A 142,235-nucleotide genomic window follows, 5' to 3' on the forward strand; every position below is an offset into this window, starting at 1 on the left:
ACCCAAGCATATTAACCCACTAAATAGTGTGACATTCATAGCTAAGTTTGCTTCATGCTAAACCTAAAGTCGGCTGAAAACTATTTTTATATAGCATCATTCCATCAGTTCCCGCAAATGGAGCATGCAACTCCCTTGTGATTCAATATTTCAGTTCGTCAGAGTGTTCTTTGATAGTTGCTGCTTAAAAGAGGCCACTGATTGATGAAAAAAGTGAAGCTGTCTCCAAAAAGTTTTATAAACACCATAATAACATTGTAACCCCGTGTGGAATATCTAAGTCAGGGTACACTACAACTCGTACATTTCCAACTCATACTCAACCAACTCGTACTTTTACTAACTAGTACTTCTACCCATTTTTGTAGCATTGTTATGTATGATTTAATTAGATAAATCGTAAACTTAATGGTAATTTTTCTATTTAGAATTTGATGTTGTCAGAGACATGTATAGTATGCATGTCTCTGATCTAGTGGTAAATTAAGTAAATGTTTACATGTATTGCAAACATGATGGCTTTGTTTGGAATGTAGATTAAATCTCGAAAAAAGTCTTTTTTAGTTCATCTCGGTGGATTTCACCAAGCATCTTTTGGTATCAAAAAGCTATTACATGAATTAAACAAATCCAAATGTTTATACATAAATATTAGATATTTTACTGATAATAAAACAAAACAGTCAACGCATTTTACCCAATCAAACATTTACACCATATTTTTTTCTATTCATGGATAGTGATTGTAAAAGTATTCCTGAGGGTCTGGATGTGGGTTCTTCAATTCTGTATTCTTTAATTTTAAAAGCCATTTTTTCTCTATTCTTTATAGATTTGCCCATTATTCTATATCCTTTTATTTAAGCACCCCATTATTCTCTATTCTTTATTTTTTTTTTGGCCTATTTTTCTATATTCTTTATTTTTTTGGCCTATTTTTTTCTATTCTTTATTTTTTGGGGTCTATTTTTCTGTAGTATTGGTCCATTATTCTCTATTCTGTAAACCACATCCAGACCCTCATACCTGAATGTACAGACTTTGATTATGTTGATATTCAAAGTGCTGCATTTATTTCGAAATTTGTGTTTGTATCAACTTCTCTATAATCTTTTAATTAACCCCCGATTTAAAAAGTTTTAAGGTCCACCGTACTATAATGATCACACATTAGTATATTTTATCATTATAATTTCAAATCAAATTATCTATTTTTCTGTTTTTTTTTTTTTTTTTTTTTTTTTTTTTTAATTTTATATGATAGGAAATTACTTCTATATTCCATATGAATACAACTGAAAAGTGGGTAGGAGTGGGTGGAAGTATGAGTTGGTGAAAGTACGAGTTGGTGAAAGTATTAGTTAGTAAAAATCAAGTACGAGTTGGTTGAGTACAAGTTGGCAAAGGTACGAGTTGACATTAATCCTGATGGCCACAGATATGTCATGTTAGTTGTTTCTACACTCCTCTATTATGCTTTAGTTACAGGAAGGGAGACATTGGTGGGACAGGAACTTCTTTTGGATGTTTGAGTTAATCCATATTTTTTTGTTTATTGGGATTCCTAATGCTCAATCTAGTTTTTAGGTATGCTTTTTAGAATTCTGTGATTTTTGCCTTTTTCATTTGGTATGTATTATCTGTCCTTCTTTCAACATGAGGTTCTTGATTGCCCCCTTGGTATCCTCACACTTTTTTTCTATTGACAGGCAGATATTATAAAAGCAGCAAAAATAACAAAATTAAGTAAATAACATAAGATTTGAAAGTTTTATTGATAGAATATATATAATATATATTTACTTATGACCCAACATTACAGCATAATAAATATATTAACAACTATTTTGAACAAAGACGGGCATAATTGTTAACTATTTCATCAATAGACCAATCAATAATTATTCTTTTGTTTTGGATATCATTTAAAGCTTCAGGTACGAACAACATGACAGATTAACCATTTTATTGTCTTAGAGGGAGATGTAAGGTAGCTGGGCCAATTGAAAATATTTCACAACACATTTATTCAAAGGCAGTGAATCAACAGAATATAATATGTAGGTCTCATAGCAATCTGTAAGATACAAAAATCTTTATACATCCACATATCACTAATATCAAACATACATTAAAAGTCACCAAAGATGTTCTGCAACAACTTATGCCTCTTTTAATCTTGCACTAATGTGTAATTTTTACTTGCACACTATGTTTTTAAAATAGTTCCTTGCTATACTGAAAATATGAAAAACAAAATACCTTTCAGGAAGTGTATAATACCTCAATAAATAGTTTTAAAACTTGATTTTACAAAAAATATTAATTACATAAAGATAAAAGCAGAAATTACTGATATGGATTCGTGTAGTCAGATTGAGGGAAATAACTATGGTTTTATTTATTTATAAAATAATAACTTTGTTTTTTTTTACTATATCTGACCTCTGCCTTCACATTATGCAATTATTTTCTAATAGACAACAATGAATTTCTTTAAGAAGTTTTGGAAAGAGACCTACACATTTAGAAAAGGTTATCCAATACTAAAAACTTTGGAATACAACCAATGCAAATCATATATTAAACTAAGTTTATCTGTATTAAAAATTGGAAAGAGTTTCTATCTAACATAATGCTAAAATATTTGATTCAGTTATTGTCAAATAAACACACTTAAAACAAATCACAAAAATATCCTAGAGATTCCTCATGCAAGACTTGCCCTACCTAATAACAATTTGTGGAGACAGTTCTATTGTGTGAACATTAAAAGTGATCAATATATAAACAAAATATAGATATGCAAGAGATATTATATAGAATAAATGTCATGCTTAATGAACAAATATATAAGAAAGACAAAGGTACAATGTATAATACCAAACAAATAATCTCTATTTCAATTTTGTTTTCTAGTGAAAAAAATTTTTGTTTTGGTCAATTCTAAATTAACTTTTTATGATGTTGAATATTTTCATCAACTAACAAACTATCAATATAGTTGTTTGTTTTGATGAAATAAAACAATATGATCCCTTTTATATCATCAAATGTGACAAAATATAACTTTTATCATTAAGTTTTAAATAATCAGAAATAGTGTTCTATGTTTTTCCTATTTATGGAAGCCATTCTTGACCACTGAAATTGGAACCATCTAAGAGACAACCTAATTACCTGGCAAGAAAAAACATTAACTACAGGTTAAACACATCCAGAGTCTTGTAACTACAGGTTAAACACATCCAGAGTCTTGTATTAAGAGTGCTCACTATATCAGGTAATTCTTAATTGACTTTTTAGAGTTATATCATCTACCATCTCATACATGGAAATTGCACTCCTTAACACATCTGGATCTGCCTAGTTTTAACTAGTTTACATAATATCTATAAATAATATTAAATTTTTCAGGAAAAGATGAAACTTCTTATTGCACTCAATACTGGCCATTATCTAATAACTGAAGTTTGGTTTACTACTTAGAGGAGGGTTTATGCCTGTAAATGGTAAAGAAATAAGTTATAGTTTTGTGAAGAGAAACTTGGTTGAATAACAATGTACCACACATCAGTGGCTGTTCTGCAACATAATCTGTCTGATTTTACCATTGACAAAGCAGTTAACAATATTTTACATCTAATAAACAATTGATTAAGTTTTGAAGAGACATGAAAACCAGAAAACATTTAATAATGAATAAACCCCAATCCTAGATGAATGGTTTCTCTACACTAATGATCACATGGTTCATCATGTGACGTTTGTTGTTCAGCACCGTGTTTACAGGAAATAAAAAGATCTGGGCTATATTAATACACATAAAGAAATTTGGGTCACAAACACAATATTCACAATTGTACATAATTTGCCAATTTATTTGTACATTATGCACAATTTCATTAACAGATCATATTTCAAAATAACCTGGAGACAATAAAATTCACAATAATGTTTCTTTTCAGATTACTGCAGCTTATTTATACAAGTTCTCAGGTTAACCCAAAGTAAAAATATGTTACCTACCAATGTCTAAGTGAAAGCTTTTTATAAAAGGTACAAGTCGTTGGTCAAAAGTTTCTAACCCCAATGCTTTTTTCAACCTTGACATGCATTTTTTTGTTTGGCTAGTGTGCCTATCCTATGCCTTAGAATGCATCACACATACTCGTGTATGATACTGATTTTGGTTTTGAGTTGAACCCATATCCTCAGCGTTTTCCCATCCATTGTAAATTAATGTCAAGGTTACAAATGGTTTCTACTTTATGTTCATGATTTGATTAAAAAATTATTTTGGGAAAATGTCCAGTAGTTAGAAAAGGCTGTTTTCATGGCTGGTAGTCATGGCAAACATGTAGCTTTCATCTTAAAGAGCCTGATGCCAAACAGAATTGGTACGTTTGCACCAATCAACATTTGAAATGGAGTTGAAAGCGAATAAAAGAAATTGAGCAATGGCCAAATAATAAGTTTTGCTCCCTTTGTAACTACATTTGGATTGATCATCAAAAGTACTAAAATTTAGACATTAAAAACTAAAAATTACTTCAAACTTGTTGCTATTCAATATCAGTCGAAACAAATTTCATCTTGCATAAGTGGTACAAATAATACCCTCAGCAATACCATCTGTCAAGACTCATACATGCTTTTAAAACTTTGTTGCAAAACCTAATGTTTTATCTGTTTGTTTTCGGAGAAAAAAATTGACCAATACTATTAACTTTCTGAGTGAGAAAAAAAACTGCCCGTATTTTTACACACTATTTGGCATGTCAAGTTATGTCATTACAAAAGTTTAAATTGCTGGAAGTTGGCAACTTTGACTTACTACTTTTAAGGGGGAACATGGTAGTTTAGTTTAAACATATTTTATTGTACCAAACAAATGGATTAGACACAAGTTTTTCAACTTAGTTAGGAACATGGTAACACCTTACTAGTTACAGATTCTAAGATCCAAAATTAAAAAATATAGGGAACAAATTACATTTCATTGAAAAAGAAACATTGCATGTAGAAAGCCTAAAAGCAAAATCATTAATATCACTTGTAAAATGATGTGGTCCCTTTGATAAAACTGCTAGCCATAAATAAACTCCCTTCTCTGTAAAATATCAGTATAATATTGGAAAAATAGAGGAGCATAAAAGAAGATTTAGTGATCGGACATTGCAGATGCATATATGGACAGTCTAATGAAACATACTATATGAATATGCAGTTTGCCAAAGTTTATACATGTCCTGTTATAAATTTTAGAGTATAGCAATACCCTGCATTCCTTTCCTACATATTCTGTAAGTTACTCCCTATATCATCTAATGAAACATTTCATTGCCATAGAACTAATATTCGGAATTTTATATCAAAATAAATATATTGGCACTTCATTTAAAGAAGGAAATATTTGGCAAATGTTCCAGTATACATATATCACCTTGCTCTAGGCTAAAATTAAAATAAGTGTTTGTTTCTTTTTAGCCAACCTACCAATAAAACTGACCTTACCCAATTTGTAAATTCCCTTTTCAGTTAGTAACATATGTTTTCATCATTTTTTTTATTACCGAATTCTGACTAGCCCTGTTACAAATTGCGATGTACATTGCTGTCCTTTGTGTTTTTTTTGTTCAGAGAGAGGAGAGAGGGAGAGAGAGAGAAATATATACAGTAATGTCTCCAGAAATTTTGAAAATGCCTGTTTGACAATGGTTGCATTAAACATTTACATGCAGAAAATAAATCTCCTGATTGTTTTGCATTATATAATCACAAAGTTTACAAATAATCGGGAAAATATAATACAAATACTATTAGCATTAATGTTTGACTAGTGTAGTACAGCTCCATGTCATTTTAAGATTTCAATCCCAAAAATACAACCTATAAATAAATAAGATGAAATGATCAATTATGTATGAATGAATTATGATAAAGCGGACCTCTTTCAAAGATACTAACCGTGTGACAAACAATCTATCAGCCCAATATAGATATGTGGATTATTCATATATTAAGAATGTGATAGCAAGTTTTATTTTCGAACTTTACAATAGAAGTGATGCTTGTAGTCTATTGTACAAAATTTCAACTGTTGTAAAATTATATATATATACTTAATTCTGACAAAAGTTGATAAAACATGGAAAAATTGGTGAGAAATACCTCTCTAAAAATCTCTAGTCCTAGTAAAACTTGTTTTATAAATTAACAAGATATCATATTTCATTATATTTACTGCTGAAATGCTGAATGTTTGTCACACAGTTTAACAATAAGTAAAAATACCCACTATTTATCTTAATTTGTTCCTTATGATTGTTCTTTTTTTATCAATAAAAATTACAATGCATTAATTTATGAAAATGAAATTTAGCTGATCCCTCATAACCAACTCTTAAAAGAACGAAGAAAAAAATGATTTGATGAGACTGAACTTGATGGTCAAAATCTTAAAATGGCATTTACCCTTAAAAATGCCTCTGTTTTTATGAATAATCACATGGTAACTTACTATATATTGCTGTAACTGTATAAAAATTTCTCACATGCTCATTTAGAAAATAGAAATAAAAAACTATCAGCATTACTGTATGCTAGTTAGCTTTCTTTCTGATGTTACATAAATAAAACTTACACACAATATCATATGCATTCATTATCTTGCTTGAATTTAATTTCAAAAAGTTTTCATAAATTACTTCTTAATTTGACATTTTTTATGTGTGGTATGGATCCAGAATACTTAAGAATTTTGCAAAAACATTAATTAAAAACTTCAAATATTTTTCTCAGTTTCCAGCATTTTAAGTCCCATAGAAAGAAAACCTTTTAATATCCAGACAAATTTCTTTCAATTAAAACCAAAATAGCATAAATTTGATAGAGTGCTATGCTAAGTGCTGCACGGTACACCAGCAGGATGCTAACACAGGACCAATGAGTGTATATCAAAAGTATTTTAAAGACACAGTATTGTGCTTTACAGAGTTATAATGCTTGAGAAATGTACACATTTCTTACAAGGGAGGTCACCAAAGCAGATCTCTGTGAAATTCCATAAAACATTCCTTACCCATGAAATATTAAAACAGTTACAGCAAAACATACTAATAAGAATGATTTATGCTTATTTTATACTTTTTATTGCAATCATATATACAATATATTATCCTTTAATTATCACAGTTGTTTAACATATCAATCAATTTTTATTTTAATTTAAATATATGAATATTAACATATCTGATCGCATTGTAACTGACAAGTAGATCTGAAAAATATTGCTTCACCATTACAGCTGAAAAAAGGGAAGTTTGCAATTTGATTAATGAATCTCAGAATTGAACATATCTAAGAGTACTTTTTTCATGAAAAGCACACATGAATACAGTATTGGTATGGTTAAAAATGATTTAATTCTTCATTATACTTCTCATCTCTGGCTTTTAACAATGTATAAATTGGTTTCTATTACCAGGAAGAAATAGTTTGTGTAATAGCAGTGTATATATGATTGTAGATAAAAAGATATGTAATAAGCTTATATAATGTATCACATGAATTCAGTAGTTCTCCCACACAGGTATTGATGCATCTCTCACTGGTAACTAGACATTCACAATATTACCATTATATATATAGTTCTCTGGTGGGATTGTTTGTATTGTTGATTGTGCTCATTGCACTATCTACTGTATAAAATAAGATGAGAAGATATGGCATACTAATGCTAAATAGATAATCTTCAGGTATCTGCATACATTTACTTTTCTCTTGTTTATGTTTACTATGTGAAAATGTTTATTATCAAATGAATCAATGTTTTCAAAATTAAATATAAATTTTTTGAGGAAAAATTAAAGACAAGAAATTTCTTTAGTATTGTAAATAAAAATTTAATATGATATATATTTCCATTACCTTAAATAATGAACGTATTTATGTTTAAATGTCATTCGGGACCTTATATACAATACAGTGAGAGATGCATGCAACTAATATAAAACTTCAAACAAATAATCTGTTCAATAAATACCACAAACAAAATATATTATTGATTTTTTTTTTTTTGGCAAAAATTTCACATTGACTACTTTTTTCTACCATTTAGACTACAGAAGCAGTTATTCTAACAATCTGGTCTGGGAAACCATGTCATGGAAGCAGTTTTAAATGTCAAAAAACATTAAAATTTGTTACAATGATTATGATTGGTCAATATTTATAATCTATTCACAGAAAGCTACAACAATGAGCTCATAACAACTGTCAGTCAGCCAATCAAATCACATTTAACAGGTAAACAACATTTTTTTAAAATCAGCCAATCATGTAACATGAAATATAATAAATACCCAGTAGAATGAATCCACCAACAAAAAGTTTTAACAAAATGGATTTGACTTGACAATAGCAATTTAACAAGTGTAAAGGCAGAAAAAATACCCACTGTGGAATACAACAAATATTTCCTTCCACCGGTGAGGTTAAAAATTGTAAAATGAATGACTGTATTCCACTCCAACCATGTATTAATGCAATGAACACAGGTATACTTTGATGCATCTCCTCTGTGGCATGAATTCCTCACCCAAATGCTGATGCAATATCCTCCTTAGTTTGGAGACATGAAGCAAATAGACTCCTTTCATAATATATCTTCATCTCTATTTGAATGCCCACTTGACCATGAAATAATCTGTTGCAGCAAAATAGCTACAAGAATGGCTAAAAACACAAATGCGCACAAAATAATCACAGCACACTGTTGATCTGTCAATTGCTTTGGTTCCACAAATTTTGTTTCTGACACACGTGTATCCGAGGAAGATATAGGTTCGTGACCTTGTGTCATAAATGTGTGACTAGGACTGAATGCACCTATGACGTCCCCTGAACCATCGGAACAATGTCTTATTGCACAAACTCTCAGCATGTAGTCTGTCTTAGGGTTTAAATTAGTCAAAAAGAACTGTGATTCAGGTCCACAATACACCTGTAACAGTAATTTTAACATTTTAGTATGTCAGATAAAAATGTCCACATTCTTTTGCTAGATATTGTATGTGAAAAAACCTTTCACATTTTTTTTATAAGTATTGTATGTATAATATACCAACCACATCCCATCCCCTTTTCCCCTAATGTGACCTACTGAATTAACATGAGCAACACGACGGGTGCAACATGCGGAGCAGGATCTGTTTATCCTTCCGGAGCACCCGAGATCACCCCCAGTTTTTGTTTGGATTGCTGTTGCTCAGTCTTGACTTTTATATGTTGTGTTTTTTGTACTGTTGTTTGTTGATCTTTTTCTTTTTTTAGCTATGGCATTGTTAGTTTATTTTCTACTTATGAGTTTGAATGTCTCTTTGGTATCTTTCGTCTCTCTTTTGAGTATGTGTAATATAGTTGATCCTTTTTTTTTATGGGTATTGTATGTGTAATATACCAGACATATGTATTGCTTAGCATTTTATATGTAAATTACCTGGCACATGTATTCTTTAATATTGTATGTGTAATATACCCGCCAAATGTATTACTTAGTACTGTATGTTATACAAGAGTGCACACGCTGAAATGTCTCGCCTTCTTTACTAATCATTGATATTATGTTGATAGTCCTAAATATAAAGCTTTATTACAACTGTCACATAAACTTAACATTAACCAAGTAAACTAAACATTGACCAATGAACCATGAAAATGAGGTCAAGGTCAGATGAACCATGCTAGGCAGGCATGTACAGCTAACAATTCTTCCATACAACAAATATAGTTGACCTATTGCTTATAGTTTAAGAAAAACAGACGAAAACACAAAAACTTAACACTGAGCAATGAACCTTGAAAATGAGGTCAAGGTCAAATAAAACCTGCGTGACTGACATATAGATCATAAAATATTTCCATACACCAAATATAGTTGAACTATTGCATATAGTATTAGAAAAAAAGACCAAAACTCAAAAACTTAACTTTGACCACTGAACCATGAAAATGAGGTCAAGGTAAGATGACACCTGCCAGCTAGACATGTACACCTTACAATCATTCCATACACCAAATATAGCTGACCTATTGCATGCAGTATTAGAAAGAAAGACCAAAACTCAAAAACTTAACTTTGACCACTGAACCATGAAAATGAGGTCAAGGTCAGATGACACCTGCCAGCTAGACATGTACACCTTACAATCATTCCATACACCAAATATAGTAGACCTATTGCATACAGTATAAGAAAAACAGACCAAAACACAAAAACTTAACTATAACCACTGAACCATGAAAATGAGGTCAAGGTCAGATGACACCTGCCAGTTGGACATGTACACCTTACAGTCCTTCCATACACAGAATATACTAGACCTATTGCTTATAGTATCTGAGATATGGACTTGACCACGAAAACTTAACCTTGTTCACTGATCCATGAAATGAGGTCGAGGTCAAGTGAAAACTGTCTGACGGGCATGAGGACCTTGCAAGGTACGCACATACCAAATATAGTTATCCTATTACTTATAATAAGAGAGAATTTAACATTACAAAAAATCTGAACTTTTTTTTCAAGTAGTCACTGAACCATGAAAATGAGGTCAAGGACATTGGACATGTGACTGACGGAAACTTCGTAACATGAGGCATCCATATACAAAGTATGAAGCATCCAGGTCTTCCATCTTCTAAAATATAAAGCTTTTAAGAAGTTAGCTAACGCCGCCGCCGCCGGATCGCTATCCCTATGTCGAGCTTTCTGCGACAAAAGTCGCAGGCTCGACAATACCTGGCAAATGTATAGCTTATTATTGTATGCTATATACCTGACATTTGTATTCCTTAATATTGTATGTGTAATATACATAGCAATATGTATTGCTTAGTATTGTATGTGTAATATTCCTGATATATGTATTCCTAAATATTGTATGTGTAATATACCTGGCACATTTTTTGCTTAGTATTTATAAATAATAAAGATGTGGTATAATTGCCAATGAGACAACTCTCCACCAGAGACTAAATGACATAGAAGTTAAGAACTGTATGTTTAATATACCTGTCTAAAGTCTTGATCTCTACAATATAACTGTAATATGTATGATATGGTATCGGACCCCACGGGTTTACATCCTTGCCATTCTACAAAACAGCTATGCAACTGAACATCCTGTACTTTGGGAGCTGAAATTAACATCATTAATATGTTATATTGTAACTGGTTTTTATTTGTATCAATTACATGGTTGTTTTAATATTTTTCACTTTGTCCTTCATTCCACACTTGATTCATTCTGATGTTCGTTGTTGCCTTTGTTCTGTATTTAACAGGTGGAATTATTTACCTTTACATAACATTATTAAATGTTAAATTTGCAAATCACTTTGTTTGATGGTGTAATTGTTCTGCTATATTTGATTTCTTTATTTTCACTGTAATGCGTCAATGTTACCTTCCATGTTCCTATTCTTGTGTATGACAAACTTGTGTATTATGTCAACAGTAAGCAACACGAAATTATAAATAGCATAACAAATGCACCTAAAGGGAATTTCTTTTCAAGAGTATCCCTATGTTTGGCAGTATATTTCAAGCTCACTTGCTCTGACTGTTAACTTCTTATGGTTCCTTTTTTGTGAATCAGTCGATGTTTGTCACTAGTAAATACCTGATTGTGACAATCAAGTTATTTAAAATTTACACACATTAAACAATCTAATATTTAATTGATATCAACCTTGATGCACAATTCTTAAAACATTTCATCTTTGTTCTAAAAGGTAAAATTTACAACTACTATAAAATCATAGATTCAATTTACTTCATATTAATAAATTCTTGTAAATTTCAATAAAGAATATATTTACAATTACCAATTCACAAATACTTTTGAACAATGAAACAAAAACTAATGTCAACGTTTCAGATACAAGTGTACAACATAAAAAAAGGGTTTATTCTGTGGTTTGATACCCATGAAGCTCATTATGCAAGAAAACTTCATTAAAATCAATTCAAAATTTACAAACTTCTTTCCCCCCAGATAACAATAATTGGTAGAAATAAGAGGAATACCTTTGAGAGCAGGTGGTGGTGCTTTTAATGTTGTAAATGTATACACTTCTGAGTATGGTCCACTACCAGCAGCATTACTGGCAAATAAACGCAAGTCATAACTTGTCATCTCTTGTAATTTGTTTATTTTGTAGGAATTAGATGTGCCTTGGTATACCATTTGGAAGCTAAATTAAAAAAAAACTACTTTAATGGAACAATAATACAAATGGGAGTTCAAGAAAAAGATTCATTTATTTTGTTGAATATTCAGTTATAATAATCATTATATTCAAAATACAAAAAGTTATTCTTATTCAATAATTTTTCTAATGTACTTTTCACAACAATAAAGATAGTGCATACATACATCACTTCTGCTTCTAAAATGCCAGGCTTTGACACTATGTCGTTAATAAATTTAAACAAAAGAATTAAGCCAATTTCAGAGCTGTATAAAAAAAATGCAATTCTTACTTTCCATCTTCTTTTTCCATCTCTAAGGTGTAAGTGAGTAGATCCAGGTTACGACCATCACCCCATTTTAACTTGAGACTGTTAGGTGCATATGATACACATTCTAATCTTGAAGGATTTGGAGGAAGAGGTCGAGTAGTAACCTTCACAGGAGAACTGAAAGCACCTACACCGATTCCATTTACAGCTTGTACTCTTATTCTGTAAAAAAAAAAGAGAATGAAAATAATGTAAATATCTGTTTCATATAAGACATTCATCATTTTATTCTTGGACATTCACAATATAGCAAAATGAAATACAATCATTTCCAATGCCAAATACTGATCTATTTCTTATAGTATAAAAGAAACTGACATATCAGGAAACATGAACCATAACAATGAGGTCAGATGAACCCGGTCAGACAAGCCTGTACCCCTTAAAACTATTTTATATGCAAAATATAGTTAATACAAGAATTAAAAATGTTGGACACAGATGTATTATTAATCTCTATGACCAGACCTAAACTCCATTTATGTTTTTGTCTGAAGGTGTCAATTTTTTACAAAGCTTCAGCTCAGTACTGGGAAAGCAAACAAACCACCTTTCATTGACAAAAAGCTTTTAGATAATTATACCCAACTTACTTATATGAAGTTTCAGGAGCCAGCTCCTCAATGGTATATTCTGTAATGGCACCAATTGATATCAGCTGTTTCTCACCAATGTCAAGGTTATATCCTATAATGTCACTACCATTACAGTTTGGTTCTTTCCAGGTGAGATATATGGTGGTGGCAGTAGCACTAGAACGTATATGTATTACAGGTGAAGGACTAGATGGGGGCGTGACCGTTGTGGCTACAGGACTGAAGGGACCTGCCCCAGCACTGTTGATTGCCTGTATAATAAATAAAAGACATCTTTAGCATATGACAAATATAAAATGTTAGATGAGTTTATGAAAAAAAGTAAAATATTGGCATAACTTACATATTTGTTCAATATCAAAGCTACAGAACAACAAAAAAATAAGACAGTAAATATCATTCCTTTTTTACTGTTTAAGCTGAAAGTAAAACAACACTGATCATTAACTCAATAAGCTCTAATCCTTTATTTAAGTGCAGAATTAACTTACACTTGAACGCCTAGTTAATGGTTAGTATGCAATTTATTCAATATAAAGCAATTTTTTGCCATTTGTGAACCTAATCTATTATTATAATAGCTTACCTGAACTCTAAAACTATAAAGTGAAGCAGCAGTCAGACCTTTGACTTCATGACCCAGATTTGGACCAAGATATAACTAAAACGATAAACAAATCATCACATATCAATATAAAACAAATCAAAAATACATTTTATTTTAGATATATAATATATGAAACACTTTTAAACTGAAGCACCACTATTGTCAGTCACTTAAAAAATAGAAATTGTTAACACTAAATACACCATTAACTATTTGTTATAGCATTTATATACACAATTAAAAACTTAAAAGAAGAGGGATTGCCTCCCCTGACTCACTGTAATAATGAATGATCAATGAATTATAACAGAAATGTATACATAGTATTAGATTTGAATGGAAAAGGATTTATATGTGCTTTACCCTTTATGCAATTAATTTGTTTAAATGAACATTTGTTGTTTAATCAATAAAATATTTCAAATTGAATTGATTATAATTTTACAGGAAAACTCCAGAGAGATCTACCTCCCTTTTTAAAATAAATTTAATTCTTAGACAAACAATACCTGCATGAAATCTAGATCTGACTTGTGTTGCCATTCCACTCGATATTCTGTTATTGTAGCACCATTATTGACAGGGGCTTCCCAATTAACCATTGCACTGTGTGGAGACCGACATATAACCATAGGGGCCTTAGGTGGGTCTGGAACCCCTGCACCACTTACAACCTCTAAAGGTTCAGACCATGGTCCTCCCTATAATGAAAATATTATCAATGCAATATATATGTATATATATACACATAAATACAATACAATTTTACTATCCTAAAATAAAATTTAAATAATAGCTTAACTTCTCACGTATTTCAATCAAATCATTGGTTTCTAAAGATGGTAAATAATATGTTATATGATCCTTCTAATTTCTTGAAATGAACAAAAAACCTTTAATCATCTCAGGCTTAAAAGTATTGCTCTGGTTAATTCCTTCACAAACTAGCTGATGGAAGTAGGACATGTAAAATAAAATGCTTCGCTGAGCGCAGCCCAATACGACCGCAGTGGTCGAACCCTGAACAGTTTGGGCAAATTTGGACACAATATTCAAGCTTGATACTATCTGAATTTGGATTGTGATCAAATTTTTGACATAATATAGGTTTCTGACACAAAATAAATGTGGCCAAAGATCTTACAAATCTAATGCGCAATACTATGCAATTGAAGATTTCTTCTTGAAACTTTTCAAAAATTTGAAATTTTGAAAATTTTGAAAAAAAATATGAACCCTTTTAAAAAAAATTGGAAACCTCCCCTTCCCCCCAAACTTTTTGAATCCCCCTATTAGCATTAACAATCAAACTCAATTGCAGTCTTTCCTTTGTAGTATGTAACCTTGTAGTACAATTTTAGAGAGATCCATACACTTAATCACAAGTTACTGTCTGGAAACTAGAAAAATGCTTTTTTTTAACCATAAAAGCCCATTTAAATACATCATAAAAGTATTAAAATAGAAAATGACATCATAGTCATGGCTAAAATTAAAAAACCTTCATCTGCAACTTTTAATAGTAATATCTAAAAATAAAAATTTCTTCATCAGCATTTAAAAGTAACTTCTAAAAATAAATTGACAGCTAGGACTTTGCAACCATAAAAACCCATTTAAATACATCATAAAAGTATTAAAATAGAAAATGACATCATAATCATGCCTAAAATTAAAACACTTTCATCAGCAACATTAAATAGTAATATCTAAAAATAAAATTCCTTCACATACATAATCATGGCTAAAATTAAATAATTTTTAAAATAGAAAATGACATCATAATCATGCCTAAAATTAAAAAGCCTCCATCAGCAACATTAAATAGTAATATCTAAAAATAAAATTCCTTCACATACATAATCATGGCTAATATTAAGTTACCTTTATTAAACAATAAATTGACAGCTAATCACCTAAAGACAATACATTTCTTTATAAATAATTTACAAGCAGTGCAAGGGAGGTAATTTGACAATATGTGTTTGAATTACCTCCCTTACACTGCTTTAAAATTATGTTTTGTACTCAAGTAATTGTCAATTAACCTGAAAACCCTTGTTTTTCCCCCTTTTTTGTCCCTTATTCCTAAACAGTTTGAGCCATAACCCCCCAAAGCAAATTCTTACCATCCTTTTGTGATATGGTAACTTGTGGTATAATTTCAGAGAGATCCATACACCATTTCACAAGTTATTGTCTGGAAACTAGAAAAATGCTTATTTGGGCCCCATTTTGGCCCCTAATTCCTAAACTGTTAAGACCATAACCCCCAAAATCAATCCCAACCTTCCTTTTGTGGTCATAAACCTTATGGTAAAATTTCATAGAAATCCATACACTTAAACAAAAGTTATTGTCCGGAAACCAATGTGTCTTCAGACGACGACGACGTGATACCAATATACGACCGCAAATTTTTTGCGGTCGTATAAAAAGTGCAATCACAATTCTTATAATATATATGCTTCCACTTACCCCAACCCGATTAATGGCTCGAACTTGGAAGAGATATGGTCGACCTGGAGACAGACCAGCAACTATACAGTCAAGGTCACGACCTTTATACACCTCACGACTAGTGTTGTCAGGTGAGATCAACTGGGCAGCAAATTCTGTTATGGAGGCCCCACCATCATATTCAGGGTAACCTAGAAAAATTATCAAACCATAAATATTTTTCTATACTAAGAAAGATGTATATTTGATTTATCAAAACAACTTTTTTTTAGTTTTTACAGAAAAAATAGATTCTTTTTGTTTTAAGCCATCCACTGGTGATATAAAAGTCTTTCTGATCTAGACTACAGCAAAGATTGTAAACCAGTAAACAATTTTCAAGGCAATCAAAAGGTCAACAGTACTCTCATATGGAACCAAAAAGTATCAAATGTAAATTGAAAGTCTTTCATTTTGGAATGAATTTTCAAACTTATCTATAGTTGTATTTATGAATGAGTTACACCGGTTGACCTGATGTTAATTGGCGTAAATGACGTCATTGAACAATCGGTTTTCATTGTGACATGGGAAATGTATACATGTATGGGAAAATGCACAAATTTGAAAGTTGTCTATTCTTGTTACATTGAAATATTCTGCATATGAAATCTATTGATTGGTTGCTGTCCCAATGATATATCCCTCACAACTCCTTTTATTCTTGATATAAGTATGAATGTTGTATTATGTAATAAAATCTTTTTGAAATAATTATGAAAAATATCCAACTGTTAAGAAAGACCTTGTCAAGTAAACCTCAAAATTATAAAGGATGATTACCACAAGCACATACTCATAGGAAGGTCAAAGGGCTTTTTAACAAAAATATGTAGATATATAGGGAAGTGGTAGAGCAATGTAAACCAAAAAACACTTTTGGTAGATATATAGGGAAGTGGTAGAGCAATGTAAACCAAAAAACACTTTTGGTATGACTATTTGTTAGTACAACCCATCTTCATACTACCACAATAATAGTTCATTTATCACTTTAATGACATCTAGAAATCTTATTTAGAATTGGCATGTGTGGTAAATTCCTAAAGAAAAAATTGTTATAAACTGTTTTTTTCAGATTATACAACTGCATACCAAATATCATTGACCTACCACTAGTGGTTCACCATAAACTAGACCTAATCACAAACTAATACATTGTTGACGCCGCCTACACTGGAAACAGCATACCTATGTCTCGCTTTTTTACTCCATCAGGGCGAGACAAAAATTAAAGTATGTTCCAGTACACCATTCAGATTCGGAATATGTAATCATGATATCAAAAAAGAAAATTTGTATTCAATGCATTAGATGTATGTCATTAATTCAAAAGATATAAAACTAGATGTGTCAGAATAACACGAATGGCCCTGCTCACTAAAATAGCTTAAATCCATTTTCAGGAGTGGAAATTTGAGAATGAATGTCTATAAAACTTATTTTCACAAAATTTTCAAAGTCCAAAGCCTGTAATTTAGGCAAAAATCTGCAGAGCAGAACCTAACACAAACTCCATCTGTAACTCATCATAGTAGACTCACATATTAAAAATCAGTTCAATATGTGAAGGCGTTTAAAAAAAAAGTCCGTATAACTGCTATTTTCATGGAATTTTAAGTCCAAAGCCTGTAATTTCAGCAAAAATCAGCGGAGGGGAACCAAACGTAAACTCGATCTGTAACTCATCATAGTAGATTCACATACTAAAAATCAGTTCAATATGTGAAGGCGTTTAGAAAAAAAAGTCTGTATAACTGTTTGTTGCAGAATGACAGAATGACGGAATGATGGATAAGGGTCTAACAAAAATATTATTTTAGATCAAAATACTTTCTATCCTAATGGTCAACTATTTTTTGGAGACTTAATTGTTTAACCATCTTTTAACCTAATGGGTCACCATACTTACTCCATCGCAGATGTAGAGACGTAGCTTTAGGTTTGCCTTGTAACTTCGGAGCTTGACACTGGCCTGGCGGTACTGCCTGTGTTGTTGTTATACATGGATCTGAAAACTGAAACAAATAAAACATGTGATCATGTGCTTCAGGCTATTTATGTGTGCATCTGATATACCATAACAACTGGAGATAAAGAATAATGTTTACAAACAGATCTAAAGTGAATTTTCAAGGTTTTTGTTTAATAATAGGAATGTTTTTGGACACAAAATCACAGTAGTAGAGTGTTTCAAGCCCTTTGGATGTACATATATAATCAAATATAAAATTCACAACAAATTCAGACTACTCATTTACAACAAATATTTGTTTGTGACTTGATAAGATAAATCATGAAAACAAAACAAGGGAAAATCCAGGCTTTTTAATGCCAATTTCCAGTCAAATTCAACAATTCAAATTTTTTTATCATTATGTATTCTTTGCAACTCAGGCCTTTATTTTGCTCTTATAATAAGATTCCTTTTAAAATTGATTCTCCATTTTAAATTTCCTCCAACAATTTAATATCTTTCATTTTATTCATTTGATAAATAAAATATTCAGTGTTGAGTTAAGTAGTATTAAAAAAGAAAGACCAATAACAAATTGATCCTTTACCTCGCTGCGTCCACCCGCACTACAACAAGCTACTCGTACTTGGTATGTATGTCCAGGAATAAGATGATCACAGATATGTTCTCGGTCACTACCTTCGTACAACATTTCATAACCTGCAACATCAAATCATAAATTCTATAAGATAACAATAAAGTATCAATAAATCACTTTTGTTGCCTAAAGATGATGATTAATTTTTCTTGTTGGGGAAATGTAAAATTTGCCGTAAATATGTCTGTTATATTTCTCAATTCAGCAGAAAACGGAAATTTCCCAAAAATTTAATCATTAAACTGTGTAATTTTAAGTCACTTGAGCAAGACAGAGGCATTGGGCCTTAAAAACTGTATGCATTTGTAGACCAAATACAAAGGATGTATCACTAATACGTATTCTAAAACTGACCTATTCAGAAAATTCAACATTAGCATGTTGATGATACTCACTGCAATCACAAGAAAAGAAAAAGACATTTACACAACATTAAAGGCAGGATAAAACTACAATTTTTATGCATTAAGAATTTAAAGATTCAAAACATCACTTTGAATAGGCTTATCCAAAAGCAAAATAAAGAATATTTATATATATAGAATGCAACAAATAGCCTTGAACAGATTTTAAATTTCATGAAAAACTGTTCATGTGATTTGAAATCAACTTTTTCATGGATAATGCATCATAGATTGCATCTTACACCTACCAGCTTTGAAAATACCATACACATAATATTTATGTCTGCTAGACAATCATCTTAATCATAGAAAGTTCACTTGATTTCGGTAAGGCAAAACGTAATGGTCAATTCTTCAGCATATGACTTTTTCATTTTTTTTATAACAAAAAATTAAATGTCAGGAAATTAAAATTGAAATCATTGGGATTTGGAATGACATTTTTTATCATTTTTTTTTACATAAAAATGATTACGAAAGTACAACATAAATGTAAATAAGATTATTGAGTCAAAGTGAGCAAAAGGTAGATTGGGAAGGAATGCATTAAAAGTATACAATTTTCATAAACTAAATTGTAAATTATAACATCCATTTTACCTCCTCCTTTTATAAGCATTTTAAAAGTAATTAAAATTTCACATAAATAGAAAATGTGTGTAATTTGTAATATAGTCTTATTCATCATCAAAATATAAAAACACATAACTTTAAATTAAATTCTTTGTAATTTTATCATTAAAATTTTATTTATGTCAATCATAGTTTTTCTTGTTTTATTAATTACTCCCGTAACTGACACCAAATCATTTTCCTACTTACATGTGACAAGTTGCACTAACTGTTTGAATTTAACTATCTTTTCTTTGCAGTGATTAATATTCTATTAATGCTATGTTATCTTAGAACCATTGTGGACAGATCAAATAATCGTTAGAATTACATACCTTTTCCATCGTTCAATTCTACGATATATTTTGTAATTTCTGAGCCACCATTATCTTTAGGAGGTTCTGAAACAAAAATTCGTTCATTATTATTAGAGAAAATAAGAAAGGTTTAAGACCAAACTGTAACATTAAGCTTTACATTTTATATTCTTATCCTGGCAATGACATAAAAATCATGGTTATAATGGAGTATACTTAAAAGGTTTTAATGTTGTTTTTTTAATGTGAAAGGGGTGATCATACTCACATGGTATAAAAATTTGCTGTTTGACGATTTACTGAACAAAATCAGCTGTTCTTGAAGTGTTCTGGTGACTCTAATAAAATGTAATGACGCATTATGTTGGTTTTTTTTGTCCGTATTTTCTTTTCAATTTGCAATTGTAGAAATCTAACATAAAATAACATTTTCATGTTTATAATGAAAATATGTACTTTGCCTTAATTCCAAAAAACAAAGGTATATGATTAGTGTACCATGGACCTATCACCACATATTTTGCCTTTCATTTAACTTGTTTGTTTGAATGAGCACGGTCATCTATACAATATTGTGTACTTACCCCACACAACTTTGAAACTGTGAGCATGTATTTTGCCTTTAATTTGGGGTTTAGGGGGTGCTGAAGGTCTATCAGGCAATGTTTTGTAAGACACAGCTTCACTCCATTTACTCTGGCCCTCATCATTTATTGCTGCTAGCTGTAAACAAAAATTTGCCATTTTTATTGTATGAAAGTGCCTCATGTTTAATGGTATTGTATGAAGTGCCCCATGTTTAATGGTGTTGTATGAAGTGTCCCATGTTTAATGGTATTGTATGAAGTGCCCCATGTTTAATGGTATTGTATGAAGTGCCCCATGTTTAATGGTATTGTATGAAGTGCCCCATGTTTAATGGTATTGTATGAAGTGCCCCATGTTTAATGGTATTGTATGAAGTGACCCCATGTTTAATGGTATTGTATGAAGTGTCCCATGTTTAATGGTATTGTATGAAGTGCCCCATGTTTAATGGTATTGTATGAAGTGTCCCATGTTTAATGGTATTGTATGAAGTGCCCCATGTTTAATGGTATTGTATGAAGTGCCCCATGTTTAATGGTATTGTATGAAGTGTCCCATGATTAATGGAAGTAACCAACATAAGAATTTATATAAATTTATGACACTATCAAAATAAAGGCATATGAGAAATGTTTACCATATTCTACAGACTAAACGTCATGGAAACAATATCAATAAATAAATCAAAAGTTTTGATCCTCTGATAATGAAAAAAAAGAAAAAATACTTTTATACACATAAAATATAAAGTTACGGCTAAAATACTATTTCTAATCAATGAATTTGGTGCATTTGCAATTTTTGGTTTGTAAAATTACCTACCCTATATTTATAATCTGTATTTCTACGTAGATTTTTTATTTTATAAGATAAGTTTGTACCATTATATACTGGAATAAAACCATGGCCCTGAAAGAAACACAGAAAAGTAAAATCTCAGAATAGAACATTTAAAACAAAGAACATTGTTTAACACATATGTATTGACAAGTACAAGTGCTTGCTGGCTCAAAATAACAAACATAAATATTTCTCATCCATAAATTATTGTAACCACTATAGGGTAGCATTTAGTACTTGAAATGGGTCAATGACTGTCCTTAAACATTGTACCTATTACGGATGTTGTACCACTTAACTCTTAAGTGTTCTATATATAGAGAGAGTTGTCTTCAGGTTAACCAGAGTTAATGATGTAAAATTAAGATAATTTTTATTTACATCAAATCTTTTTAAACCTAAATAAATGATCCATATAAGGTGCCACAAAATAAATAAAAACATTGAAATAATTTAAACAAAAAACACTGACAAATGAAGTTATTAACTTCATCAAAATAAGTTAATTTTTATAGCATAAAATTACTATCATTATTTGTTTTGTCTGGGTTTTTTTCCCCTCATCTTTGTCAAATCTTACCGTTAATTCATCTTCCATCTGTAAAAGGAATGAATCTTCATTTGGCCTTTTGATCCATGATATGAGAAGAGAATTAACAAAAGCTTCTGACAACATGGGTGGATCTGGTTGGTTAGGAACACTACCGCTGGTGTAAAATGCCACTGGATCACTGTATTGACTGGAATATAAATTTTGTAGTTTTCATTGTTATTATTTATAAGTTGTAAAAAATAAATGAAAGATAACATCCTTTTTACATATCACCCTGACGTCATTTGTCAATTTCAGGTATCTCCTCTCTTATAAAAAAATTCGTAAGGGTTCCGCGGAACCCAGTGTCTCGCCTACTTTTGGTGTTAATCGCAGGCTCAACAAAAATGAAGAAAAAAATTAATAAAAATATTCCCCTCTATACTATGTTTTGATTGTAAGTAGCTTCTGTCCAAGTTTGGTAAAAATCCAGGATAAATTATGAATCTAATAAATGTTTTAAAAACTTAAACTGCAGAATGTATGTAATGTTGACTGGAAGAAAAACTAAGTCCATTTATAAGTAAAATACAGAAAAAATGGAACAAAATTTTATCAAAATTTCCTTCTAGATACTATCTTATGATCATAAACAAGCTTCTTTCCAAGTTTGGTATAAATCCAGGATAGTTTAAGAAAGTTATTGAAATTTCAAAAACTTTAACCACAGAGTGAATGTAATGTTTCCTGGCAGAAAAACTAAGTCCATTTATAAGTAAAATACGGAAAAATGGAACTTTTTTTTTACAAAATTTACTTCTGGATACTATCTTATGATCATAAACAAGCTTCTTTCCAAGTTTGGTAGAAACCTAGGATAGTTTAAGAAAGTTATTGAAATTTTAAAAACTTTAACCACAGAGTGAATGTAATGTTAACTGGCAGAAAAACTAAGTCCACTTATAAGTAAAATACGGAAAAAATGGAATTTTTTTTTTACAAAATTTACTTTTGAATATAATCTTATGATCATAAACAAGCTTCTGTCCAAGTTTGGTAGAAATCCAGGATAGTTTAAGAAAGTTATTAAAATTTCAAAAACTTTAACCACAGAGTGAATATTTGTGGACGCCGCCGACGACGACGACACCGACGGAATGTAGGATCGCTATGTCTCGCTTTTTCGACAAAAGTCGAAGGCTCGACAAAAAATCAAGTCCATAGACATCCAACTTCTTTTAACATTTTAAAAAGTTTATTTTAAAAAAAGCTTTAAAATACACCTTGAATTTAGCTGATTGCAGCAGGTTAAATGGTAATCCTTGATAGGTAATATCCAAGATTAAATTTCAGAAATGATATATACTAACCTTTTCCCAACATTATTTATTGCAGCTACCCTAAACATATATTTAGTAGAAGCTTGTAACTTTGACACTCTGTGTTGTCTCTGTAAACCATTATATGCCTCCACAAAACCATCTCCTAGACCCTACAATACAAGATGTAATGTTTTCACTACAAATAGGTATTATCCTAATCTAGAAAATATTTTGAAGTACAATCTACTTCCCATATGTCTTGCCAGTCCAATTTCCTATAAAAAAAAATAGATAAAAAAAACATCACATTGTTTTTTTTCCTTTGAATTGCTTTACATTTTGTCATTTTGAGGCATTTTATAGCTTTCTTTACAGTATGGGTTTTACTATTGAAGGCTGTAAGGTGGCCTATAGTTGCTTACATTCATATCATTTGGTTTCTGGTGGATAATTGTCTCATTGGCAATCATACTACATCTATTTAAATGACAACAAAATGGGTTTATCTTACATTTACTAGTATCCTTGTAAAAGCAATAGAGCCATAACTCATGAACAGCAAAAGGGAAAAACAAACCTTGACCTCCTTTTGTCATCAGATACAACATTTTAAAACTTTAAAAGGATTGATTCAAGTGTTCTCAAGTTATCGTATGGAATCCACTAAAAGTTTAATTTAAGCCTGTGTACTTCTGCAGCATCCTATCAATAATGTATACACAAAATCCATGTAGAAATGTTTAATTGTCACTTGCAAAGGTCTTATGTGATTCAAATCAAAATTAATTCAAAACAAATTCACTAAATGTGTAAAAATCTGAAATAAAATCAGCTGCATATATGCACTTTTATCCCACGCTTTTTAGGATGATTTGATTAAATTCCTATAATTGGTTTAACATTAAAAAGAGTCAAGTTTGACAGTTTGAGTGTTACATTACTCTTTATTAATTTCAAACAATACAATTACCCCTGTAAATTACTAGGGTAAATTACTAAGTAACATCTTTATTTTGATTCAATAGTGACACTATCATTTAAAGATGAATGACAAGATGAATAATGAAAACATGACAGCCTCACACTTATCAAGTTGTACCCTATTTCACATTCACTCTCAGTATTAAATTCATTGACATTTATACACATTAAATAAATTGCTTTTTTCCTCAGAGCTAAATAATAAAAAATTACTTATTTCAATCTGAAATGTTGAACCAGAATCATAAAACATCTGAAGTTTTTGTAAATTTTTGGTACAAAATAAGATATACATGACAATTGTCCTTATGTTAAATACTTAATCAAGTAAAGATTTTTCAGCAGTTTTAACTGGCTATAATATTATTAAGTTTGTGCATGTGCCTTCCTCATACTTTGTTTATAATTTATAACCACTGTACATCTAATTTCACCTGTCTAATCTATATATAGCTAAGTCTACAGAAATAAAAATTTTAGTGAACAAGGGCAAGTGAAATTTGACAATACAAATTAACACCATCTACCAAAACCATCCCTTTAAGTTATGTTTGCACTAAAACTTGGCAACCCTATCATAATTGTATAATAGCTGCACCCAACCATATAGTGTCAAGAATTCCCCAAGGTATTCTTAATCAAAATATTTCCTCCTTCAGCTGCATTTGTTGAAATACGTAAATAAACTACAACATTCTCTATAGCTTTTTCTCTTTATTTATCTCTATTTCATCTTGAAAACTAATTAATCCTCTTTTATTTATTGCTTGTTTACTATATTAATTTTCATTATTGCATTTTTTTTTAATCTTCAATGACATATATGGTTGTCTGGAGGCATTTTGACAATTTTCAGGTAAAGGAATGATAGAATAAGTTTATTTTTCTTTTTGTTATTTTGACATGAAGGATTTAGTCACAAAACCTTTAAAGATAAAACCATTAACTGTTATGTAACAACTATGAAGTACTAAAAAAGGGGCATTCCCTAGTGATAAAAAGGCATTGAAATAGAAGTTCTTATATTCTATAGTGTTAAAGCAGCCTGATTGTTCTACTGATATCATACCTTATCATAATCTAGCATATAAGTAGTAACCTTTGACCCATTCTCACAGGTTGCCTGAAATAAATAAACAATTTATGTAATATGTCTTATACAACCATGACTGTCTAATCTGTTACATACTAAATCTTTTTTTCTGTCAAGTCTAATCCCTACCATATAAAACAAAAGTTCAATGCAATAAAGTGACTAAAAACATGACTATTTTACCAGGGCTACCATTTTCAAGAGTATGTCTGCATCATAAGAAAAGAAAATTACAAGAAACTGGCACGCTGCCAATCTAGGACCCCCATCAATGATACCTATCAGTTTACCAACCTGCTACTCTGAACCAATTATAAAGACAAATAATATCATCTTTTCTCTGGACTTCTCATTTTCAGATAAAGTGAAAAAAATCTTCACGATTTCAATGATAATTTTGAACTTTTTGTGGTTTCTTTATTGATATTGATGGTGGCATTTAGAACATTGAAAACCACAGAACAGTCAAATTTGATTAATTTTTTGCTGAATCAGATGGAAATACCAGAAATTAATGACTGCAAGGTTAAACACATCAAACAGTTAAATCTGATAAAGAACATAATATCATTTCTACTTGTAATAATAAGTTTATTTTTTCTTTCCTCATTTTTCATACCTCAAATTTCTTTATGGAAATTTGAACATTTGAAATAATGAAAATAAAAACCTCAATATTGACAGAAAGGGAACATTACAAAGCATTACACAGTCAAAGGCCTGTATGAGTCAGATCTATTATATTACATTTCAAATCTAGCTTTCCTATAAAATATTAATGTACCATGTACATGTTATAAATACATTATCTCCCTTTGATTAAAAAGTCAGACAAACTCTATCTTTATTTAGGCTATTTTTGATACATTGCATAAATGTTCCATTACTCTAATCTAATCTCAAATGAAAAAATATTGTATCTATCAATAAATAATTATAAATTGAAAAAGAACACAGTGAAAAGAAATCAACATTTAAGGAAAAGGTTTAAATACATTTTGTTTTGCTGATGATTTTCCTGCTTACAGTTTCTTCATTTCTATAATAATTTTTGAGATACTAGTCACAAACTTACATTCCATTTGAGTGTGATTGAAGTTTTAGTTTTCGAGGACAATTTAGGAGGTACGGGAGCATCAGGTTCACAGGTGCCCGTTGTAAACTGGACAGCTTTTGTAGGTTTACCCTTTAAATCTTCCAGTGAAGTACACACTCTGTAAAAAATATATATTACAGGATTAAATATGCTTTTAAAGTTAGTTTGTTTATAGCCCTTTCCAGAATCATGACTTTTATTCTAAAATTACAAATTGGAGCAGGTTATTTCCCTTGCCATGAAGTAGAACTACTTTGCAGCAATGAAGCTCAATGAAGAGTCAATGATTAATGCATGTTGATTTAAAGATAATATTTAATTTATATAAATATAGAAATTATTATTGGTCTTTTGCCTTCAAACATGCTTGTAATCAAACTGGATTATAAAGCTAGAAATGTTTGTTAACTAAAGTAATACATTGATTTCAATTCACTTCTCCCATTGCTCTGCTCAGCTGCGAACCAGTATTTCTACCAGTATGCTTACCAACAGGGTAAATAATTTATTCAATATCATTTTAAAATTACATTAGGGCTTTGAAATGAGTTTCAAGAAAGTCCTATATGTACACTGGGCAACCTCAATTAAAATTCAAGTCAAGTTTCACAGATTCTGTTTAACTGAGTATCTAACTAAACATCTCATCACTTTAGATACTGAGAACTATAATTCAACAAAAATTCTAATTTATGATTTTCCCCATAATTCCTGATTTGATCATTGACCCAATACCCCATATCCCACCTTCTCTTTTTTCATCAAATACCAAATAAATGTATTCATTCACTTTTTGCTAGTATGAGCCTTTTGCATTAAATTTGGAAGAATATCATATAAAAGTTTTCGATTTATTAAATGTAATCATTGAGATCACAGTGAAGATATATACAGGTAAATACCTTAGGAAGTAATCTGTTGCAGGTTTTAAATCTTTTAATGTTATTTCTGTGGCATCACCACTGAAAACAAATTTAAGAATATATTATATTGCCTATTATGATATCATATATTATAAGGTAGGTTGTTCTATTCAGGTACTCCAGCTTCGACATAATCACAAAATCTCAAGATTGACAAATGAACCATGAAAATGAGGTCAAGGTCAGATGAACCCTACAAGACAGACAAGTTCACCTTAAAATCATTCTATATACCCAGTATAGTTGACCTATCAATAATAGTACCTGAGAAATGAACCTTATAATGTAAACTTTATGTAGATCACTGAAACATGAAATGAGTTCAAGGTCAAATGAACACTGTCTGATGGAAATGTATACCTTGCAATGAATCAATATATCAATCAAATATAGTTGTCCTATTACTAATAAAAACTGAAAAATTTAATGATAAAAAAAAATATACAGATTTTTTAAATAGTTATTGGACCATAAAAAAAGAAGTCAAGGACAAATGATGCCAGACAGAAACCTCAGACCAAAATGCATCTGTATACCAGATTTGGAACATACCCTTCTGAAATATGAAGCTTTGTACAAAGAGTATCAACATTCTGCACTTACAAAACTGTTTATGATGTTAATTTCAATTCACTTTTTAAAATAGGAGATATTTACTTGATGTCCTTGTAAATGAGACAACCATATTGGCCTAGCTTAAAATGTTTCATTCACAAAATCCAAATTAAATATCCGATTATGTCATAGTTTTGAAATGCATTAAACAGATTCACGTTTAAACTTTAATTATTTTGGAATTTTAAAGTTAACCTATTTAATGGCTTTGTACTACAATAGTCCTCTATTGTGCAAAGAAAATAAGTTATTTTTGTTATGTAATTATCTCTCAAAGGTCTGATCTGTAGTAAATGTAATGGGAATGAGAAGACCTTGTATAAACAAGTTAAACCTACTTATTAAAGTGACTGGGAAACTGTAGGGGTTCAAAATCATAGACATGACAAATGTAAGGAAGTGCACATGAGTCACATTAAAAGTGATCATAGCTGTCAATAAACTGATATGTACCGGTACTGGTTATTTAAGGAATATCAAATAAAATAGTATCTTTCCATAATAATTCAGTGACAACTTATGTGAATGCACCAGTTATATTGGTAGACATGTCTTTTAATTTTTTCTATAGATTGAACTCCTTAGGTTTTGTTGAATTTTTGGTGCACAAACCATTTTTTCAATCTCTCTAAATAAACAACCACTGGATTAAACTGATGAGAGTAACATACATTAAATCATCTCAATATTCAAAACAAGCTGGCTAGACTACATTTATGTTTACATTATACCAAGCATCTTAGGTTTAGGTGGAAATATCACTTTTTAAATAGCAAATAGACTTTAAAATAAATAGTTATCATGGTAGAAACTTCAACAATCAATGATAGTAACTTTAAGTAACAAAGTAAAGCACATATTTGACTCATAATATATTTGGACATATAATTTGATATTTAGGAATATGTTCACTAATATAAACATACCGTTCCCAAAAAATGTTAGTGGGTTATCAAGAACCTGTTATTTAGGTAACTAAGCAATTGAAAATATATAAACAAGGCAAAAAATAAACAAAGTACAGTCAGACAAGAAACACAACATATTTGAAAACTTAAGAATTGAATAACCCTGATGAAAACCAGCATTGAAGCTTCTTGCACCAGAAGATTTAGAATAACTTGTCATAACAGCAACAGATAAGATAAGATAAGATAAGAATTTTATTAATCTAATCAAGAACCCATAAAGGGCATCATTTACAACAATATTAAGCACAATATGATTGGAAAAAAGAAAAACTAATATAATACTATCATATATTGGACAGGATCAGAGCCTAACACATCATGTGTCTTACATAACATTAACAATAATTGCATAATAATTTTATATATTTTGTATCCACCTGGATCTTATTTCTAAACACTTAATTATATAATTGCCTAGGCACATAAGAGTTGGTAAATGCTCATTTGTGAACAGCCAGAAATATTTTTTATCCTTGGGTAATTCTTTAAAATTATTACAAAAACTGTTTACTTTATCCCATAATAATTTTCTCTGTTCGTTATATAAAGGACAACTTACTGTGAAATGGGTCTCATCTTCAATAGAATTTGATCCATGTGATAGGCAGTGATGACATAGACGCTGACTTCTCTCTATGTATTTTTTACTATACCTATCTTTCTCAATTTTAAGATCATGTGCACTTATTCTCAATTTACATATAGCTCTTCTTATATTAAAATCTTTAATTGATAAATAAGCCTCCTTTACGAAGTCAGTCTTGAGGTTGAAATAATTTTCTAATTTACTATTACCTTGTGATAAGGTATCAGATCTTTTGACCCCCCAAAATGTTTGAAACTGTTACAAAGTTTACATTTTACAAATTTAATTAATCTATTGAGCTTTGTATTCAAATTTTGTATATCAAGTGATTGAAGGACATATCTCATAGATGAATACCAACAATTAATGTTTCCTGCATCTAAAATTTTATTACAAACATAAGCATCATAAAGTAACCCATCGTCCAATTTGTTAAGCCTGTGTACATATTTTACCATAGATATAATGACAGAAAAATAAAGAGGAAATCTTGCAACCTCTGATAACACTGCCAAATTTTTGCAACAGGAACTCAGACAATGTTGACAAAAACAAAAATATATACTGATAGTTAAGGTTGATTATCCAAATCACCATTTTGAACATGAAAGATAAAACTAATATTTTCTTAAATGGGATAAATCTTACCTATACACTAATTTATATTTTCCTTCTTTGCCTTTATCTGATAGTAACAACTCGTAACGAAATTCTCCAGGGTCAATCTCGAATTCACTTTGGTCATATTCTGGAGGTGCCAACTGTATCAAGGCACTTCTTGATTCCACCTCACTTACCTAAAATGAATGAAAACAAATTGTTAGTTTTTGTTCCCCATAATATCAAGTTTTATTAAAAAATAAATGGGGAATGTGTCCATGGGACACAGATGATGCCCCCGCTTGCATATAAAGTTATAAAGGAACACAACTCAAGAACAGTAAGAGTGACGCTACGCAAATTCATACTTGATATGAGTTTTGTGGTAATAATCATTGTGTATATAGTTTCATAACATTTGGTTGAGGCAAACTTAAGTTAAATGGGTAATTATGGTTGCAAACTCCATTAGAAATTTGAATTGAGATACTGACCATAGTGTATTGCACAAAAGCAAAAAAACGGGGTAAAATTTTTTTTTGGGGGGGGGGGGGTCAATTCGCAACAGCATAGTGTATTGCACAAAAGCAAAAAATAGATTATAAATTCAAATCATATAACCAATTTGAAGTTCTTTGACTACAGTTATTCTGTGTCAGAAACCTATTATGTGTCAAAAATTTAGTTACAATCCAAATTCAGACCTGTATAAAGCGTGAATATTGTGTCCATTTTGGCCCCAACTTTTCAGGGTTTGACATCTGCGGTCGTATCCAGCTGCGCTCAGCGAAGCAATTTATTCCATTTGTGAGGGAGCATAACTCTAGAACGGTTAAAGTGAGGCCACCAAAATTCAAACTTGATCTGTGTTTTTGTGGTAATAATCATTGTGTATAAGTTTCATAACATTTGGTTACGGCAAACTTAAGAGAACGGAAACGAAAAATTCAGCAATTTTTCCATTTGTAAAGGGGCATAACTCTGGAATGGTAAAAGTGACGCAACTAAAACTTCAAACTTGATCTGTGTTTTGTGGTAATAAGCATTGTGTATAAGTTTCATATGATTTGGTTGAGGCAAACTTAAGTTAGAGAACAGAACGAAAAATTCAGCAATTTTTTCATTTGTAAAGGGGCATAACTCTTGAACGGAAAAAGTGATGCCACCAAAATTCAAACTTGATCAGTGTTTTGTGGTAATTAGCAGTTTCATAACATCTGGTTGAGGCAAACTAAAAGCTAGAGAAAGGAAACCAATTTCGGGACGTATGGACAGACAAGGGTAAAACTTAATGCCCCCTCTGCTACGGCGAGGGCATAAAAAAACTTTGTTTTTCAAGATAACCCTTTCCATGTAAATTTAAGATGATATTATACAAAAGAAAAACTGGTTCCAAAATCCATGACAATCACAATGAAAATACATATAATGGAAAAAATTTGCTTGATTTTAATCTAATTGTCAAAATTTTGAAAGTATACAAAGATTAAATAATATGTTCCAGGCACTAAAATATTTTGGCCTTGAAGTCAAAGGTCAGGTCACATGAAGGTCATGATGAAATGCAACACACCGTCTTATGGTAGTACACCTCCATGCCAAATATCATAAGCAAATTAGTTATGGCCTGGAAGAGTTGTATGAGAAAAACCATAAGACCCATAAGAAGAAGGAACACTACTCGCACATAATGCTTTGAGGTTATGACAAAATTATCTACCACTGGTTCAACCACTTGTGGATAAGTTATGGCATATTAGATAATTGTTGTTGCACTTACGGCAGGTTCTGGCATGTTAGATAATTGTTGTTGTAGAATTTTTCTTTCTTCCTCCAGTTCCTGGATTTGTCCTGTATCTGGAGCAGCAGGACATGGTGTACTGTTACTGTGTATATCTCCATTCATACCTGCATATAAAGTATTATGATAAAAGATTCAGTATAACAATGTATTATACATGTATACTACCGATTCAAAGGCAGATTATGGAAAGGTATTCATAATCAAGATAGTTTAAACAAATTTTAAAATCTTGAAATACAAGTTTTGCCAAGCATATTCATATGAGTTGAGAAATATCACACAAGATGCAGTGTTACAATCTGTTTCAGTTTTTTGTGCTGTTGGGTCACTGTCACTTTGATATATAATATTCCTCTCAATTGCCATTTACTGTTATCAAGATGAAATGTGGCTAAATACATGTCTTCAATTGGAATTGGAACAGACAAATTAACATGTGGTAGGGTTAAAATAGTGCTTTGATTGTTTTAAACCCTCTGTCTGGAATAATATAAAAATTATTTTGTACTACAAAGTTTACACTTGTTTCAGGTGTTCATATGTACCATTAGAAACCAGGTTAATTGGTCAGGTAAGAAAGGAGCACCAAGAAAGATATAATCTGTACCTATTAACTATACCAACAGTATGCTAAATATTTCATCTATATTGATCATCTAGTGTGCATAAAACAAAATTGTACATTGTTCTATAATTTCAAAGCTCATTTCTTTCTCTGTTTTTAGATATGTGTACAATGAAGCATATAAAATTTAAGTCTTCACTTTCCATACAATAAAGCCCTAAAGCCTGCTCACAAGAAGGTAACTTCAAGACATTTCTGACTTAAATAGCTTAGTTGTTGGTTAGGCAGAATTCTTATTGATAATTTTGTTACTTCTCAGAGAAGAAATAATAAAAATGTGATTTTCTATTAGCATTGCCAGCACAAGACACAAAAAGTGTGCCGTGTATCTATCAATATAAAGACAATATCATTCTCCTTATTACTGAGGCATTTTTTGTATGCTTTCTTGTGAAAGTAAACAGCTTGGACAAATTTTTAACATTGTGTTGTAAAATTAGACCAAAATGTAATAATATGTCTGGGTGAGAGATTTATATCTTGTTTTTCTACATATCAGTTGAGAAATTTAAAGTGGGTCAAATATCTCTTATAAAAGATATTTTATCAAGTCTACTGTTAGATAAAGGCTTTTCATAAAAGCACATAGTAGACAAACTTTTATTTTCTAATTCAAATAATTTAGAAATTGTTGTAATGAAATAAAAATGAAAGAAACTTTTACTCCTACACACTACTTGTCATGTGTGGTAAAAATTTGCTGATTAAGGGTATTTTTTATTTCTTCTCCATCAAATACTTGCAAGTCAGCAATAACTGGATTCCATTTAAGATACTAAAATCTAGACTAAAGATACGGTGTTACATTTTCTTTTATGAAAATTACATAAACCTATAAAATTAATGAATATGTCAGGAACTCATACACATGCATGTTTCCTAAATTAGTTTTCTCCCTGTAGATCATGTAAATTATCCATCATATGTTTAACTAACTTCCTTTTCAATGCCTTTACAACGTCATGACAAGTTAACAAAGAATTCAGTACACTGCTGAAATTTTCCCATCAGATACCTTTATGCTGATTCAGCAATATTCCTACTTAAAACCAGAGCCGACAGTGTGATCCATTATTAACTCCTTTTCCCCTTTACACATTTTTTTACTATTTCTTAATCTCTCAATGTCAGTCTTGAAGCAGAATCCAACTCAATCAATAGAAAAGATAGTGTGTGTAATGTTTTATCCCCCTTTTCCACTGTCTTTGCTATATTTTACATATGACTTCTTCTTTACTGTGCACTGGATATACTTTACCATTATCTTTTTTCCATAAAGGACATTTTTGATAGCTATGGACAGTTTTTAAAACGGTGAAATGTCTCTTTCATTTCCATTATAAACACTAGGCAGATTAACAAACTGAAAGAATTGGTAAAATGACAAATAATTTCAATTATCAAGACAGCTACCTTTCAATTAGTCACAGTCTGCACCAAAATCTTTTCCAAATACCAATATTCCAACAATTTTCTTATGTGTCTAAACAAATATTTGCAAAAAACTCACTAGTCCGATTACAATTTTACTAGTCTGGGGCATCGGACTAGTGGCTAATGGTGCAAACTAATTAGATACACATCAATAAATGCTACAAGAGTGGAAAACGGGAGAGATTTGATTGTCTTTTTAAATACAAAGTTTGATTCTTACTTGTACCTAAACCAGTATTCTTTTCTCAAAGCCATTAAGTTAGTATTCCTTTATTGTTAAATGGATAATAATTTCACAAGATAGTGACCGAAAGGACCTAAAATCTTATTCCTTAAATTCAAAAATGTTGGTGGGACATTTAAGGTGTGTTGTTCATATAACTTGTATGAAGTTTAAAATAAATTTATGAATACAAAGAAGATCATAAATTCATACAAATGTATCATTTTTTTTATTTTTCCATTGACAAATGTTTTACACTTGAAAGTACAAATCCTTTTCAATAAAATAAATATCTTCCCTCTTTCAACAAAACTTTCATTTTCTGAGATTTATCTTCAATCTATTGGAAGGCAACTAATTTCCTATGAAACTGACAGTTTCCAACTATAAATCCTTTAGAGAAAGAGTGTGCAACAGGATGTCTGCAAGATTTACCAACACAGCCTATAATTGATTAAATCTCTTTCCATAAAAGGATAGTAAAAGATGTCAATTTAATGTGTCTGTAATTGTGGGACAATAATCTTTTTCAACAACTCAAGTTGATCCAGTGAGACAAAAAACAAATTCATACCCTATTTTCAATATGTTGAAATTCTGTAGGAGTGAAGTCACAAAAAATGTGTTAAAATCATACATTTGTACAATTATAACCTGGAGCATAAACTTGAGACTTAACTGAAGTTTTCATCAGCAAATGTGTGGGAATATAAAGAATTTTACAGAAGTACAAATGAGACTGAACTATATGTTGAATGTAATAGTGCATTATTAAATATAACTACTTTTTAAAGCAATATTATTGAGCTAGAAAGTACAAGTTTGAAACTGAAATACTTATGTAAATCTATTTTCTCTCTCAATAGTGTCCTTGAACTTTTTCATTTCTTATGCAGCTGGCAATCTATATTTGTTTGATTTCTGAATAAATGATGTGGTGTAAACATCAAGACAAGCACCCAGGTCTATAGAAAAAATTGTCAGATGTGCTTTGATTGCCAATGAGACAACCATGCACCAGAGTTCGACTGACAAAGATATAAGTAATTATAGGTCACCATAGGCCTTCAACAATGAGAAAATCCCATTCTCTATAGTCAACTATAAAAGGTCCTAACATGACAAAATGTGAAACAATTCAAATGAGAAAACTGACAGCCTAATTCGGAACAATCCAGCGAAAAACCAATATGACAGACGTAAAACAACGACAACTACTGAACTACAGGTATCTGATTTTAGACAAGCACATAAAGAATTTAACGGGGGTAAACATTTTTGTGAGCACTAAACCCTCCCCTAACCTGGGTGAGTACTGTTACTTAACCCTCCACCTATCTTTAATCTCAATCAGTGGAAAACAAAAGGTACATGGTCAGGAGAGTCTGGATTCTCAGTAACTTTTTATTAACATGAACAAAAACAGTGACAGTTAACCACAAACTTACTATTATGTAATTCAAAACTAATTATATTTTATTTATTTTTCAATTGCCAATTATGTAGCAAGCCTTATTATATTTCAGATATAAACTAAGTGTCATTTCTACCATTTCAAATTCACTTAATACATTCACCACAGAATTATTCCCACTGGGACAAGAAGCCATTAGTGCATGAGTACTCAACTACTTTGTTCATCAAAACTATGAATCATACTTGTGCACGAAAACCTCAAAAGCAAGATATTAACTCAAAGTTAACATTTCAAAGAACAACATGATAAATCTGTAAATTCATTCCATGCAGAGCTGGACAAGAGCCAGAGAGTGAGAGAAACACAGGTAACCATGTTTATTTAGGTGTCCAGTATCAAGGTCATCTTTAATAGGTAAAACCCATCAGACACAAATAATCAAAATCATTAGTGGTTGGAAGACTTCCAGACCCGCCCTAAATACAAATACAGATAAATGTACCTGAGAATACTTCAAGGGATGATTTACAATACTTTCCCTTCTTTTATTTTGTTTGTCACCTATTTGGCAGATTTAACAATTGTAAATGAAAAACATGTCAAAGGCTGTGAAAAAGTCATTTCTAAAAGGCTTTAAAATTAATCAATTTTACAACTTTATCCTTAAACAGACTTAAATTTCATTTGCCTTAAAGGGGCACTAGCTGTCAAATTTGTGTTCACTGATTTGACTCAAATTCTCATATTTGATTTATAACAATGTAAAACATCTATCCAAATTATAAAAAGTCTAAAATAAACAATTTACAGGACATGGGCTCAATTATATGTAGCTTCGTTTCATGTGTATTTTAGTCTAGACGCCATCTAATTAACTATCGAGTTGACCTCTGAGACCTCTGATGACCATATAAGCGATATAAACATCAATATAGATATAAATAGATATCGAAATTGTGCAATTGGATTTTTCTATGTCTGTTTAATTTCATTTTAAAGATTAAAAATATATGTTAAATCATCGTTTTTACTTATATACAAATGATTTTTTGTGGATCGAATCAGTCAATCAAATGATTTACCTTTGTTTCACTTTCAATGTTTACATTCTTTTCCTTTAAATAACTTAACATGCACGATTCATGCTTTATCCATTTTAGCTAAAGGGTTAAATTGAAGTTCACATGAATACGGATTCAATGAGGTCGAATTATTCACTTGCATGTGAAAAATTCATCATCAATATTTCTTAGCTTATTTTGACAAAATTGAAGCAAACTGGCTGCTAAAAGTGATTTATCATTTCACTATTTCACTTTCATTAATGATTGAACAAAAAAAATCATATTTTAGATTTTTCATTTATCTCGTAGCTAGTGCCCCTTTAAAATACTCATGACAATTTGTATGTACAAATCTAACCTAACATTACTATCATGAACCAATACATTAATGCCAACTTAAAATAAATTCTGTAAATTTCATCAAAATAGAACAATGATGGTAGTTTAATGTCAAATTGTAAGAAAAATTTGAATTACTTTTTCCTCAACTTTGACCTCTTCAGAGAATGAACATAGTCATAGAAATTAAAATAAAAAAATTAAAGAATAATGTGTACATGGGACACAGATGCTCCAGCTTGTAAATATATGACAAATTCGTCAATTTTTATGTTTCAAAAGGGACATAACTCGAGAACAGTGAAAGTGACTCATCCAAATTCAACTTGACCTGTGTTTGGTTGTAATTAGCATTGTGTAAAAATTTCATAACATTTGGTTGAGGCAAGTTAAGTTAGAACGTGTAAACAGCAAATTCAGCAATTTTTCCATTTTAAAGGTACCTAACTCGAGAATGGTGAAAGTAACTCCACCCAAATTTGACCTTGACCTGAATTTGGTGGTAATTAGCATTGTGTGTAAGTTTCATAATTTGGTTGTGGAAAACTCGAGAATGGTGAAAGTAACTCCACCCAAATTTGACCTTGATCTGAATTTGGTGGTAATAAGCATTGTAAGTAAGTTTCATAACATTTGGTTGGGGGAAACTAAAGTTATAGAACAGAAACAAATTTCAGGACATACTTACCGACAGAAGGACGGACAGACAAGAGTAAACTTAATGGGCCCATAACCAAGCAGCAGGGGCATAAAAATTGTACTGGATTCTGCAGAACCCATTGTTGCCAAGGCGGGACAAAAATACCTTATATTTTCTGGTCCTTTAAATTACATTACAAATATTGAATTTTAGTAAAAAAAGTTGTTTTTTTTTAAATTGAAACTTTTCTTTCAAAGGAGCCTAGAGCTTAGATTAAAAAATCATTTCATTCAATATTTACAAGCTTTTACAGAAATAATAAATGATGTAATACTCTCTTCTCCTGGGGATAAAAACTGAAGTTGTGTTACAATCATGCAGTCTGTCTATAAATATTAACTCAAAATTTTATTGTCAAGACATATGTTTGGTCTTTTTTTCTGCATTGATCTGCTGAATAATTCATTACCTTGATTGTGAATTAGAATTTCATGCTTTTCGTAATCAACCATAAAAGCAGATATGATAGTGGATGTACATACATGTTTCATATTAATATTCCATGGAAAATCATGTAGTAATAAAACTGAGATGTCCTTACACTGACAGATAATATGTAACAATTAAGATTGTCTTTTTGAAACAGGTGGTGATAAAACATGCATAACACAACTAGCTTGTGTGATTATTCTCAAAACACTAATTAATAAGAACTGTGTAACATCCCTTTGATTAATAAGAAAATGGTGGGCACATTTGCTAGAGGTAAATGTAAAACATTCTTGAAATAAGACTCAGAAAATATTGAAAAATATATTAATGAGTGTTTCTCCTTTAATAACCATAAATTTTCAATCGAATAATAGAGCTCTGGAGACGTATCTTAGCTTTTAAAGCATATTAGTCTGACAACTAAGAAAAGCAGAACAAACCCTTTTTTAGGACTTTTTCCCACTTTTAATATATTTCACTTAAATTGAAGCCAATATTTAAATGTACCTTTTTGTTTATTGACTCGACTACGAGGTGGTGGTCTGTTTTGATTTTGATAATGGCCCTCTTCCAGCCTCTGTAGGTATTTTCTCTGTATTTTCTCCCTCTGCCTACTTGCTCTGCCTTCCATTGAATTTGGCCTTGTTGGTCCTGTAAAAAAGAAAATGTTTCAAACATCTTATTTCATTATCTTTTATAAATGAATTTTTTAAGTGTTATGCCAAATTTTTAACCATACTGTTCCTGGTGTTATGCTAAATTATAGTTTTGTATTATAATTAAATCAATGCATTCAATATTCCTTGTTCCTTGGAATTGTGGTCAACCAAAGAATCAATGTTGTCAATTTACAAGACAATTCTTTGGTCCATGTATCTATCATGTAAGTCAATTATAACAAGTGATAAATTTTGACAACAAAGATTTTTTTATGAAAGTAAGTCTCAGGAATTTCAGCCCAAGTGGATAAATATTAAATCTTGTATTGGAGCAAGTATTTAAGATTTTGTTAATAGTTGTGTCTTCTGAGTAGATCAGCAATAAAACCGTGCACAATTTTTCAGAAGAACAATTTCAATTGGACTACATGTATTTGTCACATCTCTACCTAAATTAGTCATCCTTTATTCAAACAAAAACAAAATAAAATGTGGTAAAGAGTACTAGTGTTGCAATAATGGTATAAATACAGGTAGTTAAACAATTAGATAGGTCAATTAATCGACCAAAAGAATTGTGTTATTAAATCGAAATCTACTTCACAACCATTTCTTGTGAATCTTTCAGAATATCCAATAAACATAAGAAACCTTTTAAGTTCAACTGACAATCACAGATTTAAACCAAAACAAACTTTACTTTAGATACATGATCATTTTACAGGTAAAAGACATGTCTGTTGATCAAAGACAAACCTTTGAGAGATCAAAGCTAAACAGCAGGTAAATTAAAGTCAAGTTAGGATTGACACACCCTACTCTAAAGCTCACAGAACATTAAAAGTCAGTCTCTGAAATCTTATACCTATACTTATCTATTTGAGAATGTTGGTTTCACCATCTGATCAGCTGATTGATGATCTGTCTTTAACCAGATTTATCTACAGGTGTGTTAGATCAATCTAAAGGATATTTACATTTTCCATGATGTTAAATTACTTTTAAAATAAGAAGGTAAAAAAGGTATCCATATGCCAATGTCTAATACAGCTGTACTGAATATAAAGTCAACAACCAACATTAACATTTTTTAATCCTCAGTAGTTTAGAAACCCAAGATACATGTACCATCAAATAAAGACACACTGAAAGGATCATCATTATACAACCTCCACATGCAAAAAATAGCAAATCTAAATTAACAAAAAAGTCCAAACAAGAGATCCTTTTGGTGACTGAAAGGCATGGGTAAAAATTATATGCTCGGCTACACAAGGGGCATTGCAAGAAAAATGTAAACTAGTAAATATGCATCAAGAGACCAAATTGATCTACCTTTGTGATAAAATCAATTTTAACTTTTTCAACAAGTTTTAAAAATAGGTATAATAGTTTTCCGAAAGTTTAAACTTGTAAAATGAAGCACATGACCACTGCTTTAATTCTGCTACTTATTATGTCAACATTTTTTTTTTCTAAATGAAAAAAATTATGTTCAATATGAAAAAGAAATGCAAGTTTTTTTTTTTTTTTATATATTTGTATATCATTTATGATACTTCTTCATTCATCCCTATTTTTACCTTTTTTCTGTATTGCAATCATTTGACAGACACTGCAGTTCGCCAGGGTCTCCCTATATATCTATAATCTATATAAACCCATAAACTGAATTCCCAGCTCATATAAACAACAATTTTGCTTTACAAATTGTTACCTATACCTTGTATGATCTGGATTTTATACTATAATTTCAGAAGTTTCCTTTTTTTTTTATTGCGATTTTTCTAGAATGGACAAAATTCAAGATTAATTATTGTGATTTCAGTAAATGCAGCATACAAGTAATGCTATGAAAATTTTAAAACACAAGTTTTGTGATAATGAAAACATTGCAAAACTTTCTGAATTTTACAATATCTAAAATTTTTATTGTTATTTGTTATAGCCCCCCCCTAAGGTCCATGATTGGCATTCTAAAAAATTTATTTTTTGATTTGATTATATTTAAAGGAGTCAACCAGTATCAATTTTTCTATTTGGATTGTGACAGTTGGGTTGTTTTTTTTTTTTAAGTCAGATGAGTTTGGACACATCTCTGTGGTTCCAAAAGAATCATTTCCTTACAAGCTTGATAGTGCCAAAAGGGAAGAGTTGTGTATGGAAGAAGTACTTGCCTCTAGCTTCAATAACAAAAGTCTGTCTAAAATGTTATCAATGTAGTGGCATCTTTGAATGAACTGTCAAACATTAAAACAATAAATCCAGATAATGGATAATGAACAACTTTAGGCAGAACTAAACATCTGTTAATTGAAACCAACTGGATCTCATCCAAAGATCATACACCTCTCCCGAAAATGTTTCACTGGGTCACAATTGTTAATAAAGCTGACATACTAACATGTATTTCAGCTGCACTCACAAATAAATAGTAGGGAAATAAGTGCTGTTGGAAAATTAGTTATTCTACAATGATCAATATCAAATTTTGGCCACCAATGATCCATTACTTTTCTCTTTTTTTATACTGTTTCAAGGAAAATTCTAGATGACCAGGGCACACAGCATATAAACCAGTTAGATTCTATTCCAATGAAAAAATGCCTGAACTGAGATTATAGATTATTCAATTATATCTACGCCAAAAAAAAAAGGTGAGAAGTGAAGATTGAAAGATCACATGTTCTTGTAACTTTTTTTTAACAAATAAAAAATATGTATGATGATGCAGGTGCTTTTGATGAGCTCTCGGAGATTATTGTTTATTAAGAAGCAGATTTTGCATGTGTATTGTACTTGTCGTCATACTTTTAAGCAATTAAATTATATATACAAATTTGTAACATTGTGTTATCATATGTAATCAATTACAAATTTGCAGGATATTATAAGCTCCTGTATCAAATTTTACGAAAAATTCAAAAACAAAACAAACCAGAAAAGTAAATTACCACTGCCATTTTGTTGAATTTTTTTCATGGCCATAGTAAACCAAAATTGACCCTTCTACCATTTATGCTTCGGGAGCAAAGTAAGTGTCTGAAATTTAAGTGTTTCTCCCTGCTTAATTTTCTACTAGAGACTAGAGTTAAGCAAGCTTTTTAAGAAGTTCAAGAATGCTGCAGTCTCCTGCTTTGGCCTTCCTCATCAGTGCTCTTAGATGGAGTTCAAAGGATTTTATACAAACATGATTTTACCAGAAACATGATGCTTTACAAAATCAATCAAGACTCTTTTCAAGCTAGCAGAAGAAATTTCCCACCATATGCTGCTAAAGTGAAAGTCAATATATATTCAGCAGCACTTTATTCAACACAAAGCAAGCTTTGTCAGTTAATCAATTTTAAGCATTCATAAATGTGTCTACCTGTCACCTTTATTGCAAAGGTCACCAGACTGTTTTAGAATTAAAACTGCTGATGTGTCAAACTGAAAGTTGTTGTGTATTCCCTCCAGATACAGGAAGTTACATCACAGAATTGGACCTTCTGTACCTCCACATAGAAGATCTCCTAACACCTGTGACACAAAGTTCACTTGGTACAGGTGGAAAAGATATACACTGATCCCAGTTGACAAAAGAATTAAATTTAAATACCTGACCACAATCGTGACTGCTACAGACTAACAAAAAGGTCAAAAACTGTGTTGACAATATCATGTGCTAAAGATATAAACTATGCAGGAATGTGTAAAATGAATTTTTAAGAAACTTGTTTATTCATTCATGCATACCTTAATCTATTATTGCAAAAAAGTTTAATATTTATACTTTTCAATATATTTCAACCAATTGACTATGCAATTTATAAAGATGAATACATGGCACTAGGGGGCAAATATCTTGAAAATAAATAACAATGTACTTCTGTCATAAATATATGCAAATTATTCAAAACAAAATCTTTATAAGAAATCTAAGGGAGCTACCATTTGATTTTTATGGGGGGCTAGGATGAAAAATTTTGTCCTGCATTTTTTTTTTTAGTTGTAATCTCTGTCCTGCCTTTTTATTTTTCACTCTATTCGGTCCTGCCTTTTTTTTTATTAGTTTATCCTGACTTTTTTTACATAAATTGTCATCCTGCCTTTTTTTTTTTGCCAAGTTGCTCATCCTACCTTTCATGTTTTTCTTTAACTCAAAACTCCTGTCCTGCCTTTTTTTTTCAAATTACATCCTAGCCCCCCCCCCCCCCATAAAAATCAAATGGTAGCTCCCTAACTGAATCAAATAGCTGATTATAAATGGGCACCAAAAGGATCATGATGCATCTGATCAACTGCAGTATATCTCAAATACTCTTCTATTCCAGTATTAACAGCTGCTAATTATGTGTTTCCCTCCAGGTTTGAATAAGTTGAACAATGTACTGTTAATTCAATAAACTGTTAACACAGAGATATGTCTCGCCTATTTGTTATTTTGATAATGCAAATGTTGAAATTAAAATAGCAATACTTTAACATGTAAGTTATGCAAATATTCAAAGTCAATGAACCATGACTGAAGGTACAGGGCTAAACAATCTCCATGGAAATGAGATGTGCCAATGCTAATACAACTGCAAACCAAATACCATTGACTTTTCATAAGTCGTTCCCTTTAAACAAACCTAAACACAAACATCAACTTGTAAACTATGTAAAAGTTTCAAAGTCAATGAACCATAATTAGGGGGTGGGGTTATATAATCTCCATGGAAATGAAACTTGCAAATGCCAATACACAGTGTTCCAGCTAGGTCGTTTTCACAGGGCGGTCCGCCCGCCCTTTCCCGAGTGCCGCCCTGTGCCCTTTTTAAGACGCCCTCCTTTTTCGTAAGTCCATGCCTTTATTGCCGTAATATTTTGATGAAAATACAATTATTCTACCTGTCTTCATATTTATGACAAGTTTATTACCCTCAGCTAATTAACATTTACAGCAGGTCTAATTATTTGTGATTACAGATAATCCGCTTATCAACATCGGATAGGTCATTAATCCTTTAATTAAACTTCATAATTGACCATTGTAATAATTTTTCTCATTTAATTCGGGCAGTCAGCATTTCAATTTCAATACTTCTCAAAAGATGACTACTTGCGTTTGATGTATCCGTAGATCGTCTGTTGTTATGTCAAATTTTTTTTTTTAAATTGATCTTTTAAACTAGTTTTAATGCAGAAGAAAGTAAAAACAATCCTTGACTGTACCTTTCATTGAATATCTATATCCAAATTAAATTAATTAAAGCTGTAATCCATGATCACAAATTGACTGCTTTGTTTACATTTGTTGAAAGCCATGTGCTTTTTTGGCAGGAAAATTCGGAAAACCCCTTTAACAAGAAACAGTTACATTTCATTGTTATTTATAGACAGTAAGATTTTCATTTTGATTAGGGGTGTGAAAAATGTAAAAAAAAAAAAAAAGGGGGGGGGGGGAATTTTTTTATATATTTTTATATATAATATTACAAATATAAGTTTAACAGTCTGAAAAGACATGGTTAAATGGATTTTAATTCTGAAAAACTCAATGTGGTTTATTATAATTCATTTATTATTTCTATCATAATCAGAAACACTGGGCTACATGTATTAGGCATTTCAAACATATATTATTGTCTATTGATAAGACTATTAATAAATATGTACCTGTAGTAAAAATACACTGGTAGGGCCTTAAAATTTCTACTGGGCCCTTGGAAAAAGTTTTGGGATCCAGGTTGGCCCCTGGAGAAAATGTAAGGTATTGTTCCTGACTATTGCAGATCTAGTGTAGTATTTTAACTGACATGCACAATTCATTTCACTAATGAAATAGAAATAATTCTACAAAATGCCGCTGCGCTCTGCATTGCAACTTAACCTTAGACCTACCATGCATCAAAAATGTTCTAGGGAAGACTGAGCTAGTAATATACATCCTTGCATGGTCCCTTTAATACTGTTACCCAAAATAAGGTTGATTTTCATCTAGCGTAGAAGTGACTATACCCCCTCAAAACTCCTAGCTGAAACCCCTGCAGTTAATATAAGACAATGTTTGACATGCCCTTTTTGAAATATCAATTATCATGCTAAAGTGCCCTTTTCAGGATTGGCTCCCTGCCCTTTTGAAATCCTAGCTGGAACACTGAATACATTTGCATACCGAATATCATTGACTTCACATTAGTGGTTCATCTTAAACTGAACTAATCACAAACTAATACATGTAAACTAAGCAAAAGTTTCAAAGTCAATAGACCATGACTGAGGGGTAAGGACCAAATATTCTCCATAAATGAGATGTGCTAATGCTTATACAACTGCATACCAATTATCATTGACCTACCCCTAACGGTTCCCCTTAAACTGACCTAATCACAAACTAATACATGAAAACTAAGCAAAAGTTTCAAAGTCAATAGACCATGAATGAGGGGGTGGGGCCAAATAATCTCCATGCAAATGCTTATACAACTGCATACCAAATATCATTGACCTACCACTAGTGGTTCCCCATAAACTGACCTAATCACAAACTAATACATGTAAACTAAGCAAAGTTTCAAAGTCAATAGACCTTGACTGAGGGGGCGGGGCCAAATAATCTCCATGGTAATGAGATGTGCCAATGCTAATACAACTGCATACCAAATATCATTGACCTACCACTAGTGGTTCACCATGAACTAGACCTAATCACGAACTAATACATTGTTGACGCCGCCGCCGGAAACAGCATACCTTTCTGGCTTTTTGACTCCGTCAAGGCGAGACAAAAATACACTCGCCTGCCTGAAGCAGCTGGATACGACCACAGAGGTTGAACTCTGAACAGTTGGGGCAAGTATGAACACAATATTCAAGCTTGATACAGCTCTGAATTTGGATAGTGATTAAATATTTGACACAGAATAAATGTGGTCACGGGTCAGATAACTAAAAAATTTGAAAAGGGACATTTAATCTTCTTAATGGTCCAATATCCAAAATCTAATTCCATGGTTAGATTCAGCATATAAAAAAAAAACCATGAATTCAAACAAAGTTTAATTTTGGACACTTTGGACCTTAATATTAACTAATTTGAAAACAGGGTTCAAAATTAAAAATCTGAATGCACAGTTAGATTCAGCATATCATAGAACCACAAGAATTAAGTTTTTGATGAAATCAAACAGTCTAATTTTGGACCCTTTGGACCTCAATGTAGACTTATTTAAAAATGTCCAAATATCCAATATAGTAATACATGGTAAAAACCTCAAACAATTCAAGACTTTAAATTAATCTTCATTGAAATTGGTTAAAATATTTGTATTTATTTTCAATTGAAGATTTCTTGCTGTTGTGCAATACTTTGCTGTTGCGCAATACTTAGTAAATCTGTTTACAAACTAAATATAATAATGTACACACCCTGTTTGGTGTGTATCTCCTGCCATATCAGTATTTGTTGTTTCTTTATATAGATCAGAAATAATTTATGTTAGAACCAGCTTAGCCAGTATTAGAAAAGTCTTGTTTTTGGCCCCTATTTGGCCTCTAGTTTCTTAACGATTAAAGACCCACAAAATCACCCCCAACCTTCTGTGTGTGGTATGGAATTTCATTGAGCTCCATTGACTAATACTTAAGTATTTGTCTGGAAACCAGAAAAACCTTGTTTTTCCCACTTTTTTTGCCCCTAATTCCTGAATGGTTTGGGCCATAACCCCCAAAGTTAATCCAAACCTTCCTTTGTGGTATGGAACCTTGTGGTACAATTTCATAGAGATCCATACACTTATACACAAGTTATTGTCCGGAAACTGGAAAAATGCCTTTTTTGGCCCCTTTTTAACCCCTAATTCCTAAACAGTTGGGACCATAGCCCCAAAATCAATACCAACCTTCCTTTTGTGCTATTGAACCTTGTGGTTAAATTTCATAGAGATCCATTTGCTTATGCTAAAGTTATTGTCCGGAAACCAAATGTCTTCAGACAACAACGACAATATGATAGCAATATACGAACTTTTTTGCGGTCGTATAAAAATTATTGCAATGTTTTTATTAATGCGAAAAATGCAACAGTTTCAAGTTCGCAATAATAAAACTCACATTCATAATTTCAGTGGTGATTTTCCTTCATAAAATTTTTGCAATTACATTAATTAGATTTCGCATTTTTGTCAGAGTACTAGGATTTGAATTAATGAATGCATTTATTTCTGAAATTACAGTGTTCCATGGTACCAAGTTGAAATCACATGTAAGAACCCATGTTGAACAGAAACAATGTTATTACCTTGAGAGTGAACTGGTCCACTGGGATGACTGTTACAACTGTTCTGTGGTGGTGGTGGTGGTGGTGGTGTCCCATGGGTAGGGCCACTAGGATGTATGTGTGATGGATGTTGGGTGGGATGATGATGAGGAGGATATGGAGGTGTTGGGTAGTGTGGTCCGTATGGATAATACTGAGGTGCTGTGTTGTTGGGTCCCTGAAAAAAATAACAAAACAAATTAGTTCAAAATATAAATCATTCAATTTTAAGAAAATTCAAACATTTGGCACATGTTTATAAAAAGGAAGACAACTGATTCACCCAAAACATTTTTTTTTTAAACAATTGTCTCAGCATTCCCATGTAAGACCTGATTTCTCAGTTTTTTGTTGTTGTTTTTTGTATATCTATATAATGCTGTATGCCTGGATTGCCTGCCTCAGGTCTTAACCTCCAATTTTTTTTGTTTGTCATTATTATTACCTCGTCTAACACCTCATAGTTGCATTTTACTTTTTAAATAAAAATGTCAAATTATTGTTGTAAGATATAAATAGCATCCATTGAGCATGCATTGGTAGTGTAAACTCCACTATATCAGGTTTTTTTTATAAGTTCTGTTATTACTATCGAAAAAAAAAAATCATTACTTGGATATAGTTTCATTAACTCCTCCTCTACGTGTTAATTTCACATACAACACTGACATTACAAATACACAAGTGCAATTACTATTTACATGTATGTAAGTTCATAATTTCATAATTTATCATTAAACTAAAACATGCATACTCCATAACTGTATATAAATATCTATTTAAAGCACTTATGATACAGACAGCAGTTTAGATACACCAAAGCCACGTACATATATATATGTATATATATATAGGGGCTACATATACATTAAGACTCTGGGCTACAAAATTGAATTCTTTTCTCATCAAAGGGGGTGATAATTGCAGGCCAATAATCCAGATAACTTTGACAATTTATTGTGTCCAGTGGCTATGAAGGTTTTACATATGATATAGGTACACATGTACTTGGATTCTAAATTCTGACTGTACAGCTCAATTATCACAGTTTGCTTCTTTATTTTATCCATACAAACATTGTAGTAATTACACCTAATGAGTACTTGAATAACTAAATAAAAATTGGGCTGTCTCCAAAACTTGAAAATCAGAATACCAACCCTTCTAATGCCCTACCCTGGTCATAATGTTAGAGATGGTAGATTTTGCTAAAACCGCCACATTTTTTATGAGTCCGTCCCAATTCAGGAGCCTGTAATTCAGTGGTTGCCATTTGTTGCTGTCTGCCATTTTTGTTTTTTTGTTTAAAAGATTAAAGTATTAATCAGGCCATTTGGTTTTCTCTTTTGGTTTGTTTTACAATTTTGCTATTCTGAGGCCTTTTATAGCTTACTATACTGTATAGGTTTTCTCTTGTTGAAAGAGTACAGTAACCTATATAGTTGTTAACATCCAAACCCGTTTTTTTTTCTGGTGGATAGTTGTTTCATTGGCAATTATACCGCATCTCCTTATTTTCATATATCTCCTTATTTTATTTTATAGTTAAAGAACAAAAGTTGAATCTCATAATTACACAAAAGTTTATAATGCATATATATATATATATAAATTTAATAATTGAGACTGCATTACGTTCTTCAGTATATTTTGAACACAAATAAATATCTTTTCTTGAATGGCCTTGAAGTGAAGTGGAAATTCCAGACAAATCTATAAGCCTGACTGAGATTTTACCAAGATTTAGAAGATTACATAAATATTGGAACATTCTTTATTCTGTGAAAACCAAATTACATAACCAGACAGCACTGCAAGTGGTTAACATGCTAATGTCTGCCGCATGGTGTTTACAAACAGAACCTTCCTAGGGAGCAACATTCAATTCCTGTCTTAACAATTTGCAAATGCATTTTGGTCTGAAATCTGAGGAAGCAGTGCTCTAGTATTGACATTTCCAGTAACTTGTGAATTTGTAAATTTTAGACACAAGAAAGTACAATATTGAGACACTATTTCTCAATTGGCAATGAAAAATTGATTTTAGACAATGTATCATATTTCAACTCAACTGGTAATTGAAGACTAAAATAGGACACTTCTTTAACCCCTCCTAAGGAGGAATATGCCCCAACAAGGAATGTAAAGACTAGACTTATTCTGGTGGGTCTAAACTGGAGGACACAGGGTTAATCCTGATACAAGAAAAAAAGGGAACTAAAAATTAAGTCAAATTGTCATGTGGGAAAGTTTTTTTTTTTGTCAAACCTTTACATTGGAAAGTTTGAAGACTGAAAGATTCTAGAGCACTAGTGTAGTGGGTGGCTGTGGGTTGATATGGATTGGGCTTCACCTTTGAAAAAAAGAAAATTTGGGAAGATGGTGGATTTCATTGCACTCTTAGTTCACAATAACAGGAGTAAGGATACTAGTACTATCTAAGATACAATGAAATAGCCTCAACTCAATTCTATGTTACTCTTTTCTCACTTTGAAATGAGACAAATAGTTTCAAACTTCCAAGCAATTACAACACACAAACATTCAATACATTTACACAAAGACAACTACATCTTCCTTTATCCTGTATATAATTTAAGAGCACTGTGAGATGGTCTATGTGGTTACATTCATAAAGACAAAATATCATATGATACATATTAAGTATACCTCTTCTCTGCCATAACAAACAAATACATGTATACCAGCAGACACAGCATCATTCTCAACCAGGCACATGCATGTTCAATAAAGCTAGGCATTTCCCAGCATTCCAAGGTCTGCAAATGAGGGTGGGAAGGGAGAAAAACAATAAATACATACATAATATCCTACCGTCATTGGTTGATTGGGCATGCCCGGTGGATTTGGTGATAAGATGACATGGGTTAGGATCCCATGTTCGTCAACAATCTGTTGAACCATGTGACCAGGTGGCACCTGCATGGGCATGGGTAATGGAGGCCCGTTATTAGATACCATTCTTACTGTAGCAGGACCTGCAATAAGAAAAATTATCTTCTAAAAACATAAATCGTGTGACAGGGTTCTTGTAAAATTGAATTCTATAGATCATGGTATTTTCTGTTATTCTTTGATTTATTATTTTGATTGCTCTTGCATACATGTATATACATATATAGTGCAATAGCAGGCTTTAGAAGCAACTCAACTCTCATTGCTCCACATTACTTACATGGACAGCTATCATTATACACATGACATTTCCATTGTCAATTATGATTTGGCTTAATGAAATTATTAATACATCAAGTTGCAAAACTAAATATTTACACACAAAAAAATATTTCAAAACTGTGACCAGCACAAACAATAAACCCTCTTAATGTAGAGGTGCATTGAAAACTAACTGGGAAAATAAATATAACAAAATATTGTGACAATTAAATTAATGTTCAATTAGTCAGTCAAAATAATAAAAAAGGAAAAATTGTGTTTCTTACTTACTATGAAAAATTTATATTTGAACAATAAAACAATAGATGTTCAATAAATGAATGAGTTTTAATCCATCCTAAAAGTGTTCTACTTACTGAACAAACAAAAAATATGTAACTTATGTTTTAACCTGGAGGGGACTAAATAGTCAAGACACAAATAGTCATGTAATAGCTATTTTATACAGAGACATACAAATCCATTTCTTACTGGTTGACATTAATATTTGTCTATAAAGGATACTATAATCAGTTATATAATTCACTTATCATATTTCATAAATACTTAATCTATGTTTTATCTATAATTTAAATATAATTTAATTTCTAGATGGATGAATAATATGGAGATAGTTTAAATTCCTCTTGGGGGATCTCAAATCAATATTTTTTTTTAAACAACTTGATGCCAATTTAGTTTTCATAAATTATATATGGTTTCTTTTTTCTTGGTGACAAACTTTTGAACATTTTTATCTGATTGCAATATACAGAAATTAAAAGTATTTTATAGCTGCGTCTCATCTCATGATCCCATCTGGGCCTTCAGATCAAATGACTTTTATAGACTTACTCATGATAATATACATAATGAATTGCCAGAAACTATATTATTATGGTCATTTTCATGTAACCATGATGCAGCATTTTATGTGTCCCGAAAGCATATCCTGATTTTCTATAACAACTGTTAATAGTTATTTTTAGTCATACTGTGGATTCGTTATTATTTGTTGGGTACCAGTTTTCGTGGATTTCGTAGGTACAGATGAACCACAAATCAAATGTTCAAAGAATTATACATTTCTCACAGGATTCTGTGCAAACTTTGGCAAAACCATGAAATCAAGTATTAACAAAAATGTTTTTTTTTTCTTCAATCCACGATAATAGGTAGCCACAAAAATAAAATGAATCCACAGTATTTAAATATGGACAGGTTCAAGATTTGGAAAACCTTGACAACCTGATCAGATTTAAATATGACTGAGCAACAGAAAAAAACCTGTCATGAAGTTTTACATTTCAAAAATTTTCAATTCAATGTAATGAGAAACTTTGTTAGTGGTGGGGGAGGAGAGATGGTTGCAAATTAAAGGGCTTGATAATAAAAAAATATCAATTTATTCATTTATATGAAAATCATAATTTTTCTTGATTGATGAATATTTTTCATAAGAATTTTTTTTTAAATCAGTTGTTGGTATTTTTTAACAACCAACATTTACATTCTGTTTAGCTCGGAGAATATTTAAAGTCTTCCCTTTTCACAGAAAACGATTGATTATAGTACCTAATTGCTGGAACATCAGACTTATAACGATGTCAAATGACATTTCCTCTATCATTTATTTGATCTATAATAGTCACTTATTTCATAACCAACTGTTTTATAATCAGTCATTGTATTTCTAAATCAATCGGGGAATAAAAGGAGGTCAGACGTCTCGCCAAGGTGATTGGCAAATTCTCCATCTTCCATTAAATATATCCAACCTTTGATTGAGATTAAGTTCTTGTATAGTTCACAAAATAATCTAAAATTGTCTTACTCAGTTACTGTTGTGCAAGTGATGCATTCTATCATCAGGGTAAAAGAAAAAAGTTACAAAACATCTATAAAATAACAGACTTTCAAGCAACTATGAAAATGCTGACAACACATAATATCACGATATCAATATGTGATTGTGTGTAAAAATAGCAGCAAAACTTGTAGTAATCAAAGCGCGAAAGCGCTGTAAAGGCAGTTAATTACAGGTTGTGTGTATTTTTAGTCCAGTTATATCATTATCTTGCATAGTACAGTGTACTTATCAGAGGTGGCTTTCAGTATTTAAGATTTAGAGTTCTCTAATGATATTGAACAAGTTTTATGAATGTCATATTCTGAGCACTATATGAAGGCGTTTGTTCTCACTTGTTTATGAACTTGTGCATTATATCCAGTTTGTACCTTTTTTATCTATGTTTATAGTCAAATTAGTTATCAAAGGTACCAGGATTATAATTTAATACGCAAGACTCGCGTTTCGTCTACATAAGACTCATCAGTGACGCTCAGATCAAAATAGTTATAAAGCCAAACAAGTACAAAGTTGAAGAGCATTGAGGACCCAAAATTCCAAAAAATTGTGCCAAATACGGCTAAGGTAATCTATTCCTTGGATAAGAAAATCCTAAGTTTTTCGAAAAATTCAAAGTTTTGTAACAGGAAGTTTATAAAAATGACCATATAATTGATATTCAAATACTGTTTAAAATAGTTAGGCATTTTCTTTTTAGAAATAAGTAAATGTTATCAACTGTATTTTATTCAACTCTGCAAATGTGGTTTGTTACTGGTAAGTATGGATGATAGTTGTTTCATTGGCAATCATAACACATCTCCTTATTTATATAATGATCTATATTCAACGACCTCAGGTACAAAAAAAATGTATGTAACTAAACTGTGATGGGAAACCTTTGACTTCTTTCTTTTATATAAACTTTTGATTTGGTACCATAGAACTATGTAGAATAAATGTACATTGCAACATGTCAACTCTTTCAATGACAATACTTTTTTAGAAACTATAACTCCAAGCAAAATTATATTTCCAAGTTTAAAGTAATTTATGAATGAAAAAAGGAGTTCTTAATTAAGAAATAAACTGATTCGCTGAGCGCAGCTGGATACACCGCAGAGGTCCAACCCTGAACAATTGGGGCAAAAATGGACACAATATTCAAGCTTGATACAGGTCTGTATTTGGATTGTAATTAAATATTTTACATATTATAGTTTCTGAATAAATGTAGTCAAAGAACTTGAAATCGGTTATATGAATTGAATTTATATTCAATTAAAGATTTCTTGCTGTTGTGCAATAAACTGTGCTGTTGCGCAATACTTAATAAATCTGTTGCCAGACTATAAAGAATAAAGTTCAATTTCTTCTCAATGTCATATTTGAAATTTATGAAAATCTATAGGGAGATTACATCAATAGCTATAAATAATTCACCCAAGTTTCATGCGAACTGCTTAAAGCATTTTTGAGTTGTTGTCCAACAACAGTGCACACGCTGAAATGTCTCGCCTTCTTTACTAATCACTGATATTATGTTGATAGTCCTTAATATAAAGCTTTATTACAACTGTCACATAAACTTAACATTAACCAAGAAAACTAAACATTGACCAATGAACCATGAAAATGAGGTCAAGGTCAGATGAACCATGCCAGGCAGGCATGTACAGCTAACAATTCTTCCATACAACAAATATAGTTGACCTATTGCTTATAGTTTAAGAAAAACAGACCAAAACACAACTAGATACGCCCGCAGAGGTCCAACCCTGAACAGTTGGGGCAAAAATGGACACAATATTCAAGCTTGATTCAGGTCTGAATTTGGATTGTAATTAAATATTTGACATATTATAGGTTTCTGAATAAATGTAGTCAAAGATCTTGAAATTGGTTATATGAATTGAATATGCAATTAAAGATTTCTTGCTGTTGTGCAATACTTAGTAAACCTGTTGTCAGACTATAAACAAATAAAGTTCAATTAATTCTCAATGTCATATTAGAAATTTATGAAAATATAAAGGGAGCTTACAACAATAGATATAAACAATTCACCAAAGTTTCATGAGAATTGGTGACAGCATATTTGAGTTATTGTTCGAAAACTGGAAAATCACCCCTTTTTTAATGAATAAAACCCCATAACTCATAAATGTAAAATGTAAAATTTATAAAATTCTAAAGGGAGCTTACATCAATACATACAAACAATTCACCAAAGTTTCATAAGAATTGCTGTAAGCATTTTAGAGTTTTTGTCCGAAAACTGACAAATCCCCCCTTTTTTTATGAATAAAACCCTGTAACTCGGAAACGTAAAATCTAAAATTTATAAAAATCAAAAGGGAGCTCATGTCAATAGATATAAACAATTCACCACAATTTCTTGCAAGTTGGTGAAAGCATTCTTGACTTATTGTCCGAAAACTGGAAAATCCACCTTTTTTTAATGAATAAAACCCCATAACTCGGAAACGTAAAATCTAAATTTTATAAAAAATGAAAGGGAGCTCACGTCAATAGATATAAACAATTCACCAAAGTTTTATGCAAATTGGTAAAAGCATTTTTGAGTTAATGTCCGACATGTTGACGACGGACTGACAGACCGACAACGGTATACCATAATACGTCCCGTAAACGGGCGTATAAAAACTTAACAGAGCAATGAACTGTGAAAATGAGGTCAAGGTCAAATAAAACCTGCGCGACTGACATAAAATATTTCCATATACCAAATATAGTTGACCTATTGCATATAGTATTAGAAAAAAAGACCAAAACTCAAAATCTGAACTTTGACCACTGAACCATGAAAATGAGGTCACGGTCAAATGAAACCTGCCAGCTAGACATGTACATCTTACAATCATTCCATACACCAAATATAGTAGACCTATTGCATACAGTATAAGAAAAACAGACCAAAACACAAAAACTTAACTATAACTACTGAACCATGAAAATGAGGTCAAGGTCAGATGACACCTGCCAGTTGGACATGTACACTTTACAGTCCTTCCATACACCGAATATACTTGACCTATTGCTTATAGTATCTGAGATATGGACTTGACCACCAAAACTTAACCTTGTTCACTGATCCATGAAATGAGGTCGAGGTCAAGTGAAAACTGTCTGACGGGCATGAGGACCTTGCAAGGTAGCACATACCAAACATAGTTATCCTACTACTTATAATAAGAGAGAATTTAACATTACAAAAAATGTTAACTTTTTTTTCAAGTAGTCACTGAACTATGAAAATGAGGTCAAGGACATTGGACATGTGGCTGACGGAAACTTCGTAACATGATGCATCCATATACAAAGTATGAAGCATCCAGGTCTTCCACCTTCTAAAATATAAAGCTTTTAAGAAGTAAGCTAACGCCGCCGCCGCCACATCACTATCCCTATGTCGAGCTATCTGCGACAAAAGTCGCAGGCTCGACAAAAACTGGAAAATCCCAATAAAACACCATAACTCAGAAATGTAAAATCTAAAATTTATATGATTCTAAAGGGAGCTTACGGATTGACAATTTAGTCTTAGATGCAAGATTTTTATATCAGTTGTTAGTTGCTTTGAACTAGCTGTCAGTAACTGCAAGTACTCTCAGATCTGTACTTTCTGTCTTTTTCTTGTTTGGATGTACAACTACCAGACCACATCCACTTGTATTTGTATTTATCCATCTGATGAGTTAAGCCTCTTTCAAGTGATTTTTATAGTTCGTTCTTATATTGTACTGTTACACCACTGTCCCAGGTTAGGGGGAAGGTTGGGCTCCCGCTAACATGTTTAACCCCGACACATTCTGTATGTACATGTATGTGCCTGTCCCAAGTCAGGAGCCAGTAATTCAGTGGTTGTCGTTTGTTTATGTGTTGCATATTTGTTATATTCGTTCATTTTTTGTACATAAATTAGGCTGTTAGTTTTCTTGTTTGAATTGTTTTACATTGTCATTTTGGGCCTTTTATAGCTGACTATGCGGTATGGGCTTTGCTCATTGTTGAAGGCCATACTGTGACCTATAGCTGTTAATTTCTGTGTCATTTGGTCTCTTGTGAGAGTTATCTCATTGGCAATCATACCACATCTTCTTTTTTATATTTACATCAACAGATATAAACAATTCACCAAAGTCAAGGTGAGACAACAAAACTTAGTGGTAAGATCTCTGAAATTTTTTACACGGTACAAGTTTTTCTCATTGTTGGAGATTGTACGGTGACAGTAACACCTGTAACTGCTTAAACCCTTTTTAAACTCACTGAATATCATACCACATCTCCTTATTTTTATATGCATTACAATTTACAGGTGCATGTAATTATAAATATATATATATCAGAACAAAATTCATTGCGTCACTTTTATTTCTGCATCCTTTGGCACAATACAAGTTTTAAAATTACACAACATAAAACAACTAAATGTTATTTCAGATGAAAGTTTTGTTTCAGTTCCATTCATAGGATTTGTTAGAATTTTGTATGTTTTGCCAAGTCCAATAATTCGCTCTATGTGCACATGCTAATTGGAGACTTTTCTATCCCGTATAAGAGTTTTGGAACTAATTCTGTTTCTTTTTTTGAAAAAAGTTAGCAAACAAATCTTGCACATTTAAACCTTTGTCTGCCATCACACTGTCACCTGGATCACATAACTGAACTACATTTTGTATTCTACATCTTTCAACTATTTCATAGTCACTGGTAGAACCAACATATGCAGTAGAGACATAGTTGACTAAACCACCAGGCGTCGAACATACAAGTATTTTCAGTGTTTCTGTTTTTATATGATGAAAAGGTTGCCTGAGCTCTAGGAGCTTTAGTTTTATCACTGGATATTCTGTGCTGTCAATAATAATCCAAGTCGTAGGAAACTTTAATTTGAAGTTGGATGGCGAAAAATGCCTGACTAAACCACTAGATGGCCAAGTGTTAGCCTCACACCACTGTTTAGGCATAAAAACAATCCATGTATATACACAATATTCTTAACACTAGATTCAATCTAGAATCTAGAAAGTTCAAAGTTGGTTGTATAATGCCTCAATTTCATCAAAGTCATAAAAAAACTGATTTTCAACTGACACCCTATCAATTTGAAAATATATGTATCTCAAACAATGTGCTGTTGGACCAAGTGTGGTCAAAACAAATAAAAATTTAGTATACAACTCTAAACTGGTATAAAAATGCATGGCTGTGTCACGTGTCTTCATTTCAAAATTCTCTGCTGAAAACATAGACATTGATGGTGTTTGCGTAATTCCATCTTTGAAGCTCAACATTAGCTCAGCAGTTGGTGGTGGACAGTCATAAATCCTTTCTGCAGTATGAATGACTTCTTCAGGAAAACCAACTTTACAATCAAAACTTTCCTCTAGATTTCTACTACAATATTCATCAAGTTTAGTTCTTTTGTTTTCACAGGAAACTGCCCTGATTTTTCTTTTTGCGGACGATTCAGTCTCTTGCTTGGTCCAGGAAAATAGGCTGGGAATGGCAGTAGACTTAGGTCTCTGTATGGTGGGTTTGCGCCCTGAAAAAGGTTATAAAACATTAGTTTTTTGATAATTAAATGAACTTCCATTAGCAATGTATACTTTCATTTGACTTTGTATTACCTGGCGAAATATTAACTAGATTTATTCATTACAATCTGGATAAAACTATGTTTGCCTGATTCAATGTATGTTATGTAAATCCAAAGGACAAACAATGAGAGACTTATGCAACAAACGTACATTGTTTGTACCTAAATAACTATAATATTGATGAGAGCATGTCATTGTTTTGTTCCTGTTAACATTGTCATTGATATTTTTCAAGAAAGTCTATGAGGCATAGCTTATGCATTCCTGTCATTACTACATTAGCATAATTAGTGCTAAAATAATTCTCAGTATGATATACCTCTTGTAAGAAATCATTATAACTGTAGCAATCACCAAAAAATCTCAAACAGATCACATTGAATCGTAATCCAAAAAATTATGACGTCTTGAATTAACCACCCCCTTTTATTCTAAAACGATAATTGCGGTTGTAAACAGGCTTTGGTTTATTCGCATGGCGATTACATATATAACTATATATTTCAAAAAGAAAATAGAGTTTTACCATGAATAGTTTCCTGCACGTAGTCTTTTTCAGTAAAATGTGCCTTGCAAACAACAGCTGATTGAGATGGACTCCACGATGAAATCGTGTTCTCGTCCAATCTGCGTTTGGGCCATGGCGTTGATCCAACTTTTCCTTCTTTTTAAGTCATTTGGAAATGCATGTCCTTCTCTTAAATGACATCCAGGTACACAACAACAAGTACTTGGCATCGTTAATTTAAAATGTAACTGAAATAGTTGCACAGTGCAGAAACCGGAAGTTGAGGAACAGGATCGGCTACCACGGCGCCACCTATTCAGGAACGATAATTTGCTACTTTATATAACTGCGAAATAACTATAACGTTAGACGGGTTCACGTGCATAAACAGAAATGCGCTTTAAATTGTATAATATAATTAATGTTCAGTCGACTCTTAATTATTATATCAACGACTGAAATGATTTATAAACATCTAGATTGCAGATAACACTCGAAATTAACCCGAGCTCTTTCCACACGGAATTCAAATAATTCTAGTTTGTCAATCGGTTGACTGCTTATAATGCAAAATACAAATATATCAAAAGTTTTTAAAACTAACAAAGCACAATGATCGTTTCTCTATTTCCCAATGTAAATGAAATGAAACAAAAAACATTTTATATCACAATAAGAAGAGGAGAGAATTCAACATTTCCGGATCTACTTGGAGCCATACCCCCCACGTAGATAAGTTGGATATCGCGGAAGGAAGGATTAACCCGGCAACTAGAAAGGCATTAAAGCACTGCCTTTAAAAAAAACCATTTTTTTCACCAATTATCTATTAAGAACATTATATTTATTTATTAGAGCCTATGTTGCATGAATCCTGTATCATTCAACTGGCTTTCATAAAAATAAGAAGATGTGGTATGATTGCCAATGAGACAGCTTATAATCCACCACTAACCAAATGATGTGGATGTCAGTGGCTGATCCAGAAATTTTCATAAGGGGGCAGCTCACTGACTGCCATAAGAGGGGCCCGCTCCAGTCATGCTTCAGTGGTCCCTAAATAATCAACCAAATTTTGTCCCACAAAAGGGTGGCCAAGCCCCCCCTCCCCCCCCTAAATCCGACTCTGGATAAGTAAGCAATTTGTGTACACATATATTATAATGCACCTGTATGTTACCAATAATAATATTATGGCAGATTGTAGCTTGAGTCTTTTAATCATAATCAATTGAAAATTGAGAAAAGATTGATACTACAATTCAAGTTCAGAGGAGATGCCAACATTTTTTACATGCATGTCCTCAGAAATAATTGTTCTTTCTACTGTTACTTACATCTAATGAAAAAACATAATTTTGCTTAGATATTCCCATTTTTAACCAAACATGTAGACATACAAAACAGAAAAATCAGATGCTAGGATGATAATATTTTTATTGTCTTTGGCTATCATTAAGATATTGTAAAATAGATGAAAGATTTAAGGCTGGATCTCTGAGTCCTCTGCATCTATTTATTTTGATCTTCCCATGCACCAGCATCATGAAGATTTATCTTAATACACTTCATGTTAATGTTCAACCCCCATAAAAGTGCATAATTCGTTAATTACAAGGTTAAGATGTTGACTCTTTGTAAACAGGCAATCCAGACTAATTACTTTCTGTAATTAAATACTATAACAATTCTGGCATCAAATTTCATGTTAATGACCTGTCAGTAATTAACCAATCAACTTTCCTTTAGATTAAACTGAACCCACATAAATTGTTCCTCTTTGGTGGCTATTTTATGATGAATAACTTCTACAGAATTTTCATTTGGTATCAGTTTTGGAAATCTAGTTAACTATATTAATAATATTAATTACTGTTTGAGAGTAAATTTTTTTTAGTGGTAAACAAATTTTTATATCAATACTTCAAAATAAAGTATTATGTGATTTCAGTATAACTTCTGCAACAATTATTTATTACTGTCAATTTATATATTATAATAATGTCTTTAAAAGTGCATCCCATGACTCATTATTTTTAATTTGAAAGTAAGTCATGGAATAGAGCGAGCTGTCAAGTGTATTTCTAAATCATGAACTTTTTAAAGAACATTAAAATTGTTTCTTCAGCAACTTCAAGCTTTTCAATGACCATGAACAGGAAACAATTGCTGTCATATGATAGTTATATTTGAAGTGGAGAAAGAAACTAATAGAAGAAAAATTGTGACCAAGAAATATTCTAATGTGATCTTATGAAATATGTTATTTTCTCTGCAGAAATCAGAAAGAAATTCTACAAACCCCACAATCAGATAAAAAATATTGTTCATGTAAACCTGTTACAGAATTCCCATAACCGATAAAACAGAAACTTGTCTCACTTCAATAATAATATCAGTTTTTTTTTTCTTTGACAGAAGATTGCCATATGTTTAATATTAAAGTTCATGACTAATGGAACCTAGACCTTCATTATATAATAGATCCATCAAAGATGGAGCCAATATTGGAAGTAGTTAAAGACACTAAGCCTGAGCATTATATAAAATAAATCGTATATGTCCATCAGTACAAAATACAATGGCAAATAAAAACAAAGAGTTACATAATCTACTGCACCATTTCTAATGTCATGACTTATTATCCTGCTGACTCATCATTTCTCTCCCAGACTAACTTCATCAAGGTTTACAAAAGTGACATTACAATTTCTAGATATGACAGAAAAAAATCAAAGAAGTGAACAATTACATTGGTTCTTGATAAATCAATTATGACCAATGTCTAGTCAGTTTGATAGTGTGTGTTGGCCTACAGACTCGGTGATTAACTGTCTAACACAACACATCTCGAGATGTTGCAGCCTTCAATTAGAGCTGCACTGCAAATAACAAATACTAAAACACCTGCTGATCTGCATAATCATTTACCAAAATCTGTTTTCAAACGGAATAACTATATTATAAAATTCTTCTTGTCAACATTTCCTTGTTTCTAGAATAATTTTTTTTTTTAATTTATGCTAAGTAAATAAGATTGAATGTATCTATTTCCCATGATGTTGCAAATAAACAGAGAAATGGAATTGATTTTGCAATAAATCTTAATCATAAAATGCAGTCAGCTGCCTCCCAGAAGTGCTCAGATGTCTGTAATCTTGATAATTCCTATATCTTTAACATAAAATCCAGCACAAGGAGGATTCAAGGTTTTGGCTAATAACCACAGTAGCTGTCAGTTTCACCAACACACCCCTTTGACTTACTGCTTTTTACAGTCAATGCCCTTTTTCCTATAGTTTCAAGACCTTTTTATTTTCATTTATGAAACTTGAAATAACATTGCATATTAGTAATTATTAATATGACAATGAATACATTGCAACAGGTGCAATCCTTAGACATACAAATGCCAGAAGACTGGTGCTTTACAATGCACAAATTTTACTTTTTGAAAAATCTAAATCAGAAGAAAACACATACAGGAACATACATGATGGGACAAAAGTGTTTTAAAAGCAAATACCATTCAAATGTTTATACTACAATTTGGCTTTTAAGAACTCTGTCATCTGAACTGGATATCCATGCCATAAACTCTTGTTGCCCATGGCAGACACACAGGACTGATCAACACATAGAATCATGCTGCATGAGGGAAAATATAAATAAATGTTTATTTAATGAGCTCTGTTTTCTAAATTTGCCTTTGGCATACTTACTCCTCAATGAAATCATTAGAACAATCATGTATATTAACTCAATCAACAGCAAATTAAACATGCTCAGTTTTAAATGTAATCCTAACACACAACAGTCAGAACCAAGCAATTGGTAGAAGTAAAATTGTTAGTCATGTGAGATTCAGAAATGTCAAAATCTGTGCTCAAAGATACTATTTTTGCAAGACTGGCAGAAAAATGAGTTTAAAAGACTTTATTTCAGAGTCTTAGAAAATAAAATTCAAAGTTGTAATAATGGAGTATTCTGATGCAGCTTACACTGTTCATTAAAAAGTCATTTACACTGAGGAGACTGGACATCACATTTTTGCATTGTGTATATATTTGTATTGTTCATAAGCCTTCAACATCTTTATGTATTAATGAGCATTTCTTTAATAAATAATAGATTAATTTAAAAATATGATGTTTGGCTGTAAAGAATAGCTTTTTAATTTCTTTGGAAATTTGGGTTCTGAAAAGAAATTGCAAACATTTGACTTCATAAAATGGTGACAATTGATCGATCAGACACATTAAGTTACAAGTATTTGTTGATAAAAACTGGCACTGTAAATTATTCTTTGACATATAGATAAATATGCTGTGTATTCATAAGAATTTGGTTTGTATGTCACTGACATTTCATGTTATTTTTATATCTCCAGCTGTTTCTACTTATCATTTCTCTTGGTGAAATATTTTGGAAATTTTGCATGTTATTATTTTCATGCTGTGTTGTGCATACAGACATCTGTTTACATTCTTTATTGCATGACAAATCTGAAAAATATTTTCAAAAGATTTCTGTCTTCAAAATAAGACATTATATTTTTCCCAAGATGAACTGCAGAGAACAGGGAATTATGAATGTTATATAGTATCTAAAGAAAGCATTGTGGCTATGTATAACTGTCCTAAGTCAGGAGGAGCCTGTTGTTCAGTGGTTGTCATTTGTTTTTGGAGTGGTTCATAGGTGTTTTTCGTTTCTCATTTTTTATATAGATTAGACGTTGGTTTTCTTGTTTGAATTGTTTTACACTAGTCATTATGGGGCCCTTTATAGCTTGCTGTATTCGGTGTGAGCCAAGGCAAGGCTCCGTGTTGAAGGCCGTACTTTGACCTATAATTGTTAACTTTTTATACATTGGGACTTGGATGGAGAGTTGTCTCATTGGCACTCATACCACATCTTCTTATTTATAGTTGGAAAATCTAAAGGGAGCAATTGGCATTGGTCACTGTTCTAGTCCTGACTGGGTTATTAGGCATATAATTTGAATGGAAATGGTACAGGTTTTCAAGGTAAATGAACCAGCCAACTTTAATGATGGTCATGTAACAATTCTAATTAATTGTTAATGTCCCAAATCAACGTGACTTTTGCATCCCTGACAGATAATTGAATCTTTAAGAAAGAGCTATCCAGAAAACATTATAAGTGCCCCTACTATTGTAGAAAATAAAAAAATAAAAAAAAGAATTGTGTTTTAAACTTTTATACTGCAAAATCATATGGTGTTCTATCAAGTTTTATCTATGACCATTAACTCCTTTCTAGGACTAATTTTTACATATAACACAAATATAATTTTGTTGTTATATAGCCATCTATTTACACAAAGGAGGCATAAAGCAAACATTAATCATTCAACTAATTGAATTAAAAATGTACATAAGCAACTTTCCAGTAGTCAAGTGTGTGAAAGTAGTGTTACTTTCTCATTTTAATGTAACTTCAAAAGGTTTGTTCACAATAAAACCTTTCTTTAAAATTTACAATCTAAAAAAGAGAATCATATAATCAAAGTATAATTACTCCTTTATAATGTGGTTATTAAATCACAATGTCTGAATGCATATTATCTTAATATGATCATAATTCATGGACTAAAACTGATTCAAAGTTAATCTCTCTGAACTGCAAGACAGGATTGATTTTTGTTACTTGGTATATATAACTGGACTATGTGAATCAGGATATGCTTTCTGTAAATGTCTGAAATACCAGTATTGTTTTAATGTTGTTATGTTGTGACACTATAATACCACAATTGTTTTCAGCATTGGTCTATTATGACAACATAACCAGTATTATTTTCTGCATTGTTTTAACATTGTTATGTTGTGACACCATAATATCAGATTGTTTTAACATTGTTATGTTGTGACACCATAATATCAGATTGTTTTAACATTGTTATGTTTTAACATTGTTATGTTGTGACACCATAATATCAGATTGTTTTAACATTGTTATGTTTTAACATTGTTATGTTGTGACACCATAATATCAGATTGTTTTAACATTGTTATGTTGTGACACCATAATATCAGATTGTTTTAACATTGTTATGTTGTGACACCATAATATCAGATTGGTTTAACATTGTTATGTTGTGACACCATAATATCAGATTGTTTTAACATTGTTTATATATAATGTTGTGACGTTTATATATAATGTTGTGACACTCATAATACCGGAATTGTTTTGACGTTGTTATGTTGTGACAACATAATATCAGATTGTTTTAACATTGTTATGTTGTGACACCATAATATCAGAATTGTTTTCAACACTGTTATGTTGTGACACCCATAATACCAGAATTGTTTTGACGTTAATATAATATCAAAATTGTTGCAATGTGACACCAAAATACCAGTAATGTTCTCAGCAATGGTGTATGTTATGACACAGTATTACTAGTAATGATTTCTGCATTGTTCTGTTGTAATACTATACTATGCCAGTTATGTTTTCAGCATTGGTATGTAACATGACACCATAATACCAGTTTTTATACGACTTTGAGATTTTATATTGGTATCATTCGTTGGCGTTGTCCGAAGACATTTGGTTTCCAGACAATAGCTTTAGTTTAAGTGTATGGATCTCTATGCAATTTAACCAAAAGGTTCAATACCACAAAAGGAAGGTTGGGATTGTTTTTGGGGGTGATGGTCCCAACCGTTTAGGAAAAAGGGGCCAAAACAAGCATTTTTCTAGTTTCAGGACAATAACTTGTGTAAAAGTATTTTGATTGCTCTGAAATTGTACAATTCATTTTAGGGGGTAATTGCCCAAACCGTTCAGGAATAAGGGGCCAAAAAGGGTTTTACAGAAGCATTTTTCTAGTTTTCAGACAATAACTTGTGTTTAAGTGTATGGATGTCTCTTAGTTTGTACCACATTTTACAAAAAGAAAATTTCTTCAAAATTAATTTTTTTGGAAAGGGGGGAATTTTTTTTCCTCAAAAGAAAATTCTTTTCAAATATTTTTTTTTTTTTGGGGGGGGGGGGGGGGGGGTTGAGAAACTTTTTTTTTGGGGGGGGGGGTCAATTTTTTTTTCCCTCAAGATTTAAGAAATTGTCAATTTTCCAAAGAAAAAAATTGTGGGTCACAATTTATTTTCATAATTCTTTGTATATAGTCTTAAAACAGATTTACTATGTAGTGCGCAACAGCACAGTGTATTGCACAACAGCAAGAAATCTTCAATTGAATATAAATTCAAATCATACAACCAATTTCAAGTTCTTTGACTACATTTATTCTGTGTCAGAAACCTACAGAAACCTATAATGTGTCAAATATTTAATTACAATCCAAATTCAGACCTGTGTCGAGTTTGAATATTGTGTCCATTTTTGCCCCAACTGTTCAGGGTTGGACCTCAGCAGTCGTATCCAGCTGCGCTCGACGAAGCAGTTTATTTCTGCATTGTTTTTGTTGCTTTGCTGATTACTTGTTGTTACCATGCTTTTTCATACACAATACTCCAAGACCTTGATGACATTAAAAGTTCTTGCAATAGAAATAATGACATATTACTATGTTTTTATTAAAATTAATTTTCCTCCAAGTCTAAAAATCGTTAATGGCCTTTAATTTTACTGGGTCATATTTCTCCTGCCAAAATAATGCAACATGTTTAAGGAAACATTGATTTTTCCTCTTTATTATTTGAAGAACTATCGATTAAAAAAAGATGGTAAGCTTGTTGTGGAAATAAACATAAAAATACAATCGATGTTCATTTGGACCTTTTAGCACAACATCAGAATTGACAATTACTACAGAGTTTCTAGTGACAATTTCTTTCATACATTCTTCTAGTCATAGTTTCTGATTGTAATCAAATCAATGTTTGTTTTGACTGGTACTTCTGATGTTACACAAATGTTGATAAAGCATTTCTTTCCAAAGCCTAGAATATCTCACAAAACCCAAATAATCTCTGCACATTATTTTTCTTTATATGATTTGATTTTTGTTGTTCACACAGGTTTTCCTCAGTCATATAATACACAAAGTGTGTTTCCTTTACTCGCTATTCTAAGTCTTTTAAAATCTTAACAAAAAAAAAATTTTCTGATTTTTTTTATTACTGAGATAGGATCATAATTAAGCACCTAACTTTTTGACATGGTTTACAGGACGGGAGGAAAAGACTTAAAGCACCATCCAAAAATTGAAAAATAAAGACTTTAAATAAGACCTTGTGATTCAGCTATCAGCATTCAATATGTGATAAATCTGAAATTTAAACGCTGACAAGATGTCTTTTACTAAAGGAGTTTGTTTTCGTTTAAGAACAGCAGTCACCTAAGATACAATCATACATGTGTTGTTTTCTTCTTTTCAGATATTGGCCACCTTTCAATTTCAAAATATAAATAAACGAAACAGATACAAGATGAGCTCATGATTTGCCCATATTTTTTTTTAAGTTTAATTTTACCAGCAAGCCCATTTTCCTTTCAATGTAAATAACTAGCTCTGTTTAAATCAAATTGAATTAGCAGACCAGTATATCATTCAATGTAAGTTCACTGCACCCACAATGTCTGTGGCCATTCACCTTTTACCTCCAACAACTTTAACCTTTATAATGAACTAAGAAAATGTGTTTTACTGCAAGTCACATTTGATGTTTAACAAGCTTTCTCTGTTGGTTTTTCCTTAAATTAATCTCAACAGGTACTTGTGAAACATATGCTCTTTTATTCTACTAACATAAAATCTGGTCCATATATTTTTTAGGTCACATATATATAAACTAAGTAAAGTACATATTCAATGTACAAAAATGTACTCTTTACAAACAGAGTATTGTATTAAATTTAAAAAAAATAATTTCAAATTCTATATAATGAATGAGATTGAAACAGCACACAATATGCATTGTGATATTTTTGACAAACTCACTATGAGTTAATCAATCTTTTGAAGAATTGTATAGAAGGTTTAATCCTTTTGATCTGGATGGTCATAGTCAGATATTATATGGTATGACACTTTGCCTTGTCCTTGGTATACCCCCAAGAAAAACTACTACATCCCATGTCATGTAAAAAAAGAATGCAAAAGACATTAGATTAATGATCCCAGATTGTATATACCTTTTTAAACATGTATAAAAAGAATGCAATATCTATAAAGAGAAGACTAAGATTAATGATCCCGGATTGTATATATACCTTTTAAACAACATGTCATATGTTAAATATTCCTTTTAAAGAAAAACATTTATTTTGTCTGGAGGTCATGATTGTTCCCTATACAAAATTGTAAAAAGACAATTTATACCGGTTACGGATATCTGTTAACATACTATATATGAGACATGTACACTGGTTAAACCTTGTAAGCACATGACTGTACTGTCAGCAGTGCCTAAGCAGTGCCAGGACGTACTGGTCAGAAATAAATCCCACCCATTGAACCAAACATGTCAGATGCAACCTTCTTTAAACATTTCAACACCTTCTATGTACATCTATAATTATATAGATATGGTCTACGTCTGTTGCACTCATAACTAACTCTTGAAATTTTTGCTGTATGATTTAGGAGAAAAATCTCTAGGTACTTGTTTAACATCCAATAAATGTGGATAGGGTCCACATGTGGACACAGATGATGCCCCTGCTTGCATAACATATAGTTATAAAGGGACATAACTGAAGAACGGTAAAAGTGACGCTACCAAAATTTGAACTTGATCTGAATTTTGTGGTAATAAGCATTGTGTGTAAGTCTCATAACATTTGGTTGAGGCTTACTTAAGTAGAGAACAGAAACTAAAAATTCAGCAATTTTTCTAATTGTAAACACGCATAACCGGTACTCTAGAACGGTTGTGTATAAGTTTTATAACATTTGGTTGAGACAAACAATGTTAGAGAACGGAAACGAAAAATTCAGCAATTTTTATTTTTATAAAGGGACATAACTCAAGAATGGTAAAAGTGTCGCCACCAAATTTCGTACTTAATCTGTATTATGTAGTAATAAGCATTGTGTATAAGTTTCATAACATTTGGTTGAGGCAAACTAAAGTTAGAAAACGGAAACAAAAAATATGTACTTGATCTTAGTTTTGTGGTAATGAATATTGTGTATAGGTTTCATAATGTTTGGTTGGGGCAAACTTAAGTTACAGAATGGAAACTTAAAATTTTACAATCTTTCGATTTATAAAGGGGCATAACTCAATAATGGTTAAAGTGACACTACACAAATTCAACTTGATCTGTGTTTTATCAGTGGAAGTCAAAATTAAACATTGCATTGTATAAAGCATTGATTGTAGTTGATTCAACTATAATCATGGACAAAGGAAGATAACTCCAATTTTAAAAATTACTTGATATTTAGAAGAAAATAAAAATTTTGCAATTTTTCCATTTATAAAGGGGCAACACTCTAGAACGGTTAAAGTGACGCCACCAAAATTCAAACTTGATCTGTGTTTTGTGGTAATAAGCATTGTGTATAAGTTTCATAACATTTGGTTGAGGCAAACTTAAGTTAGAGATCGGAAACTAAAAATTTTGCAATTTTTCCATTTATAAAGGGGCATAACTCTAGAACGGTTAAAGTGATGCCACCAAAATTCAAACTTGATCTGTGTTTTGTGGTAATAAGCATTGTGTATAAGTTACATAACATTTCGTTGAGGCAAACTCAAGTTAGAGAACGGAAACCAATTTTGGGACGTACGTTCGTACGTATATACAGACGGACAAGGGTAAAACTTAATGCACCCACCGCTACGGCGGGGGCATAAAAACCTAACATGAGGTTAAATTCCAATTTCCACTGTACACATTTGCCTGGAAAAATCAAAATCTACAAAAATGCTTGCAGGTGTTTTTAAGCTAATCAAGGACTGTTTAAGTTTTTTAAATTAAGTCTGTTCAACACTTTAATTATCTGCAATTCCATTATAAAGACAATGTGTTATAAATTGGAAAATAAGTGAATATGTGTAAAGTTTTAACTACAGCAGATATCTAAGGATAAATGTCCACGTGTTGTACTATTGTATTAAATGGATATTGGGCAATTGTTACAAATTTAAATATTCCCTATAAAAATTTAAATACCAGGAAAATTTATAACAACCAAAGATAATGAGAGTGAGTCTTATAATGTTCTCCTTGCACATGTTGCAGGCTGTCTTAAACAATTGCCTGAAAGTGTGAGTTCTTTTGTTTGCTGTTCCAACAACTGTCAAGATTAAGCACAGCAATAAAAGCATTGTTCCTTTCAGTACAGGTTTCTCTCCTAAAATTTCATGACTTACAAGACTTTTTTGTCATATCCACTATTTCTTAGTTACAGAAAGGCAAACTGAGCAAAAGACTGTTACTTTGTGTACAGATTATTTCCTCTATGTACAGGTTATTTTCTTCATGTACAGGTTATTTCCTTTATGTACAAGTGTTTTCCTTCTATGTACAGGTTATTTCCTTTTTGTACAGGTTATTTCCTACAATTTCATGACATATTTGTCAAACACACAGAAAGGCATAATGTGCAGCCATACCTTCTCTTTAAGCCTCCAAGGAGTTCATAAATTATATAAATTACTGCCTATAATGATCATCTGGACACTACTTTAAAGCATACACCAAGAAAGACTTTTACTTTTTGTAAAAAAAAAAAGCAATATGTTGTAAAATTTAATGAGCTGTAGAAATTACTCAGTATACAGGCCTATTATAATTATCATGTCACTAGTTATCAGGATGTATATAGATCATCATGTCTGTCTGCAGAGCTTCCTTTTATTAAGGCCACAGGATAGGTAATTCTGGGATTTGATTCCTGTTTTATTCTCTTTAAAACGCCTTAACAACTAAACGGTAAAATATTTGTACTCTGGTGATCAGTTAAAAAACTTTTGACTTTTACAGAAAAGAGCAGGATAGAACACAAAGTACCATTTGAGTTTAATATTTCAGTACTGACACAAAATAAATTTATGTAATATATGGGAAATTTAGTTGCATGCATTGCTGATCACAGAGAGTTGGTTTAAAGAGTAATAAAAGTGAGAATGGAAATGGGGAATGCATCAAAGAGACAACAACCCCACCAAAGAGCAGAAAACAGCCGAAGGCCACCAATGGGTCTTCAACACAGCGAGAAAATCCCTAACCCGGAGATGGACTTCAGCTGGCCCCTAAACAATGTACCGGTATACTAGCTCAGCGAAAATGGACGTCACACTATAGTCCGAAACATATAAATGAACCAAAATTTAAAAAAAAACATATAAGAATAACAAAGGCCAATGCATTTGTTTATAAATCTGTCTTTCTATAGGATAATTATTGCATTTGTTTTTGAGAGCTTAAAGTTTACTGTGAATGACATTTGTTGTTGACAAGAATATAAGGTTATGAATCAGTGTGCTGTTTAATTCAGCTGTGATATCTCTTTTTAACAGGTACAAGGAGCTTTAGGGGGTCTACGTAGACAGGTGATATATGTTAACTATTGACACTGTCCCAACAGTGGTTTCCTCCAACATCTAAGACCTGACATCCATAAAAAACCTATAGAAAGTTGCATCCAACCCTCAACAAACAAAGTTTCATAGATTGAATATTCTTATAATAGGCTTCCTGGGTAGTCTTTGAACTTCATTTCAATCATACATACAGTGGTCCCAAGTAATTACAATTCATTCCTCTTTTTATTCTACCTAACTTTTGACAGTCACATCAGACCCCTGACCACAGCAGAACTCATGTTCAAACCCCTGACCTCCGCAAAACTCACAATCAGACCCCTAACCCCTTCAAAACTCACAATAAGACCCCTGACCACATCAAATCTCACAATCAGACCAGTCTGACCATAGTAAAACTCATAATTAGACCCCTGACCAAAGCAATACTCATGATCAGACCCCTGACCACAACAAAAACTGACAAGATCATGTAAAGTTCAGTTTAATGAAATTCCCTTTCTGATTCACCAATTCTGCTGAACTTAATACTAAAATAAAGAGATGTGGTATGATTGTCAATGAGACAACCAGAGTTCAAGTGAGGTGGGAGTTAGTAATTATAGGTACACTTATACTATAATAATTAAGTAGGTCAAACCATCAGACTAAAGTTCAAGTATTTCCTTTGATATAACTGACAATTTCAATGTTGACCATCACTCACTCTATCTACTTCAACAGAAAAAATTAAAACAACATTTTGTTATCTTAATTTAAAAAAAGTTAATTCTGCAAAATTCTTTAAGACACTAATATCAACGAAAGACTGAATGCACTGAGAATTTTAATAACAACTAAATGAGGTATTTCTCAAACTTAACCTAAAACTTTCTTTCATTGTAACACAGTTCTAAAAGTTTTAAGAGAGCCCTGGTTTCCTTCCACAAGATCTTAAAAAATCTTTGTAACTGTCAAACTGGCAACACCTTCAAAAATCACTCCAATACTGCAATTTCACAGATTATTTTTATGGAATCTTTCTATAGGGTTAAATTTTGTATCTTGAAAGTCTACACCATCAATGTAAAAATTTCAATCTTCTTTTTCATATAATTTTCAATACAAAATAGCAAAAAAATACAAATATTTATAGTTTATATTGAATCATACTTCCTATACTGACATCGCCAAAAAAAATGGTGCCTACATTTTCTGGTAGTTGGCCAATGTTACTGATTAAGCCTTTGAAGTTTTATCTGTTCTACAGATAATTGATATAGGTAGGTATACAGACACACCTTTCGTTAACTCAGTCCAGATACTCTTAACTCTTACATACTATTTTGCATAATCTGGATGTTCTTGTATAAGCTTTTTATGACATAAAGATGTTCAACTCTATTGAGGTGAAGCAGTACACTCAAACCTAAAGATCTAGTAAATAACTGTCATCTTCAGTGCCAGCTATCAATACATCTATACATGTTTTGTTCAGGTAAAAACAATACATATATTTCCCTGGTAGTTGGTCATTTACAGAGCTTATACAAGAATATCAATTAGTCTACAGCTATATATTTTAGAAACTTACATTTGTCTTTGACAGGGGTTAAAGGTGGTTTATAAATCCTAAAATTTTACTTTGTTCAATAGATTTCCTCAAGTGGATGCATATGTTTTTTATTTACACAGAAAATATGGGATTAGAAAAAATATACATTAGGCATTTAAGTATTTTCAGATGAGTAATAACATTCATTAAATATTTTTGGTATCTTAATACTGAAAATGAGAGTACTTTACACCAAATGCATTGAACTGTTACCCAACAACTGAATTAATAGACTGCAATGATAAGGTGAAACTATTAACATTTTGCTTCCTGCAGTTATCTTTTGAAGGTTTCAAAAAGTAATGAAAAATAACCTAAATTCAGGATAAATGTATAATCTTAATATTAATGACAATACAATTTTCTGAAATATCTCAATTGCACTTCGCATCATACTAAAGGCTCGGTTATTTTATTTTTTACTTTTTCGTTTATTTTTTAAGGGTTAATCCAATTATGTAATGAGTTGCTAATTCCGCTATAACTTACCAGGGGAGATTCCCTAGTGTACTCAAATAGATATGCATTATTATGTAATTTATTACTAAGAACTTTCATGCAAGCTTGCCAAAAGGAAATTACAAATTCCCATTTTACCCCAATGGGAAATATGCAAGGAATGTACACAACATTCAGAACTTATCGCATCTGTTCATTTGGAATTGTTTACAAACAAATGAATAAATTAGTAAACAAAAGAAAAACCAGTACCCACCTCCGTAACCTGCATACGTTTCTTCAATACAAATGCTGCACATCACTTTTGGAGCAAAGTAATTTACATCAGAACACTTCATTTAGAACTAAAAGTCAATCTCGTCCTCAAAAAACAAACATATGGCACTTTAGCCAACTTCCTTTAAATATGGCACACCTTTACCAAATTGTTGTGGTTTGTTTTAATGTTCAAGCCTATATCCTGAATGAAAGTTTAATAAACGATTGTCACTAAATGTTCCACTTAATTCGCTATGAATGAAAATATAATGTTATTTACAATACTGCACTATAAGGCAACCTAGATTTTTGACTCCTGGTAAAATTCCCTCGATCTGACAGATGTAATTTATTAGCCTATAAACATGAGAAAATTTGTCTTTCTCATGTAAGTTCATGTAGACATTCATGTCTTAGCCATCTCAGTCTTATTATCCTCATAAAATATTCAATTTTTCACAAGGTACTTGAACTAGAGGTGTGAAAATTTTATTCTGCCTCTCACACTTTTTCCAAATGTCTGGAGTAATAATTACTTCTAATTAACTTGAGAATCACTTTGTTATTTATAAACTGTCTACAATCCAAAACTATAACTAACTCTCTTATTTTTAACACAGTTTTTACTAATTGTACTTCCTAAAGAACCACTGACTTCTTAATTAAAAACACTTCCCTTCAAAACCTGAAGCTCACTTATAATAAATTCACAAATATTCTGCCAATAATTTGCCCTCTGTGTGTTTATCTGAATATATATACAGATTGAGAATTATACTTATTTTGCTTGGAGTCAGATTACAAACTGCACTTCTTCACTGCAGAGTTAAGAACCTTGAAGTACAATGAGGTATTCCTATTACACAATTTGACAAACTACCAGTCTAGATTTTTTTCTTCAACAAATTTAAACCACTCAATAAATGTTATTTTCTGAAAACCCACAGTTAAACAAGAAAAGTTCCTGTGTATATCTATCACAACAAAATCCCAAGTTGTATGTCCAAGATAATTATTGTATGTTAATTCATCATCATGTTGTATAATTACACTTTGGCATATGTTAATTACACATAGTTCCAATGTGCATCATGAAGAATAAGGTCAGCTGACCTTTTCCTGTCTGTATAATGACTATTACCAAGTGGACAAAATGAGAAATCTTCACAATGTTCACAGTGATCAAATCACACACCATATAAATATATAATGCCCATATAAATCACAGCTATCAAAATTGTTAAAGCAATATAAAAACAATATGTGAAGATATGTCACTCTTAAGTCCCATTAATCATGGAAAAAGTCCACTAAAAATGTCAATGACAGATTTTATTAGGAACTTGTCCTCCTGCCCTAAAACTTGAGGGTTTCACCTGGTCAGTTGTTTATCTCTAATCACCTTACATAATATTCTTTGATCTTTTAATATCAGATAATAATTGCTATCAAAAGTTAAAACTTGTTATATTTCACAACCACTAGACCTTAAAACCACAAATGGAGAGAAATCTGGTCAAGAATTAAATATCTCACATTCCATGTCAGTCAACTGTGAACATCGTGATCCCATACAGTTATAAATAAATGTAGGAGACCATCTAAATGATAATTATAACCCAATTTGTCCCTGATACATTTTATTTTTAAGTTATGTATGTAGTCTGTTCAATCAGCCATTTTCTCAGCCAAAAGAGGTCATTTTCATTTTCTATCTGCTGTCACTGCCTAAATTTACATATTGCTTACATAAAAATCAAAACTTGTTTACCCACATTGATGTAATCTTTGACCTCAGGTTATGTTTACATATTTATCAATTTATCAAGTAAATATATAATAACTTTCATCTAGTAAATATGCTCCTCATTATTAAACATCCATCTATGTCAGGTCTTTATCCTGAAGCCCTGAAGTCATCAAAAATCTTAAATCAAAATAGCAATTAATTTTGAACAATAAGCTTGAGGATTTTTGGAAACTGTATGTCTATAAAACAAAAATAAAACACAAATGCACAAAAAATAACTTAAACCTATGAAATGCATTTATTTCAAATAGTGTAGATCGTTCCTCTCTTTATAAAATTCTAAACCTATTAGGGGAAAAAATTACTGTCTATAAATCCTTCCATTACATTTAATGTGTTCAGTTCTATGTATATAAATAAATAATTACAAATTAAAGAATTTAATTCTCTCCCAATTTTTTCCCTTTTAGTTTAGGATTCTGTATTTTCATTAAAGTCTTAATTATAATGTCTGAACACAACATAAATTTTTGCCAAATAATGAGGTGACAAATACTCTCTACTCCACACATTATGCTGAAACTATTATCTGGAGGCTAGACAATTTTATCACTTTACTGATACTTTAATTTCCTGTAAAAGGACTATAAAACATATAAATTATATTTTCATAGCCAAGATCAGAGCTTTTAATGCTTCTACATTAATATTAAAATGTCTCAATTATGTGCAAACTAAAGTTCTTTTGATACAAGTCAGGAGGATTTATCTCCCTTACAATGTATGTTTGTATCTTAAATCAATCCCCATAACCAATTTAAATTATATATTATATATTTCCCTTCTGTAAAATGAGTAATCATGACTGGAATATAGAATTTTCAAACATGTCTTGTGACTACAATGCATTTCCGTTACATAATCCAGATTTGACAAGCATTCAATGGCATTGACCTCTCATGCCTAAAATATCCGGATTTACCAACTTAATACAAACAATTAAAAATTTCTTGAAAGTATGCCAGAAGTATTCCATTGACATATATTTTCATTCATAAGTTGATTACATGCAGATATTTAGTATTTAACACAAGTGGCCACTACTTCTGTTTTTAGTTTACATAAAAGACTAGGGATTCATCAATTTTTACAATAATTCACCTGTCCTTCAATTTTTCAAAATAGAGGGATTCATAGCTTTCCACAAAAAATTCATAAAGGATTCCACAAAAACCTGTGTCTTGCCTAATCTTGCTAATGTTCATTAAAATTTCAGATGTTTGTTCCTTTCACAAAGATACATGTATAACAACATTATCCATGAATCATTCACAGATTGGCAATGTATGAAAATAAGAGTGCACACGCTGAAATGTCTTGCCTGCTTTACTGACCATTGATTTTATGTTGATAGTCCTAAACATTAAGTTTTACTATAAGTATCACATAAACTTAATATGAACCAAGAAAATGAGGTCAAAGTCAAATAAACAAAGCCAGAAATACATGTACACCTTACAATCATTCCATACACCAAATATAGTTGACCTATTGCTTATTGTATACAAGAAACAGACAAAACCATGAAAACTTTATATTGACAAATGAACCATGAAAATGAGGTCAATGTCAGATGAACCCTGCCAAACAGATGTGTCCACTTTACAAGCATTCCATGCATCAAATATAGTTGACCTATTGCATATATATAGTATCTAAGAAACAAATTTAACCAGGAAAACTTATCATTGATCAATTAACCATGAAAATAAGGTCAGACAGACATATATACACCTTACAATCATTCCATACACCATATATAGTTTACCTATTGCTTATAGTTCAAGAAAAACAGACCAAAACACAAAAACTTAACATTGAGCAATGAACCTTGAAAATGAGGTCAAGGTCAAATAAAACCTGCCAGACACATGAACATCGTAAAATATTTCCATACACCAAATAAAGTTGAGCTGTTGCATAATGTATTAGAAAAACAGGGCAAAACACAAAAACATAACTTTAACCAGTGAACTATGAAATGGAGGTCAAGGTCAGATGACACCTGCCAGTTGGGCTTGTACACCCGACAATCATTCCATACACCAATTATAGTAGACCTATTCCTTATAGTATCTGAGATATGGACTTGACTACAAAAACTTTACCTTGTTCACTGATCCATGAAATGAGGTCAAGGTCAGGTGAAAACTGTCTGATAGGCATGAGGACCTTGCAAGGTACTACATACCAAATATAGTTATCCTATTACTCATAAGAGAGAAATTAAAATTACAAAAAATCTTTACTTTTTTTTCAAGTAGTCACTGAACCATGAAAATGAGGTCAAGGACAATTGACATCTGACAGATGGAAACTTGAGAACATAAGGCATCTATATACAAAGTATGAAGCATCCAGGTCTTCTACCTTCTGAAATATTAAGCTTTAAAGTAATTAGTTAACACCACCATGCCACGGCCGCCGCTGCCGGATCACTATACCTATGTTTTGCTTTCAGCGACAGAAGTTGCATGCTCGACAAATAGACGCTTTTACGAGCCAGAATTGCTTTACCAAACACCTAGCAAAATATATGCCATTATTCAAGATTTAAAATCATTTTTAGGAGTTCAAAGAAACAAGTTATTTATTTTAAATTTCAAATACACTGCTTTTAAAGTGTGTAAAGGGAATAAATGCCAATTTATTTTTTTTTCATTGCCAGGTTCACATTATTAACATAATCAAGAATCAGCATAAAAATGTCTTCCAAGTATCCTCCCAAAATCAAAAAGAAATAAATGGGGAATGTGTCCATGGGACACAGATGGTGTGTCCATGGGACACAGATGATGCCCCTGCTTGCATATCATATATATAAAGTTATAAAGGGACATAACTCTAGAACTGTATAAGTGAAACTACCCAAATTTGTTAGTGATCTGAGTTTTGTAGTAATAAGTATTGTGTATCAGTTTCATAACATTTGGTTCAGGCAAACTTAAGTTTGAGAACAGAAACGAAAATTAAAGGGGCATAACTCTAGAACAGTAAAAGTGAAACCACCAAAAAATTTAACTTGATCTGTATTTTGTGGTTATAAGCATTGTGTATAAGTTTCCTAACATTTGGTTGAGGCAAACTTAAGTTAGAGAAGGGAAACGAAAAATTAAGCAATTTTTCCATTTGTAAAGGGGGCATAACTCTAGAACGGTTAAAGTGGCACAACCAAAATTCAAACTTGATCTGTATTTTATGGTAATAAGCATTGTGTATAAGTTTCATAACATTTGGTTGAGGCAAACTAAAGTTAGAGAACGGAAACGAAAAATTTAGCATTTTTTTCATTTGTAAAGGGGCATAACTCTAAAGCGGTTTAAGTGACACCACCAAAATTCAAACTTGATCTGTGATTTGTGGTAATAAGCTGATCTGATAATTTTGGAAGAAATGGGAAATTGGTAGATCTCGACATTTTGAGACTTTCTGCCATGACAGATTTTCTTACTTCACTTATAACAGGACCTTTACTGACACACATGAATCAGTCTTATTTAGCTTGTAACAGGGCCTTTACTTATATACAATGATTCAGGCTGGCTTCAAGGAAAGTTACATGTTCAAACAGCAATAACTTAATTAATTCTTTTTAAGAAGTATTATTTTCTCTTTCTTTTTATCTATGATAATTTTAGAACATATAACCTCTTAAATCATAACCTTATCAGCAAAAGCAATGCAACTTCAAATTAACGTTTGCATTCAAAAGGAATAAAGATACTCAGATAACTAATACTAGAATTGGTAGTCACATGACTGTAGACAATTAGTCACATGACTGTAGACAATTAGTCACTTGTTTATTAAGTCTATTCTGATCAGGTCCAAGTTGAGAATATCTATTTCCTTTATACATGGATATAGCAATAATCAAGTTGATATGAAAATTGATTTTCCTTGACAAAGATTTAATCAATTTTCAGCACTGGAACGAAAAGACAAGAAAAGCTAAGTGTGTTTAAAACTGTCATTTTAAGTACAAGAAGACAGCACACTAACACTTCTGCACATTTCAGCTGTCAAATTTTCTCTTAGGATTTGTTAAATGAGGACCACTGTTTCACTTAAATAGAAGAAATAAACATGTATATATAATAAACTTCAGTTTAAGGCTTACATGTATTTCTTATAAACAATAATAGAGGTGTCTATATATTTTCATTACCTTCCTGAACAACCAAGCATTTAGATTAAAAATATTTCAAATGTGAAAAGATTTTACTCTTCAAAGACAGATAACCAATCTTCATTGTGCAAGAAAAAAAGGCCAAAGAACTATTTTCCACTCGGATGACGTAACTGTTCAAAGCTTCATCCTGAACAATAGAAACTCCTCTTGATCAAAATCAACAACGAAATTTTGTAATTCAACATTGACCTTGTGCTTGACACATTGTGTTTTATTACACTATTTGTGAAAGTATTTAGAAGTCTAGCGGCTGGTATTGTGCCGCAAAGAGCAATTTTTTTATAATAAATATATTGAACTTTCAGTTTCTATGAGCACTCTCAATAATGTATTATAGGGTGATGTAATATAATTTGAATCATTTTTTTTCCAAGTTGAATTTTATTGTGTGTTTCGAACTGCATTTAAAATTGTTCTTCCATTAATATATTATAAGAGGAGAGTAATGTGTGAAGAACCAAGTCAGAAGTTGTAGCCTACAGAGAATCTGGATAAGTATTTTAAATATTTCTATTCATTCCCATCTTGACATGATATATCTTCCTATTCTTTTAAGCTGCAATTGTACATTTAATTCTGGAGAAATTTTCCCCAAACAAGACAGTATATATGACACTTTTGGGGGGAAATATACATTTTAAGTTTAGTACGCTTCTTATTTCGTTTTCTTATGTCCAACAGGTAAAAAAACAAAGATTGAGCTTCGCTAATACAAGAAAAAGTGGTACATCATCTATTCTGAAATTAAGACAAATGGAGAATAAATGTAAAATTCCAATAAATAAACAATTACAAAGGAAGCAGATTAAGGTATAGAAGGCATTTCCAATCACCTACCCTAATCTTCTGGTTTTAACTGACTTGTTGCTTATCAAGCATGTAGATTAAAGGATAGACATATTTTTATCTTAATCAACTTCACCTTTATCAAACCTACAAGATAATGTAATCACTAACAGGCTTTCTCATGGTTTCTACAAACACCTGTTTCTAAATGATATCTACAAGGAAATTATTCACAAAACAAAGCAAAATCCAGAACAACTACATGTCAGTCACTTTACTCCTTTGACAAAAAGCAAAACTCACACCTTAAAGAAAGCTTTTTAAGACATGCCGATGACAAAATGTGAAATATTATTCACAAGAGAAAACAAACAGCTTGAATTTTACTAAAACATTAAACGAGAAACAATAACGACAGAAAGCAGCCAACAACAAATGGATTATATGCTCTAAGCTAAATGAGACAAGTACATTGTAACGAGATTAAACATGGTTGTGAGCATAGAACCCTACTTCAATCTTGAAGAGAGGTGTAACAGCACACTATAAAAGACAGCTTGTAAGAGGGTTCAAAGGTCACACACAATAGTTTTCTGGGTATTCAAACTTCCTTTCAAATCTGTCACTGGAAATTTCATTCTGCAAATAGACTTTTTGTCCCACAAGAAATGCAACAATATTTTATAAGGTCAGACAGAAAATACAGAATAACAACTGACTAAAAAATATTTCATCATAAATCTGTATTCAAATGTTTGAAAGATTAGAATGAATTCATCAACAGGAACCAACCAAACTTATAATTATATAATAACATAAACACAAGATAACCATACTGTAAATGAAAGGGACAGGGAATAAACAGACTCTACTGGTAAATATTCAAACTGATTCCCTATACAGTATCATATGTCTAAAGACAGCTCCACCTTTTATTTATTATATCTACTGATAAAATGAAAGAAATTAAAATCATATTCCTACCAATCAAATACATGTATCCTTTCCATTGTATATCCATAACAAAATCCAGAAAACAGAAAGCTTTCAAGATCAAAAAGAATCATGAAAAAGATAATTTGGGAGTTGATCCAAAGCATGTCAAAAATTAGTGCTTGGCAGCTGACAGAATTGTTTCATTAAAGTTCTACATTCCACTCTATCACAGAATAAATAAATTTCAATTCCCATTTTGAGATTATTATACTGTTAAGCATTTCTGACCAATTGTATTATTGCTTCATGTTCGTTTCTGCAAATTCCATGAAATTTGAACCTCTTTTTGTTTATCTGGATTTCTATATGTTAGAATTTACAATTTTCAAATCCTTATGTTTTAATTTCTGCATATACCTGAAATTTGAACTTTATTTCATCCCAGACACAGACTATTATGCAAAAGAATTTTCATATTCATTTTTCCTTCTGAAAAAACAAAATGCATGTATGCATCTTTTATAATGTTCAAAACCATACAGATGTACCAGTTTCTTAATTACTGTTGATATATAGTTTTGTACTAGAAATATCTTGACATATAAGGTTTATATTACATCAGTTGTCAATAGAAGATTGAATACATATCACTGTTCCAAGGTGTATATTTAAATCAAAAGATATAGAACAAAACATAATTTTTACTATAAAAATTTATGATTGATCTTTGAACAGACAATAAATATTATATTAATTGTAATGTTTATGTATCTCACAATTTAGTTCACATGCTGAAATGTTTAGTTTAATAATTCACAGCCATTGTCTTTGATTTTCATAGAAAACATTTTAAGAATACCAAAATAAACTTTGATGCAAACATTAATCTGATTATAACCATTCCTTCATAATTAAACAGGATATTCAGGTAACAATATTAGCCTACTGAAATCAAATACTGATTCAGTTTGATGGTCAAATACTATACTGACAGACAATCCTTGATTATTGTATTATTTTTGCAAGCTTTGCTGATTTAAAACAAGGAAAAAAGATGATATTTCATACAACCACCCTCACATATTTCATAATAATATCAAAAGATTAACGAAAAAGAATAATCTACTTTCATTATCGGTAATGTTACTGCTATTTGTACATGATATATAAGATGTCTGTCTATCATGTCTAATATGTATTTATGTTTGTTTTATGAAGTACACAAGAATTTCTTTTTGAAACATGCTCAAAGTTTAAAAAAACACTGTCTGTATAGCAAAATAAATACCTACCACACTTCTTTTTTTGTTAGTCTAAAATATTGATTTCATTTAATTTTATTTTTTTAAAGTAATGATTTGCATGTTATGCAGATTTCTATCATAATTTGTTCATCAATACTGGACTTAAATTTTCTTTGTGCTTAGCTCTTATATTTGTCAACTTGCTCAACTAGAAAATGCACCTCATATTAAGATGTTTTCATAATATCTGATGAAGTACGTATAAAGGTCCACAAAGTGCATACTGAATAGTATCAAAAATTTCATAGTGCAAAAGGGGCATAATTCTGGGATTTGTCAACTGACCAGAATCCCCAACTAATATCTACATATTTATATTTGGATTTCGTAATTTCAATGTACAAAGTTTCATGAACATCTGCTGAAGCATGTAAAAGGACATGAGTCCACAAAGTGCATACTGAAAAGTATGAAATTTTTATAGTTTGTTCTCAATGATGTTGTACTGTTACACCTCTGTCCCTGGTCAGGGGGAGGGTTGAAGCTCACACACATTTAACATCACCACCCCCCTCCCCTCCCCCCACATTCTTTATGTGCCTGTAGTTCAGTGGGTTCATGTTTGCAATATTTATCTTTCATAAATTGTTTTGTTATAAATTAGGCCGTTAGTTTTCTCGTTTGAATTGTTTCACATTTTTCATGTCTGGGCCTTTTATAGCGTACTATACGGTATCGGTTTTTCTCATTGTTGAAGGTTGCCTATAATTGCTAACATCAACTTCATCTAAACTCTGGTGGATACGTTATCTCATTGGTAATCATACCACATCTCCTTATTTTTATATCAAATGAATAAAAGGGGGGGTATAAATTCTGTGAAATAAGCCTAAATACCAATACCATGAAAGAATGTTACAACACAATAGTTAATTTCCAGCTTTGGTAAGTGTGTTTGAAAATAACCATTTCTTGAAAGCCTTTTTCCCTGGTTGGTACTAATGGCCCTTCCCAATACAATTACACTACCAAGTTCTTTTATTATCAAGATGAGATCAATTTATTGTAAACTAACCTTCTGAGATGAACAAAGAAGTAAGCAAACACCTGTATTTTTTTTCCATTTCAACTGCATCAAATGTGCATGGTGCATCATGTAAGATGACTCATAATATGATAATCTTAACACAAATATTACTTCATTAATTCATATTTGGACAGAGTTTTATTTAGTCCTGACATGAACAATGTATTGATTTTTCTCTCAAATATTTAACGATTTTCCTGGTAATTGCTATCATATTTCATTGTTTACTGCTTATTGAAGTACATTTGTTGGAGAAGTTATTCTGACTTTATTAGGGATTAAAGCCAATCTTTACTGGACTAAATTATATGATTCTTATTTCAGGCTTCCATGGCATCTATTTGTCCAAAATAAAAATTTAGACAAACCCTAAATAAAGTGTGCTTAGTATTTTTTACTCCTACATCTTTATTTTAAATGTATCAATGACATCACAGAAATTATGCTTACATTTTTTAAGTGAAAGGTAAAATAAACAGAAGTCCCCCTTCTGCTGAGAATATTTCTAGATATTTAATTTTTCTTCAAGTTGCCAAAGCAGCCATTGCCCTCTAATATGACATTAACTAAGACAACAATGATCATGATTCTTCAAAATTAATTTCCAATGGTATAAAGGTCTTCAAATACTGTTTACTATGGTTTCTTTTATTAATTATAAATCTAATCAATACAATTACCTATGTCTCCATTAAAATCTCCTTAATATTACAATAAAAACTGTATTGACTCTGATCTTTAAGTTGATTAACTCCCCCACTAATTTCTTAGAACATTGTTATGAATTTTCTATTAAATGTTGTAGCCTGATACCAGATAAGGAAAGACTCAATGAAGACAATCCATATACTCTTTAACCTGAAGGATACTGAAGACAGAACTTAATGTAACATTATTGATCTATCATACATCTCAAATACATCTATATGCAATGTTACCTATTGGGGTGAGACTTGGTGGCTCATTAAAACAATCAAATCATTTTGAAAAAAAAAAGTTTGATGCTTAAAAAAGTGATGGAATCTATTGGTTTTTAGATCTTCCATTATGACTTATCGGGCAATGCCTAAAAGGTATGTCACATATATGATTTCTATACATGATTTCATATACTGTATTGCCTTTTAAACAGTTGTTTAGGACAATAACCCTTACATACTGTTTTGTTCTCTATTTGGACTTATTCGGTGTAAAAAAATTAATTCATACAGTGGTACTACTATTAACGTCAAACTGACTAATGTATACTCCTACTCTTGCTTTTGAGTGAAAGGAATTGCATTTACCAAACAATGTGGAAGCAGACAACAGAACAATGATAGGCAGACACTGAATAACCTTTCTGATATTAAACTTAGTACCAAATATCAAGAAGCTTTGATATATAGTTGCTAAGAAAAATGAAACAAAAATTCTTATATATATATATATATATGCACCAATGTAAAGAACATACATGTGCATGGCAAACAGGAAGCAGATAAGTGACTGATCTGAAAATGTGTCATATACTGATTAGTACTGCATTTACAGATATGAAGCTTCAGTTAGGTACCAAACATAAAAAAACTCTGATTTGTAGTTGCTAAGAAAAATACAACAGATAAGTGTTACAAACTGTTGGATGGATAGACAGAAGAGGGGAAATAGTAGACTCCTCGTTGCTAAAAAAAAAAGGCCACTAATTGCAGATTTTTCAGATAATTGAAGACTTCAAAGATTTAATGAGGGGAAGACTTCTTACAAATTTGAAGATGATCTGATAAGACGGTTAGGACTATTTTCCTTATGCTTGTAGTTTAAAGGTTTGGTTGGCTTGCTTGCTGTGTTAGTATAAATGTTTGCTCAAGCTTTGTAATTAAGATTGACATCTGCAATCAATAGATAGGCGGGGCTTCAGCTTGTATACATTATACCACGGTGTAGAATGGTAACTGACTTATCGGGTTTTTGTCGGCGTTTCCGCACTAATCGGGTTCGGCAACGGACTTATCGCGTTTTGTTTCCAGACAGTGTGACACAAAATGAGCCAAATAGACGAAAAGAAGTCGTTAGTGTTTATGTTTATATGATCACGGAAGGCACCGATGATCTAAGTTTGCAAAATTTTTCATTTTGCTTCGGTACCACTCTTGGCTTTTTCAAAGAGCTCCACACTAAACAGGACAACCGGCCGAACACAGCTACTAGTGGTGTGGTTTCCGTTCAAATACACAGTATATTAGAATGTGGACTTTTTGTGCTCCTTTATTTCATGCAAAATACATATTAGAACCACTTGTGTGCATTCAAAAACAAAAAATATCATATATTAAAGCTTTTTCAAAATTGCTTGGCAGGGGACTAATCGGGTTTCCCTAAAATGACGTGTTTTTTGGCAAGGAACTGTTGGGGTTTATTGAGCAAAGGACTTTTTGTGTTTTTATTGTTTTAACAGGGTAAAAAATGATGTTTTCGTATTTTTTGTTTGTTTGGGAAATGAAAAATAAAAGATTTTAAAAACCCCATTAGACATCTTGTGCTAGAATATACAAGTCTGGAACTTATCACGGACAAGTGTTTTTTTCAATCTTGATTTTTACATTATGATAGAAAATAAAGGGACATTGAGTAAAAGTACACCGGTATTGGGGTTTATTGAGCAAAGGACTTTTTGTGTTTTTATTGTTTTAACAGGGTAAAAAATGATGTTTTCGTATTTTTTGTTTGTTTGGGAAATGAAAAATAAAAGATTTTAAAAACCCCATTAGACATCTTGTGCTAGAATATACAAGTCTGGAACTTATCACGGACAAGTGTTTTTTTCAATCTTGATTTTTACATTATGATAGAAAATAAAGGGACATTGAGTAAAAGTACACCGGTATGGGGTAATATCATATGCAATGCCAAACAAAACACAAATGGTCAAGGAATAAGGCTTTTATTTCTGCTCTATCCCAGATTAACATGTGCAGGTCTATTGATGGATGTTTCGAAAAGACACATTCATTCCAGCGTAATAGAAAAGACAGATTAATATAAATGTCTCTCGTTTAAATGCAAGGCCAAGGGCAAGGATGTTAAAAAACAATCAGCAACATTCAATTCAATTTTAGCCTATTTTACGTTACATGATTTATATATCTAAATATATATATTCATACCAAGTCTTCTTTCGACGTATTCATAATGATGCATGTATGAGTGAAGCTTTATGTTTCAGTCATGAAAAACAATTGTTGATGGAGCCGGTGAAGAACTGTGACAACCCAAATTATTAACCCATTTAGTCTTAGATGCATGATTGTTTTATTAGTTGTTAGTGGCTTTGAACTAGTTGTCAGTTAACTGCGAGTACTCGCAGATCTGTTCCTAGTGTCTTTTTGTTGTTGGGATGTACAAGTACCCAGTCACGTCCACTTGTATTTTTGTCCATCTGATGAGTTAAGCCTTTTTCAACTGATTTTTATAGTTCATTCTTATGTTGGACTGTTCTACCACTGTCCAAGGTTAGGGGGAGGGTTGGGATCCCGCTAACCGTGATGTTTAACCCCGCTACATTATGTATGTATGTGCCTGCCCCAAGTCAGGAGCCTGTAATTCAGTGGTTGTCGTTTGTTTATGTGTTACACATTTGATTTTCGTTCATTTTTTTATATAAATAAGGCCGTTAAAAAGTTCTCGTTTGAATTGTTTTACATTGTCATTTCGGGGCCTTTTATAGCTGACTTTGCTCATTGTTGAAGGCCGTACCATAATTATGACGTCTTGAAAGGCTATTTATTATTTTTTTTCTTTCTTTGACGCCTTACATCGTCGCAGAAGGGCGTCAAGGCAAAAATTTAGAATTGCCTTCCCAGACGTCATAATTATATGGACTAGAAACCTTAAATTCCAGCTATGAGGACGAGATACTGATAGAATCCCACACATTTGTTTGTGGATTAATAAAATATATCATTGCGTGATGTGTGATTAATGTATAAAGTAAGAGGTGATTAACCCAGGCGGAGTAAACACATAAACTGACTGAGAAGATAGGAGTCTCCGTATTCATTTGCACACAAAAAGTCCGGTGCTAATAACACAAAAAGTCCGGTGCCAATAATTTTTCAAATTAACCATCATTTAAGACCTTAATAGTGCATGAAACAGTTTCGAAAGGGAAAATGTCTACATTTAATGAATAATAACCAAAAATTTACTTGGAAAAGAAAACAGCATGCTTAAAACACGCTTCAATTAGACATCTTTCCATGAAAAGTGTTTGTTTTCAAGTTCGGGTACCACGTTGGTGGAAACAATTTGAAATAAATCGTAGCTTCCCATGAACATATGATTAGCTAGCCTGCAAAATAAATAATTTCCCCATTCCGTGACATCAAGCTTATTTGGAAATATCAATTCTGCTTTAATGCAAGTTGAAAGAAATAACCACTTATGCCAAATGTTGTCATCTGAAAACGTGATAAGTCCGTTGCCGAACCCGATTAGTGCGGAAACGCCGAAAAAAACCTGATAAGTCCGTTACCATTCTACACCGTGTATACTTAAATGTTATTGGATGTTAAGTATAATGCAGAGTATAATGTATACAAACTGAAGCCCAGCCTATCTATTGATTGCAGATGTCAATCTTAATTACAATGCTAGAGCAAACATTTATACAAACAAAGCAAGCAAGCCAACCAAACTTTTAAACTGCAAGCATTAGCTCTAACAGGCCTCTAAAACATCTTTTTCTAGCACTTGTTCAATTGGACAAGTAGGCTGTCAGAAAAATATTAAAAACATCTTGGAATTTTAATTAAAAAATACAACAAAAGTCTTTAATTTCAATTTGGCATCCTTGCTTAAGTGATTCATCATATTCCTTGCTTTATAATTTCCCATTGCAAGGTTGATAGGCCAAGAAGTTTATCTACCAAGGTTGCCAAATAACATTTCAGCTCTATTCAGATCTTTCAGTTTTCCTGTTCAGGTCCTAGTTTTGGCTTTGAATAATACTTATTTCACATTTATGAAATATCAATCTTTTTCTTTAACACAATGAATTCCATTGAAATATAAGTTGTCATTTACTTGATCAACCAAATTTTCCTCTGGCATCCGGGACAAATGAACAAGCCTACATTGTCAATTACATATCCAACCAAATTTTCCTCGGATACTGGACAAATGAAAAAGCGTATATTGTCATTTACATGTCCAACAAAATTTTTCTATAGTACTGGACAATTGGACAAGCATTATTGCGAATGCCTCTTAAACTGCTATTTAAATCCAGAATCAAGCATTCACTGCATCATCATGTTGATTTCACAACTTTCGAAAGGGAATTAAAAGCTTAAAAGTTGCAGGGAAAGCAAAAAAAAAACAACATTTTATTGTTTTACATATTTTGAAAATTTACTTGTTAAAAGACATTTGCAAAAAATACAAAATGAAAAAATTGAGGATTTCAAATGTTTGTGTTTAAACACTTTGATGGCCATTTCAAGCATTTCTTGCACTAAATTATGACTATCTATCATTTTCCAGTCTTCATAAGAATCTTGATCAGCTAAAAGTGATTGAGTGGTTTCTGGTCTTAGTTGGTTTCAGATAATGGTGGTGTTAAAACATGTCAGTTTGGCACTAACAAGTCATTAACCATGATAGGAATTCAACAATATTTATAACTGTCACTGTCCGAAACACAGTAAACATTTATAAACTGTTATTTTTGTAAAAATTAAAGGGAGATAGTAATTCATATGAAACATTCGTAATTAAACTTTTCATTTCATTTTGTAAGCTTTCAGATCTATAAACCAATGTTAAATATTATTGCGATTTATCCTGAATTTTTTATTGCCTTTTCACGATAAGCAAATAGGTAACTGGAGACATTCTGAATGATGGCACTTGCTTCATTTACAAATTTTGACATTTTACATTTGAAACATTATATAATTTGTGACTAATACAAAGAATAATAATGTTACTCAAAGTCAATGTTTTTCTTCCAAAAGTGATCAACAAAAGTTAACTGGGCAAGTTTTGAGCTAATATTGAGGAACTGGGCAAACATTTTTTTAAGGCCTTCAAAAAAGGTGGGAACTTAACCATTTATTTGCATAAAACCTTAAAATGGAAAACCATGTCCTCCAAACATAACAAATATGTTGTCAATCCAAAAATAAAGCATCTCAATGATGTCAGTTTCAGAGAATTTCCAGGCAAACGGTCCCAACAAGAATATTTCAAAGTATTCTACACAAAATACAAACATTTGTTCCTTTTTCTGGCTATTTTGGGGGGTATTTTTTTTTAACTACTATTCTTGTATTGTATATCATGTCTCTTCCCAGTATGGAAGTCCTATCAATACAACAGATCCTCTAGAGAAATCTTAAAAAATTTAATTTCATCATATTTCTTCCATATTCTTTCAAAATTCTTTTTTTTTTCCCATGGATTATGAAGATTCTAATTGTTTCCTGTATATAAATCTGGGAGGCAGATGTTGATTGTTGTGTTGAGCTTCCTCATTCACAAAGAGAATTGATTTTACTTTCCACACCAATCCATTCTCTTCTGACCAGGATATCCTTAAATGACTGCCGAGAGAGCTCTGTGATATGCTTAATGTCTTTATTTGAAAGTTATGCATTTTAAAGAGACAAACTCAATAAACATTGTTCCAATTTTGAGTACTACCCATCCACATTTTTAAATATAAAAAATCTCTTCCCATCCTCCCTAAAGAATTGCAAGAGATTTGTGATATTTTTGATAAATTTATTAATTATTTACAGGTCTCTAACTCATAAATAACTAATTAAAAATACAATACTCCTGAGGTCACAGGTTACAATGTCAAGTTGTTCAAAATAGAGAAATCTTTATACTGCCATATGTACTAAATAATGTCTTTAGATTTCATTACTAATATTCTAAAAAGAACAATAAGAAAATTAAACAGCATTTATCATAGAACTTTAAACTATCATTATTTCCAAAAGGCTAACACTAATTTTGAAATCTAATTTTATTATATTTTCTATAATATTTGTTGGAATAACTGTTAAAAAGACACCACCTACTCAATTACGTTGTGAAAGAAAATTTCTGTCAATGACTGGCATTTTCCTTTACCATTCACCTTAGCTGAGTCAAGACAAATCTGTATGAATATAAATGTTTAATGAACACTTGCTCCACACAAGCATTGGCAAGTTTGTCCTCTTTTTATACTGAAAATGATAATGGATGTAATTTTAGTTTCTTAAGTTTACTATTAAAGCACTGAATATACAACATGGATTACACAGATTTTTACCATAATGTCCATCCTTACTTTCAGCCATTTCTATCAAATCCTGTTTAAGATGTTCAAAGTTGAGATCTGTGACTAGAAGAACAAACAAAAATAAAACCCTTTCTTAAGAACTCTGAAGTTCAAGGTCATCTATTAGATATTTTGTATGTGTGTGGCACAAAGAAATAAAAAAGAGAATATGAAGTGTTTTCATTATTATAGATTCTTGATACCCTTCTTCTTTAATTGACCTCAACATGATTTCAACAACTAAGACATTAACAATTAACATGTACTTTGTCCAAACAGACATTCTGGCATTTTATGTTAGCATGCATCATTCTTGCTATACATGCATTAATTCAAAACAGTAATCATTTGTCTTCAAAACTAACAAGCTCAACTGTCATTCACTATTGGGAAATCTTTACAGTAAAATTTAGAATGGAAAAAAAGAATTGGTAATGAGTATTTCTGATTAAGTTACTTGTATATTGCAGAAATTCTTTATTCAACAGTTGATCATTTTTGTAAATTTAACATTAACACTAGAGTTAAAACTCCCTGTGGGAAAAGGGTTGAATTATTTTAAGGCCAATATTTGTATGAGCATCTTTGAGTTTGATATTCTGACAGGGATTAATACAAAGTTATACTTAAAGGATATGGAAATTAAAATGCAAAGTTAATCAAGAAATGCAAATCAAACCAATCCTTTTTTTATACTCCAATTTACATTTTACCACAAAAAGAAGCAAGATTTATCAAAAATATTGGACACTTATACAAATACCTTGAACAGCAAAACAGTTAAAGGAACACATAAAAAATAAAAAAGAACAAGTCAATGAAACACAGATGCCCCTGCTTTTAAATATACGACAAATTCACAAATTTTCGAACATAACTCGAGAGTAGTGAAAGTGATGTCATCCAAATTTGAACTTGATCTGTGTTTGCTGGTAGTATCAACTGCAAAGTACTATGTACATTTTAATTTCATCCTGAATTGCATGAAATATTTGTCACTGGACATTAGGTAAACAACAATCATTCCTTTTTCTTCTTGAATTAAAAATGTAATCAAAGACCTATAACTCACAATTTTCTATTTTACTAATTACAAAACTTGTTAAAGAACAGATGAACAATTGATATTGTTTTTATCAGATTTAACTGTAGGTTGTAATATAAGCTGACTAAAAGTACTTCTAAAATAAATATCATGTATCAAATTTTCTCATTTCCTCTTTGTCATACCTGAAATATTGTCATGTCTGCTGTAAAATGTAAAACGGAAGTTACTATTATATATAATTAACCTTAAGACTTATGTAGCCATATTTAGTTTTTTTTTTTATTGTTTTCGTGTCTGCATTTCTTGTTTTTATGGCAATAAAAAAAAAACGCCTCAGAAGTCTTCATAACCATAAAAGTTTCACATAACTTGCCCGACACCATACATATTAAGTGCAAATATTAAGTGCAAATGTAGACCGTTAAAAAAAGGCAGCTAATAGGTCCAAACTTCAAAGAAAATAGTTAAATTACTACAATAATATGTATACCCATATGAATTGATATTGACATCTATGAAATCTTAACAGCACCCACACAACCATGAAATCCTGAACAACAAGTATGGAAATATGAAATCGTAGTCAACAGCTAGTACACAAACATTAAAAACTTAGACAACAGCTTGTCAAATATATTTGAAATTTAATCAACACTAACACAACCATGGAATCCTAGACAGCAAGTATGAAATCTTAACAGCACATAGATGAATGTTTTTTGAGGAGTTGAGATTTTAATTTAACTTTAATTTAAACAAAATTAGGTACACATATACATATGAAATCTAAACAGCAAGTACCCATACTTGAAATCTAAGTAAAACAAGAATGTGTCCATAGTACACCGATGCCCCACTCGCACTATCATTTTCTATGTTCAGTGGACTGTGAAATTGGGGTCAAAACTCTAATTTGGCATTAAAATTAGAAAGATCATATCATAGGAAACGTGTACTAAGTTTCAAGTTACGGACGCATAGACCAAAAAACATAATGCCCCTCTACTATCGTAGGTGGGGCATAACACATTTAACTTAGAGACAACAGCAGATGCACTGTACATGAATAAAATCAGAAAATAAGGAGCAAAACCAAACATGAACTCTTTGTCTACAGCAATTAAAAAATGTACATGAAATATTATAGCACATACACAAATGTCAATACAACAGTTGACATAAAGCTCCATCAATTTAAAAAAATATGGAACACACAGAACAATTGAAACTTTGAGAAAAGCAGACTTGTACACAACTATGATATATTAAACAGCAGATAAAACACAATAAGTAATAGAAACTTTAACAAAAGTAGACTTGTACAGAACCATGAAATATTAAACAGCACATGGGACACAATAAACAATAGTATCTTTGCCAATAGTACACTTGTACACAACCATGAAATATTAAACAGCAGATGGAACACAATAAACAATAGAAATTTTGACAATAGTAGACTTGCACACAACCATGGAATATTCAACAGCAGATGGAACACAATAAACAATAGAAACTTTGACAAAAGCAGACTTGTACACAAATATGATATCTTAAACAGCAGATGGAACACACAGAATTATAGAAACATTGACAATAGCAGACTTTTACACAACCATGAAATCTTAAACAGAAGATTGAACCCAAAGAACAGTAGAAACTTTTAGAGTAGTAGACTTATACACAACAATGAAATATTAAACAGCATATGGAACACAATAAACAATAGAAACTTTTCCAAAAGCAGATTGTAAACAACCATGAAATCTTAAACAGCATATGGAACACAATAAACAATAGACACTTTGCCAAAAGCAGACTTGTACACAATCATGAATTATAAACAGCAGATGGAACACAATAAACAATAGAAACTTTGACAATTGAATAGTAGACATGTACACAACCATGCAATATTAAATAGCATATGGAACACAATAAACAATAGAAACTTTGACAATAGCAGACTTGTTCACAACCATGAAATATTAAACAGCAGATGGAACACAATAAACAATAGAAATTTTGACAATAGCAGATTGTAAACAACCATGAAATCTAAAATAGCATATGGAACACAATAAACAATAGTAACTTTACCAAAAGCAGACTTGTACACAATCATGAAATAATAAACAGCAGATGGAACACAATAAACAATAGAAACTTTGACAATTGAATAGTAGACATGTACACAACCATGCAATATTAAATAGCATATGGAACACAATAAACAATAGAAATTTTGACAATAGCAGATTGTAAACAACCATGAAATCTTAAATAGCATATGGAACACAATAAACAATAGACACTTTACCAAAAGCAGACTTGTACACAATCATGAAATAATAAACAGCAGATGGAACACAATAAACAATAGAAACTTTGACAATTGAATAGAAGACATGTACACAACCATGCAATATTAAATAGCATATGGAACACAATAAACAATAGAAATTTTGACAATAGCAGACTTGTTCACAACCATGAAATATTAAACAGCAGATGGAACACAATAAACAATAGACACTTTGCCAAAAGCAGACTTGTACACAATCATGAAATAATAAACAGCAGATGAAACACAATAAACAATAGTAACTTCGCCAAAAGCAGACTTGTAAACAACCATGAAATCTTAAACAGCAGATAGAACACAATAAACAATAGACACTTTGACAAAAGTAGACTTGTACACAACCATGCAATATTAAACAGGGAACACAATAAACAATAGAAACTTTTCCAAAAGCAGATTGTAAACAACCATGAAATCTTAAACAGCATATGGAACACAATAAACAATAGACACTTTGCCAAAAGCAGACTTGTACATAATCATGAATTATAAACAGCAGATGGAACACAATAAACAATAGAAACTTTGACAATTGAATAGTAGACATGTACACAACCATGCAATATTAAATAGCATATGGAACACAATAAACAATAGAAACTTTGACAATAGGAGACTTGTTCACAACCATGAAATATTAAACAGCAGATGAATCACAATAAACAATAGAAATTTTGACAATAGCAGATTGTAAACAACCATGAAATCTAAAATAGCATATGGAACACAATAAACAATAGTAACTTTACCAAAAGCAGACTTGTACACAATCATGAAATAATAAACAGCAGATGGAACACAATAAACAATAGAAACTTTGACAATTGAATAGTAGACATGTACACAACCATGCAATATTAAATAGCATATGGAACACAATAAACAATAGAAATTTTGACAATAGCAGATTGTAAACAACCATGAAATCTTAAATAGCATATGGAACACAATAAACAATAGACACTTTACCAAAAGCAGACTTGTACACAATCATGAAATAATAAACAGCAGATGGAACACAATAAACAATAGAAACTTTGACAATTGAATAGAAGACATGTACACAACCATGCAATATTAAATAGCATATGGAACACAATAAACAATAGAAATTTTGACAATAGCTGACTTGTTCACAACCATGAAATATTAAACAGCAGATGGAACACAATAAACAATAGACACTTTGCCAAAAGCAGACTTGTACACAATCATGAAATAATAAACAGCAGATGGAACACAATAAACAATAGTAACTTCGCCAAAAGCAGACTTATAAACAACCATGAAATCTTAAACAGCAGATAGAACACAATAAACAATAGACACTTTGACAAAAGTAGACTTGTACACAACCATGCAATATTAAACAGGGAACACAATAAACAATAGAAACTTTGACAATAGCAGACTTGTTAACAATCATGAAATAATAGTAAAAAGCAATTGGAACACAATAAACAATAGAAATTTTGACAATAACAGACTTGCATACAAACATGAAATCTTCAACCCTAGATGAAACATAAGAACAATGAGTATGTACATTTTGTAGGCACACCAAACAAAAGCAGGTACACAAGTGTGTGATCTGTGAAACAAAAGGAAATACACAAATTAATACAATCTAAGAAGACATCAGCTATTTCAAAACCTGCCTCTGGATAACCAAAGCTTAATATGGAGACAACAAACTTAAGAGTTTACAAAGGAAATACACAACTAAATATTTACAGGCATTTCTTGAGTACCTTTCATTAATTATTCTTATAAAATGTGCCCCTTTTTGGTATGCCCTTAAATTGTTATATACATGTAATTGCCAATTTCTATCCATAAATTTAGTGCTAACTAAACAATTTCATTTGGTTAACTCAACTTAAATGTAAATGAATAGTTTAAATATAGAAACAGAAACAATGTCACCCTAACAATGTGCCTTGGGCTACCATGAAAAGTAAACTTGTGCTACAACAGGTCACAATTCATCATGAAGACCGTCACAATGTTGATATACGAGGGAAACACCTTAGTGAAATCGACCTAATTTGACATACTGACCTGATAGACACTAACATGTTGGAATCTTGTCTGATAATTCATGCATTCAACAACAAATGAGATTGAAATTAGTTAAACTTTGATGTATTCATATGAATCACACAACAGACATTGTTACATGTGACCTTGTCTTAGACATGTATACTTTGCAAATAAAAAAGATAAAATAAAACAATGGACTTTCGTCCATGCTTTATTAAAAGAAAGATAAAATCTAATGTTATGCAACATACAGAAAAGGATCTGTAAAATCTGAAAGCTAAGCAGAAACATTTTTGAGTAAAACTAACACTTTCAAAGGCATTTCTTTAAAGGTTGGATTGCAGGACTAATTATCTTATACTGAAGCAAGATATCTAGCTGAGATAACTGAATCCTGATACCTTATCAAAGTAGAATTTCAATTCATGGATATTTCTATTTAAATTCATCAACAGCAAAAATTCTCTTGAAACAAGCTCTCACTCAGTATTAAATTGCCTACGGTGACTGATGTATAAGGAATTATAAACAGCCATCTTTTGTTGTGGGCTTCCAGAATTTTTCATTCAAATTTCTAGTAAATTTCAATTTTTAATACAAGACTAATATGCCAAGTGCTTTCTATTTATTTTAACAGCCTCATTTGTCAATTGGTAGGCATAACTGACATATTTTTTAACATAAACAACCAAAGAATAATTGTTGCCAAGTTTGGTCCAGACCAACTCAGTGGTGTAAGAGGCGATTGAAGAAAAGGATAAGTTATTCCCTGTTGGTTTTTTTTTTTAAAAGGTTCAACTGTGCAGCCATATTTGAAAAGCGGAAGTTAATTTTTTATTGCTTATTTTTCTGACACAGAACCTTTTGAAGAGCATTTCCTAGTAATACAAAACTTATTTTAATTAGACTAATATTGATTTTATCTGATTTTTAAAAAAGAATTTTCACAGAGATATCAATTTTTGGCAATAACAACCACTTTAGTTGGCTGGCAGGATTTAATTAGTAGTTAATTTGAAAGGGCATTATTTCACCAATATTTTGTTCATTTCATTTTCAGCTACAAAAATGTACATAATTTGAGATTTGATAAAAAGTTATATGCATTTGAGTCTGTTCTATAATAGTTACAACTGACATTCATTTTTAGCAGGTTTTAAACAAGACACTCTTAGGTTGCCAATAAGGGACCATTGACACCAAAAAGGATGCAATAACATTCAGGACCAAAATGGGCCAAGTGAGCAAAAAAGAGAAAAACACATCAAATACAAATCTATATCAATTTTTCACACATATACATGAGACAGAGTTTTCTACCAACTCACCTTTAACCCTGCATAAATGAATCTTTATTTACAAAACAGAAATATTTTTTTTCTGATGTGCAGCCTAAAATTGACATCAAAGGATAAAAAATATTGTTAGTTTCTGCATAGATTTTACTTCAAAAATATGTATTATATAATTGTATATGAACAAACTGAAACAAATCAAACTGGTTTTCAAACATTTATTCCTTATGTTTCTGACAACCAATGCATTTAGTAATGAAACAGAATACAGCTTTAGTAAGTGACGTCAGTTATGTGGTATCATTACTGAGAAAACAATTTCTGTTACATTATAGAGGACTCACTTCGACAGTTTGCTAATCAATATCAAACAAGGCAGCAACACGTACATTTCAATATTAAGAAGAAATCAAAATCACGTTTAATCCACTCCCAGTTTATAAACACAAGATTATCAATGAAAATTAGGTCTTTACTGACGACACCTGCGGAATTACTACAAATAGTAAAATCAATAAAGCGTGGATGACCTCTTCATATTATTCTATATATGTCCATAATAAGATATATGACTAATATTAACAAACACAATTAGCCTTCTACATGTGGCAATTACATTTTATTGTGATATCAGCTATTAAACTGCAGGCAATCTGATCTCTTACTAAGTGATTTTATCTTGAGGCTCAACTTGAAGACAATCTGAGAAAATTATTTTTTACATAATTATCAATATGAGAATATTCCAGACAGTTTTCCTGTAGAATTTCAATTGTTGAATGGTAGAAAACTTTCAGTGTAGTTTTGTACTGTACCGATGAATAGAGGGATTCTTTAATATGTTTAAAGCACATTGTTTACATGTAGATTAGCTTCTGTCCAAGTTTCATAACAATCTATGAAGGTTTACAAATTTATTATGTCAAATAAATTCAACCCCAGACTGACTTCATATCTTACTTGTAAAAAACTAAGTCAATCTATCAGAAAAATACTGAAAATAAAAAAAAATATTTTCCAAAGTTTAGTTAACCCTCAGGCTAAACTGAATAATAACTGTGAAAAAAAAACAAGTCCATTTACTAGAAAAATACGGAAAAAAGAAAAAAAATATTTTCAAAAGTTTGCTCTGGATACTGTATTTTGTTCATAAATATAAACTTCTGTCCAAATTTCATAAAATCCCATGAAGGTTTGACAAAGTTATTGATGTCCAAAAAAACTTTAACAACAGACTGAACCCAAATGTTGACGCCGCTGACACCGACAACGGAATCTAGGGTCTCTCTTACGCGACATAAATGTCACATGCTCGACAAGAAAGAGCACGAATAGTGCTGAAATACCAATCAATCAATCAATCAATACAAGCTAGACAAGAGTGAAATATATCAAACATAGACGAGGGAGAATCTGCATTCAACATGAATTCTTTACAGGACTAAAATATTACCAACAAGATTCCTGCTTAAGGACAGGCAAAGTGACTTGTGGAAGGGTTAATCTATATAGAATAAGGAGATGTGGTATGATTTCCAATGAGACAACTACAATGTATCTACCAAAGATCAAATGACATAGATGTTTGTCTAGTTTTTTTTTTACTGTATATATAATAAGGGTCTTAAATCTTGTTAACCTGAACCAGAGGGACGGTAATAAATGAAACATTAAATTGAATTCACAATTATTCCCCAAATCTAATATAAGACACATCTACCAGTTGTAGGGGCAATCAAACAGAACTTCCAACACTCAAACCATTTGTAAACATGAATTTAATTAAAGACATATAATTTCACAATGTCAAATGATGTGACGACTGACTACATTAAAACTGTAAACGGAAATATTTGAAATCCATATGAATAAAATAAGATCTAGGGTATAAGTGCATGTCTAAAAGATAGTAACCACCATTTCATCAATAACTGAAGGGCCATCTTAAATGAATTTTTCAAAGTATAGCTATAGATATAAAGTTGAATCCATACATGTTAATTGAGTATTAGAAAGTTTGAAATATCCAGACTCTGGCACAAGAACAAAAAGTGGAGACGGGCAATATCAATACAGGAAATGAAATCTTAGACAATCCTGTTTAATGCCATTCAGAATAGGTTACATCGATATTCCACAATCAAATCAACTACCGGTAGGTTTTTAAAAGATTTTCATGACCTTCCTATTAAAAGTATATATTTCCCATTATTTCTCAAAATTTCTTTCAGGTGTTGTTACATGTAGATCTCCAATGTCAAATGTGCAAGTTTATTCCACATTAACAGAACAAAATGTGCATAAAAATTTAAATCTAAAGTTATTTCTAAAATGTTAAGATAAATTGCCAAAAGAAAAAATCCTAAAAACTGGTGCTGCCTGAAGCAAAATTAGAATGACTGGCGGTATTCAAATAGTATCTTACCACAAAACTGGCAGTATTCAAATAGTATCTTACCACAAGACTGACGGTATTCAAATAGTATCTTACCACAAAACTCACAGGAATGAGACGTATGGTGCCTTGTCATCATTTCAAAAAGTAGCCATTAAACAAACACTTGGAAAATCATTTTGAATGCAAAATGTAGAAAAAATCACAATGGTATATACTGTATATCTGGACCTTTATGTATTTTAAGTGTATTAACAAAAGCCTACATGAAATTGTACGTCATCAAACAAAAGTGTGAATTTCTAATGATGTCATTATCAAATACGTCAAGCTGTTAATGTATAATTTCCTAACCTTTTAAAAATATTCTACTGAAAGAAAAAGAAAAAGATGCCAAGTGGCAAAAAAAAACCTAAAAGAAATTTTGAGAAACAACTTTGAAATATACCGGGTATACAATTTGTACATGTAAATTGTAATATGAAAGCCAAGAAAATGAATGAATCACTGAAATACACTACAAAGAGATACCCCAATAATAAACTGTTGACACAGAGAAATGTATCACCTGTTGATATCATAAAGAAAATATTGAAACTTAAATGACAATACTTTAATTGCATGTAAACTATCCAAAACATTCAAGGTCAATGAACAATGACTATTTATGAAGGGCCAAATAAGCTTCCTGAAAATGACATATGACATATGTACATTGTTAATAAATCTGCATTCCAAATATCATAGACTTTTCATACACTGTTGTAAGTAGCTCCCCTTAAACTGACCTAATCACAAACTTTAACTATGCAAAATATTCAAACTCAATGAACCATGACTGAGAGGGCAGTGTCATGTATGTAACTATAGGTATGAGATGTGCTAGTGCTAATACAACTGCACACCAAATTTCATTGAATTATTACATGTATAAGTGGTTACCCCTATAACTGAACTTATCACAAGCTTTAATATGCAAACTAAAGCAAAAGTTTCAAAGTCAATAGACCATGACTAAGGGGGTGGGGCCAAATAATCTCCATGGAAATTAGATGTGCAAATGCTAATACAACTGCATACCAAATATAATAGATTACCATTCCCCTTAAACTGACATAATCACCAACTTTGAAAAACTGTTGACACTAATGCTCCCGCTGCTGCCAGAAACAGAACACTTAAGTTTTGGTGCAGTGACTTCGTCAAATAGAGACAAAAAGTGGAGTGAAATAAGATGTTTCTAGAAATCTGAAATAACAGTGTCTATCCTTTTTCTATTAACTTGTGTAATAAATTATTGAAGCATGAAATTAAGGTCAAAATGATGACACTGTATCACAAATCATACAGAAAATTGAAGACAAGAAGATCCTCCATGTATTGTCCAAAGAAATATGACTTATTCCTGCCAGGCTCAGAGTTTTTCTGGCATAGCTAAGAAATACATGTACATATATAAAATGTTCCAAATTAGATGGACATATAAACACAAATCTACTTTCATACATACATTTTGTATATCAACATTTATAAAATCAATAATGGAAAGCACCTGGTAAACAGATGTAACTATATCATAAACATTTATTCATTAAAAATTGACACATTCAGTTCCATGCCCTAGAATCTTCACAATGCATTTAAATAGTACTTCAATATATTATATAAAAAAAATACTGCAGCCTTACAATATCAGACGTCAACATTAAATTCTAAAGTCAATTAGTGATACTGATATAAAAGATAAGGATTATGATAATTTAGGGAACCTAAGTATTATTGATCTAATCTTATGTATCTGTACTTTATAAGCATGATATGAGATGTTTAATTTAAATGCTGAATTGAAATAAGATTAACAAGACTAAACTGCAGCACTTCATTGCAATTTGTTAGTATATTTGATTTTCTTCTATGAAAACCGAAAGACAGAGAGAATAGCATGTGGTACAATATACATGCTAGAAAATAATATGCCCTCACACTGCCTTCACATTGTGAACAATAATTTATTTCTTCTTTTCTATAAATTGTTTTTTTATTTTTTTATAACATTGTTATAAATTTTATTTGTTTTGGTAAATTATGTACAAAAATTTATGAATGATATCCTTTGTAAGAAAAGTATAATATCATTCTATTAAGTATATCAAAAGTTTTAATTAGTTCTCATAAATGTCAAGACAATGTAAATTCTTTGCAATGATAAATTTGTTTTATCTCAAAATAATAAATATATTATCATTCATTTCAACATACAATCATGTTAAATCAATAAGGGCTATGATATTACCTGTATGTGTCTATCAAATATGAATATATACTGGACTTTACAGTAAACTGACACTATGCTCTAGGAAAAGTGTGATTTTCAGCCCATTTAGCCCATTATGCATTGGGAACTGTAAGGAATAAGGTAACACATATACATCTGTTACCAAACTTAAGCTTGGAAACTGTTAGGAATAAGGTAACATCAGTTACCACATTTTTTTATAGCTTGGAACCTGTAAGGAATAAGGTAACATCAGTTACCACACTATATAGCTTGGAAACTGTAAAGAATATGGTAACATCAGTTACATGTACCACACTATAGCTTGGAAACTGTTGGGAATAAGGTGACATCTGTTCCCAAACTCCTGATACATGTATCTTACATCAACAAATAACCCCAACTCAGACAAATCTGAGCAGGGACTTAAAAATAGAATTCAAAAGGGATGCACGAACCATGCTTTAGGGTAATGAATTTACAATATTTGTGTACCTAGAGGGAACAGTTGATTTTTGACCAAGCTCTGGTATATGTATATCATAAAGACAATGAACTAGCTGAAATATCTCACCTGCATTACAGATTTTGACTAAATTATATGTTCAAAGTCTTTGGGATCAAGGTCTTTATACAGGTATCACAAAACTTACCATTATCAAGAATACACGAAAAGGAGGATAAGGTGATATTGACATGTTTACCCCACACCTTAGTAACTGGTCTTAGATATTTATAATGGGACATACAAATGTTAAGATGATTTGGAAATGAGTGTCCAAATGACCTACCTTGTATATGCTGAATCTGGTCGCCTACTCGTACTGAAAATGTTTCTCCAGGATTAACATGAACATGAACAACATGCTGGTGGTTAGGGGGAGAACTACTATTAATCTGTGGGTCATGCGGACTTTCTCCTCTCGACAGCTGCTGTGGGGTGTTAGGAGAAATTCGACTGGGTGAACTCCCTTGTTCATGATTATGCTGATGACTGTTACAATTTGGTGTTGATGGATCGACTTCAGGTGATGCAGACTCATGATTTATAGCAGGGACAGAAGAAAATGTAATGGACGAACCCGCACCACCATTTTGCACCACACATGGTGTATCACTGTTACTACTTGTTTCACTGTCTAGTCCATTCTTCAGAGATTCTACCGGACTGATATGTCCATTAGTTTTGGCATCAGAACAATTTTGGTTTGTGTTTACTTCAGGCATCTCTTTATCTTTCTCAGTACCATCATCCATTGTCTGTACTGGCATGAATCTATCAAATTCTGAAAAACACAAATAAATATATAACAACAGTGCACATTCTGTAGTATCTCCCAATCGCCTGCTTTGCAGATCATGATTGAATTTTTGCTGTAAGTCTTTACAATAAAGGTTTTACGGCAAATATCACATGAAATTAATATCGCCAATTCAATAATCCATGAAAATGAGGTAAAGGTCAGATGAATCCTGCCAGACAGACATGTACACCTTACAACATGTACAACTAGATATCATTGAGATGGGAGCAATCTCTGTGGGCCCCGCTGTGAATAATGTGTGGTAAAAAAAATGTATCTTTATCATTGGACATGGGGTTGTCAACTGAAACCAAAGTTTTTGACCTTGACCTTTGACCTAGGAAGTTGTACATAAATTATGACACACCCTCTGGTGTTGGTTTATATACATGTCAAGTATAAACTTTGAAATCATAAAGGTTCTCAAGATATAGAGCGGACACGATCTTTACCATAGGACATGGGGTTGTCAACTAAAACCAAAGTTTTTGACCTTGACCTTTGACCTACGAAGTTGTACATACATTATGACACACCCTCTGGTGTTGGTTAATATACATGTCAAGTATAAACTTTGAAATCATAACGGTTCTCTAGATATAGAGCGGACACAATTTGTTACAGACGGACAGACAGACGGACGGAGGGACAGACGGACAGACTGATCACTACAGGGCCCTGCCATTCGGCGGGGCCCTAATTATTCCATACACAAAATATAGTTAACCTCATGCTTACAGTACTTTGAAAGTACTTTTATTCGTGGGTATCACTTTTCGTGTTTTGAGCAAAAGTTTTTTTGTATTTTCCTAAATTCACAGATTTTAGTTTTCTGAAAAAAATTGAGTGAAGAATTTAATGCCATCAGAAACCACAATTCTTGAAAATGATCATATGTTGTTTTATAATGATTTGCGGGACATTGCAAAATAAGGTGTTCATTTTCACTTACACAATGTCAGCTGATTCATGGATGCTTACACATTGTCTCATTGAAGGAAATTGCAAAGTAAACGTTTTAATTGTTGAACACCTGTAAACAGAAGTGATGACACTAATTAATTACCCAGAATGATCAACAGATAAACCGATCAACAGATAAACGATCATCAAAGATGTTAATTGGGCCATATAAACAATTCACCACAGACAAAAAAAATGCTACAAATGTACTTTGTAGAATTATAAAATTAATTCTTATTAAATAAAAAAGCAAGCCCAATATGAAATTATATGTAATTTTCGTATGGGAATTATGAGGAGATAAAATGAACACATCATCTTCACATATCATCACCAGAAATCTGACTTTCATTGTTCAAACTAATTTTTTCATGAAAAGGTTAAAACTTGTACAGGTTAGGTTTTTTAAAGAATAAATTGGTAAATTCCTGTCTGAAGTTGTATGTATATATATAGTTCATAGTGCGTCTGCATACTCTATGTATTCTCCAAATTATATGCCTGTATCTAAGTAGTCACACCTACATGGGGATCTTTCCATGTCTTGGATTTGGACAACAGCTGTTATATTTCGTTGTTGGACACTTAAATTTGTGGATAAAGCCATCCACGAAAACCACGAAATTTGATACCCCTCTTATAAAAGTACTTTCACAGTATCTCAGAAACAGACCTAACCATTGAAACTGAACACAGACCAATGATCCATGAAAATAAGGTCAAGGTCAGATGAACCTCGCCAGACAGACATGCATGTACCTTGCAATCTTTCCTTACAGCAAATGTAATTGACCAATTGCTTACAGTATCTGAGAAACAGACTTAACTATGAAAGCTTAACATTGACCAATGAACCATGAAAATAAGGTCAAGGTCAGAGAACGCTGTATTATAGAGCATGATTAAAGAATCTATTAGCTGTTCTAGAGCATTATAGAGCATGATTATGGAATATTTCAGCTGTTCTAGAGCATTATAGAGCATGATTAAAGAATCAATTAGCTGTTCTAGAGCATTATAGAGCATGATTATGGAATATTTCAGCTGTTCTAGAGCATTATAGAGCATGATTAAAGAATCTGTAAGCTGTTCTAGAGCATTATAGAGGTCGATTACAGAATCTTTCAGCTGTCCTAGTTCATAATTACTTAAACCCAAAGCAAAACATGTTCATGTGTCTGTCCCAAATTAGGATTCTCATCAGTGGCCATTTCAAGTTCTACATGTAACTTAATGCTTATTCTACTAGTATAAAAGGGAACTGGGTATATAGCAAATCTTTGATAGCTCTGTTTAAAGAGACAATAAATTAAAGTCCCATAACTCTCAACAGCTATTCTGAAAAACATCAAAATCAACAAATAGTTAGTTTTTATGAAAGTGAACATTGAGTAAATATTTGTGAAGAATTTGTTAAAGAATAATTGAGTTATTGCAAGATGCATTTGAAATTATTGGTGGAGACAATGACTTCAACAGTTTCACAAAAAAGTAAATTGATGTAAAGTAACTAAATATCACTGTGTTTTGGAAAGCAAATTATTCAAATATTTCAACCTTTCCAAATTAATGGAAATAAAATGCTGCGCTGGGCGCAGCTTGATACGACCGCAGAGGTCGAACCCTGAACAGTTGGGGCAAGTATGGACACAACATTCAAGCTTGATACAGCACTGAATTTGGATTGTGATTAAATATTTGACACAGCATAGGTTTCTGACACAGAATGAATGTGGTCTAAGAACCTAAATTTTTTTAATTTACCTATTCAAACCATATCATTATTATTTGCTTTTACATATAAATCAGAAATAACCAATTTAAAATGGAAAATTTTAAAGAAAAAAATGGAAAAAAAAATCCCCCCCCCCAAATTTTTTTAACCCCCTTATGATTCATCACCCCCAAACTCAATCCCAGCCTTCCCTTTGTGGTATGGTACCTTGCAGTACAATTTCATAGAGATCCATACACTTGAACACAAGTTATTGTCTGGAAACTAGAAAAATGCTTGTTTTTTTGCCCCCTTTTTGGCCCCAAATTCCTAAACGTTTAGGGCAATTACCCCCAAACTCAAACCCACCTTTCCCTTTGTGATATGGAACCTTGTAGTACAATTTCATAAAGATCCATACACTTACACAAGTTATTGTCCTGAAACTAGAAAAATGCTTGTTTTTTTGCCCCTTTTTTGCCCCTAATTCCTAAAATTTTGAGGCAATTACCCCCAAAATCAATCCCAGCCTTCCCTTTGTTGTATGGTACCTTGCAGTACAATTTCAGAGAGATCCATACACTTGAACACAAGTTATTGTCTGGAAACTAGAAAAATGCTTATTTTTGGTCCCTTTTTGGCCCCTTATTCCTAAACGTTTTGGGCAATTACCCCAAACTCAATTCCAGCTTTCCCTTTATGATATGGAACCTTGTAGAACAGTTTCATAAAGATCCATACACTTACACGCAAGTTATTGTCATGAAACTAGAAAAATGCTTGTTTTTTGCCCCTTTTTTGGCCCCTAATTCCTAAAATGTGGAGGCAATTACCCCCAAAATCAATCCCAGCATTCCCTTTGTGATATGGAACCTTGTGGTACAATGTCAGAGAGATCCATACACTAACACACAAGTCATGTCTGGAAGTTACAAAAATGCTTATTTTTGGCCCCTTATTCCTTAACTGTTGGTACCATAACCCCCAAAATCAATCCCAACCTTCCTTTTGTGGTATTGAACCTTATGGTAAAATTTCATAGAGGTCCATTCACTTAAACTTAAGTTAGAGTGCGAAAACCAATGTGTCTTCGGACGACAATGACGACGACGACGCCGCCAACGTCATACCAATATACGACCGCAAAAAAATAAAAATTCAATGCTTGTAAACAACATGATCACAATTTTTTTCAATGACTTTGACAGGAAATCCAGGAAAACATATCTGTCTTCAAAATCTTATATGAAATAAATTACTGATGCAGGCGACCATAAAATCACCATTTTCTATAGAACCCCTAACTGCTAAACTGTGTACTACATCAAACATGGCCATTTATTTATAATATCATTGTAAATCTAATTTCCATACATGAATATTGTAAGTCAAATGTGGATAAATTTAATGGAAAAAATCCATTTCAGACGTCACAAAATGTGATAATTTCAATATAATACGCTCATTCAGCTAAATAAGGTAAGTAAAATCTGGATAAATTTAATGAAAAAAAAAGCCATGTCAACGTCACAAAATATTATAATTCAATATCATAAACTCATTCAGCTATATAAATAACATATGTCAAATTTGGATAATTTTAATGAAAAAAAAAGTCATGTCTAACAGACATCACAAAAGTCATTATCATACACTCATCAGCTTTTTTAGAAAAATCAAGATATTCTATATCAATACAATATGCAATTGCAATGCAATTTCTGTACTAAAAAATATGTTGTACTGTTAAATATGCATTTACTTGAATGAACATGTACCACAACCTGAACATTAATTACATGTAACGATGTTTGCTGTAGGTGTACCTATTAGCATTCGTTATATAAACTACTAAACTTGAATAAAAAAATTAGCCAAGGTAATCAATAAATAAAATCAATTAAGTAATAACTAATTAATGATTCTTACCACATCTATTGTCTTTGGTTAACAAGAATTGTGACAGTGACATGTCAACCAAAGTAAAATTTGCATGCCATTGTTAAGAATTTTCAAGTGATAAATTATCTTTCATATGCTTTGTATTCTAAACAGAAACTATTAAAGATTTTTAATTTATATTGTATTAATAAGTACATAAAAAGTACATAAATACGCTGTAACAGGTTGTTTCTTTATTATTCATTTAAGGATAGAACAAAAAAACTTTTTTACAACAGAAGGCTTTCATCATGACCACATTCCTACACTGTACATGTACAAAAAAATGTCAAACATTTCATTTAACTTTGTTTAATAACAGAGCATATGAAATCTTGACCCTGTACCATATGTACAGTATACCTGACGTTTTCAGGTGTAAATGAACATTCAATATTTAGCCTTATATTTCTCTTTATACTAAACACGCATGACGAAAACAATGTACACAGCTGTTTCAATGACGTCAATCAATAAGTGAAATTAGACAGGAATCAAAAGTCAATTCAGTATTTTCTTCTTTCATGAATATATATTGAATATATACCGATATACATGTAAATATCTGTAAACAGCTTCTAAGAAGCAACTGAAGAATCAAAACTTTAAAATATGTGCATGCTTAAATTTGGAGTTTACAAATTCTGGTACATGAAGTTCCAGTGTGGCAGATAACATATAACACAACATAGATAACATTATATATCAGTGTTTATCCTACATGTACATTTTAAAGTAGCCAACTGACAAGTAGATGGCAGGGAGGTATTGCTAGCAAAATTTTATTGATGAACTTTATAATAAACAGAAAAGTAGACAACCAAAGTAATGAAGGCATAATATGCTGAACTAAAAAAATTACTGTTAAATGTACTGTCCAAACCAGATTTACACAAGTTTGAATTACATGTATCATATTTTGTCTACTAACCAAAACATGAACATGTGATTCAAACTAAAAATAAAATGCGTCGCTGAGCGCAGCTGGATACGACCGCAGAGGTCCAACCCTGAACAGTTGGGGCGAAAATGGACACAATATTCGCGCTTGATACAGGTCTGAATTTAGATTGTAATTAAATATTTGACACACAATAGGTTTCTGACACTAAATAACTGTAGTCAAAGAACTTAGAATTGGTTATATGATTTGAATTTATATTCAATTTTTTGCTTTTTAGAAATACACTATGCTGTTGCGTATAAAACCGGTTAGGAATTAGGGGCAAAAAAGGGGAAAAAACAAGGGTTTCCTGGTTAATGGACAATTTAAAAGCAGTGTAAGGGAGGTAATCCAACATTGTACAACATTTACACTTTTGTTTTTGGATTACCTCCCTTACACTGCTTTTAAATTGTCCATTAACCAGGAAACCCTTGTTTTTTCCCCTTTTTTGCCCCTAATTCCTAACTGATTTGAGTCATAACCCCCAAAAGCCAATCCTAACCATCCCTTTGTGGTATGGAAACTTGTGGTATAATTTTAGAGAGATCCATACACCGTTCCACAAGTTATTGATTGTGCGAAAACCAATGTGTCTTTGGAAGACGACGATGACGACGCCAACGTCATACCAATATACGACCGCAAAATAAAAAGTGTAAAATATAGTCCACAATGACCTTTTTTCTAGATTCTGAAATAATCCTGAAAATGCATATTTACACAAGTCCTATTAACTAGAACTTCTACAAGTAAAGAAATAGATATAGAACTAATCCGACTATGATTTAAAATTAATAAAAGAACAGAGTTCCAATGTCCCCTGCATTGCACATATTTTTATCTATCAAAAGGCAATAACTAAAAATGTAATTTTTTTTGTTCTTTAAAACAATTTATTAATATCTTAGAGAAATGAAGACTTCATAGCAAATGCAATGCAATTTCCGTTATAATTAGTTTTTCCAAGGGGCATAACTCGTTAAAAATATTTGATCAGCACTTATTTGAGAAAGTGTCAAAGATATTGATGATATAAACCTATGATATAAGTTTCATAAAATTCTGGCAAGAATTGTACACATGAGAGTGCTAACAATATATAATGCAATTTTCAAATATAAATCAATATTTCCAAGGGACATTACTCTTTCAAAAATAATTGATCAGCACCAATTTTCAAATTTGTCTAAGAAATTGATGATATAAACCTATAATATAATTTTCAGAAAAATCTGGCAAGAATTAAAATTGAGAATGGAAATGGGGAATGTGTCAAAGAGACAACAACCCGACCGAAGAGCAGAAAACAGCCAAAGGCCACCAATGGGTCTTCAACACAGCGAGAAAATCCCTCAACTGGAGGTGGGCTTCAGCTGGCCCCTAAACAAAAATGTGATAGCAAGAATTGTACACATGAGAGTGCATACAATGCAATTTTCAATATAATCAATATCTCCAAGGGCATAACTCTTTTAAAAACAATATTGATCAGCACTGATTTTCGAACTCTCAAAAACATTGATGATATAAACCTATTGTATAAATTTCATAAAAATCTGACAAAAATTGTACACATAAGAGCACTGATAAGGCAATTTTCCATATAATTAATATTTCCAAGGGGCATAACTTTTTAAAAATGCTTGATCAGCTCTAATTTTCTAACACATCAAAGATACTGCTGATATAAACCCATGATATAAGTTTCATAAAATTCTGGCAAGAATTGTACACATGAGAGCGCTAACGATGCTATTTTCCATATAATTAATGTTTCTAAGGGGCATAACTCTTTTAAAAATAATTGATCCACACTGATTTTTGAACTCGTCCAAGACATTGCTAATATAACCTATGATATAAGTTTTATAAAAAAAATGGCGAGAATTGTACACATGAGAGTGCTAACGATGCAATTTCCCATATAATTAAAGTTTCCAAGGGGCATAACTCTTCTAAAATTAATTGATCGGCACTGATTTTTAAGCTGGTTCAAGACATTGCTGATACAAACCTATGATGTAAGTTTCATAAAAGTCTGGCAAGAACTGTACACCTGAGAGCGCTAACAAGACCGGATGGACGCCTAGTATTTCCATGTCCTTTGTAATGCGTTTCGCTGGGGAAAAAAATAACCAAAGAAAATGAAGTATGAAATGTTGGTCACAGTGACCTTCTTTTGCTTGGATACTGGTGCAACTTACATATATAAAGGTAGATGCTCAAATTATTTATAATTACTGCGATACCATGCATGAACTAGGAACTAAAACTTTAAAAGTCATTGAATCTTGAAATGTAGGTCACACAGTGGCCTTCTTTCCATTGTTGCTGGCCTACTTCCCTAAATACATCTAAACACAAGTTTAAATGATTTTGTTACTCCAAATTATGAGCTCTGATGTAAAACTCAACCAATATCAACTTGGACCTAAACATTAAACAAAGTTATTGCACCTTGTAATATAGGTCACATGACCTTCATCTTGCAACAGAAAGCTGGATTCCCTGCTTCTTTTTCGAGTTAAAGACAGGAGTCCTTAACTGTTTCAAGTTTGTTACAGTACAAATGTACCTAATAACAAAGTTACAAGGTTATTGATCTACTAGTCATTGAAATTGATCTATTAACGCGGTGGCACACACATATATGGACACTGAGATATTCCAATTGATGATTGGTCATTTCTAAGAGGCAAACTAAAATTTACATGTTGAAAGTACAGATTAAAGGAACTCGGACAAACCCCAGGAATCTGTTAATGTAGAATATAAACAACTGATGCAAACACGATCAGCATACACAAAAATATTGAGTCCCAAGTAAAAAACAATGTATGCAAGAGAAGGACTCATATTTAGACGTTTTGTTAAATTACATGTATTTTAATTATGATATCTATTTATGCAAATGTAGTTTTTTTTTAATTATATCTTCTAGGAAGATCAATAGACCATAATAGAGTAATGGTTGAATTTGATTGATAAAAGTTATAATCCATGACAGCTTCAGCTATCTCAGGGTTGCATGTCCCTCTAATAGGTAAAGGGTTTGATAGCAGGACAATCAACCAAACACTGTTTTTATTATCATGTTCATAGATTTTTGCAATTTTGTTTGTGTCAATGAAAACCATTAGCTCAATAGCTGATATCACCATACAAAGACAAGATTCTAGACCTTAATTTCATAAACATGTCATCGGACTAACTTTTAGTCCATACATTTAAGGTGCTGTATCCACTTCCCTATATTTTTGAACATACAAATTTTGGGATTAGTTATTCTACAAGAGTGCACACGCTGAAATATCTCATCTATTTGACTCACTATTGAAAGTCTTTAAGATAAAGGTTTAACTACAAGTATCACAAAAACTTAATATTTATAAAGATCCATGACAATGAGGTCAAGGTCAGATAAATCCTGTCAGACAGTCATCTTCATCTTACAATTATTCCATACACCAAAAATAGTTGACCTATTGCTTATGGTATAAATAGAAAAACAGACCAAATCACAAAAAATTAACATTGACCAATGAACCATGAAAATCAAACATCAGATTATACCTGTCAGACCGACATGTACACCTTACATTCATTCCATACACCAAATATAGTTGACTCACTGCTTATTGTATTTGAAAAAAAGACAAAAACACAAAAACTTAACATTAACCAATGAACCATGAAAATGAGGTATGGTCAGATGATACTTACATGTACCAGACAGACATGTTCCCCTTACAACCATTCCATACACCACATATAGTTGACCTACTGTTTATAGTAACTGAGAAACGGACCTATTCACATAGCTTTAACCTTGATCACTGATCCAAATGAGGTCAAGGTCAGGTGAACCCTGTCTGACAGACATGTAGAACTTGCAAAGAACCCATATATATAAAATATAGTTATCCTATTATCCAGGATAAGTGAGAAATTCACATGACAAAAAAAACCAAACATTTCATTAAGCAGTTGCTGAACCTTGGAAATGAGGTCAAGGACAATGGACATATGACAGACAGAAACTTGGTAACATAAGGTATCTGCGTACAAGGTATGAAGCATCTAGGTCTTCTACCTTCTGAAATATAAAGCTTTATACAAATTGTTAACACTGCTGCTGCATAGTAATCCCCATGTCTCGCATACTGCCACAAAAGGCAACACAATAAAAAGTCTTTTACCAGCCTTTGTAGTGGGATATTCAAAATACAGCATTGTAAGTCAACAGCAATAAAAATAGGTCAAGGATATATATATACCATTCAGGGTTATGCTCACGTAAATTTGGTCTGTCATTTTCAATTATTCATGATGGAGGGAGATGAGGTGTTTTATGTCCTACAGCAACTTAAGGTAGATAGGGTGTCTTCCTCCATCTTGGATTTTGAAATACCAGAAAACAATCGGTCTAGATCTTTAATAAAAGGTGCAAATTTTGAGAGAAGTAGGTAATTCATGTTTAAGAATTTTCATTTCTATATAGAAAATGACATATTTCATCATATCTATGGTTGTATTTTACAAAAAAACAGAATACTTTTGTTTGATTCTATTTTTTCCAACTTTGCCACATAAGGGGAGGCAACTCAAATGTAAAGGCAGGTAACTCAGATAAAGTTACTTTTACAATAGAACATGTTAGGAATTTACCTATTTTATTATGTAGCAAGAAAACGGGTCCTGTGACCCCATTTTTTCTTGTTCTTATCTGAAAGCATACTAATAGAGCTATCTTCTCATATTTTATCTCAAAATTCTATGGTGTAGTTTTCGTTTTATGGCAGAAAATTGGGTTTTCCATGCATAATCTATACAAAATCTGTCAATTTTGCACAACCTATAGCGTGAAAATAAGCCCTGTGACCCATTCTTTTTATTATTTTTTTTTAAAAAGCATGATATAAACTACATTTTGGCAAATTATTAAAAAATTCTATGGATTATAATTAAGACACCCCATCTACCTTAATGCTCATCGTTGATCATTTAATAGGAAATGTATTAAAGAAAACTAATTCAGTATCAAAATAGTTGCATACATGTACTAATTAAAATAATATCCAAAAAAATATATTTGATTGAAAAAAAATAGTACTAACAAGTAATAGTAAGTTTCAATAAAAAATAAATGGGGAATGTGTCCATGGGACACAGATGATGCCCCCGCTTGCATATAAGGTTTAGTTGAGGCAAACTAAAGTTAGAGAACAAAAACAAAAAATTCAGCAATTTTCACATTTGTAAAGGGGCATAACTCTAGAACGGTAAAAGTGACGCTACCAAAATTTGTACTTGATCTGAGTTTTGTGGTAATATGCATTGTGTATATGTTTCATAACATTTGGTTGAGGCAAACTTAAGCTAGAGAACGGAAACGAAAAATTCAGCAATTTTCCATTTGTAAAGGGGCATAACTCTAGAACGGTAAAAGTGATGCCACCAAAATTGAATCTTGATCTGTGTTTTGTGGTATTAAGCATTGTGCATAAGATTCATAACATTTGGTTGAGGCAAGCTTAAGTTAGAAAACGGAAACGAAAAATTCAGCAATTTCTCCATTTGTAAAGGGGCATTACTCTAGAAAAGTAAAAGTGATGCCACCTAAATTCAAACTTGATCTGTGTTTTGCGGTAATAAGCATTGTGTATAAGTTTCCTGACATTTGGTTGAGGCAAACTAAAGTTAGAGACTGGAAACTAATCTTGGGACATATGGACAGACGGAAAAGGGTAAAACTTAATGCCCCCTCCGCTACGGCAGGGGCATAAGAATAATAGATTTTTTTTGAAAGTTCACCATTAAATTCTTTTTTTTTCCCATTAACAGTCCATTTCTCACAGGTCATATGTACATGTATAATAAGTGGGTAAAACTTATTGATCCTCAGAAAGCACTTATTTTAAAGAAAGCACATTGTTTGGAAAAACCATGAAATAATCATTTTTTTCAAATGATCATCTTTTTCCTGAGATCGTTTGTGTTTTCTCTCCCTTTCCTACATTTAAACTGTATTCAATGCACATGTAATAACTAAGAATTGTTTTTAAAAAAAAGAGGCGGAAAATACCCAAGAGGGAATCATAACTCATAAGTGAAAGAGAGACAGAGGATGATACAAAAAAACAAAAGCTACAAAAATGTATTGTTCAATATTCTTATCATGTTCTAAAATAAACTTATATGTAATCTTTATTTCTTCTTTTTGTTGAATTAGCATATGAACAAATATATAAGAGTGGTAGGCAGCATTTCCTTCTTTATCTCCGTTCTAAATATATTTTAACACTATTTTGGGAGGAGGCATGTTGTCACGTTTTCCTTTTTTCTTTTAATTTGTCACTGTTATATGTACATGTTCATGTTTGTATTTTTTGTGCATGTCATATTTTTTCTTTTCAAAATACATTCTTATGTTTGGATTTTAAACTTATAAATTTCTTCTTGTTTTCAAATGACATGGTCATCTGTCTCACATTGAGGTCAGATAGGATTACTGTTCTCTATTATGTAAACATAATTTTTAATGTATTCATACAATTAATTATATTTAATATCAACACAATTAAAAGTTTTCAAATAGGTTGCAAGCTGTTATTTTCATGCAACTTGTTTGCAATTTTTTTTACAAGCTTTCCTTCTTGAAGCTCATTAATTTATTATTCACTGTATTTTTTATTCTTCCTTCATTACCATCAAATGAGCATTTATTTCATGTTTGTAAATGCACATACCCTTGATTTTTATGAACTTAAATGAAGACGATATGTAAAGTATGTTGACAGCAGAGAACAAATTTTGCACTAAAAGTTAAGAAATGATAACAAATAAGGAGAACACAAATATAATATTGCAATGAAGCTACATGTACAGTACACAGTGATTATATAATTATTAATGTCTTGTGAAATATTTTGCTTCTTTTTTCGGACCCAAATCTTTCACTTAAAAAATCTGTAAACCAAAAAATTTAAAACCTGGCCTTAGAAGTGGAATCAGAATAATTTGTCCTTGCCAGATATTTAAATTAAATATTATCAAGTGTTTTATTATACATGTATGTCATGTATGTCTTTTATATAGACATCATTTATACAAGATTAAAGTAATGTTCAAAACCATATTGTATTTGTTATATTTACCATTCTGATCTTAAAATTTGACACATATGCATAATATACAATAATGTACATGTAGACATATAATCATGATAATAGACAATGAAATTAAGGAAAACAAACCTGCTCCTTTTGTCATTTCAATTTTTTTCCACCAATAAATTGACACATTATTGTATATCCCTTACACAAACTATCTGATCAAATTTTCATACATCTTACAACTATATTCACCCACACACTTACTTTAAATGACAGTCCTTTATAATTAATTATAATCAATATATTTTATCAATAAAATTGGTTAAACAGTATATGGTTTATCAAATTATTTGTAAACTTTAAAAATATACACATTTCATACAAAAATTAACACATTATAACCATGTTTAAAAATAAAGTTATTTAAGAGAAATTTGTAAAAACTCTAAAAACATATGTTGTTTACAATCGTGTCTGTGCTCGAGGGTAGTCCTTTTACCAGCAGCATGACATACCCAATTGCTACTTAGCAATAAAAAGTTTCAATATATTCATGGATTGTATCATAATGTAACACAACAAAGTTGTGCAAAGTGTTTTGCAACATGCATTATATTACTTTGAATTAATATTTTTTAGGTCTACGTGTCAGCATATTGCATTTTTGCACTTAAAATCTGCAGAAGACTTCTGCGGAAAGCGGGAATTGCGACGGAAGACACAGTCTCAGCTGGAATAATATTTCAACTGAAAGTTGAGAGTGTTACAGGGTAAAATTCGTTGAATGTCATATTAATTTGACGATTATTAGGGATGAGGATCATTACCTGCTCATCTATAGCGCCATTTTGAATATGATTTTAGGATGTGCTGCTGTGCATTGTGGGAATGTTCATTTGACATTTATCCGGAACACGTTATACTTTATCGTAAATTTCAAGGTAAAAGTTGAAGTAAATAACATTGCGAACGGAACATGCGGTCTTGTTTACAGTAAACAAACTGACAAAACCACATGCAGAAATGTTATTAATAACTTCACAGTGTTTTGACGTATACAATAAAAAAAATTGTCACGAAGGTTAGGATATGTGCGCATAGACTTGATTTTTATGAGACTCAAGATTAAGAAATATTTGGTTAAGTTGAATGAGACACTCATTCTCAGTGTGTGTGTTACCGTCTTGACTCTTGATAGGTAACAAAAGATGCTGAATGAAAAGGGGATTTCGAATTAAACGACGTGGAAATTTAGGTCTGTTCTAATTTTAAATATCTGGGTTTTTAAATCCATTTTTTTTTTAAATTAGTTTATCAACCAAAATGTTATTTTTGATATTGACTTAATTTTGTCAAGGATTTGATTTTGTATAGTTATATGTTGAACTAGTTGTATGCGTGTATGGATGGCGTCTATATATATATATGAAAAATAGAGAATGAATGGCCAAAAAGTACAGATTAAAGGGGGAAAATAAGGAATAAAGAAATGTTAATATATAAAGAACAGAGAGAATTTGATTTCATTATCCTTTTTGATTTTTTTGTCACAAACCTTTTTACAGTTTTTAATGCCAATACAAGATTGAATCAAATTGAATAAATGTTTGCAAGGATCTCATGATACAAATAGTCCTTGATGTTTGTAATAAGGTTTTACTATTCAGTTTCGGAGCCTATTGTAACTTAAAAACTCATAAAGACACCAGGCTTATAATTAGCATGTTACGCCATTCAGACGCACGTTTCGTCTACATAGAGACTCATCAGTGGCACCCGAATCAAAATAGTTGGAAGGAAAGCTACGAAATTGCCGAACATTAAAATCCTAGAATTGCAAAAAGTTCCGAAGGTACGGCTAATATGAAAATTAGCCTGGCATCCTGACCCAATCTAATACTTCGTCGATATTAACAATTAAAAAAAAAGTCTAAGACTAAAATATCAATCAGTAAACATCCAACTTCCAATGGATTTAGTGCAAAGACGTCATAAACAGTCAGAGAAAAATATGACCTATATATCTGTCACATCATGAAGGTTTTATCATAATTAAATACTATCTATGAATTGGGAATAGAAACACCTTGTTGTGCCGAACAATCTGGGACTAATATATTCCAAGGAATAATTCAACATTTCAAAAACCGTAAATTTACAGCAAATTAATATACCAATGACATTTATGTCATTTATATAAAGATGTTTTGAAAGTGTTAAAATTCGCCAGATACAAATCAACTATGGAGCATATATCTTTTACGAAAAAAAATGTTTATGCTTTAAATCTTGATTTTTGTTTCAATTTAAAACAAACGTATTAAAATCTATACTAGGAATTTAAAGGAATATCATGGGGCAATTAATTTACTGCAAAGTCATTTAAAGACTGAGAAACACAGACGGGAGTGTGGTGGGGTCGGGGAGGGGGATTCGACTGAGGTGAATTCAGGTACCCCTTTGGAGAAAGCAACTCAACTACTGGCGTGGTTGGACTGCTAGAATCTGACAAATAAAATCCGGTGATAAGTCACAATTGATGATATCACAAATGAGGAAAGGAGGACGGGCACGTGGTTAAAACAAATTATACTTTTACATATCCGTGGCATCTGTCACATATTGAAGTAATATAATACTTCCATTGTCACAAAAATATAACATACACATCCGATTGTAAACAAAACAAGATTCCGTCCGTAAAACTTTCGAAGAGATTAGTTCAACTTTATCATTCAAACACTTCGTATCGTATCAACTGGTAAATATAATTATTTTCTTGCTGAAATTTTGCTACACAAATATGGAAAGTTCAATACCAAGTCAGGAATATGACAGTTGTTTTCCATTAGTTTGATGTGATTGAGCTTTTGATTTTGCTATTTGATAAAAGACTCTGTTTTGAATTTTCCTTGGAGTTCGGTATTTTTAGGTCATTTGTCGTAAAGTTCAATTTTCAATCGAACACCTTCCTCATTATGAAAAATAACGATTGAAGACCGTAGTCTAGTATCCTTTATTTCATGCTCAATGGGATATATGCTATCAGCAAGTTCAATGTGATAGATGCTATCGAAAATTTCAATCTGCAAGATCAATGGGATAGATGCTATCGGCAGGTTCAATGGAATAGATGCTGTCGATAAGTTCATAGATGCTATCGGCAAGTTCAATGGGCTATATGCTATTGGCAAGTTCAATGAAATAGATGCTATCGACAAGTTCATAGATGCTATCGGCAAGTTCAATTGGATAGATGTTATCGACAAGTTCAATGGGATAGATGATATCGACAACTTCCTAGATGCTATCCATTCGGCAAGTTCAATTGGATAGATGCTATCGATAAGTTCAATGGGAAAGATGTTATCGACAAGTTCAATGGAATGAATGTTATCGACTAGCTCATAGATGGTACCCGCAAGTTTAATGGAAAAGAGGCTATCGACAAGTTTAATTGGATAGATGCTATCGACAAGTTCAATGGAAGAGGGACGAAAGATACCAGAAGGACATTCAAACTCATAGATCGAAAACAAACTGACAACGCCATGGCCAAAAATAAAAAGACAAACAGACAAATAATAGTACATACTTTATGATAGAATAGATGCTATTCAAGTTCATTGATACCAATACCCAAAATTCAATCGGATAAATGGATAGTATCCAAACTTTGAATTTGTAAGTAAAAAAACAACATCCAAATAGCAGAACATTCCCTATCTCAAACGAAAATAAAAATAAGTCGGCGAGAGACATAGTTCTAAAAAAAACCTAAGCTCAGAATGAGGAATACTTGTGAATATTTCTTTTTACAGTTTAATCTTTTTTATAACGTTGAACGAAGAGGTGAACCTTGATTGTATTTCCTTTTGACAGATTCTTTTATTTTTTAGTATCCACAGCAGATTCACGATGTCCCTTGATTAACCCTGAAACAAGATTTGAATTGCTGGTATTGATGTTAGTGACTTTGAAAGAAGAATTGTTGAGCTTTTGACTTTGGAAAAGATTGTGCAGAGAAAATTGCGTTTCCGTCCTTTTATTTCGCCCATCGGCCGTCTTAAGTGGTTGAGTCTCCATAAGTGATCATAAGTAGCAACTTCTACTGTCTATTGTGAAATTTCAAGAGCACGATAAGTTCTCATTTTTCCAGCAGTTGAACTGAATGCATTAGGACTGATCGACAGTATTGAAGATGTCCTGCAAAACTTTGATGAATCCAAGTGTACTAAACACTGTTGGTTTACCCGTTTTTGCTCTTTTGTCCGAGATGGTAATAAATGTGAATTTTCCGTCGTTATCTAACGATTCATACAGATGCCGATAAATATCAATACCATGCTTTATGAAAACTTTTAGTTTGGTTCAAACTTGCATCAAACCTTATTGACAGTTGCAGTTAGTTTAAAACAAAACTTTATACAACAAAAAGAGATGACTTCAATTTTTCCATTGTGAAATTTCCATTTATAAGTACCAACAACCTGGATTTCTCAAAGTTAATATGATATTACAGAGTTTCATATAACAGTTTCCTTGATTGCTGGTCGCTGATTACAAGAAGCTACTGAACCAATGCTATTTAATGTGGATCATTGGTATATATTTCCTCAAATAACATTTTCTTATACTCTGCCATAATTAAGATTTTTCCATGCTTTTTTTAAAAACGTTATAAAAAGCGTGGGTCACTCGCCGCCGTGCTATTTTTCAAGCTACAAATCGTGCAAAATTGCCCAAATTTGCATAGATTGTTCATGAAAAAACAGTTTTTTGTGTATAAAAAGAAATCTATGAGATAAAATTTTAGAATATAAAATATGAGAAAATAGGTTTTAAAATATGCTTTTAAGAATAAAAAAAAAATTGGTGTCACTGACCTTGTTTTCTTGCTACACGTAAAAATTGAAAATTTCTCTATCATTCCTAAGTTTATAAAAATTTTACACTTTGAGTTATCTCCCCTCAAATGGCTAAGTTGACAATTTGATTCGAACAAACACAGACATTTGGTAATTGATAAATCAGTCTGAATAATGCAACAAATCACTTATTTGTCTTTATTCCAATAAACAGCTTAACCCATGAATTGCCAACCTGTCTCAAAATTTTCCATTTTAAGCAAATAACTAGTATTGAGAACTACTATTTTACAATCCAAGATGGCAGTATACAGTTAATCTTCCTTAATTTTATATAAAATGAAAGTTGTTATGTCTTGGTAAGAGTCAACAAACAAAAAGATCATACCAAAACCAAAATGGCGGCCGTCCTTTTCAACTTTTCTTGCATTTTGTCAACAAAATATATAAACGATCACCAAACGCCTTGGTCTTTAAAAACCACCAAGAGTCTTGGTAAGTTTTACAAACGACATAATGAATAGACTGGCCGTTACAGAGCTATATGTTTCAAAGATAGCACGGATATTTTCCGTTTGTGGTAGTCATGTACAATCTTGTCCTCTTTTCTGCCTTTATAACTTATCACCGAATGCGACTTATCGCCTTTTTTTTTTACTTATCATGAGGAACACTATGTATGTACATGGGGTGCACTAGTGGAGCAGGAAAAGTATGTTCTTTCAAAGCCGAGCTAACCCTAACTTGGGCCAACCTTAACAAACAAATACTTGGTGTCGATGTGATTTTTACGTGTGTTTTCACGAAGTCAAATATATTTTTGTTTGCGTGCGTATACAGCTCTTTCCTCACCGAGAAGGAAAAGCTCATATATTTCATAGAAAGAACGAATCAAATTTATCAATTTGAAATTAACGAAATGTTGTCATTTTCCTAAAAAAAAATGTGTCAGGGATAAAGATGTCATAAATTATTATTGGTCAAACTTTGACCAACATTATTACAAATAAAGAGATATATATTGGAATATCATTCCATCTGCAGAAATAATATTAAAACTGTGCTCTGTAAGGAAATGTTGAATTATTTAAAAAAAAAAGCAGAATCTTATACAGTTTTGGTTTAAGAACAAACGTGTATATTAAGTTTCTTTAAAAATTTTAGCCCCCCCCCCCCCCCACCCCTCCCCCCCAAAAAAAAGAAAGAAGAAATGTGAAATACCATGATCTCAAAACTTTATACATGGACCATTATATGGTGTATTAATCCCTGCAAAGTATCGTAAAAAAAAATGCCGGAAATTGTTTCATTAAGAAGTAAATATTTTCGATACATTTCTTGGTCTGAATGAAAACATTTTGAATCCCATAATGTTTACTTTATACAGCCTGTATATCTCTAAGGCCTCCAGTTATTCTCTTTGTTCCTGGTTTGACGACAATAGTTTGTTTTGGATTTTATTTCCCTTATTATTCGTTGTACGGTTTTCTAGAAAAGCAAACTATTCTAATGGTCCTAAAACTAACACTTTATATTGAAATAAGTAAATTATGTTGAAAAATATTATTTGTGGTTTAGTCAAGAGTGACTGAAGCCGGTGAAAATATGCTATCGACATTTCCCTGATATACGGCTCATTGGACAGAGGATTTCCTCGATATAGCGCTCATTGGAGAGAGGAGCTAGTGCTGCTTTCTGGGAAATGTATATTTTATTGAAATTAAATGTTCTGCAAATACGTGAATTAATTTCCTGTTTCATTTTTTGTTTTAATTAAAATCTACTTTTACAGAGAAAGCACTATAAAAATATTTGTAGCATGGACTTATAACACAACTAGTTTTTCGTGATATATTTAGAATTGAAGTGAGTTATGCCACTTTGTATACAACAAGTTCAAGTAAGTTATCATCACTTTCTTCCCTCATAAACTGGCTTCTATGATCATGTTAAAAACCTTTTCAACTATTGTTAAATTACAAGTATAAAGATGTCTTCCCTCATAAACTGGCTCCTATATGATCACGTTAAAAACTCTTTTAACTATTGTTAAATTACAAGTATAAATATTTCTTCCTTCATAAACTGGCTCCAATATGAACATGCCAAAAACCCTTTTAACTATTGTTAAGTACTAACCAAAGTTAAAACTTTCTTCTTAAATTGTGTATATTATTTGTAAACAAATGGATATGATACAAATAAGCATAACAAAACGGGGACTTTAAAAAGTAGAATAATTAAAGGCCAAATTTTCCCAAAGAAAACCACCGTTATAACACCGACAACCCTTATGGTCTTTTAGAGTATGTGTTTTTTTCTGAAAAAGACCAGATTATAACTTAAGTATTGTAAAAATGGACAAAACATTGATGCATCGGAAATAAACACATTTGTTCTAAGACCAGTTGTTGGCATGATACGGGTTATGTTCTTATATCGTATATTTTATGATGGTATAATATTAAACCCCTAACGGGAGGGATTGTGATTGATTTTCATATGACGAAGACATAACCTTTCAATCAGTTTAAATGAGGTCTGGAGCTGGCATGTCAGCAACTGCTGTAGTAGTCCTTTGTTAATGTATGTTGATTATTGTCATGTTGCTTAGTTTCTTCTGTTACTATTCTAACAACGGACTCGGACGTCTTTTAAACTAGATTTTACTATGCGTATTGCAGTGTGTTTGTTTATTCCACATTGGCTAGAGGTATACGGAAAGGTTTAAGATCTCACAAAACATGTTTAACCTCGCCGCATTTTTGCGCTTGTCCCAAGTCAGGAACCTCTGGCCTTTGTTAGTCTTGTATGTTTTTTTTTTTATTTTGATTCATTTATATGTTTCGGAGTTAAGTGTGACGTCCATTTTCTCTGAACTAGTATACATAATTGTTTAAGGGCCAGCTGAAGCCCACCTCAGGGTGCGGGATTTTCTCGCTGTGTTGTAGACCCATTGGTGGCCTTGAGCTGTTTTCTACTCTTTGGTCGGGTTGTTGTCTCTTTGACGCCTTCCCCGTTTCCATTCTAAATTAGATGATCGGGAATTTTGCTTTTTGATATACTGAAATCCCATTAGCTTTAGTAAACTTTTTTTTCTTGATATACTGAAATCACCTTAGCTTCAGTTAACCTTTTTTTTTGTAGAAAATATTTATTCAAAGTAATGAAATACCCTTTACATAACTTATTATATGTTGAAAGTTTCATGTAGCCACATTGACAAAATAATCGGTTTAAGACTTGCAATAGTTTTACACTCCAATTAAAGGTCCTCGGCAGGGATGGGTTTACAATGGTTAGTGCGACGATACAATTGAGTTGACTGTGTTACGTATATATTTAAGAGTATATACTTGACGTTACTTACAATTTCAAAGTTTGCTCTATATCTATTCCTTTCTTCTCAACTTTTCTTTTATCACGAATAAGTTTATCTGAAAAATATTGGGATTTGTGCATTTTATGGGAATTCCTATTGAAAATCGCTAATCAAATGCCTTGGACGTCTTTGATAGAATACTGTGACTTGTTGTATACAACTTTTTAAACGTCGTACCTTTTTATTATTTTTGTGAGAAGGACTGAGTTATCAACGAGATTTTTTTAAATGAAACCACCATTCACCGACAACTTCAGTTGTCCACTTTCTACATTATTTATGGCATTGAAATAAGCATTTAGCGATTCATAATTTTTTATATCTTTAAAAATTTCCCAATACTCTTTGCTCTCTGTTATTCCATTGAGTCATTATGTACCGAAATGCGAGTTAAATAACTATTTTTCCTACATGTCTTACATATTTAGTAACGCACTGACGTTGACTGCAAGTTACTGCATGACAGCTTTTGTCTTCTTTTTGTTATTTAAGTGCTGAGTGACTTCCTTTTAAGAACTATTAAAACGGGGTTTTCGGCTTTAGGAGAGGACTTCCCCCTAAATTAACCACAAAGGGAACGTACAACTATACTTCAGGGTAATTATTCACACTGCAACAGACAGTTCGTTTAGAAAATATCCATTATTTAATTTCTTTCAACAGCATTTTAGCATACTTTCGATGTATCTTTTTAGAACTTAGAAATAGAAATATGTGTGCCGTGTACAGCATTGTCTGAAAGTTCGAATATTACTTTGTATTTTCCCGGTTATTTTGGTTTTCTGGGGATTTCCTAATATAGTACCGACATTCTTATTTGTATTACGTAATAAGATTAAGATCAATGTCACATTTTTCTTTTGATCGAATTAAAGTGCATTTGTGTATTTCATTTACTGATTCGTTATAATCGCGACGGGGCTTGAGAAAAATAACCTATACAAATCCATTTCAAATAATTTTATATGGGACATAGTTATGTTTGTTATAATTATTCTATGAAAGGTAAATAACTTTGATTATGGATTAATGTATGTACCGTTGCCGTTTCGTTTCTACATAGTTGATGGGATATTTTCAAAATTAAGTCTTGCAATAAAACTGTCGTATGTTAATCCCTTTTTATTATTGTCTTCAGAAGCGACTTTTTTTCTTTTTAATTTATGCTATTTTATCGTGAAAGATTTCCTATGCGGAAAAGTTAAAAAATGTTATGCAATAGTGCACTCACCGCAAGGGTTCAATATATGATGTAAAATGACAGTTACTCGAAAATTATAATTATTTAAATCAAATTCTAAATTTAGTCCATGTCATCTGGTAATTTCCAAAAAGGATATCAAAAATAAGCTTAATTTCACTTTCTTATTTTGGAATCGGTTTTAAAAGCATTCATTGTTCTAAATATATGATTTAAGTTATAAATAATTAAACAATATCAATAGTAACGATCAATGGGAAATGATTGTTACGTCACAGCAACAAGGATAATTGCGTAATTCATGCTGTGCGCGTCGTTGTCTTCCGCTTGACGCACATAGTTTTGCATACTTTACATGTATTATATGTTAATAATTGTACCTTAATCCAATCAAACATGTTTTAGTATACATACCCATTATCAATTACCATTTTATAAAATAAACTACCATAACAGAGCATACTGAAGTTAATAGCAAAATACTTAAATCTATAATCATACAATAGTCAAGTAAGCATTAACAAGCGTAGTAATAAAAAAGCTAAAATACCATACAGTTGTAGATAAATTAATACTGACAAAGCAAAACATATTAGTATAAAACAAAACAAACCACAGTAAAAAAACAAAACAAACCGTAGTGAAAACAAAATAACCCATCATGACTAAAAACAAAACAGAAACACACAACTTTCAAAAGAGCACCGACAACAGTAAGTAAAAGAAAATAGCTACAAGAAATGCTTGAAAGCTAGTTTTTTTCCACATCATTTTCTACATGAGCTATTATTAGAACAATTGTCTTGAGAGAGAAAACTGAAGCCCGTGCGGTGACCTATAGTTGTTAACTCCTACATCATTTGGTCTGTGTAGGAGAGTTGTCTCAACATGGGATTTTGGGTACAGTTGTGCAGCTGGGATTTAAAAAAGCACCCCCCCCCCCACACACACCATTCAAATATTGAATGATTGTGAAATCATATATTTCACAGCGAAATCATAACCCATTCATATATTTATCAGCTCAAATAGTACCTATATGCAATTTTAATGTCAAAGAGTTTGGGAAATTCAGTGAAGATCGTTGCACAACAAACTGAAAAATTATGACCCATTGATATATTACAATTGGTCAAATTGCACCCCCTTGATATATTTCACCCATTCCAGCGGCACATATGTATATACCTTCATATAGGAAGACAAAGACCCCCCCCCGTGGAGTTGTCTCATTGGCAATCATACCATGAACAGGTTTAAACGTTTTCTCTCTATTCAATACAGTAATTATCCACTCGAGATTGGATAAATATTGTAATCAACGGGGTTAAGTGGTGGTAGAATCTGTTTCACTTATATAAAGGAAAATGCCGAATGGATATGGCGGGAAAGTACAAGAGGCATTCATCTTCCGAAGCAAGGCTTTCCGAACTTTCTCGAATTTCTGCGCACGATTAAATGATAACTACGATATAAGTATTCGATCATAGAAAATAGAAAATATTTGAACATGATCTTATGCTTGAATTATATATGATATAGATATAAGATGTGGTATGAGTGCCAATGAGACAACTCTCCATCCAAGTCACAATTTGTAAAAGTAAACCATTATAGGTCAAAGTACGGCCTTCAACACGGAGCCTTGGCTCACACCGAATAGCAAGCTATAAAGGGCCCCAAAACTGACTAGTGTAAAACCATTCAAACAGGAAAACCAACGGTCTAATCTATATAAAAAACGAGAAACGAGAAACACTTATGAACCACACCAACAAACGACAACCACTGAACATCAGGTTCCTGACTTAAGACAGGTGCATACAAATGCAGCGGGTTTAAACGTTTTAATAGGCGCCAACCTTCACTTTACCTGAAACAATAGTGTAACATCACAACATAGAAAGACACACTATAAAATATCAATTGACATGGCTTAACTCAATAAAAAGACATATTAACAAAAACAAGTGAACAGACACTGAACGAATAAATTTGATCTATGACATGATGTCTCATGATGACTTGTGCGCATGACTTTCAAACTGGCGTGCACGACTTTCAAAATGGTCCGCACGACTTTCAAACTCGTGCGCACCAGTTTAAAAGTCGAGCGCGCCAGTTTTTGAAAGTCATCATGACATACACTTTTCCGATAAAATACATAAAAATTAAAATATAAGTACAAGGGTTTACAAAAATGAAACTACTAACCTCATGTGTCCTTATCGTTGGCAATATTACGGAACTTTAAACAACTTTCATACAAGTGGGCGTATTAGCTAGCAAGAAAACCAAATTTATCTTACCATTTGCTTAGGAAAATGCCTGTGCCAAGTCAGGAATATGACAGTTGTATTTCTGCTGTTTTTTTAAACATTGTTTTTTTTTCCAATTTTTACAAAAACCAACAAGGATCTTCCTTTTATAGATATGACTATGCATAAAAATTAATGGAAATCTGATGAGACAATATTAACTTTTCAAACGACATAAAAATTATGCAGAACGGACAGACGGACTTTTATTGTTATAAAAAAACTTGTCGTGTAATATTATCAAATAATCAGATCCAATAACATTGAACCATCATAGCCCTATTCACAAACAAAAGTGAAGTGGAATAAGTCATGTAAATCCATTTTTTGATATACCGATTACAAATATAAATTATCACTTTTTTAAAGAAAGATTTTTTTGGAATAACGAATAAGCGGCAACAGATCTTTCACGATCCTTTTCACAATCATTAAAATTCGGTACACGATCTTTCACGATCCGAAATATCAAATTTTTACAAATATTACCGTTTTTGCAAAGTTTATGAATAAACTAAATCAAAGTAACGATAAGAACTGTTTTTAACAGTAATATTGAATGATATGTCTTAGAAAAAGTAGTTTGTGCATTAAAAATTTGAAAAAAAATCATGTTTGTTTACATTTTTTTCTCTCTGAAATTTCGAAGAGCAATCTGCCTTTTGTAGTTTTGTAAAAACGGTGTACTTTTAAGTCTTGATTTTTTCGGATCCTGATCATAATGTTCAACCATTTTGACAGACAGTTTTATTTTTCAAATATATTTCATACTATTTGATTAAATTAGATTATTTACTGACGTTGCATGTGTCTTCTCGATAATATTTCACTGAAGTTCACGATCCTATACCAGATCTCTCACGATCCAATCTCAATACTTGACCACCGTTACTTATTCTTTCACGATAATTTCTCTCGATATACCGAATGACACCCATGATATTACATTATACATATTTATTAACAGGTTAACTTCTAACTATCCTACTGCCTGTCGATACTTTTATTTTGGCATTGCGCAAGTCATGTCTTCTTTGACTGTTCATGACTTTAAAACACTAAATCCCGGGGATGTGTTTTAGTTGATTTTATTTTCTGATGCATAATTTTTTATTGTTAATTGTTTTTGGCCTTTAACTAGCTTTCAGTAACTGCGAGTACTCTCAAATCGTACTTTCGTGTTATTTGACCTGTTGATACAATTTGTAATGTATTTTTGTTATTTAATGTTTCCTTATTCAGTGTTATATCTAGTCTCACTATTTTTAATATATACCACCTTTGATAAGTGTTTAGTATGACGATAAATTTTCACTTTTGTTCTCGTACTAGGAACAACAAAATTATTTATTTTGTAAAAAATTATTTCCGTACTCCATGTATACCTTACAACAAAATTATTTTTATTTGCCTGTGTACGTTATTTTATTTGGCGGCATTTTGTCCAAGGTTATGGTTGTCTTTCTGATATTGTTAAACATCTAACCCCCTTGTTTTATTAATTTTGTATTTACATCATGTCATAGATCAAATTTATTCGTTCAGTGTCTGTTCACTTGTTTTGTTAATATGTCTTTTTATTGAGTTAAGCCATGTCAATTGATATTTTATAGTGTGTCTTTCTATGTTGTGATGTTACACTATTGTTTCAGGTAAAGTGAAGGTTGGCGCCTATTAAAACGTTTAAACCCGCTGCATTTGTATGCACCTGTCTTAAGTCAGGAACCTGATGTTCAGTGGTTGTCGTTTGTTGGTGTGGTTCATAAGTGTTTCTCGTTTCTCGTTTTTTTATATAGATTAGACCGTTGGTTTTCCTGTTTGAATGGTTTTACACTAGTCAGTTTTGGGGCCCTTTATAGCTTGCTATTCGGTGTGAGCCAAGGCTCCGTGTTGAAGGCCGTACTTTGACCTATAATGGTTTACTTTTACAAATTGTGACTTGGATGGAGAGTTGTCTCATTGGCACTCATACCACATCTTATATCTATATCATATATAATTCAAGCATAAGATCATGTTCAAATATTTTCTATTTTCTATGATCGAATACTTATATCGTAGTTATCATTTAATCGTGCGCAGAAATTCGAGAAAGTTCGGAAAGCCTTGCTTCGGAAGATGAATGCCTCTTGTACTTTCCCGCCATATCCATTCGGCATTTTCCTTTATATAAGTGAAACAGATTCTACCACCACTTAACCCCGTTGATTACAATATTTATCCAATCTCGAGTGGATAATTACTGTATTGAATAGAGAGAAAACGTTTAAACCTGTTCATGGTATGATTGCCAATGAGACAACTCCACGGGGGGGGGGGGGGGGGGGGGTCTTTGTCTTCCTATATGAAGGTATATACATATGTGCCGCTGGAATGGGTGAAATATATCAAGGGGGTGCAATTTGACCAATTGTAATATATCAATGGGTCATAATTTTTCAGTTTGTTGTGCAACGATCTTCACTGAATTTCCCAAACTCTTTGACATTAAAATTGCATATAGGTACTATTTGAGCTGATAACTATATGAATGGGTTATGATTTCGCTGTGAAATATATGATTTCACAATCATTCAATATTTGAATGGTGTGTGGGGGGGGGGTGCTTTTTTAAATCCCAGCTGCACAACTGTACCCAAAATCCCATGTTGAGACAACTCTCCTACACAGACCAAATGATGTAGGAGTTAACAACTATAGGTCACCGCACGGGCTTCAGTTTTCTCTCTCAAGACAATTGTTCTAATAATAGCTCATGTAGAAAATGATGTGGAAAAAAACTAGCTTTCAAGCATTTCTTGTAGCTATTTTCTTTTACTTACTGTTGTCGGTGCTCTTTTGAAAGTTGTGTGTTTCTGTTTTGTTTTTAGTCATGATGGGTTATTTTGTTTTCACTACGGTTTGTTTTGTTTTTTACTGTGGTTTGTTTTGTTTTATACTAATATGTTTTGCTTTGTCAGTATTAATTTATCTACAACTGTATGGTATTTTAGCTTTTTTACTACTACGCTTGTTAATGCTTACTTGACTATTGTATGATTATAGATTTAAGTATTTTGCTATTAACTTCAGTATGCTCTGTTATGGTAGTTTATTTTATAAAATGGTAATTGATAATGGGTATGTATACTAAAACATGTTTGATTGGATTAAGGTACAATTATTAACATATAATACATGTAAAGTATGCAAAACTATGTGCGTCTTGCGGAAGACAACGACGCGCACAGCATGAATTACGCAATTATCCTTGTTGCTGTGACGTAACAATCATTTCCCATTGATCGTTACTATTGATATTGTTTAATTATTTATAACTTTGATACATCGTAAAGGGTAGAGAAGTGAAATGCTTTCTTAATATTAGTACACTTACAGATCTTTAGATTTTCTTAAAACCTTCATTTAATTCACAACACCCGAATAAAAAAGCAGGCAGAAGATACCCAGTGGAACTCACAACTCATAACTCATAAGTCGAAGAGAAGCTGACAAAGTCATGGCAATAAAAACCCGCAAAATGCTTGATTTCCAGTCTCTAACTTTAGTTTGCCTCAACCAAATGTCAGGAAACTTATACACAATGCTTATTACCGCAAAACACAGATCAAGTTTGAATTTGGGTGGCTTCACTTTTACTTTTCTAGAGTAATGCCTCTTACAAATGGAGAAATTGCTGAATTTTTCGTTTCCGTTTTCTAACTTAAGCTTGCCTCAACCAAATGTTATGAATCTTATACACAATGCTTAATACCACAAAACACAGATCAAGATTCAATTTTGGTGGCATCACTTTTACCCTTCTAGATATATGCCCCTTTACAAATGGAAAATTGCTAAATTTTTCGTTTCCGTTCTCTAACTTAAGTTTGCCTCAACCAAATGTTATGAAACATATACACAATGCTTTGGTTTGTCCTTTCTTAAGTCAAAATAAATGTATCTGCGTTGGCAATTCTTTATTTTATGAAACACAGGACTAATTTTTAATCCGTTTAAGTTTAAATTGAGGAATACATGCGTAAAGGGTAGAGAAGTGAAATGCTTTCATAATATTAGTACACTTACAGATCTTTAGATTTTCTTACAACCTTCATTTAATTCACAACACCCGAATAAAAAAGCAGGCAGAAGATACCCAGTGGAACTCACAACTCATAACTCATAAGTCGAAGAGAAGCTGACAAAGTCATGGCAATAAAAACCCGCAAAATGCTTGATTTCCAGTCTCTAACTTTAGTTTGCCTCAACCAAATGTCAGGAAACTTATACACAATGCTTATTACCGCAAAACACAGATCAAGTTTGAATTTGGGTGGCTTCACTTTTACTTTTCTAGAGTAATGCCTCTTACAAATGGAGAAATTGCTGAATTTTTCGTTTCCGTTTTCTAACTTAAGCTTGCCTCAACCAAATGTTATGAATCTTATACACAATGCTTAATACCACAAAACACAGATCAAGATTCAATTTTGGTGGCATCACTTTTACCCTTCTAGATATATGCCCCTTTACAAATGGAAAATTGCTAAATTTTTCGTTTCCGTTCTCTAACTTAAGTTTGCCTCAACCAAATGTTATGAAACATATACACAATGCTTTGGTTTGTCCTTTCTTAAGTCAAAATAAATGTATCTGCGTTGGCAATTCTTTATTTTATGAAACACAGGACTAATTTTTAATCCGTTTAAGTTTAAATTGAGGAATACATGCGTAAAGGGTAGAGAAGTGAAATGCTTTCATAATATTAGTACACTTACAGATCTTTAGATTTTCTTACAACCTTCATTTAATTCACAACACCCGAATAAAAAAGCAGGCAGAAGATACCCAGTGGAACTCATAACTCATAAGTCGAAGAGAAGCTGACAAAGTCAAGGCAATAAAAACCCGCAAAATGCTTGAGACAATGTAAGATTGACGGTCTCAACCAAACTACTCAAATTTAATTAAATTATCTGAAGGACTCATTTGTAAATAGACCATTGCATTTTATGTTTGAATAGCGAAGTGTTGGATGTTGCCAGTTATAAGTATAACCGAATTGAATTGTATTCCTGGTGTTTTTTTCAAAGAAACTTCGCCTGATAATAAGAGAAGAAGATTTTGTTTCATTTTTTTAAACAAGAACTATTATCTTCCGTTAGGTATGTGTGTGAACGATAAATTGAGTTAGAGTAATTTGATACGTTAAAATTGAATTTCATTGTAAATTTTGTACACATAGGAAAACTGGGTTGTTACTAAAAATATGCCGTCCAAATTTCTGCAAGCAATGTTAACCATATTTATCAAGATGAGTTTCGTTTGGTCTTTGTGAATATTTGCCATACATTGCGATTCATAACAATATCTTCGATAAGGCGAGTACAGTTAGTTATCGTAAAAAATACGAAATACTTTACACTAGGACATAAAAAAACCTCACCAAAGATGTGAGGCTTATAATTTTGTCTCCAGACGTGCGTTTCGCATCTCATCAGTGACGCTCGAGCAATCAAATTTAATAGGCCATATATTAAGCATGAAGTTGAAGAACATTGAGGGCCAAAAACTCCGTCATGGGGTAGACAATCTTTAGTATGTCGAACAATCAAAAGTTTTATAAATTCTTGAATTTTAAGGAGTCTATCCTAAATTGAGGTAAATTAAATGGCCTTCCAAATACTTTTCGATCCCTAACATCACTGAAGAGACATTTATTGTCGAAATCCGGATATGGTGTAAAAAATTAGCAACTTTTGTTGTGGTTTACCATCTTTGCCGCAAATTTATTGTTTTTTACTTCGTATTAAATTAATATAGAGATCCATTTTGTTACACCTTGTGATCAATTTATTTGGCAATCGCCAATGGCAGTCAGCAGGGTTTAAAAACATCAGTTGTTAGACCTGTTAGTCAAATGCGTTTTGTTATAATATATATTTTTTCACTCTTTTGGTCTTTTTGGAAAATGTTGTTTGTGCTGTACTTAGACCCCTCTACAACGAAATTTGTTACATGCACACGTATAAAAATTGCGGTTTTTATACAACGCAATCATAGGTATGAACGTTGTTTTCAATTTAGACTTGTTTATATTTATTTCGTTTTGGCTTGTATTATATTTTCCCTCCGGTTTATATAATCCGTTCATCCTATTTTGACTCTTTAAAATTCACGAGTCTATCCTAAATTGACGTAAATTAAATGGCCTTCCAAATTCTTTTCGATCCCTAACATCACTGAAGAGACATTTATTGTCGAAATTCGGATATGGTGTAAAAAAATTAACAACTTTTGTTGTGGTTTACCATCTTTGCCGCAAATTTATTGTTTTTTACTTCGTATTAAATTAATATAGAGATCCATTTTGTTACACCTTGTGATCAATTTATTTGGCAATCGCCAATTGCAGTCAGCAGGGTTTAAAAACATCAGTTGTTCGACCTGCTAGTCAAATGCGTTTTGTTATAATATATTTTTTCACTCTTTTGGTCTTTTTGGAAAATGTTGTTTGTGCTGTATATATATATATATATATATATATATATATATATATATATATATATATAATGACAAATATCAAGAACCGCACTGATTAAAAAAAACAACTACACTGAAGATGATATGGGCAAAATACTCGACTGTTTGATCGACAACATATTTATTGAATTTGGTGGATCAATATTTAACAGCCAGTTAGTATTCCAATGGGCACTTATTGTGCATCCCTACTGACCGACTTGATTTTGTACTCTTATGAAGCAGAATTCATACAAAACTTTTTCAAAGAACAAAAAATATTGCGATTTTTTTTAATTTCACTTTCAGATGTATTGATGATGCCCTATCACTCAATAACCAACATTCATATAGCCCATTAAACTTAAGTTTAAGTATACTACCAAAACTAGAGGTTTGGTTCATATCACCATATCCACGATATTGACACAGATGAACGACTTCCAACTAGAATCTAGGACAAACGTGATGATTTCAACTTTCCAATTGGCAACTTCCCATTTCTCAGCAGTAACATACCCTCTGCCCCGGATGGCGTTTACATATCTCAATTGATGCGTTACGTTCGTGAATGTTTAGGCTATACGGACTTCATTGGAAGGATTAGGCGCCTTTCACAAAAAACTGTTTAAACAGAATTATGAATAAGATCGACTGAAATCGACACTACGTAAGTTTTACAGTCACCATCACGAGTTTGGTGACCGATACGATATGTCTGTGTCTCAACTCACTAGCGACGTGTTTGTGCAGTCTCAGAGATCTTTAGATAAAATAATAGTCGTCTTATCAGTAATTCTACCAATTTTGTCCTATTTCCGATTATTGACGTTCTGAATGCGTGTATATTTGCATGGCGGGTGATGCACGCATAGCAGGAGGCTCTTACTCTGTCTACGCACACGGCCTCGCTCCTTTTTGAGTTTATGTGATTCTCTCAGTTTTTGTTTGTTACCTCGATTTTCCCTCTTCCTTGATTTACGAGAATTGAACATCGGTAAGCTACTATTATCTTAATTTGCTACGATATTTTGACAAGCTCCTTGACAGATCTGATGTCATAATATTAGTCAGAAGTACAGAAATATAAGTTATCGATTATTAACTAGAATCAGCTAATACAAAGAAAAAATCTTGGCTCTTGCGCAATTTTGAGAGCAAATATATATTGTGTGGTGTTCTGTTGCAGCTTTCAGTTTGGTTTACTGGTATTTGATTTTCTCTTGAACTGCGTAAATTTATAAATTGAGAATGGAAACGAGGAATGTGCCAAAGCGACAACAACCCGACCAAAGAGCAGAAAACAGCCCAAGGCCACCAATGGGTCTTCAACACAGCGAGAAAATCCCGCACCCGGAGGCATGCTTCAGCTGGTCCCTCAACAAAAATGTGTACTAGTTCAGCGAAAATGGACGTCACACAAAACTCCGAAATATACTAATGAACCAAAATAAAAAAAAAACCATACAAGACTAACAAAGGCCAGAAGTTCCTGACTTGGGACAGGCGCAAAAATGCGGCGGGGTTAAACATGTTTTGTGAGATCTCAACCCTCCCCCTATATCTTTTTCTAAAAAAGTTCACGAGAAGATACCAAGACCTTGTTGATAAATATTCTGTATCAACTTCACAAATAAAACACTGGTTCGTCAACTTTCTGCACAGTCACTGGTGACGTTTTATAAAGTCTGAGTAGCATCTGCAAGCTCTTGAATACCGAATGAGTTGGGCAATGTATATCCCATATGCAGGTGAAGTTGGTATATGGCTGCTAAGGTGGGGGAAATTTATAATTTCAAAATTAAAATCGTCTCGTTTGTCATAGATTCTGGTACTGTCATGTCAAATTCGAGGTATAAGTCTAAAAATGAGTTGGAGCAAGCCGTGTCTGTTGCTTCTTTAATTTCTAGGAGTGGAGGATATATAAATGGACCCCAATCAGAAAAGTTTGGATTGTTACTGTGACTTGACTGTAAGTGTTGCTATCCACCTATTGCAGTTTATTGAAAATTCTGACCAAATTGCTTTATCAAACCAAACTGTTCAACTGGTCAGAAATTTCAACAAACTGCTGTAAAAAACCACAGTCAAAGTCGTGAAAGTGCAAGGTGATGAAATAAAACATACTTACAATCCTATTCCTAAAAGAATTTCTATACATTTTTATTTTTTAAATTTCACATTGGAAATGGTGATATAAGGATTTGAAAAATCAAAGGGTTTGATAGAATTAATTTCAGAGAAAGATCGAGATTTAAAAATATTATTTTTTTTATGTTGGATTACCTGAGTGCTCATTTATTCCTAATTCTTTTACAAGACATTTGCAGAAGTACGATTTACAAACAGAAACAATATTATTTGAAGCTTTGTCTGCAGGAACAACAACATATCTATCGTGAAGAGATGATAGACATTTCACGGCTTCTTTGTCTCTGAATACGGACTTTGGTCGACCATTCACATAGTTTCTCAACTTATGGATTCGACGTTTTATCAGAGACCTGATTGTTTTGACCCATTTTGATAAAGTGTCCAGTTCATCTTCTTCTCGTTTAGCCCATGCCATGGCATAGTCCTCATTGAAATTCGCATAATTATCTTGAAGTTATGGTTCCAATTGATGTGTTGGTGATCTCTGAAATTAGGACCATGAGACATCACCTTTCGGAGATGTTCATGTTGTATTATGTTTAGATCCCCAGTAATAACATGGCCAGACGGGCTGTAAATATAAGGTGAGTGGGAACAGTCACATGTCAGGTGTTTTTCAGGTATTTTTATAAATCAAAGCCCTGCAATGCTTGCTTATAGTATTTACTTTAGGTGCAATGGGTGTGATGTAACTATAGGATACAATATGAACCGACTGATTTTGAAAATAATGTGGGATTTTAGATGTTACCTTTTTGTGATGAAGAACGTTGCTGATGTTGATAGCATCAATTCCTTTATTAGAAAACTGAACTAGAAGGAATTTCTTATTTTTATCATGTAATGGTTCCGATCTTACCGGTTTAAGGAGACGGAAAAGAGCTACATCACAAATTACACTGACCAGTCTGTAAACTGGAGAGAATGTATATATGCATCCCTTGTGAAGTGCATAATCTCTCAAACATTTTAGAAAAATTAACAGGCAGTGAAAAAAGAATAGTTTTCATGTAATGTAACACTAACGGATGATGAAGATGTGAAAGAAGGTCATCAACGACCCCAGAAAGCGATCTAGATTTGGAAGACTTTTTACATTGGGCCGAAGGTAATTTTTGTGCCCATCACTACGCTGATGTCTTTAGTTAGTTTTAGATAAGCTCATTGTATTTACATCATTGCAGGCTGGACTTAACAAATTTCCTACTCCTTTGATGTTATCATTGCAACCATATGGCAGTGTAGTACCTAGTTCCCTTAGCCAGAATATATAGAATACTCTTTCAACATTTCCAACTGGTATAGGTGTTTCTGCTGGTATAGGTGTTTCTGCTGGTATAGGTCCCACACACTTTACGTACTAACATATTCTATGTGAGTACTGCCTAATGCAACGTTTAACAGTTTCTGGGGATTTGCCAAGGTCGAAAAGTCTGTTATCACCTTCTAAGTGCTCTATTACACGTCTAATGATGACATGAAGCTGGCACGGAAAGGATGTTCATGAAAAAGGACTGTAATTCAATGATTTGCTTCGGTTCCTTTTTTGTATAAAGCAATAATGTTAGCCCTTACCCAGCTTTTTTAAACGACTTCAGTTTTAATGTTTTATCGAATATGTACTTTAGATATATAGCTATATCGTTGACAGTTTTTTCAGTATCTCGCATAATATTTGACCCGTGTCATTTATTTTCATTGGGTTAACATTTTTTAGTAGTTTCACTACTTCTTCTTCTTTGCTGATTTTTGTGTTGCTGATGGCTGGGGCAATTGCCTTCCCGAAATCTTGTAAAGTATCTATATTTTCGTCTGTGAAAATCTATTCGAACCGTCTTTTGCTTTCTGTGTGCTACTCTCCAGGATTACGGCATTAACATTGAGCATTGACTCCCCATTATTATCTTGCTTAGCTTATTTTATGTATGACCAAAATATCTTGACTATTCCTACTTTGACGATTGAGTTTTTGTCAATGTTAGTAATATCATTCTTTATCATTTGATGTCCAGTAAATGTTTTGTGTATATCAGGTTTTCAATTTCATTTCGTCGTGTGAATCTTAAAGTGTTTTATATGTCTACTTTTGATGAAGATATCTATATATTTGAGATCCAAGTGTAATGGCCTATCTCCCTATACAACTAGAATACGAGGTTTCTACACTCTACCAGTTTTTGTCAGAACTACACAGTTCTATCTCCACACTCCCATTGGATTATAATGTCTAAATCATCTAGTTAGTACAGAGAAAAGTATTTTTAAAGTGTTGTATCTCCACTATTTCTATAGAACTTTTGCTGTTAAATAATTATTATCACAATTATCTTAGTAGTACTATGATTAAATGGTTTGCATGGTTTGAACTCAATCTATGAGCAATTCTTAGCAAATCAAGCAGTACAGAATTGGGGACATTACAACGTTAAAAATCCATGGTCTATTTCCAATGGAAATATAGTGATACACTTCTATAACTAGATTGTTTGACGTGAAATGTTCTAGGATGCTTTATTTATCTAAGTTTCTCGTCTATTAAAAAAAACAATCAAAAAAGATTTACTCTTCATGTACGTAAATTCGATTCCTTTATGTCTTAGTCAAATATTTATGATATTGAGCCTTTATACTTTTATTTGAATTGTAATCACTATTACCAAATAGGAAATACATCATTATAAGATTCACACGACAATTTGTTGTATTAACTTACTTTCCAAAGAGATCTTAAAAGTTTTGCATGTCCTTTCTTTTTTTTGTGTTCTTTCGCTATCGGGACTAAAACCCCTTTGCTTCCAAAGTAAAAGCCCTCAACAACTTTGATCAGCCATGTTATATTCCATCTACTACTGAACATATTTGAAAGTATGTGTTCATTCATAAGCTTTGTCAAATTGGATTTGAATGAGTCCCAGCATATGTCAACAGATCAAACTTTCAGCGTTTCATTTACGTAATTCCTAATATTATTCTTTCCGTTCATCCATCTCTTACTCCTAGCATGTTGCCTTTAGAATACAGGAATACTTTTCTGTGTGGTTTCCTATGGGGTTTGGTGTTTATTTCTTTATCGATTACCACTGCTTAAAACCAGTCATTCCATTTTCATTCGATGTTTTCTTTATCATATGGTGGTGGGGGGTTCACACATTGGTCTAGGTTGTGGTCTTATGTTATATTGCATACTAGTAGCTTAATATTTATTTCTGAATTATATTGTGCCCTTGTTTTGGTTTTTACTTCGTCATCTCAGGAAAAGTCTGGATCATTAAAGTCTCCGGTATTTAAGTGAATATTTTTGGTAGTGCCTGGCTATGGGTAATTCAATTTAGTGATTGGTCTAACTGTATACAGGGGTTTATTTATTTTCATTTATACTATATTCCAAGCTAGCTCATAATATTGCATTTAGCGCTCCACTCTTCGTGGCCTTCAACAAACATTTTGTCTTTCTCTAAACTTAATAAAAGTAAGGGTCTAGTATTTCAGATGTTTTTAATTGTCCAAGTGGGTTTTATGGGGTTTAAACTGATCGACAAGTATCAGGAATTGTAGACGATTGGACTGGCTTCAGAAACTTCCACAGTTCAAATTCAAAAATCATAATGTTGTTTTTTGTAATCATTTACCTAACTCCTATCTTCATTATTCGCTGACATCATATACTCTGACGTATTTAATGTATCAAACATCACAGAATCCTAAAAAGTAAAATCACAAAAATACTGAACTCCGAGGAAAATTCAAAAAGGAAAGTTCCTAATCAAATGGCAAAATCAAAAGCTCAAACACATCAAACGAATGGATAACAACTGTCTTATTCCTGACTTGGTAAAGGCATTTTCTTATGTAGAAAATGGTGGATTGAACCTGGTTTTATAGCTAGCTAAACCTCTCACTTGTATGACAGTCGCATCAATTTCCATTATATTGACAACGATGCGTGAACAAATCAAACAGACACAATAGGTAAAAATGTCAAAATTAGGGGTACAGCAGTCAACATTGTGTTATCATCTTAATCACTATAAAAACGACAAATGTAACAAAAAAGCACAAAAAGGCATACATCAAATTTAACATCCTCATTTTGCTTTTTTATTATACGATTTTATTTATCTATGTAAAATCCCCCCATAAAGGATGAAAGGTTTTAAGTACTGGCGTAGAATCGCGCGTTTGACGTCATACAGGTAGATATAAAATAATTTTGTCGCTCAAAGTATGACGGGATACATAAGTACAGAGTCATGTTAAATGGATATTACCAAAAAACAGACTTAACTGTAAAAGTAATATTAATAAAGACAAATAAGGGAATACTAGAACACGTTATTAAGATGATAAACAACGTCAGTACGCAGAATCTATACTTCAAGACCATCGTGTATTATTTGTGAAGTTGATACGGAATATTTATCAAGAAGGTCTTGGTACCTTAAGTTGATGTTTCATACATGGATTCATAAGGATTGTATGTATCTATAAGGTCTAGACAAAAAATACCGGTAGGATAGACATCGATCACATTTCGTAATAAGAGATATAAAACCCGTTTTGCAGAATTTGTTTCATTTGGAAGTATAAATTTCAAAATAGATTTATTTGAAAAAGTTGGTATCTCAGCACACTGCATACATCGTATTTTTAAGGGGAGGTATTCTATAATAGTTGTATACCATTATCTTTTTATAAACTGCTGAATTTGGTATAGTGTTTATCCCATCTACAAAACTAACATTTAGAACCATGTGTAGGTGTCAGAACTTCAAACCCCAGTTAACATTCTTTTAACTTAATTGATGGTAAAAAGTATACATGTGCTTTGATTTCTGATTTGAATCGTTTCACATTTCATCATGTTGGGGCCTGTTATAGATGACTATACATTATCAATATGGTTTTTTCTCATTGTTGAAGGCCATACAGTGACCCATAGTTGCTAACATCCACATCATCGGAAACTAGGTTTTTTTTAACATTTTGATACAATTCATATAGCATTACACTGACATAGTAATTGCTGCAACATTGAAAATTAAACTCCACATGCATTTCAGGCTAGGTTGTTATGTTGCACCTTTACAAGTCCTCTAAAGAGTACCCAATTTATCATCTCTTCACATAAAAGTAAGAACGAGAAATGAGATCTCACTAAAGACTGTTATGAGCTCAGATACTCCAGAAGGATAACAGGTTCTACTCCACTAATGGCATCAATTGTAATGTTTATGACAATTAAAACTTTAAACATGTCGCATTTCATGATATGTCATGAACAATAAAAGACAACAGAGTTGTTGCAAGGATCAATGGAACATATCAGTGGTCATGAGTGACACATATTGACTTAACAATAATCCAAAACATGATGGCATCCACAAAATCTAACAGAGGATATCAGTTGTACCATACAGAAGCCCGAGTTTAAAATCTTCCTGATAACCTGTGACCATCTATCAATGAAATAAGATAAAAATGCTGAATAGGAAACACAAGCTGTGAAATATTGTCTCAAATGAAAGATATGTATATTTCGTTTATACATCTATCAGTTCATATATGAAGATGGTAGTAGAATGTTGCTACATAAATATGTAATATTCACAATAAATTGATTAGTCATTCCATTTGTGGTAAGGTTAAGTTTTCAACCAACATTCATTGCCAATTTCTTGGTGTAAGTCAGAGTAAACTGTAT

General features: G+C 31.8%; 1 protein-coding gene and 2 long non-coding RNA genes across 6 annotated transcripts; 1 reads left to right on the top strand and 2 right to left on the bottom strand.

Moving 5' to 3' along the window:
• Window positions 1-1,211: 1,211 nt before the first annotated feature.
• Window positions 1,212-116,977, bottom strand: LOC127737642 (fibronectin type-III domain-containing protein 3a-like). 4 transcript variants are annotated; one of them, XM_052248497.1, is made up of 25 exons: window positions 116,935-116,977; window positions 102,916-103,410; window positions 50,203-50,366; window positions 47,350-47,545; window positions 38,932-39,075; window positions 32,167-32,294; window positions 30,435-30,583; window positions 27,594-27,653; window positions 26,671-26,809; window positions 25,572-25,625; window positions 23,570-23,691; window positions 22,248-22,407; window positions 21,650-21,736; window positions 20,824-20,962; window positions 20,258-20,323; window positions 18,856-18,968; window positions 18,204-18,309; window positions 16,271-16,443; window positions 14,302-14,493; window positions 13,772-13,846; window positions 13,183-13,436; window positions 12,551-12,751; window positions 12,095-12,261; window positions 11,078-11,202; window positions 1,212-9,007 (listed from the first exon to the last, which is right to left on the bottom strand). In XM_052248497.1, exons 2-25 carry the CDS (start codon window positions 103,394-103,396, stop codon window positions 8,660-8,662), a joined length of 3,843 nt encoding a protein of 1,280 aa, XP_052104457.1. In that variant the 5' UTR covers window positions 103,397-103,410; window positions 116,935-116,977; the 3' UTR covers window positions 1,212-8,659. The 4 variants fall into 4 exon arrangements, with proteins under 4 accessions (XP_052104457.1, XP_052104455.1, XP_052104458.1 ...); XM_052248495.1 differs by having other exon boundaries at window positions 50,191-50,366; XM_052248498.1 differs by lacking the exons at window positions 102,916-103,410; window positions 116,935-116,977 and adding an exon at window positions 73,332-74,674 and having other exon boundaries at window positions 50,191-50,366.
• Window positions 56,774-59,145, bottom strand: LOC127737647 (uncharacterized). The gene is made up of 2 exons (XR_007999733.1): window positions 58,547-59,145; window positions 56,774-57,965 (listed from the first exon to the last, which is right to left on the bottom strand). It is a non-coding gene; the product is annotated as an uncharacterized LOC127737647 (long non-coding RNA).
• A 1,793-nt stretch (window positions 116,978-118,770) lies between the features above and the next one.
• LOC127737649 (uncharacterized) lies at window positions 118,771-120,989 on the top strand. Its single transcript, XR_007999734.1, has 2 exons — window positions 118,771-118,868; window positions 120,007-120,989. It is a non-coding gene; the product is annotated as an uncharacterized LOC127737649 (long non-coding RNA).
• The last annotated feature ends 21,246 nt before the right edge of the window (window positions 120,990-142,235 follow it).

Source organism: Mytilus californianus, unplaced genomic scaffold, assembly GCF_021869535.1.
Source record: "Mytilus californianus isolate M0D057914Y unplaced genomic scaffold, xbMytCali1.0.p SCAF_4, whole genome shotgun sequence".
Lineage (NCBI taxonomy): Eukaryota > Metazoa > Mollusca > Bivalvia > Mytilida > Mytilidae > Mytilus > Mytilus californianus.

Bases quoted from the DNA above. Each gene is read 5' to 3' on its own strand.
- LOC127737642 (XM_052248495.1), bottom strand. From the start codon at position 103,396: ATGCCAGTACAGACAATGGATGATGGTACTGAGAAAGATAAAGAGATG. The intron at 32,295-38,931 runs GTACATTTAAAT...CTTTATATGCAG, and splicing joins TCGAGTCAATAAACAAAAAG to GTATGAATGGAGATATACAC. The intron at 16,444-18,203 runs GTAAGTATGGTG...TAATTTTTCTAG, and splicing joins GTCTCTACATCTGCGATGGA to GTTACCCTGAATATGATGGT.